The sequence below is a fragment of the Lepidochelys olivacea genome, assembly GCF_965140295.1.
Source record: "Lepidochelys olivacea isolate rLepOli2 genome assembly, chromosome: 6".
Lineage (NCBI taxonomy): Eukaryota > Metazoa > Chordata > Testudines > Cheloniidae > Lepidochelys > Lepidochelys olivacea.
The window spans coordinates 9,832,940-9,956,028 of NC_140416.1; the positions used below are offsets into that span (position 1 = coordinate 9,832,940).

Here is a 123,089-nt window from a genome sequence, read left to right on the forward strand (position 1 = left end):
GTGCCTCCTCCATACTGAGCCCGCCAGAGGTGAGGGGGGGGGGGCGGGGCGCCAGTGGCTGATTAGCTGGGCTGGGTTCTGGGGCGCTGCTTTCTCTGGCTCCTTGTCTGCATGTCTCTCCAAGGCCTGCTGCAAATATATTTCCATACAAGAGTCCCTCACCCCCACAGCATAGAGGAAACTGAGGCACGGGGCTGGCAGTGATACCCCAGGACCACTGCCAGCCCATCCCAAACCCGGTCACCAATCATAGGTTTCTCCCTCTGGCCAATGTAGCCTTTCTCCCTCCCCCATATCGTCAGTGTTATCCTGGCTCCATACCCTACTCTTTCACAGCTCTAGACTTTGCTGCGTTGTTAACTCTGAAGCCTAGTGATTCCAGATTAAATGCCTGCATTGTTAACACTTTCATGGCTGATCATTTACAAATCTAGCTGATGTGCTCCACATCCTCCCCTCCAATGCAAAACTGCCCTCCGCCATGTTGGGTGCTGAGAGCCCCAACTGCCCCACACCCAAATCTCTGCAAAGTCATGTGCTCATTATAAAGCTCTTTTACATGGACAGTTTAGGGATTTCAATAGAAAGAAGATGGCCTATTAGGGCAGTCCCCAGTCAGGATCAGGGCCCAGCACTGCACAAACAAACACAGAGAGGCCCTGCCCTGAAGAACCAGATTTCACTGTGTGAAACCATCCCAGTTCTAATCTCTCTGCTGCTTCCCACCCAGTGGTGAGATGCAGGTCCCAGTGGGGAGAGGTGCAAGAACTGTTTATACAGGGATCTTTTGCCCACCACTAAGATGCAGCCATCTGTGGGATGTGTCACAGAGGCTGTTTATACAGTGATCCCTCACCCAGTGCTGAGATGCAGCTACCTCTGGGGAGGAGCCCAGCATCTGTTCTACACCTGCAAATTATTTTAGGACCCAAAGCGATGGTGAATGAGCACAGCCAACAGTAGGAGGCAGAATGGATGCACCAGAAGGGGTGGGAGAATGGGACCCAGGTTCTGATACCACAGAAACTGAGTGGGCTCCCTTCCTAGGGTTAACCAACCCCAAGCCTGCTTAGCTTCAGGGCTGTGCAGAGCTCATGGTCTGGGGATCAGAGAGTGACTCACTTGGGATCTTGGCCTTCCCCCCACCCCCATCCCTGACCCAGAGCACCCTCGGCTTTGTCCCCTGCCAGGAACGGGGAGGGAATTGGGGCTGAGTCAGTCGGATTCCGGGAGCCCTGGCTCCAGGGAGACAAAGGGAGGAAGCAGGGGGCACCGACCCCAGCCCCAGCCTGCCTCTGTTGGGCGTGAGGCATCCAACATGGCACTGAGTCACCACCATCCCCCTGGTCCTTTCCCTCCCACCCCCCTCCAGCTCTGCTGGTGTCCCTCAATCCCAACCTGCAGCCCCCTGCCCTGCATCCCACATGGGGCAGGGAGGGGCTGGGACCGAGAGACAGAAACTCCCGGGGGAGCCGTGTGAGGGTCACCCAGCTCAGCCAGGACTCCCTGCTCTCCCCAGCCTTAACAGCGGTCTGAGATCCCAGTGCCTCTCCCCCTTCTCCCCTTCCAGGGGCATGCCCAGGGTGCCAGGCTGGAGGTCCCACTCTGAGCCCATCACTGACCAAGAGAAGTATGTTAGCCACAGCCGAGAGGGCAGTGGCCATGAACAGCCCACATACACACACACCCTGCGCTGCTGGCCCCTCAACCCTGACCTGCAGCCCCTGCTAGCCCAGCCCTGGGCTCCCTGCACCAGGTGTGGATTCTGCCAGGCTGCAGTGTGTGTATATGCTGCATTCTCCACCCCCCCTCTGACTCCCCAGCTATATTTAGGGGCTCCTCCCCATTGCTTAGCTGCAGTTGATGGGTGCATTTATGAGGCAGGGAAGGTCATGAAGGCGGTTCTGGGGCTCCACATGCAGAGCAAACCCAGCCAGCGAGAAGAGGAGAGGCTGGGGACCTGCCCCAGACACTAACTAAAGTGAAAATGAGCAAGAGCCACGATTTTGTACTCATGGAAAGTGTCAGGGGGCGGGGGTGTGGATGGATGGGTGTATTGGGGGATGGGTGGATGGAGAGGTGTATTGGGGGATGGATGGAGAGGTGTATATGGGGATGGTGGAGGAGTGTATAGGGGGATGGAGGGGTGGAGGAGTGTGTATGGGGATGGATGGCGGGGTGTATTAGAGGATGGATGGATGGAGGGGTGTGCGTGGGGACAGATGGAGGGATGTGTACATGGGTGGGTGGATGCCTAGATGGATGGGTGTGTAGGGGCTGGCTAGATTAGGTCCAGAAGCAGGGAGTTAGGGGGCTAGCCAGTGTTTTGACCCCATAATGCCTGCCACATTGAACTCTTTGGTGAGCGCTGCACTGGTAGGAGATGCCAGATGGGCCTGAACCTCCCATTTATCCTCAGAGCAGGTGCAGCAGGGTCAGCTGCCCCAACCATGACATTTTAATTATGAAGCAGAGGAGTGGGGTCTAGTGGGTAGAACCGCAGAGGAAGGGTATGGTGGGGTGAGGAGAGGTTTAGGTGGGGTGGGTTAATAGCTAGCACACCTGGGTTCTATTCTCGGCTTTGCTTTTAATTGGCTGTGACAGAGCCCTATGTCCTCCCTGTTCCTCGGTTTCCCCCTTGGACATAAGAAGCCTGCTGTCAGACACAGAGGTGGGGAGGGCTCGTTCCCTGTCAGACGTCATGTCGCACAAGTAGGAGCTGCCAGGATGGGCAAAGGGGCCTGGGACTCGCCTTCCCATCCAGCCTCACCCCCACATCCACCTCAGGGCCACTCCCCCGATTACTGTTCCATGCTAAAAAGCAGTCTCCCCACCCCCACCCTGTCATGTTCTCTTTCCCCAGCCCTAGTGCCCCAGCCATGTTGTTGCTCTTCCCCCTCCCCCCTCCTTCATGCTCTCCTTCCCTGCCCAGTTCTCCTTGACCCTTCAGGTAACACCCCTCTGCTACCTATTTCTTTCCCTTCCTGCCAGGAAACCCCCCTCTCTACCCCAAAGCCTCATGATGGCCAACCTTCCAGGAGAATGTGTGTGACATAGCACATGGCACCGGGGTGAGGGCAGATCAGGATCTGGATCGGGGCAGGGACCTGGGGGACAGATAGGGGTGGGGGTGGATTGGGATTGTATTTACTTGGGTTAGGGATCTAGGGTGGCAGACAGTTAGTGGTAGAATCTGGGGCAGCTGATTGGGGTGCAGTGAATTCTAGCAGCCCAGTGAGCTCTCAGCCAGTCCCAACCCAAGATGCCAGTGAGCCAAGCTCTTGGAGGAAGCCTTTTATTTGTTAATACAAGAATAAAAATTCTGCAATAAATACCATCTAATAAATAATATTTCCAAATAAATAAATATTAATATAGACATACCAAGAAAAACACAACCCGGTGGGGGAATGTGGGGGGTGGAGAAGGGCAGGGTCACAGGTCCTTAACCCTGATCCCACATCTGGAGCATGGGCAGGGGGGTGGGCAGCAGGGCCTATGCCAGATAAAGAGCCCCCACAACTGCCCAAATGCTACGTCTGCGACAATGTAAACTTTAAGGAAATGCTGCATGTGTCATGGCATGAGATGGCAAGGGGATATTGCCCCACCCCTTCCTGGTTTAGCTCCCCTGCTTTCCTGGTCCTCATGGGTGTTTTGTCAGGAGGTGGGGCCAAAAGATGCATCAGCATTGCACTTGGAGAAGCGCTGGAGGTCTGCTTTCAAATCCTACCCCTATTTTGGACCCCAACCTTTCCTCTTCCAAATCTCGCCCCTTCCTGGTTTGGACCCCAACCTTTCCTCTTCTAAATCCCGCCCCTTCCTGGTTTGGACCCCAACCTTTCCTGGTTCAACATCTGCCCCTTCCTGTTTTGGACCTCAATTTTTTCTGTTTCATTCCCCCTCCCCCTTCCTGTTTTGGATCCCCAGACTTTCCTGTTTCACACCCCGATCCTTCCTATTTCTCGTCCCTCTTGCCCCACGATGCTGCAGTGTCATGGGGTGAGATTGCCCCATTTGCAGGTGTGACCGGAGGGCTGGCGCTGGTGGCATTGCCTATCTCAGCCCCTGCCCCCAGCCATGAGGGAAGTGATGCATGGAGGGCAGAGCTGGAAGCACCCAAAGAAACATGGAGGCCAGGCTGCAGGCCAGTGTCAGGGGCTCTGAACCTGAGGAAAGGCTGGATGAGTCCAGGTCTCCGTGCATGAGAGCAGGGGAGGGGGACGCAGAGGAAGAATTGGATCAAACCAGAGGTACAGAGTATGACGCAGCAAGAGACAAAGCCAGACAAGGCTTAGGGCTGCCCATGGTAAACAGACAGTGCTGACTGCTGCCCAGAGCACATGGGGGTAGGGTTTATTGTTGCTCTGGGTGAAAGGGGAAGGGGTTATTGCTGTCCAGATCTGGGGGTGGGGCTTATTGCTGCTCTGGGCTGTACTGGGGGAAGGAGGGTTATTTCCCTGTTTTGGAAAGCAAATAGGTCTCTTGCTAGAGAATAAGAAAAAGGTGGGGGGAGGGAAAGAGAAGGATGGGGACGTGCTGCATGGCATAACAGATGGGAAGGAGGCTGGGAACCATGGAAGGGAGGGAGAGGGGTAAGGGGTGGGAGGCACAGTGGGGCCTGGGTTTGGAGGTTCGGAAGATCTGAGGGGAGGTGAAAGTCAGCAGCCCCTTATCTTGAGGCACAGCATGATGAGTGGAGTGGGAGGGGGCAGATGTCCTGTACCTCGAGGCACAGCGTGGTGATGGGGTGTGGGGGGGCAGGGGTCAGAAACCCCTAGCCTCGAGGCGCAGCATGAGGGCAGCGGGCGGCACCTTCTTCTTAAGGCGGTTGAAGTCCTTGGCGGAGCGCCACAGCCAAGTCTGCAGCTCCTTGAGCAGCCAGAAGTCATCCATCTTCTTGAGGAAGTCGTTGTGGGAGCTAGTGGCACCCGGGCCCTGGGCCCAGGTGGGGTCAGTGCTGCCCAGTGGGCTGGGCAGCGGGTAGCCCAGCGAGGACATGACGCTGGCAATGCTCACCACCAGGCCCTGCAGGCTGGTGCAGAAGTGGCCCAGGTTCTGGCGCAGTTCGGCCTTGGCCACCTGCCCATCCATGCCACGCAGGTAGCACAGCAGGTGCGTGTAGGCCCGGTAATTGGCTGCCAGCCGGGCATTGTCATTCAGGCTGCGCCACAACTCAAAGTCCACAGTGGCACTGGGCACCATCTCGGCCCTTGTCATCCGGGGAGGGTTGAAGTCTGGCTCATTGAAGGGGGGGCCAAGGTAATTCAGCTGCAGTGGGTGAGAGAGGGGAGAGAGGTCATTAGATTCACACAAACAGAACCCAATGCGACCCTCGGACACTCCTGCTGGGGTCAGGCCTGACCCAAGGACGGCCAGAGACTCTGAGGGGATCAGCATGGGGACACCCCAGCTGCCACTTGGCCCTCCTAAGTGGCCCCAAGGAGATGTCCAGCAGAGGAGACACGGGAACAAATCCCTCTTGGGAGAGGATGGGGGTAAAGGGGAGGCACCGGAAGGGGCCAGTGATACTCAAGAGCCCTACAGCTCAGCCCTGTCCATTGCTGGAAGGAGATCCTCAGTCATGGGGCATAATGCAGCTGGGTGAGGCTGGGAGCGACCGGGGGCATTTGTGGCCCTTAGCCCTGGCCCTGCAGCTTCGGGATGGAGTGCTGCCTGCGGGAGTACATGGTGAGTAGGTCTGAATCGACCTCTCTCCCAAGTCCACGGGCTCCCTAAACCCCTCAGCTGGTGGCTTCTAGCCCAGAAGGGCATGGCTTCTTCTCCCAGCATAACTGGCTGCCAAGTGGGTGCCCCTGGTGAGGACAGACACGGAGGGCCTGTCCCTGGCCAGGTGCAGGGGACAGGAGGCTGTGGCTCTGGAGTGAATGCCATGAGGATAACAGGCTTTGGCCCATGCACCAAAGGGTCCAGTGCCAGTCCCTGCATGAAAGAGGATGTTGGGGGGAGGGATAAAAGTCTGTGGGACCGGAGCCCCTCAGCCCCACAGCCAGAGGGTATTGCCAACCAAGGCAGGGGCATGGAGTCGGGGAACCCCTGTGGGGGGCAGAGGAGGAGATAATGGGGGCTGGAGTGGGAACACTGGCACCAAAATGCCATGAGGTGGGGGAAGCACTGCTGGGCCTTGGGGGTAGTAAGTCTCGGGGACTGTGGCTCCCGGAAAGGGCTGCCTCTGCCCCGTCATGAGCTGTGGAATTTCCTGTGCCCCCTGGCACGGGCGAGGACACTTCAGAGCACGGATGATGGAGGGAAGGGGGGGCCCTGTCTCACAGGTGAGGCCCTAATGACGGGGCTGGGAAGCGGCAGGAGGAACCGGCTGGTGGCCCCAGGGATGAGGTAATTTACGGGCGGCTGAGTGGGGAAGAGGAGGTGAACCAAGGCCATCGGAGTGCTCTGGAGAGGGGGGTCCTTTTCCCCCCCAGACAGTGAAAGGGGGGGGGCAAGGGGTGTGTTCACCGCCTGGGCCTATGCACAGGATGGAGAACAATGCCGGGCTGGGGAAACTATTCAGCCCCAGCACCCTCCCTCTCACATGCTGACCCCTCTCATCGCATGCAGGCACACGCTGACCCCCCTTGCCCTACGCAGACATATGCTGACCCTCTTTGCCCCACATGCTGACCCCCCCCACCCCACGCAGACACATGCTGACCTCCACATACTCATTCTCACACGTACATTTCACATGAGTGCACATTCTCACTCTCAGGTACTTCCACACTCCATACACACATGCAGTGACACACACTCCAACATGCATGCCCACTGTCTCACACACATACATCCCACACATACCCATCCTGCATACCTGCATATTCTCACCCCCACATCTGCACAGTGACACACACGCATGCCCCCACTCACCCCCATACACACTGACACACCAACACATACTGACATGCACAACCACACACACATACTGTCACACATGCAGCCCCAGACACGGGCACACCCACACACCATTTTCACCCTCAACACATGTGCTCACTCTCTCACACATGCTTGCTAACATGCCTCCACACATGCAAATTCCCATAGCTATCCTCCAAACTGCTACCCCCCTGCCTCCCCACACCCAGGGATTCCCCGTCCCCCAGGATGGCATGGGGAGCAGCCCCCGCAGCAGCAGGGGAGCCCTAGCAGGGATTCAGGGAGAATCAGGGAGTGGAAGGGAGGTGTGTCACCGCTGCGGGTGGGGCGGCATGGGCACCTGAACAATCTGACAAGCTCAGGAGATGAATTAATTTCCTCAGTGTTGCCCGGAGGCAAATGGAGACATCTCTCCCCATCCGTTGCGCAAGCCTAAGCGGAAGCAGGTGGGGGTGCAGAGACAAGGTGAGCACCCTAGGATGGGGGAGGGAACGGGAGCAAAGGGGGAAGAGGGGGAGACATACACAGAGGTGTGTTGAGGAGGCAGACACAGAGTGAGCTGGAGTGAAAGCAGAGAGACTGAAGAGCACTAACATGCACTGACATGTGAACATGGGAGCATGCCTCACACATGTGACCAGAAGGAGAGAGCTGAAACAGACACACAAGCTGGGTTTCCCCCTGCTGAGTGCCCTCCAACCCTACCCCATGACCCTAGAAGAAAGGGGAGCTCTAGCAAAGGCCAAGGACACCTCCAGGTGCAGACAGCTGACAAGGGATGTCATGGGATCAGGTCCTACACTGGGGCTGCTGAGTTGGATTAACCACTGGAGAACTCAGACAGCCCTAGACTTTAAGGCCAGAAGGGGCCACTGAGATCATCTAGTCGGATTTCCTGCATAACCCAGGCCAGGGAGCCATCCTTGGGGTTTCCTGTCTCCAGCCCAGAACTGCTGCACTAGAGCAGATCCTTTAGAAAGAGCCCCACTGTGACAAGAAAGAATCCAGGGAGAGGAACCTGCTCGCTCTGCCCTGTGGGAAGCTGCCCCAAAGGATGGCACATTGCTTAGAGTCTGGCGACCTACTGAACAATTGTATCAAGTGTCCAAAAATGGTCTTTCATCTCAGATATGGATATTTTCACCCTCTAATGTTCATTTTTTCAAAATTTTCCATTTTTCATCGACCCCGCCCCCACCCATGAACATTTGAGGTTGGGTTTTTAAAGGTTTTCCTCTCTCACCTGCATTTTCTGTGTCAAAATGGAAACACAATGAAAGGAGGAGGGGGAAATTGAACATTTTCCAACCCAAACAATTTTGATAAAAATGTGTGAAGAATTTGGAATAAAAAATGAAAGTGCTGCCGAGTGACACTTGCCAGTAGTATTCACAGAGCCTCTGAAAGGTTTGCGCCTCGTTCCCAGCCTGAGCGTTGCTGACTTCTGCCTTTGCTAGTTTAAAGAGCCCTCCCACATCAGTATCATCTTCCCATCTAGGTACTTACTGATGAGGGTCAATCACCCCTTAACCTTCTCTTCAACAACCCCAGTAGATAAATACCATCCCACAGACTTTCCCAGAGTTCGCCTCATTCTTGTTGCTCTTTCCTGAACCCCGTCCAGTTTTTCTGATATGGTCACCAGAACCAGACACGCTGTTCCTGTAATGGCCTCACTAATGCCATACACAGAGGTAACACCACTTCCCTGCTCCCACTGGACATTCCTCTGCTTGTGCAGCCAAGGATCATGTGAGCTATAGCATTGCACTGGGAACTCATGTTTGTTTGGTTATCTACCATGACCCCCCAGTCCTTTTCATTCAAAGACACAGTCCCTCCTCCAGTATGCATGACCGACATCTAGGAACAAAGAATGTATGTTCCTGCATTTGGCTCTGTTAAAACATACCTTGTTCACACGGGCCCAGTTTACCAAGCAATCCAAATCAATCTGTCTAACTAACCTGTCACCATCAGAATTTACCACTGCCGATTTTGGTGTTATGTGCTAACTTTATCACCAGTGATTTTGTATATTCTTCCAGATCAATGATAAAAATATCGAATGGCTTTGGGCCAAGAGGGGATCCCTGCAGGGCCCCAACAGAAACACCCCTATTGGATGAGGATTCCCCAGTTATAATTAATTTTTCAGCTCTATCAGTTAGCCAGTTTCTAATCCATTTAATATGGGCTAGGCTGATTCTGCACAGTACTGTTTAATCAGATTATCCTGCGGGAATAAGCCAAATGCCTTACAGATACCAATGTATGTTACGGCAGCACAGTTATCTTCATCCATCAAATTTGTGATTGCAACAAAAAACAGGATATCAGGTTTGTCTGACAAGCTCTATTTTCCAAAACATGGCTCCCTGGCATTCATCATGGTACCACCCTTTAATTCTTTGTTATATCCCATTTAAGCCTTTCCATGATTTTGCCCGGGATCGGTGTCAGGGTAACTGGCCTATAGTTACCCAGGGTTTCTTATAACCCATTGCACAAAACTCTAAAGAGGGAAGGGAAATCTACAGGTCAGGGTGGACAATATCCATGGGAAGTTTTGCCATTGGACATTGCCAGGGAGATGAGGCTAGAAGGGCCCATTAGTCTGATCCAGTGTGGTAGGAATACAAGGCTTGATGGGCCCAAGGGTCTGATTTGGCCCAGCATGGAGGAAGGACATACAGATTGGATGGGCTTGTGGGTCTGGTCTGCCAGAGCCGGGTGGAGAGGGATACCAGGCTGGATAGGCCCATGGGTCTGATGCGGGCGGTGTCCCCCGTTGCCATGGTTGGGTGCCTGTTCTGTGCGTGGTGAAGCGTGGCCCAGCCGGGGCGTCTCCCAGGCGAGTTCTGACACACGGGCCTCACCTCACCCCATGGAGAGACAGCACAACAGAGTGTAAACAGTGGGAGACTCCCCCGGTGCCCCAGGACAGGGAGGGGGCATGATGCAGGGCATCCTGCCAGGGCTAGAGCCACACAGTGGGGAGGGTGTGAGCTCGGAGATATGCATGACAGAGCGGGGGCAGGTGGGTGCAGACAGGGAGAGTGGGAGCCGCAGCTCCCCAGAAGGGGATGTCGGTGGGGGTCTGTGTATGTGGAGAACTGGGCCAAGAATAGAGAGGGGGCTGGGGATGGGAGACAGAGACCCCCAATCAGGGAGAGGCAGAGGATTTGCAGCTCCTTCCTCTACTCCAAGAGCTGTCTTCCGACTCAGCCCCCAGACCACATCAGTATGATGCAGAGCCGGATCCTATAACAGAACATGCCTCAGCCATTTGTCATCCTTGCTCCCTCGTGTGCTGCAGGGTGGGGGGAGATTGAGTTACAACCCCCCCCAGCTCCCCTGGGGTGGGAGAATCACTTTTGGGAGCCTGTCATTTACCAAGACCCCCCAAGGAGGACAGAAAGGAATCAACCCTCCCTCACCCCTCCGGGGAGACATCTAAGTTGGGGGTGGGAGGAGAACAGAGAGTGTACAGGAGGCATGGGAGTGAGAAAGGGGCAGGAGAGGTGAGCGGGAGAGCTGAGGACAGGCAGGGTTGGGTGAGGAAAGGGGAGATGGGATCACAGGGCTATGCCCTGCTCCATAGCCCTCCCTGTACTCACATAGGTGCCGGCGAGTGTGCGCAGCTGGTGTTCCAGATACCTGGTGAGGTCGTATGTCTTCTGGATGGACTGACCAGCGCCCACCTCGTCTGTGCTGTTCAGGGCGGGGACCGCGGGCAGGTTCCACAGTGCTGCGCACAGGAAGGCAAAGATCCCCCAAGAATCTCCTGCAGGGAACACAATGACCAGCTCAGGGGGCTCTTTGACACAGGCAAGGGCAGAGCCTATCTCTGTTGAGCCCCGCCCACCCCAGCAGGGGGCGCTGGGACATTGGGGAAGAGGAGGAGCCTGTGACTGCCCAGACCTGCCCTCATCAGCAGAGGGCACTGTGACACCAGAGAGAGGGTGGTGTTTCCTCTGCCCAGCTCCATCCTTCCCAGCAGGGGGTGCTGTGACATTGGGGAGGAGGAGGAACCTATGGCTGCCTACTCCCACCCTCTCCAGTGGGAGGTGCTGTGACATGAATGTGTCTCTGGAGCTGTCACCCCATTGTTCTGCCCCAGGGCTGTGTTCAGGTTGGGTCTGAATGTGCTCTGGCTGGCGGTAGAGGAGAGGCAGATGGGGTGCACTCTCTGGGGCCATCTAGGCCAGTTCCCCAGCCCAGCACCCCGGGGAGGCAGGAGGTATGTCTCTCACACCTTGTCTCATGTTCTCCTCCCCACCACCCTGAATGGCCTCCAGCCCCAGCTGCTCAGACAGGTATTTTTATGGGTGTCTCACACACCTGTTTCAAATGAGCCATAAAGCCTGTAGAGCACTCAGGGAAGAGCTGGGAGCAAGAGGCAGATGCTGTGGGTGTCAGGGAGTCAAGGCCCAGCTGGTCTAAAAGGCCTTTTCAGGTGTGCCTGGCTGTCTCCAATCCTCGCCACCTGCCCAGTCCAGGTTTGAGTATCTCTGCTGGGTCCCAAGCCCCCAGGGAAGGGGGGGAACAGAGGGTTCAGAACTGGAGGTGGGTGCTGCAGGGCCCATCGGGAGCTCAGCAGCTGTCAGGGATTCAGGGCGGTTAGAGCTCTTGGGGCTTTAAGGCGTAGGGAGCTGTCAAGGTTTGTAGGTTAGAGGTTCGAGAGCATGGTGATTTCAGTCTCCAGAACCATGCAGCGTTCCAGTGTCTCACTGCAGCTCCGCTGGGCTTGGCAGGAAGGAGCTGTAAAGGGAGACACGCCTGCGTAGGCTGCTGGCTCTTGGCCATGGAGGGGACATGCCCATTACTCGTGCTGGTGCGTGAATCCTGCTCAGGAAGGTGATTCTCACCTGCGATGAATCACCCATGAGACACAATGCCCAGGCCCTGGCCACTTGCACGCTTCATTAAAGAGCATCCTGCAGCATTTTGCCTTACTCAGGTATTCACACCGTGCCCTGGACCAATCCCAACCTGGGCAATTCCATTCTGCCTCACTACACCTCTTGCACTTCTTATGGAGATGGCCTCTCCTAGACAGCATCACAGTTGATAAACTGCGGATAAACAGCTCCAAGCCCCACTCTAGAAGAGGCTGCATCTCAGCACTGTATGAGTAATCCCTGTTTATACAGCTGCTGGGCCCCAACCCAGAGGTGGCTACATCTTGGCACCAGACAAGGGATCCCTGTATAAACAGCTGCTGCATCCTCCCAGAGGCAGCTGCATCTCAGTTATTTTAACTAAGCCAGGACCAGCCACACTCTGTGGACAATATGGCTACTCTCAACATCACAGCATCAGTGGGTATAGCACTTGGATCCTCCTACTGATGAAGCCCAAGTGTGGGACACTGAGCTAATGGAGAATCCCCATTTGCTATGAGAAGTACAGTGCCTATGACACACAGCTGAACTGTTCCAATTCAGCCCAGCAGATGGCAACAGTCTCATACACCCCCGGCTCATGACAGTGCTGACATGCAATTTGCCCCTGTACTTTTAAACAGGGAGTGATGGGAATAGAGTCAAATGAATCGGAAATGACATCAGGCAGTGACTTCATAGCATGAGATCTCTCCTTGCCCCAATGCCCCTGCAAAGCAATCAATAGGCTAGCAGCTTGCTAATGAGTTATGGTAAGCTCCATACTGACTGGCTGAGGCCTCTCTGATGTCACAGCCTCCCCACACATTAACAACAGAAACATGCTGGACATGTTGTAAAACAGTGACTGGAATTTAACTAATCGGAGGGAGTGAAGGGTGAGGGGAGGGAGGTCTGGGGGTGGCAGGCAGCAAGCAGGCCCCTTCCGTCCTGCCCCGCTGCCTTACCTCCCTTTCATCCCCTCTGCACCCTGCCAGCAGCTTGGGGGCCGGAATGCACTCCTGCCAACTCTTAATTGAAAAAGTGTGTCATGCTTGCAGAGCTATTTTCCAGAGCTGGGGTTGGCAGAGCCCACAGATTTCTAACCCAGTGTGGGGAGGGGCTAGACAGCAAGGGCCAGGCCAAGAGCCAAGTCAAGGAGTCACCTGCCAGAGGGTTCTGTTTCCACAGCCTCCCTTCTTCTCTGGCCCACCTCTCCCCTCACCCTCTGCTCCCTGAACCATTCCTCTCCCGCCTCCTTCCCTGGTTTCCTCTCCCACTTGGCCCCTCCCCTGTTCCCCATCACCCTCCTCCCCCCATCCTTCCCTCCCCTCCCCTTCTTCCCCCCCCCCCCCCCGGCCCCCTGCAGTGAACCTTCTGGCAGCCCCTCCCTGCCTGTTTGGCAGGGCAGAGCGAGTGCTGGAACATGGGCCTAGAGTGGAGTTGGCCCCAGTTCAGGGGAGGAAACAGGCAGCCCATTAAAGCGAGGTGTCATATGTTCCTTCACCTGGGTCACTTGGCCTGTGCAGTCACTGCACTTTCCCTTTAAGAGCCCAGTCTGCTTAGCTGCCTGGGAGGCACAGACCCAAATGCTGCAGCCAGCACCTTCCCTAGTGTTGTGCATGTGTGTTGAGGTGGGGAGGACATGCGCTCCTACCTTGGTGCTGACCAGCCAGGGAACCACCAGGAGAGGCCAAAGGGCCCAGCTAGCCTGACGTTGCCCCACCCCGATACACTGTGAGAGACCAATGGGCACATCTACTCTGCTGTCTCTCAACGCGCTGCTGCACCAGATCACACCAGGGCTTGTCTAGCCCCCATCCCTCACTGTGCCATGCTGGATCAGAGCAATAAGCCCCCTAGATCAGTACCCCATACCCATTCCCTCTTACATTGAATCAGACAATGGGCTTATAGCTCAGTATCCCCTTTCCTACCAAGCCCAGATCAGACCAACCAGCCCACCCAGCATGATATTCCCTCTCTCCCTCCAGCCCAGCAACTACCTGTCAGACCAAAGGGCCCATCTAAGCTGGTATCTCTCCCCACAGACACCAGGTTGGATCAGACCAGTGGGCCCCTCTAGCCCAGTACCATTTCCCATCCTGCTGTGCTGGATCAGACCAATGGTCCCCAGACTGATATTCTGCCTCCATCTGTTTCATACAGATGTTGCAAACCACCCAATGCACCTTACTGCACCATCCTGTGCCATGGTGCCTAATTCTTTCCTGTTCCCCAGCTGGGGATCAGCTCAGGCCCAGAAGCCTGAGAGTGCAGAGCTCACCTAGATCCCCTCCCTGCAATCTCTCCCTATTCCCATGAGCCTATACCCCCTCTTGTGGGAGTGCAGTGAGCTCTCTGCCTCAGGACCAACCTGCAGCAGTGAGTCCCACAGGCGGAGGCTCAATTAGGAACAGTTGTCTGAGTGCCCCTTGATCATGGGTGAGAGCTCCATCCCAGGCCCTTGCGCACATCTCCACACACAAGCCTGAGTCTCTCTCCTCTCCTGGCACATCCTCATGCTGGGGAGCAGGCCCTGTCTCTTCCTCATTCTGGTCTTTCCCTCCCAATCGCAGCCAGACACTTTTGTGCCTCCCCACAGACCCCATTGCTGATGGGGGATCATGGTGCCTGGCTCTTTTTCCAGCTGACTCAGGGCCTGTCAGGGCCTACAGGTAACTTCTTTGCAGCGTGGAGTTCTGGCTGCCAGAGTGCCTCCCCTGCACCTGCCCTGCAGCAGTTGAATTCGAGGGAAGGTCTGGAGGGAATATGCCTCAGATTGTCCCCACGTCCTAATTAAAATAATCACTGGCTGGTGTTAACACATGTTCCCCAAACCTCGGAAGACTGGGTGCCCCCTTCAGGCAAATGCAACTAATAGCATCCGCCTTGTGGTTAAAGGCCTACCCGTATAATCTTACAGCTGAAAAATATGCTCCCCCCAACTTTCTGATGTGCTCTGACCAGCAGTGAAAGAGTTAACAATGTTGACACTTAAAGTGGCATCTTGGGCATGGGAGTGAGTGCCCAGTGAAACCAGTAGGGCGGTTCACACCTCAGAACCTTTGTCTCGGGCTCTCTGCAAACTCAGGCTGCATCAATTAGACTTGGTTCATATTTACAAGGTTTTCTTCCCAGCCAGAACAGCTGGAGTCTTACTCTTTTAAAATGAAAGCTGCTCCCCACCCCGGGAACAATTGGGATGCCTGTTTATCTACCCATAGCCCCCTGTTATCCCAGTCCTTGGCTTTCTCCCCAGCCCCAGATCTGCTGATGCCCCTCAAGCTGGACCTGCAGCCCCCTGTTATTGCAGTTCTGGGCTTCCTCCACAGTTGTGCCAGTGCCCATCAATCCAGACCTACAGCCCCTCTGTTATCCCAGTCCTAGGCTCCCCTCTCCACAGCTCAGCTGATGCCCCTTGATTCCAAACTAGTTTTTCAACCCCCACACTCAATACGTTGGGAAACACTGTGTTAAGACCTGGCCAAACCTCAGCATTTAATGCACTCTCCTCCTCCTTTCTATGTTGCTTCTATCTGTAATACTATGATGATAGCAGCACTGAAAGGCACCAACCAAGATCAGGCCCCCATTGTGCTGGGCGCTGCGCGGACACATAGCGAGTGACAGTCGCTGCCCCGAAGAACTGAGTCTTAAAAGACCAGATACACAAAAGAAGGACCATTGTCTTCACTTTACTGGTAACTGAGAGGTGAAGAGCCTTGCCCATGCTCCCACAGGAAGTCTGTGGTAGAGTGAGGAATTGAACCCACCACCTCTCATGGGTTTCAGCCTATGGGTGCAATCATGAGCCCAGCCTTCCTCCTTAAATCACAGAACCAAATCCAACTCTTTCAGGCAGTCTACTCTTCACAGCCGGTGGTAAACCCTTCCTTCCTATTCCCTGATCCTCTTAGCAACTTTTGAACAGAGGGAACAGCTTTTCATACCACGCACACTTAGCCTGTGGCACTCCCTGCCGTGAGGTGTTACTGGAACTAAGAGCTCAGCAGGATTCATAAAAAGGTCGTGCATTTCTAGGGAGAATGAGAACACCCAATTAGAACAGCAATGATTCAAAATAGCCAAGAACTTTGGGAGGGACCAAACCCCTCCTGCCGCAGGGTGAAGCCCACCCCCAGCTGATGGGAGCTAGAGACTACACTGGTGGGCATGTTATCCCATAACTCCGCACCCCAGGGTTTCCTGAAGCTCTCTTAGAAGCAGGTGATATGGAGCACTGTCAAAGATGCAATACCAGGCTAGATGTGCCCATGCTCTAATAACTGCTCTGTCTTTACACATCTCAGAGGCACCCCAGGATTCCACACAACATCCAGAGAGGGAGCTTTATTGTTAAGCCTTTCCAAGGACTCAGTGAGGCTAGAAAGAGCTCCATTATCCTGCCCACTCCCAACAGCCAGGCTGCTGTGTCCCACTCCTACTCCTAAGCAGGGGTCTCTTCTCTTTCCCATGGTAGTGCTAACAGGATTCCCGGCTCTGTCAATCCTGGAGTCTGGGGTGATGCACACCCTCCTCACTGACATTGTTTTGTGAGTGATGCAGCCTTGTCACTCTTGGTGAGGTCATCAGCTCCTAGGGATTTATTGCCCTCAACAGCTCCAGCTGTTCTACTGCCTGCTGTCTCCGGAGCAGGGCCCCTCCCTTGCTCCCCGGACTCCACATTTAACAACACTTTGCCTTTCAACAGCACCGTCCAGACCGCAAGAGCCCCAGGGGCAGGGATGGAGGATGTGAGAGGCCTCTTTAGAAAGGAGTGTAGCTTTAGAAATCCCATGAGTCAGCCAGTCAGGATCATTTATGCCCCCCTCTTACAAACAGGGGAACACAGGCACACAAAACGGAAGGGACTTGCCCCAGGTCACACAATGGCAGTGCTTGAAGAGAATCCAGGAGTCCTGCTGCCTAGTTTGGTGCCCTACCCTTTCTCTCTTTCTGCCTAGGTAGTAACATGCTAAGGTAGGTAGATTGCCTTCAACTGCCCTCTATCCTGAGTGGGACCTCATGGTCTTGACTCTGCCTTTTATGTCTCTTTACCTTCCTGTTTTAGAAGACTGGGGACCCACATTGAACACTGAGGGTCCATCTACACTGCATTTAAAAACGCAGGGCAGCAAGTCTTAGAGCCCAGGTCTGCAGACTTGGGCTTGCATTACAGCGCTAAAAAGTGCTGTGTAGACATTGTGGCTCGGGCTGGAGCTTGGGTTCTGAAGCACAGGGAGAAGGGTGGGCCTCAGCACCTGAGCTCTGTAAGGAAGGCCCGTCAGCTTTGTTAGGAGAAGACCATAAAGGTGGGGGCTCCTCATGGGGGGAAAATGCATTTACCATGCCCTTAAGGAACATGGAGACTGTTCGGGGAGAGAAGATGGTTTGTTTTTAACAGAAAAATGATGAGCAGATACTGGGCCATAGGGAGGTGAAGTCCTGGGAATTAGGGGGTAGAAGATGCTCTAGGACTGCAAGGACCCCAGTTCGTGATGGAGTGAGCCCTTTACCTGCAGCCAGATGGCAATAGTTTTCATTTGAGGACGGAGCCCTTTCCTGGATTGTAAGAGAATGGCTTGAGCCCTCCGAGAGTCGAAACAGTCCACACTGGTCAACAGGTCATCCATCTACCCTTCACATTGCTAGGGGAGTGTCTGTGGGTTGGGATGCAGACTCCTCCCTTGCAGTTGACTCAGGAGACCTGAGGACAGAGGCAAGCAGACAAGGTTACTTCTTGGTCAGCTGCAATGCGATCTGGACAACAGTGCTGATGAGGCCAGAAAAAGGCTCTTAATATAACATTGGCTCTGTCCAATCTGCTCTCCCTTATGACTCTGGGGATCAGAGGAGGAGGAGCCAAGATGTGGAGAAGATGGAGGCTCCAGGCCAGCAGAAACTGTGAGAGAGATGTTGTTCCTGTGTGCTCTTGAGCAGTACACTTGGCATTTTGTGTATTGCTGGAATGTGAAGAGGTCTATTACCAGGTGATCCCATCTGTGAAATAATGCTCTGGCCACTGCTGGTTTCAGGACTGCTCGCATTGATCCCGAGAGCTCCTGCTGAGCAGGTCCTCCTCCATGTTCCCCTTGCCAGAGAGGAGAAGAGCCGCATACCAATCCCTGAGGGGTAATGGTAGGATGATGTCCCTTGCTGTGAAAATCCTGAACTTGAATGTCCTTATGTACCTCTTGAGGTTTCTGAGGACTAGGTTGGGTCTCAGATCATTGCTCTCCTTGGAGATCAGAATATCCCTTGACGATCTGCTGGACGTCTATGGCTCACTTCCTGAGAAGGGAATCCAGCTCTTCCAACAGGACTCTCTGGTGAGACAGGTGCCTGAAGAGGGAGGGAAGAGGGGGAGGTGGCCTGGTGCAGAACTGGGTGGAATATCAGTTGTAGATGATGTCTAGTACCCAGACAGTGGAAGTAATCATGCACCAGGTACGGTGGAAGGAGGAGAAACAAAGTCAGAAGAGAGAGAATGAGGAGGGACAAAGGACTGGAGATGTGATGTATGCAGCTCTTGACTGCACCATCAGAGCTGCTGCTTAGGGGCTGATTCTGGGGGCTGAGGATGCATGGTGAGGAATCCTGCTTCAGTGCTGCTGAGGCTGTTGGCCAGAGCACGTTTTGGAGGCAGGTGATACCACCTTTGTGGGACCATGTCCCTTGGTGTTGTGAGGGAGCCTGTCTTTGGAAGAGACCAGGGCCTCGTCAGTTCTGTCACTCAAGAGGTCCATGCCTTCAAAGGCAGGTCTTTGATTTTCCCTGGGGATGCAGGTGTTAGGCCATTGTACCTCAGCAAGGAGTATCTCCTGAGAACCATTCCTGTGGTTGTTCTTGCTTTGATGTCTGAGATATCATGACCGCTCCAAGTGACAAAGGAGCAACTATGTGACCCTTGGGGTGAGTTTGTTGTTAGTTTGTGTCAGGTGATAGGACGGGGTCGAGAACAAGGGTAATGGTGCCCAGTGCAGAGTAGGTGTTGAGGCTGGCGCCTTCTGCATTAGAGCCAAGGCTACTGAGGCCTTAGTAGGCAATGCCAAGTTTGTCACTTTAGAGTGAACTGCCCCCAGTGACACTGAGTGCGGGATCCGCATCACACAGCGGGCTGAGGAGATTCCCATCTTGAGCCTATGATTCAAGGCAGTGCTGAAGCTGAAGTGGCAGTGTGTGTATTGGGTTCCCGTGTCAGAAGAGTGCAGCACAGAGGCTGGTCTCAATACTCCAAGGGGTCCATCAAAGGTATCAGGCTGCAGGCACTGAAAAGCCAGAGGAGCCTCCAATATCTCTGCTGTCTGTCATGGGGAGTGAAGGCATGACAGACTGTATATGAAGTTACCCAGTGGGTTTCACCATGGCATAGGAGGCATGAGATGTGGGTGTTTGTCTCCGGTATAACTGGTGGACAAGAGGCACGTCTCTTGAAGTTGTTGTGGGGCCCGACGTAGCCCCAGTGAGGGACAAGGGAAGGGCTATCACCACTGGAATCACCTATACTACACTAAAAGCTAGTTGTTTACGAGGAAAGATCAAGCTAGGGTTAGAGAGCCTCTAGCCCAAATTCCCTTAGCTCATTGCCTCAGTCCTTCGCTGCCACCACAGAGAAGGGTACATGCCTTTACACAGAGTAGATGACATCACTCTCACACGAGATATCGCATGCACCCTCCTGTAGACATAGCTTTTCTGGGCGGTTCCAAAGCTGGACACCAAGGGCACTCGGCCCCACAAATGGGAAGCACAGAGGCCCTCAAAGAACCTGCCCAAGGAGAAATTTAGGTTTGATTATGTCTAGATTTATAAAGGAAGTGGAGCAGAGTTAGCTGGAAGTAGCTCACTAGTCCTGACCTAACCATGACCCTTTTCCCCTAATCTAGACAAATCCTTAGTGGTTTGCAGGTGGGCTTAGGCCCCTTAAACACATTCACCCTGCCTAACACAGCAGCAGAAGCTCTTATGACCCCAGAGATATCCGATCCTTTGGTCTGAGCTCTCGGCCTCGCTGACATCCAGTTCCATAGGCTAACTGCATTGTTTAATAGAGTCATCACTCTGTAGTGATGCAAGGGTAGGAAATGGCCTCTGGAAATGACCCCTCAGGCCCCACTGCCCTCCCCTGGATCTCCTGATCCCTAAGGATGTGGGTTGGGCCTTGCTGTGTTCTCATACCTGCCCACTGGCTGCTGCTGTGGTTGCTCGTGCTTCTCCTTCTGGGCAGTGACTCTAGCAGTGGAGCCCTCAGCAGCCTCCGTGCTGCTTCCAAGGATTCGTTTCCTCCTGCTCCCCTTCGGACTGCTTCTTGCAAACATCGGCAGTTTGTTCTGTTCCCCTCCTGGCCACTTGCTTTCACCGGGCCATTGCAGGCAACACTATTCCTGCCAGCACATCAGACTCAATTACACAGCAGTGCAGTCGCTGTGAACCAGCGACTCCCTGACCTGACCCAGCTGGGTTACTCAGAACTCAGTCCAGAGCAGCCTCTCCTCCCAGCTGCTCCAGAACGAGAGACACAGAAACAATCCTTTATATGGTCTTGAGAAAGCATTTCTCCAAGGCCAGTTCCGACGGGGCACCTGGGCGGGTTATATTTGGGTACTCCGAGTCACCTACTATTAACGCTACGGCAGACTTTCTTACTTTCTCGTCTGCGGTGAGGAAGGCTCCAGGTTCTTTCATTAGCACCTTGCAAGGCTCTGGAGACGTGTCAGTCCTAGCACACCACCTCCGACTACCCCAGCCCTGGGTTCCCCCCACCCCTAGCTCTGCCAGTGCATCTCAACCCTGACATGCAGCCCCCTGCTGTCCTAGTCCTGGGCTCCCCACTCCCAGCTCTGCTGGCTCTCCTCAACCCTGACACAGCCCTCTCTTTTCCTATAAACAATTTTAACTTTCATTAAAAGACAAAAGGCCCTGTGCAGGATGTTCTTGGGGTCAAGGTGGGGGAAAACAGCCTTGTTTATGGAGCTGCCGTCTTAGGCCATAGTCAGACAAAGGAAACAAGATCTGAGCAGAGGGAGGCACCAACCTCTGCTCCCTGTGACCAGCCAGTGTAGGTGGTGTCCTCAAGTCCTGTTCTAAAGTAGGGGGGTGGGGCTGAGAGCTGTACAGAGGGGAATCTCTGGGGGGGATGCACACCGGGGCTGGGGGATTCCCACACTACAGGGAGTCACTGGTGGGTAAGGAGGATGACACTGGCCAGCTCCAGAAAGGGGAGGCCCTGGGGAATACTGGCTGGAGATTCAGAGGCAGAGCCCCCTTTGGCACCTGCTCTCTGCATGTCACTTCAGGGTAGGGCTGGGTGTGCAGGATGTGGATGGTAGAGGTCATGATGGACAGGGGAGATCAGTGCCAGGCTGGGCCCGAGGATGGATTGATCCAGACAGGTATTTACAGAGGTACAGAGAGAGCAGCCCAGCTCGAGGTGATTAGGGAGCCACAGACTAAACAGACCTCACTAATGTGACGGGGGGAATGGGGGAGAATCTACTGTAATGCCCTTGAACTTGATCCTATAGTGTGCAGGGAGGGAGGGTCTCTCTGGGGCATAGTGGGGAGGCTCATGGGGGGAGCAGTGTGGGGAAAGGGGATCTCTCTGGGTCAGGGTCCCACAGGGGGAATAATGTATGGGGAGGTGGGGGCTCTGGGGCAGGGTGGGGGTTCCCATGAGGGGAGCAGTGTGTGGGGAGGTGGCATCTCTCTGAGGCAGGTTGTGGGGATGGCGGAGGGCCTTGGCAGGGCAGACAGGTGTCAATAGGCTCAGGCGAATTCTATGCATCCCAGCCCTGGCCTCAGCCCCCTGCTACTCCCTTCATGGAGAGGCATCCAGGCCAGGTTGAGATGAGTCCCAGCAGAGCGTGATGGGCTGGGATGACACATGGAATGCCCACGGGAGTCTGAGATGGGCAGGAAGCAGGGAAAAGTCCCCTGGTAAGGAATGTGGACACCATGTCAGGACCTGTCAGCTAGAATAGCAATGCTAGCAGGGGTAAGAAGTGGTACTGGATAGCCAGGGGCCAGAAGTCATACTGACCCCAGCCAGAAGTCATACTGACCCCAGCTCAGAGAGGGGTCTGAGTCATATTGGGAATAATGTGGGAGCCCAACTTGGGAGGGAGGAGTCATGCTGAGGCACAAGGAGAGACCCTGACTTGGGGGGAAGGGCTGGGAGTTGTATTGGGAGGTAAGAGGGAACCCCAACATGGAGAGAACCCAGGAGAACACTGAGAAGTAAGTGGGGAGATTCCAACTCGAGGCAGGTCTGGGCGCTATACCAGACTGCTAGGGGGGATCTCTTATTTGGGGATGGCCAGAGAGCCCTGCCAAGGAATGAGGGGGAATCCTAACTTGGGGAGGGCTTGGGAGGTTTACCAGGGTGTGAGGGGGGGACCCCAAATCAGCGACGGGCTGAGGCTATCCCAGGGATGAGAGGCGACCCCGACTTGGGGAGGGACTAGGAGATGTCCTGAAGTCAAGGGGGGCACTGAGACTCAGGAAGGTGAGGGGGGACCCAGAGGTGAGGGGGGACTCCTACTTGGAAGGGAGTTGTGTGCTGTCCCCAGGGGTTGAGAGGGGAGACCCCAACTTGGGAAGGAGCTGGGAGCTGTTCTGGGCAAAGGGGGGAGACCCTAATATAGGGAGGGCCTGGGAGTGGCCCGCAATGACCTTTGCAGAGGCCTGCAGGAAACCGCAGCCTGGGATCCCGTCATCTCCCCTGACGTCAGGAGCAGGTTATGAAAGACAAACCAATTAGCCTGTTATTTTATAAAGGTCACGTCTCGTTTCCAAGACGTTTCCTGTCCAACTGGCACCTCGCTCAGCAGCCGAGGGAGCTGCCTTCCCCAGACTCCACTTCCCATCACAGCTCCAGGAATCTCCCCGTCATATCTCCCGTGGTGGGGGCGACAATGCTGATGCCCCTCAACCCTGACTCACAGCCTGCCTTTGCTCCCCTCCCCCACAGCTCTGCTGATGCCCCTTAATTATGACTCACAGCCACCCAACTATTCCAGGCCCGGATTCTCCCCCCACCCCCTGCTCCACTAATGCCTCTAAATCCTGCTTCACAGCCCCTCAGCTATCCCGGACCTAGACTATTCCCCATCCCCACCCCAACAGCTCTGCCAATGCCCCTCAATCCTGACCCACAGGCCACAGCCATACCAGCTCTAGGCTCCCCACCACATAGCTCAATAGATGCCCCATAATCCTGACTTGCAGCCCCCCTGCTACTGCAATTCTTCTGTACCCCAACAGCTGGGAGTATTTGGCTGCCCTGCTGGTGGAAGTACCGGGATGGTTATTACAGATGGAAGCTATATGATGCCCTTTCATGTCAGATTTCACAGTCAAAGATGCAAAGAGATTAAGAAACAAACTACTAGTTAAGCTCCAATGATGTGGGGATCTGGGAAGGGACTCCCCCTGCTAGCACCAGTCCATCTGGCTGTGCCTGCTCTGTTATGGGACACCTTCACACTGCTCCCGCCCTGTGGGACCCTGCCCCAAAGAGACCCCTCACTCTGCCCCTCACACTGCTCCCCCTGTGGGACCCTGCTCCCCAATGTGGGAGGCAGGATCTTGCACTGGAAGCTGCAAGGAAAGTAAAGCTCCCTCTACACTAAGCACATTGGGCCGGGAGTGAGCAAATCCACATTGGTTGGCTGGGGTCTTCTCTCGTGCTGGCAGATTAAGGAGCTTTATGCAAGGACTGCTCCCCCTAGGTGAGGGGGAGAGCTCCTCTGGGTGTGTGTAGGCCTGGGAGCGCACCAGCGGGTTGTGTATGTGTGTACCCCTGCCTGTGCAAGTGTGGGGGGGGGAGCTGTTCACTGGTGTGGGGCGGGGTTGCTGGGAGGGAAGTGCTAATGTGTAACTCCCCCTCCCTCCTGTGTTTGCTTTGGCCCAGTCCACGGTGGCGTGAGCCCCAGCACAGAACTTTATGGCCCATTTTGACACATTTTCCTGCTCGCTGCATGAAGGAGGGCTGCACAGACAGGGCTGGGACAAGACCCTGCGCCCACTGCAGGGTCAGGTTTCTAGAGCTTGCCTTGCACGGTGAGTGCTGCTGCCTTCCAACCCAAATACAAACACAGTGAGATGAAAGGAGACAGAGCTGGTGAGGGGAATGGAGAGAGAGGGAATGGGAAAGAAAGAGCCAAGGCAGTAAAACAGAAGAGTGAGAAAGAGCGGATGGGGAGAAGCTCCTGCACTGGGGGTCACAGCTCCCACCCAGATCACTTCTAGGGTATGTCTACAGTGCAATTAGACACCTGCAGTTGGCCCATGCTGACTTTGGATCAGGCTAAGGGGCTGTTTATTTGCAGTAGAGATGTTCTGGTTCAGGCTGCAGCACGAGCTCTGGGACCCTCCCATCTTGCAGGGTTCTAGATGCCGGGCTCCATCCCAAGCCTGAAAGTCTACACCTTAAACAGCCCCTTAGCCTGAGCCCTGCAAGCCCAAGTCAGCTGGCACAACACAAGCACAGGTTTCAATTGCAGTGTAGATGTACCCCTCCAGATGTCCTGGGGCCAAGCTGCAGGTCTATGCCAAAGGGGAAAGGGGTAGGCCTAGGGCTAGTGGGAGGGATGGCATTATGCTTGGGGCTGGTGCTGGCATTAAGAAAAGGTTTGGGGTTAGAAGTCGGATTGAGGGGGAATGAGAGTGAATGTGGTTAGGGATGGGGTCAGAGGAGAGTTGGGTTGAGAGCAGGGAGGAAAACTGAATAGGATGGGACAATCATTGGGGATAGGGTGGAAGTGACATTGTGCTTAGGGTTGGATTATAAGTGAATGTTAGGGTGCAGCTGAAGCTCTTGTTTGGGTTTAGGGAAGCATTATGGGAGGGCCTGGGTGTAGGTGAGTGTTAGGGTGCAGATGAAGCTGTTGGTTGGCTTTAGGGTATAGGGAAGCACTGGGGAAGGATCAGGGTGATTAGGGTTGGGTTTCAGTGAAAGTGTTGGTTAGATTTCTGATCTAGTTAAGGGTTAGGATGTCGGCTGGGTCAAGGGTTAATGTGTTGGTGGTGGGAGGGAGTTGGAGGTGGTCTTAAGGGAATGTGAGGGTTAGATGATGTGTGGGATTGGCTGCAGGTTAGGGTATTGGTTGGGGTGGGATTGAGGTCAGAGTTAGGGTAAGATTAGGACTGTGTTCGCATTTGGGGTGAGGGTTAGGACACTGGTTGCAGTTAGGATGTGGGCTGGAAGGAATCAGGGTGAGGCTTAGGGTTAGGCTTCAGGTGAGGGTTAGAATGAGATCAAGGCACGAGCTTGGCTCAGGAATAGGTTAGCGTTAGGCTGTGGGTTGGAGTTGGCTGAGAGTTAAGTGTGAGCTGGGGTGATGGCTAGAGTTGGGGTATTATGGTTACGGATTTAGGTATTGGTAAGCATCAGGGGACATTAGGGCAGCGGCTGGGGTCAGGATGTTGTGGGGGGAGGGAGTTAAGTTAGGTTGTAGGCAGGGGCTGGAGTGTCAGTTGGGTTTAGGATGAAGGTCCATGATCAGGTGGGGTTCGAGTTAGGGGGTTGCCTGGGGTTAGGTTTACACATCATGATTGTCTCTGCATCTGCTTGTTACCTCTGATCATGTTTCAGGCTGAGAGAGCAGGAAAGGCTGGAAGTGACCATGTGTGTGTGTGGGGCCCCTGGAGTCTCTTGCTCTTCGAAATGGGAGGCTCATTTGTATAAATAATAAAGGCTTCACGGATGTGCAGAAAACGGCTTGTGAAATTAACCAGACAATGGCTGTGCTTTCCAGGGATTTTTCAGTTCTGAGGTAAGCTGTGTCGCGGCAGGCGAGAGGAAGAGGGATGGGAGAGGGATGTAGGGTTAGACATAGAGGGACGGGGAACAGAGAGAGGAATGAGATAGAAGAGGAATGGACATACAGAGGGGAGAAAGAATGAGAGCTTGGCCTTGTCTAAACAGGAAAGTCACACCAGAGTAACTTTCCATAGATCAGGGAGAGTGAGACTCAATATACAACTGGAAGACAAAACCATGATCACAAAAAAATAAGAATGGCCATACTGGCCATCTAGCCCAGTATAATGTCTGCGGACAATGGCCAGTGCCAGATGCTTCAGAGGGAAAGAACAAAACAGGGCAATTATCAAGTGAGAGATCCCCTGTTGTCCAGTGCCAGCTTCAGGCAGTCAGATGTTTAGCGACACCCAGAGCATGGGGCTGCATCCCTGATCATCTTGGCTAATAGTCATTGATCTACCTGTCTTCCATTAGCTTATCTAATTCTTTTTTGAATCCTGTTATACTTTTGGCCTTCACAACACCCCATGTCAGCAAGTTCCACACATTGACTGAGAGTTGTATGAACAAATGTTTCCTTATGTTTGTTTTAAACCTACTGCCAATTAATTTCATTGGGTGACCCTTGATTCTTGTGTTATATGAAGAGGATGGTAACACTTCCTTATTCACTTTCTCCACACCAGTCATGATTTTATAGATCTCTATCATATCCCTCCTTAGTAATCTCTTTTCTAAATTGAACAGTCCCAATCTTTTTAATCTCTCTTTGTATGGAAGCTGTTCCACCCTCCTAATAATTTTTTTTTTGCCCTTCTCTGTACCTTTTCCATTTCTAATATATCTTTTTTCAGGCGGGACAACCTGACCTGCACACTGTATTCAAGGTTGGGGGTACCATGGATTTATATAGTGGCATTATAATATTTTCTGCCTTATTATCTATCCCTTTCCTAATGGTTCCTAATATTATGGTGGGTTTTTTGACTGCTGTTGCACATTGAGCAGATATTTTCACAGAACTATCCACGACGACTTCAAGATATCTTTCTTGAGTGGTAACAGCTAATTTAGACCCCATCATTTTGTACGTATATAGTTGGGATTATGTTTTCCAATGTGCATTACTTTGCATTTATCAACATTTAATTTCTTCCGCCATTTTGTTGCCCAGTCAGCCCGTTTTGTGAGATCCCTTTGTAACTCTTCACAGTTTGCTTTGGACTTCACTATCTTGAGTAATGTTGTATTGTCTGCACACTTTGTCACCTCACTGTTTACCCTTTTTCCTAGATCATTTGTGAATATGTTGAACAGCTCTGGTCCCAGTACAGATCCATGGGAGTCCCCGCTATTTACCTCTCTCCACTGTGAAAACTGGCAATTTATTCCTACCCTTTGGTTCTTATATTTTAACCAGTTACTGATCCATTAGAGGACCTTTCCTCTTATTGCATGACTGCTTAGTTTGCTTAAGAGCCTTTGGTGAGGGAACTTGTCAAAGGCTTTCTGAAAGTCCAAGTACACTATATCCATTGGATCACCCTTGTCTGCTGTTCCTACCTACATGCCTCCAGCTTTCACCCTGACCACACCACACGATCCGTCGTCTATAGCCAAGCTCTGCGATACAACCGCATTTGCTCCAACCCCTCAGACAGAGACAAAAACCTACAAGATCTCTATCAAGCATTCTTACAACTACAATACCCACCTGCGGAAGTGAAGAAACAGATTGATAGAGCCAGAAGAGTTCCCAGAAGTCACCTACTACAGGACAGGCCTAACAAAGAAAATAACAGAACGCCACTAGCCGTCACCTTCAGCCCCCAACTAAAACCCCTCCAACGCATTATTAAGGACCTACAACCTATCCTGAAGGATGACCCAACACTCTCACAAATCTTGGGAGACAGGCCAGTCCTTGCCTACAGACAGCCCCCCAACCTGAAGCAAATACTCACCAGCAACCACATATCACACAACAGAACCACTAACCCAGGAACCTATCCTTGCAACAAAGCCCGTTGCCAACTGTGCCCACATATCTATTCAGGGGACACCATCACAGGGCCTAATAACATTAGCCACACGATCAGAGGCTCGTTCACCTGCACATCCACCAATGTGATATATGCCATCATGTGCCAGCAATGCCCCTCTGCCATGTACACTGGTCAAACTGGACAGTCTCTACGTAAAAGAATAAATGGACACAAATCAGATATCAAGAATTATAACATTCATAAACCAGTTGGAGAACACTTCAATCTCTCTAGTCATGCGATTAAAGACATGAAAGTTGCAATATTACAACAAAAAAACTTCAAATCCAGACTCCAGCGAGAAACTGTTGAATTGGAATTCATTTGCAAATTGGATACAATTAACTTAGGCTTGAATAGAGACTGGGAGTGGCTAAGTCATTATGCAAGGTAACCTATTTCCCCTTGTTTTTTCCTACCCCCCCCCTCGGACGTTCTTGTTAAACCCTGGATTTGTGCTGGAAATGGCCCACCTTGATTATCACGCACATTGTAAGGAGAGTGGTCACTTTAGATAAGCTATTACCAGCAGGAGAGTGGGTTTGTGTGTGTGTGTATGTGTGTGTGGGGGGGGTGAGAAAACCTGGATTTGTGCTGGAAATGGCCCAACTTGATTATCATACATATTGTAAGGAGAGTGATCACTTTAGATAAGCTATTACCAGCAGGAGAGTGGGGTGGGGGAGGTATTTTTTCATGCTTTGTGTGTATAAAAAGATCTTCTACACTTTCCACAGTATGCATCCGATGAAGTGAGCTGTAGCTCATGAAAGCTTATGCTCAAATAAATTGGTTAGTCTCTAAGGTGCCACAAGTACTCCTTTTCTTCTTGTCCACATGCTTGTTTACACCCTGAAAGAATTCTAATAGATTGGTGAGGCATGATTTCCCTTTACAAAAACCATGTTGACTCTTGAACATATAGTGTTCACCTGTGTGTCTGATAATTCTGTTCTTTATTATAGTTTCAACCTAATTTCCTGGTAGAGAAGTTAGGCTTACCAGCCTGCAATTTCCAGGATTGCCTCTGGAGCCCTTTTTTAAAATTGCCATTACATTAGCTATCCTCCAGTCATCCGGCACAGAGGCTGATTTAAGTGATAGCTTACATACCACAGTTAGTAGTTGTGCAATTTCATATCTGAGTTCCTTCAGAATTCTTGGGCAAATACCATCTGGCCCTGGTGACTTATTACTGTTTAATTTATCGGTTTGACTATTTGATGATATAGTAACAAGAGTTTTTGTTGAGTCTCTTAATATATTTACAAAGCAAGGTTATACGGCAGATTGCCCTGCAACATTAGAAATAAAGGAACAAATAAATTTCAAAATTGACCCTGGAGCGGAGCCAAGATAATCACAGATCACATATGAAAAATGATTAGTGATTGCCCAATGTTAATACAGAAAATACAACTTGATTAATAAAGCAGGCTCAAAATGAACCCATGTGGCAAAGCCCCACTGGCATTGTTAAGAACAGATACCACTCAGAAATAGTGGGACAGGAAGCCTCATGCGTGCTTAGGTTAAGGAGACGGCTGCAAATACAGATGATCAAACAGGTGTATAACTTGTCTACAGAACAGGATGCAAAAGATATTAAAGAGTTTCATGAGCTGTTTAATGGACTGGGATGCATTTAAGGATATTATACGTCATGCTGATATAGATCCCAGTCTGCCACCAAAAATACATGCACCAAGTTAAGTCCCATTAGCACTGAGAGATAACATAAAAACTGAACTTGGCCAGATGGTTAAGTTAGGTACTATTGGGCTAACAGTGTGGTCGCCATGTTACATTCTACATTTAAACACATTCAGGATTTCTACAGATCCAAAAGTTTTGGATAAGGCCACCAAACATGAATGCTTCCCCATGAGGACAATTGAGGAGTTCATGTCTAGACTTCAAAATGCAATAATAATTCACTTTTGGAAGCAAGCCAAGCATTTTGGCAGGTCCAACTCAGCAGTGAAAATGCAAAACTCTGAACATCCAACTTCCATTTTGGTAGACATATGTTCAAACAATGTCCTTTCAGCATTGCCTTGTTTCTTGGATCTTAGGGGAGCTGGACAGAGTGGAAGTATTAATCAATGATCTGCTAAGTTGGGTTGAAAATGATCAACCAAATGACAGGATGGGACACATTCTGCAGTGGGCCACAGCATTGGAGAGGAGAAATGCTGAATGAGTTGTAAAAAGAAAAGAAGTACTTGTGGCACCTTAGAGACTAACCAATTTATTTGAGTATGAGCTTTCGTGAGCTACAGCTCACATAGGACACATACTCAGTGACAAAGGAATTCAGCTGGACCCAGGAAAGATGGAAGTGACTGGACAAATAGAATGAGACAAGGAGATCTTACATAGATTGATGGTTGGATTAGCATAGATAAGCAAACTGATCCTTCACTTGTTGCAGTTAGGGGCTCTACTCAGAATGCTTGTGGAGGGCAGTTCAGAACGGCACTGGGATGTAACTGGCAAGAGAAAAACTTTTGGGAATTAAAATTTTTTGTCACAGAAGCACTGGTACTGAAATATTTTGAAATTAATAAAAAGCCTAAGATCTCAGCTGCCACCACCTCTCCTGGGACAGGAGCTGCCCTTCTGCCAGATGATCACCCAGTAGCAGATGCAGCCAAAGCATGGGCTAAAACCCAACAAAATTATGCTCAATTGAAGTGGAAATGTTGTAATTGTACATGATTGTGAGCAGTTTCATGAGTATGTTTATGGACAGAAACCTATTGAGGTTGAGAAAGACCATAAGCCATTAAAAGCGACTTTACCAAAACCATTGTGCCTAGGCTTCAGACAGTGATTGTGAAATTGCAAAAGAATTCATTGAGTGTGAAATGTAGACCCAGCAAGGAGCTTTTTATATTAGGCACAATTTTAAACTCCTATCAACATGAAAACAAGGAGCTACAGGAAAATAAGTTTGAAGTAATATGACCCATCCATTTCCAAAACAAAAGTTGACAAGTTCCAATGAGAAACACCAAACGACCCAACCTCATGAGAACAGAAGAGAAGAATTCTATACAGATAGTCAATGGAAAAAGCCCAACCACCTCCAAGTATAAAAACTTACTGCAACCAGAGATGGAATTGCTGCATCTGATGGCATTCTGTCCAAATGACATCATGTCATAAGCATGAGATCACAAATGCAAAGCATCTTCCACAGTACTTATCTGGCTATCGAACCATGTAAGAATAGAGACCAAGATGCCCTATTGTAGCCAAGCATGAATGCTGCCATTAAAGAGAACATATCTGAGCTTGAAGGCTGCAATCAATACAGGAAACAGAATGCAAAAGAACTGAAACCATATGAGATTCCTGAACTCCCTTGTCCAAAGTTGGTGCAGTTCTAGTTGAACTTAACAGGGAAAGATTACCTCTTATTAATCAACTCCTACTTAATTATTTTTTAAATTGAACTGTTGCACAACATATCAAGTAACTATGTCATCCATCATTGTAAATTGCCCTTTGCACACCATAGGTTTCCAGATGAGTTAACAACAGAGGATGGTCCACAATTCACGAGTGACTTCTTTCTGCAATTGTCTTGGATTCTCAGTTCAAGCCCTTACCTTAATCAAAGGGGTTAGCTGAAAAGTCACTTCAGTATCAAAGGATGTGATTTAAGAAATCTCCTGATAGATCTAAGGGATCATAGAATCATAGAATATCAGGGTTGGAAGGGACCTCAGGAGGTCATCTAGTCCAACCCCCTGCTCAAAGCAGGACCAATCCCCAACTAAATCATCCCAGCCAGGGCTTTGTCAAGCCTGACCTTAAAAATATCTAAGGAAGGAGATTCCACCACCTCCCTAGGTAATGCATTCCAGTGTTTCACCCCCCTCCGAGTGAAAAAGTTTTTCCTAATATCCAACCTAAACCTCCCCCACTGCAACTTGAGACCATTACTCCTTGTTCTGTCATCAGCTACCACTGAGAACAGTCTAGATCCATCCTCTTTGGAACCCCCTTTCAGGTAGTTGAAAGCAGCTATCAAATCCCCCCTCATTCTTCTCTTCCGCAGACTAAACAATCCCAGTTCCCTCAGCCTCTCCTCATAAGTCATGTGTTCCAGTCCCCTAATCATTTTTGTTGCCCTCCGCTGGTCTCTTTCCAATTTTTCCACATCCTTCTTGTAGTGTGGGGCCCAAAACTGGACACAGTACTCCAGATGAGGCCTCACCAGTGTCGAATAGAGGGGAACGATCATGTCCCTCGATCTGCTGGGGTCTGTACTTAGCACTTAGGATACGCCAACGCACCTCTCAAAGCTTTATTAGAATTACCAAGTCAGAGACTCAAGGGCAGAAGGACAGATGCCTTAGTGGCAGCACCTAAGGAGCTTTGTGAGCCAAAGACAGAAAATACTATGACAGGCTCCCAAAAGTGACCCCTATTGCAAGTGGGAGTGAACGTTAGACTCCAAACAGAAAGTAGCTAGTAATGTACCGAAGCAACAGTTGCACCATCCACCCCAATGTCATAACCACCCTAAGGGCCAATCTGACAGGAGGCATTTAAACAATACCAAGGTGACACTGGCTCGCTGTTGATGTCCTCCCTTTAACACATTCAGAATGCTGTCAGCTCTTGAGTGCTGACAGAAGTAATGCATGCCCACTCAGTCACTGACAGTGAAAAACACCAGGAGTAGCAAAAACAGCTTCCCAGGGCAGATCTCCAGCAGGCTGACTAAAGAGGCCACCACGGAACAAGCTGTTCTGAGAACAAGAACACATAAAAAAGTCAAAGGAAAAACTAATCCCCAATGATCCCTCCTCTATCACATTCTCCTTCCTCTTTCCCACTCTCAGCCCCAGAGACCTCGTTCCATCCAGTCTCCTGACCCCCCCTCGGACCTACTCTCATGCTTGCTCTCAATCTCTCGCTCTCTCCAGCTCCTTCTCCTCACAATACAAACATGCATTGATCTCCCCTACTATAAAAGCCCCAGCCTTGACCCCACCTCTCCCTTCTCCCCTTCATCTCCAGATACATTGGGCATGCAGATTACACCCACAGTTTTAAGCTCTTTTCCTTCCTCTCCATTCTAGACCCCCTCCTACACACCACTGAAATAGCTCTCATCAAGAGCCCTAACAACCTCTTTATGGCCAAATTTCAGGGTCTCCACTCCAGCTTCCTCTTCCTAGATCTATCAGATGCCTTTGACATTGTCAGCTATTCTCTTCTTCTCCTTATCTTATCATCCCTGGGCTTTTCTGACTCTGTCCTATCCTGATTCTCCTTCAATAATCAGATCGCCCTGCCAGTGGCTCCTCCCCCTCCTCTCTCCCTTGCAGTGGCTCCTGGTTTTGTCCTTGATTCCCTCCTCTTCTCCCTTACTCCCTATCTCTGGATGAGCTTAGCTACAAACAAGGCTTTTACAACCATCTTGATGATGATGACCCACACCTCTCTCTCTAACCCAGACCTGTCTCCATCCATCCTATCTTTCTGACATCTCCTTGTGGATGACCAGCCAGCAATTCAAACTTAACATGGCCTAAACAGGGCTCCTGATCGCCTTTCCTCTCCCCTCCTTCTTTTTCTATTATGGTGGACAACACAACCATCCTCTCTGTCATTCATATTCATAACTCCAAATTCTTCCAGGACTCAGATTTCATCCTAGACCCACTCATCCAGGCCATGTCTCAATCTTGCCACTTCTTCCCCTGCAACATCTTAAAGGTCCAGCCTTTTCTCTCTGTACAGGCTACCAAAGTTCTTGTTCAGACTTTTGTCCTCTTATACCTTGATTACTGTAATATCCTCTCAGTCTCAATGCCTCCTGCCTTGCTCACTGTCACATTAATCCAGAATGTTGCCAGTAGGCTCATCTTCCTGGCCAGTCGTTCTGATCCTCTTGCCCACTTCTGTGTCCATCTCTGGCTCCCCTTTCTTCAAACACTAGGTTCTTGTCCTTACTGTTGTCCATCAATCAGCCCCACTCCACCTCTCCTGTAGAATTTCTTATCAAGGTTTATTCCTGCCTTTGCTCTGCCAGTGATACCAGTCTTGATTGTCTGAACATCTCTTTTTCCAACACTTTCTCACAGGCTGTCCTCTAGGCATGTGAAGGGCTCCCCATCAAAATTACTAAAGCCATCACCTTGTCCTTTGCAGGATCCCTCCTAAGAACCTACTTTGCCATGATGCCTACAAATCACTATCTTCCAGCATCAGCTAGGCTAATGGCCACCTATGACCACTGACGCTTCTGCGATTGATAATTTAAATCAACAGGAGTTGCCATGTTTGATCAGTGGCCTATCTTGCCCAGTATCCTGTCTCCAACAGTAGCCAGTAGCTGCTTCAGAGGAAGGATGTTTTCAGTGGGGAGTTATAGGATAACAAATCCCCAGGGAACGTCTCCTCTTAAGCCTCAATAGTTAGGCCTGATCTACACACAGAGTTGCAGTGATGTAACTCAAGGTGTAATTTTACAGCAATTTACTTAAACTGTCAAGCATTTAGGGATTAGGTCATGCCACCGAGTTGAAGGGTTTATATCTCTTACAAAATTCATGAGAATTTTTTAAAATATCTACTACTATAAATTCTAGATATTCTTATCTGTCTAAATGCCTGATCAGTTTTGAGTCCTGCTCAAGGGGATCTTGTAGCAGTGAGTTCCACAGGCTAAGTGTGAACTGTATGTAAAAGTAGTTCCTTTGATGTTTTCAATTTGCACCTTTCAGTTTCATGAATAGTCCCCTGTTCTTGTAGGAAAATGCCCCAGTCTCTATTGAAAGCCCTGTCTCTGAGATTACTTGGTCCCCCACAACTGTTTATTTATGCACTGCATATTGTCTGTATCTGAATTTGTGAGTGCTAGTGCAAAGACAGCCTAGAGGTTTGGAGCTTGGAGGTATAATTCACATCCTATGTAGACATGCACATGCTATCCCTACTTGTGCTAACATGCTAAAAATAGCAGTGTGGCCACAGTGGCACAGGTGGCAGCTTGCGCTAGCCATCCAACTCAAGTACATACCTAGGACCTGGGATGGGGCTGTACTTGGGCAGCTATGTGAACATACCCTTTGTCTGTACAGCACCTAGCACAATGAGGCCCTGAAAGCTGACTGGGGTCCTGATTGATGATACTGCAACAGAAATAATAAAGAGATGGCCATGTAAGAACATAAGAATGGCCCTACTTGGTCAGACCAAAGGTCCATCTATCCCAATATTCTGTCTTCCGACAGTGGCCAGTACCAGGTGCCGCAGAGGGAATGAACAGAACAGATAATCATCAAGTGATCCATCCCCTGTTGCCCATTCCCAGTTTCTGGCAAACAAAGGCTAGGGACACCATTCCTGCCTATCCTGGCTAATAGCCATTGATGGATCTATCCTCCATGAATTTATCTAGTTCTTTTTTGAACCCTGTTATGGTCTTGGCCTTCACAACATCCTCTGGCAAGGAATTCCACAGGTTGACTGTGCGTTGTGTGAAGAAATACTTCCTTTTATTTGTTTTAAACCTGCTGCCTATTAATTTCATTTGGTGAGCCCTAGTTCTTGTGTTATGAGAAGTAGTAAACAACACTTCCCTATCTCCTTTCTCTACACCAGTCATGATTTTATAGACCACAATCATACCTCCCCTTAGCCGTCTCTTTTCCAAGCTCAAAAGTCCCAGTCTTATTAATCTCTCCTCATAAGGAAGCCATTTCATACCCCTAATAAGTTTTGTTGCCCTTTTCTGAACCTTTTCCAATTCCAGTATATCTTTTTTGAGATGGGGTCACCACATCTGCACACAGTATTCAAGATGTTAGTGTACCATGGATTTATATAGAGGCAACATGATATTTTCTGTCCTATTATCTAACCCTTTCTTAATTATTCCCAGCATTCTGTTCGCTTTTTTGCCTGCCACTGCACATTGAGTGGATGTTTTCAGAGAACTATCTGCAATGATTCTGAGATCTTTTTCTTGAGTGGTAACAGCTAATTTAGACCCCATCATTTTGTATGTACAGTTGGGATTATGCTTCCCAATGTGCACTACTTTGCATTTATCAACATTAAATTTCATCTGCCATTTTGTTGCCCAGTCACTCAGTTTTGAGAGATCCTTTTGTAGCTCTTTGCAGTCTGCCTGGGTCTTAACTATCTTTAGTAATTTTGTATCTGCAAATTTTGCCACCTCACTGTTTACCCCTTTCCCCAGATCATTTATGAATATGTTGAATAGGTCCCAGAACAGACCCCTGGAGGACACCACTATTTACCTCTCTCCATTCTGAAAACTGACCATTTATACCTACCCTTTGTTTCCTATCTCTTAACCAGTTACCAATCCATGAGAGCACCTTCCCTCTTATCCCATGGCAGCTTACTTTGCGTAAGAGCCTTCGGTGAGGGACCTTGTCAAAGGCTTTCTGAAAATCTAAGTACACTATATCCACTGGCTCCCCTTGGTCCACATGCTTTTTGACCCCTTCAAAGAATTCTAGTAGATTGGTGAGGCATGATTTCCCTTTACTAAAATCATGTTGACTCTTCCTCAACAAATTATGTACATCTATACGTCTGACAATATTGTTCTTTATTATAGTTTCAAACAGTTTGCCTGGTACTGAAGTCAGGCTTACAGGCTTGTAATTGGAAGCCAGGTAGGCTCAGAGATGGCATTTATTGACAGGAGGCTGAATAGTCCTCTCATCTGTCTGGGGTTCAGCTGTCTCCCCTGACCTCCAGGCTAGGTGTTTCTATGTGGAATATTATAAATGGGATAAATGTCTCTGTGTTTGTTATTTTTGGCTGATATTTTATTTAATTTTCAACAAACAAAACATGGACTCACAGCCAGATGTAACAGCCACCACTGCAGTAACTGGCTACTGACCCTGTCATGTGACAGGGGAATTAACTCTTTGGAATCTTTACACGGTTCACACCACTCTGCTATCCACCAACACCACACACACAGGGAATCCCCATGGATATCCCTCTGCCTCCTGTAGCTATGACACTATTTGTAGGGAATCCCCTGGCTACCCCCATGGCCATGCGGCCTCCCTGGGGGAATCCCTGCAGATATCACAATAGCTCTTAAATTCCTGGCTGTATGCTGGGATTGAGGAGTATTGGCAGGGCTGTGTGTGTGGAGAGCCCAAGACTAGATTAGCTGGGGGCTATGGGTTGGAACTGATGGGCACCAACACAGCTGGGGCTATATGTTGGAGGAGGGGTGGTTGAACTCCAGGGATAGGATAGCATAGCAGGGAACCTGGTAGTTGGAATACATAGGCATCAGCAGAATTGTGTGTATAGGGAGCCCAGGGCTGGGATAACAGAGGGATCAGGACTGAGGGCAGTAGCAAAGTTTTGTAGGGGAAGTCCCCAACATGTTCTGTTTGCAATTGCCCAGTATTGTATGATCATGAAGGGAGTGATTCTGGTACAATCTGTGTGTCCGCAGGGGCCACATTCGTCTCTCATATGTCTGGCCTTTGTAGGGTATAGTAAGGGTTGGATGTTTTTTTTTTGGTTTGGTTTGGGGTTTTTTGCATTTTTTAGTTCCTATCATCATATACAGTACATTCCTCTGTGCATGTGTGAGTGAGTGTGTGAGACTAAGTGAATGAATGTGTGGGTGTGAATTAGTGTCCGAGTGTGAGGTTACTCCATGCCCCTCCTTTCCCTCTTCCCCCGTGCCTCATGTCCCCCCCCCCCCCAAGCACACACGCCCGTCGATACATTCGGAGCCTGCTCGCACTGATTGTTTACATCCTGTCTCCTCTATATGTTTATAAATATATCAGAGCACGGGAGACTCCAGCGAGGCCTGTAATTAGCTGGGCCTGGATTTCCCATCACCGGCTCCAGCCAGGAGCATGATGGAAACAAACTTGTTTAACATGGGTGCGCAGGCCCCTAATTCCATCCAGACCCGTGAGCCTGGGGAAAGGCACTTCCCAGCTCTCGCTCTCTCACTCCCCCCTGCCCCCACTGAGACACACAGACACAAATACACACAAACTGTGGTTGAGACACATACAAGTGGCAGAGAGAGACACACACAAACTGATTGAGACACACACCCACACACTGAGTCACACATTCATGCGTCTTGCCTACACCAGAATAATAACCCATTGCTGGCAATATTTCTCTTCCTCTGCAGCCTGCGCCCCAACATTCAATGACTTTGCCCTCATTCCCTTGCTCAGCATGGCCCATGCTCAATCCAAGCTGCTCATGTTTAACCTGTTCCTTGGGCAGATCCCAGGCCAGTGCCTGCAGCATCCCTTGATGGCCCTGAAACATATGGGCCAGGCCTGAACGCAGATAGCACTGCAGTAGATTCCCCTGCAGAGATCAGAGTGGAGGGGAAAAGACAGTGACGATGACAAGTGAAAGGGAGCCGAGCAACCAGGCCAGCCCAGATCATGCCCCCATGCCATGAATCAATGGGATCCTCCTGAGAAAGGCTACCAGACTTCCCCAGCTAACACTCACCAGCTCTCTACCCATACCTAGCACCTGAGGAACTCAAATTGCTCACACACAGTGGCCAAAGCCTCCCAGCTGCCCTGTGCCAAGTTCACTATCTTCACAGGGAGACACTGAGGCCCAGAGAGGGGAGGAGACCTGCTTTAGGGCACAGTGAATAAACAGAACACAACCCAGCTGTCCTGACTCAAACATTAGGGCATATTCCCTGCCTCACATGCCAGTCTGAGGATGAGAGAGGAGGGGAGAAAACCATGCAGAGGAATTTAGCAAACCACAGAAACCGTTGTGTCTCCCCTACCTCCTCTGCCAGCAGTAAAACTAACCTGGCTATGTCTTCACTGCAGAATTAACTACAGTTATCTACTCTGGAGTGAACTCCTCTTGAGTTAGGCTAGTTCAAGTGAGAGCAGTTAAGTTGTGAAATAACATTCCAGTTGCACAGAGCTGTCATGTTAGCTGCTGACAAGCTGGGCTAACTCGAGTGTAACCTATACTCCCTGACTGGTCAGCCAGCTTGAGCTGAAAGCACCACCACACTCAGTGAAGTGGTTTTGTGTGTGGACAGGACTCGAGTTAACTCTGCAGTGAAGACAGTTTCCTCCTATATGTGAGGAGAAGTTCACAATACACCACAAAACCAATTCCTAAAGTGGCTCGAGTTAATGAGGCTCAAAGAACCCTTTGATATGCCCCGGAAACCATAGTGCCAAACATGTGTAACTGCCATGCCAATGTGGACATGGCTACTGGGAATGAGGCGTGTGCAGCTCTGCAGTGTGGACAAACGCAAGTGGGCTTGGCAAACCCAGACCCAGGTACAATCTGCAGTGTAGACATACCCCTAGTATCCCCCAATCTCCATGCTGCTAGCGGCAAAGCTAAGCCAAGTGTTTGAGAGTAAGTACAGGAAATGTGTACCTCTGTGTATGTGTGCATAAGCATGTAAGTGTATGTGAATGTGTGTTTGTGTGAGTATGCAAGTATGCACATGTGAAGACATACATGCATGAGTAGGGGAGTGTGTCTGGCATTCAGGTATGTGCGCGTGCTTATGTGTGCTTGCATGCAAGCATCTGCACTCACATGAGTACATGTGCACATGCATGAGCATGCAAATGTGAGCGTGTGTGCTCATGTTAGGGAGTGCACATGCAAGAGTGCGTGAGTGCGGAGACATCAGCCTGTGTGGTCATGTGAGCGTCAGCCTGTGTGGTCATGTGTACATACATGAGTGTATGAGTGGGAACATGCCAGCATGTGTGCATGGATAAGAATGCAAGTGGGAGCATCTCAGCATGTATGCACATGTGAGCGTGTATGCACATGCATGACTGTATGAGTGGGAGTATGTCAGCATGAATGAGCCTGCAAATGTCAGCATGTCAGCATGTGAGCACAAGCATGAGCATTGTGAGTTGGACCATGTGCGTATTGCAAGCAAATATATGTGAGCATGAGCATGTGAGTGTGAGCGTGTCAGCATGTGTGCTTATGCGAGTGTGTGCGCAGGCCTGAACTTGCAAGTGGCAGCATGTCAGTGTGTATGCTCATGTAAGCGTGTGTGTACATGAATGAGCGTGCGAGTGAGAGCATGTCAGCATGTGTGCTCAGGCAAGCATGTTGTGCAGGCATATAAGATGTGCCTGTCTGGATTAGCCCACCCGCCTGTGCGGCTGGAACCCAGACTCTAACAGTGGTCACGACCTGTGCTCTCTAAGCCATTTCTCAAGCATCCTCCCGAGTCAGACCCTTCACACAATGTCCTTTGTCTCTCTGATGGTTCATCGGGCTGGCCCTGGCCCTGCCATGTGCCTCTACTCACTCACCCATGGCCAGTTTGCAGACCAGTCTTGCTGTTGATTTCAGTGGAGTCAGGTCAGGGCTGGGATGGGATGGGTAGGTCCCCCCTTGAGCAAACTTAGTGTCTGGTTGTCAACCTCAGCGCAGCTACCCTGGGGATAGCAAGGGAGGAAGCACTAGAGTGGTCAGGGCTCCAGCTTCTCCAGGTCAGTGTCCTGAAGCCATGCCCTGAGTAGGGCACATGCATGCGTGCGCACAGCATGCATACACACAGACCTTGGTGACACGGTGCTAAAATGGGTGCTGAATAACTTCAGATGCAACCTGTGGTTTCTGTTTGTGCTGTTGCAGATCCCGCCTCGCATGCGGATTGGAGTTGGTGTGTTTCCACCTGTTTGCCTGTGTTTATGTTGGCATAGGTGTATGTGTGAATGAGAGAGTTTGCCAGTGCGTCCACCTCTGTGTGTGCATGTATGTGAAAGAGTTTTCCTGTGTGTGTATATAGAGGATGTGTGCAGGGGAGTTTGCATGTGTGCGTGTGTGTGAGAGTTTGCCTCTGTGTGTGTGTATGTGTCTGTGTGTGTGTGCTGGCGTATGTACATGTGTGCACCAGTGTGTGTGCATGTGTGTATGAGAGAAAAACTGCCTTGTGAGTGTAGGTGCAGGTACAGTGGGGAAGGGTTTTAATTTATGGAAAAATGTGCCACTTAGCAGGGAATAAATCCTCCCCAAAGCCAGTCCCGTAAGGAGAGCCCTTTGCATTTCCCTTTGGAGGCTTTTTTTGGTCTGTGGCTAATGCAGCCCAGATGTGCGCAGGGGCTGTGCCCTCGCAGCGCCTTCCAAATAGGAGCTGGGTACATCGATTCCTGTCAGGATCCAAGTGTTTCTGATGAGTGACAAAGCCGAGGGGCTTTGAAGCTCCAAGCTTCACAGCTCATTCTAGGACTCATTCCCTTCCCTTCTCCCCAAAGACAGAGAAAATCCAACTTCCCCTAGCATCATGTACTTGGGGAGACAGAATGGGATGGGGACAAGGTGGGATTTTGCTAGACACTTGCCCTTCTCCATCTCCCCTTCCTCTGTATATTATTCTTCTTCCATTTCTCAGTTTGTCTTTCCCTCCTCAATCCGCCCAGAGATTTTCGTTGTTCCGCACTCTTGGCCAAGAAATAGCCCTTGCCAGCTACAGACCAGACAGACAGACAGACAGCATGTTTCTTGGGATTGTGCATGGAGAATTTGGACTTCTAGTCCTCAGAGACCTGAAGGAGCAAATCCTGCCCTAGGGTTTCATTCGGTCTGTCTTGGGTCTTGGTAGATAGATCCATTAAGTCTTTCTGTCCTCACACTTTCTGGCCCTTCTCTCCCACTTTCCCCACTATGCCCTTCCTGACTCACTCCAGCACCTCCAGTCTGGAACAAAAAATGAACAGAAATTTTTTTGTTTTTCAAATAACTGACTCCATCCAAGGAGGAGAATCTCACCTCATCCCATGCAACAAATCTAACAGCACAATTGTCAAAAGAGCGAGTCCAGGAAAGTCAAGATTTTGACCTTTTAAGGGTTGTTTTTACAATTTTATTTTATTTTAATGGCAACCTCTTTCCCAGAAAGCTTGCAGTATAGTCTGCAAAACACAAAACCCCTACTGCTTATACAATTACACCCTCCACACTCTGGGGCTGTTCCTTTCCTTGAAAACATTTTTTGCTCCCCCACAAAGAGGCACTTTTCTAACTAGGTTTCAAATGTTAAAACTCCAAAGATTAACACAAACACAAACAAAAAGTCCTTCACAACCAAGAAAAGCTCTGGAGAATTTTGAAGGGGGAGTGCATGCCTTCCAAAGAGGGGTATTTCCTCAGTGTCCCTGAAACCTAGCTTCAATGTCCTTTAAAAAATGTAGTCTATTTTAGCAACCAAACCCTTTCTCTTTTTTTTGGTGTAAGTGCTTAAATCAAGCCATAGGGGAAAAAAAATCTTTCTGCTCTAAATCCTGGTGACTTTCATTTTCCTCTTCTCTCTGTCAGTCCTGGATTTTAATTCTCCGTGCTAAGCGGCATTTCCCCCACAGTAATCACAAACATGCATGGAAAAGAGAGAACGAGAGAAAGCAAAGAAAAAAAAAGGGGGCAAAGTCTTAAATCAATCACAAAGCCAGACAGACGTTTTAATCAAATCAAATTAGAATCAGCAGCGGTTCAGAAAAGAAAAACACGACACGCACAGCGAGACCCCCGCCCCTACACCCCCATCCCCTGCCAAAATAGTAGAGACGCTTCAGTCTTACCTGAAATCTCCCCAGCAACATATAGCATAGTAGACTCAGATTGTGGGGTTGGGGTGGGGGAAGGAAGGCTGCAGAATTTGTTCAAAAGAAATCAAACTTTTTGGTTAGTTATTACTCTAAACCCAAAGCCCCAAGCGAATGGCGAAGCCTCCCTTTCTCCCTGATCGTTCTGCCCTGTTTCTCTCTCTCTCTCTCTCTCTTTTTTTCCTCTTCCCTATTTGTTTTGGTTTGTGTTTGCTTGGGTGTTAGGTGGAAAAAGCTGTCTCGGATATTTTTTTTTGGTGTGTGTGTGTGCGCAAAGTTTTAAACATGCTCTCTCGCTCTCTCCCCCTTTCCACCTCCCTTGATTTGCTCTTTTGATTGGTGTCCAGGAATGCAAGAATAAAAAAAATTGCATACACCCTCTCTCCAAGCTGCTTGCTTTTTTTTTTTTTTAAATTCAAGTGTTAAGCAGAACCAGGTTGCTTTCAAGAATGTATTTGATGCAATTGTACACAAAACCAGGCTCCATTCATTTTTCTCTCTTTCCCCTCCTCCCACCCTTGGCTCTTCAGCTTTGGGCAAAGGTAGGAAGCTATGGAACTAAAGGGCGACGTGCTTTTCTGAAAGCAAGAGGAGGAGGGAAAAAAGAGACATTTTAAAAATATATCTTAGAGGATAGGGGGCAATGCCACCCCTTTCACACACACCCCAGATCTTTGGATGTTGTAAAGCTTTTGTTAGAGGCATTTTGGAAAGAGATTGCGGAAAATTAAAGAGTGTTTCCCAAAGAGTTGTGGGTGGAGGGCGCGCTGGGTGGGGAGGGGAGATGGGACGCAGCAGGCAAGGAGGAGGGGGAGGGCTGACTTCCCTTTGGAGAAGGGGAGGTTGGGAAAGGTGCAGAGGTCTCCCTACCTGCTCTGAAATCCATTTGGTAAAGCCAAAGCTACACTCAGGACTTGCAGCCCTTCAAGGTAGGTTTGTGATTTAGTGCTTCCTTTCTCCAAGGGGGCTGCACAGAGTCTGCGGTCCTTTATTTTTGGCCAGGATTAATAATCCCATTTGCCAATCCCACTCATTTAGGGTTTGGTTTGGGTTGGTGTGTGGTTTTCTTTCTTTAGCCCTCTTTTTTTTTCCTGACGTGTAAAGCTTTAACCACAAGCTGAAACACCAGTCCCTGAGGGGGGGGGGTATAAAGGGGGGGAGAGGAGGAGAGGTAGAGGCAGATTGGTTATTCTCTTTTCTACAAAATAAAGTTTTAGTAGGAGGGGGTGAAGTAAGTATGCGGTGCCACCCTGTGTCAGAAACGTTGGAGTGTCAGAGAGATGGAGGGGGTGGTGAGTGAGAGAAGGGTACAGTCAGAGAAAGATGGAGAGAGAGAGAGAAAGAAGGAAAGATACAGACAGATGGAAAGAAATAAAAAGGAAAGAGAGACATATACAAATATACATAGACAACAGAAGGGAAAAAAGGAAGGAAAGATAGATAGACAGACAGACAGAAGCTGTCTCAGTCTCTCTTCTACTTTCTATAATGTTCAGCCCACCTCTCCTCTTTTTCTCTCTTCCTCACATTCCAGAATTTTTTTAAAAAAAGTTTTGCCCATAAGAAAAAAACCTACAAGCCAAAAGGCAGCCCTCTGCCCTTGCCCCAGCCCAAATGCCAGACACTGGACTTGGAAAAGTGATGCTGGTTCATTCATTTTTTTTCTCCCCTTTCTGCTGACTTTTCATAGAAAACAAAATACAGTTGATTTTTGGGTTGTTGTTTTTTTTTGTAAATTGTTTTCTCTAAACAAGAGAGAAAGGAAGCCGCGTGCAGTGGTTTAGTCATCCGCAGGTGACTAACCCTGCTAAGCATTTCACCAGGCGACAGACACCAGAATGGGATGGATGGGGGTGAGTGCAAATATTTTGATGAAAGGAGAGTTGTGGGCTTTCTGGGGGGTGGAATTCTGAGTTCCCACCCTCCCTCCTCACTAAAGTTCACACGTTTTCTATTTTTCATTCATTCATTCTTTCTTTCTCCCTTTGTGTGTTTGTGTGCGTGGGGGGTGTTAGATTTGTGATTCATTAATCAGCAAAAGGCATCATAGCCCCATTTCAACAGAAGACCTTTCAACTGCATATTGTGACTCAGCACTGGGCTCCAACTTTGTAAAAAGTTAGATGCAGAGGCAGCTTTCCCATCTGCTTGGTGGTATTTTTCAAAATAAATGTCTCTGCATTCAAAATTTGAAATATTTAAAAATTAAAAGTATTTTGCTAAATCTAAATGCAGCAGAATAAATATTTCCACCCTAAAACAGGTGACCAGTGTCCAAAAAGACGTCATCCCTTCCTCCAGGAATATTTTATGTACAATAAATACTTATGTAACACACACATACATGTTATATACAAATACACACACACACAATGTAAATTTAAATGCATTTAAAAGTCTAATAGGTTCAGCAGACATTTATACAGTCATCATTCTGTTTCTCCCTTGTTTTGCATTTACACATACATTTGTGTATGCACAAGAACTACATAATGATATGGGCCCTATCCTGCAGTCCTTCCTCTGGCAAAATTCCCATTCACCAGTTTGCAAAATACATACAAAACTCATTGCAGTATTGTGTAGCACTGGTGTCCAAGTTCAGTGAGTTTTTCCTCTCTGAACAACTGCTCTGGTGAATGACATAAAAAGCTTCAAGATCTCTGTAAAAACTCAGTTTTGTTTGGTTTTAGCAGTCTGGTTTAATATATATGCGTGACTTTTTTTCTTAAAAGATTTTCAAACAAGAATATTTATTTTTTGCATAGTGCAACAACTAAAAAAAGTTTATTTTCAATTAGCCTCATTTATGGGACAAGCTTTGCTCTTGGTGTCTCTGTAAACTAGATGAGAGCTTTGGAAATAAATTTTACATTTAAAATAAACTATCAAATGTTATTAAACTTGGTATGTTGCAGATACGGGAAAAGCAAAAAAATCCAAAATAAAAACCAGACAAAAAAATCCAAAACCGTGTTTATTCACATTAGTAAATATTTACATTTTTTTCAAACAAGAAAAGAAGGGAGAGCTTTTTGTTCTGTAGAACAAAATACAATCAATGGATCCAAAATTATTTTCATTTGTGAACCATACTTGTTGCTGTTATTGTTAAAACGTTATTAGGATTTATACTTTGTGGAAAAGGAAAAAACTATTACAATCCTTTTAACTTGGGGTGAGGGGATGCATTCATTTTTGCAAGTTTTCTCTTAATGCTTTGTGTAAAACAAAGGCACTTATGGTCACAACTTGTGTTAGATTTTTAAACAGTGCCTGCAGCTCCCAAAAGATAAAACTCAAAATTAGTTTAAAATACAATCAGGGTTTTTAAACCTCCCAATATTGCAACATTTTTGTTTGAAAATTCTTCAACTAGTTTTTCTCTTTGGTGGTAGTCACCATAAGAGTGTGAATAACTCAAGTTTTCTGCCATTTCTTAAACAGGAATCCTGCTATCATTTACAACTTGTTTATGTATAATCATTTATATACACATGTGTATATTGATTTATGTAACAAATACACACAAACAGATTTAAGTGAGTCTAAATTGCAAAACAGACAATGATATTAATATTTACAACACAAATACTGACATATTTATGTACATTTCTGTATTTCTTTTTAGATAAACACAATTCTAAGTGTGTAATATGTACACATACACCCCCAATATCCTTATTCCACCCCATGTTTTTATTAGATACACAGTATCTGACTGTAGGGAAATGTAGGTTACAGGCTGGTTAAAATGGGGGATTGTTTCCTTTGCAACATTAACAGGCAAAATGTGAGCCCAAAATGCACGTCTCAAATTGTGTTTGTTTCATTCTCAATCCAAGGGAATGCCTTTTTTAAAAAAACTGCTCAGAGCTGGTAGGCAGGAATGGGGCAGTGAGTTATGCCACCAGGAAAGCTTTGGAGACCCACTGATATTGCTGAGCAATTACAGACAAGGAAATTCTTTTCTTGGCTTCAGAAAACTGGGGGTTTACCCTTCCGCAGAGGGAAATTGAACAACACTAGCTTTCAGCATACATGTCTGCCAGCCACAGGTAACAAGAGACAGAGGGAGGGGAGCGGGAAAAGAAAAGAAAAGTGTAGGTGCCTCTTTGTAAGGTTCCCCAATTCCACTCTTTTCTTCAGGACTAAATCACACCCTATACCCCTGTAATACCCAGGGAGGTGGGGGTGGAATCCCCAGTAACCTAGAACAAGCTCTCTGAATGGGGGAGATATGTGGGGGAGAAATCCCATTATTTGTCATTTCTCTATTTGGCTTTTGCTTTGTTTTCTGGCTTTCAGATGAAGGGGCAGAGGGATAGACAGAGCAAGGGCTGAAGAACAAACTTTGAAAGCTAGAAGCAATTCCTTCCTCAGGCACAGACTGACTGAATTGGGGTCTTTTTGCTTTTACCAAAAGGAGCTGCTTCCCAGTTCCGGTCAAACAGACACTGCCGCGATTGCAGCCCTGAGACAGAGCAAGAGAAGCTCACTGGATTAGTTTAATAAATTATCTTCTCATCCCAATAAAGTTACTGAAACTGACAGTCACTTTGTCCTTCCTGAAGCCTCTGCCCCTCCTTCACCCAACATAGAGAAAAGTCCCTCCCTGGGAGATGTGGTATCGCAGTACCAGAGCTTTGGAAGTAGGATCACCCTCAGCCCCTCTCATAGATTCATAGATACTAAGGTCAGAAGCGACCATTATGATCATCTAGTCCGACCTCCTGCACAACGCAGGCCACAGGATCTCACCCACCCACTCCTGCGAAAAACCTCTCACCTATGGCTGAGCTATTGAAGTCCTCAAATCGTAGTTTAAAGACTTCACTTTGCTCTGGCTGGTATAATCTGCTGTAAGGATGCCCCAGTTTATATCCAAGCGATGGGGGTGGGGGGTAAGAGGCTCAGTCCCAAGGCTCTAGGTGAGGGACAGCACTGTGGGGGAAGCTCTCTCAACCCCCACCCCTGCCTGGCTATTTCCTTTATACCCCAACCTTCACTGCATCAGGGACCCCATCCCACCCCAGACATTCCCCCAACCTTGGGGACCATCTCCCATGGATGCTCCCCTCTCCACTATTTAAGCACCATAGATGCTCAACCAGTCCTGTGTAGTTCCTTGTGCGTGTCAATATGGGACAGTCCCACCAACGGTGTATTTCTGCCTGGCCTTCTTAGTGGTGCTGCAGGGTATTTGGCCTCCCCTTCCAGCAGGCTGGTAGGGAAGCCCCCTCTAGCTAATAGCTGGAGAAAGAAGCACTTAAGTCTCCTGTGTCCAGAGGTCACCATGATGCAGCCATAATCTTTGGGAGCTGAAACACCTGAGCCAAAGGTCATGTAGCTGTCTGCAGTCTTGCTGTCTTGGGTGCAAGAGCTAGGCTGGAGACTAAGGGTCTAGATACTCTGCAAATGGGAGCATGCTTGCCAGTGTGGGCAGATAGATGTTCTAGCTCTGCTCGAGCTAGTCCGATGAAAATACTAGTGTGGCCATGGCAGCACTGGTGGCAACTCAGGCTAGCCTCCTGAGAATGTACCCAGGGGGTTGGGCGGGTCTGTACTCAGGTGGCTAGCCTGAGCTACTCCTTGACCACACTATTATATTTAGTGTAATAGCTCGAGCAGAGCTAGTGCGTGACACTCCCAGTTACAGTGTAGATATACCATAAAAGGGGTCCTTCCCAGCCTTCCTTGGCACCACGTGGGGCTGATGCTGCTGTGTTTTGCAGGGAAAGGGCTCTGGGCTGGAGAAATTGGGGCTCACAATAAACTGCCTCCCCGTGGCTGGGTGGGAAGTGGTAGCTGATGGGGCAACCATGTGGGGGCTTGGTTCCCTGAGCCCAATCAAGTGCCATCCTGACCCTTGTCTGTGGGGCTGCCTGGAGCAGTGGTGGGGCTGTTAGAGTGGAGGAGAGAGGAAAGCCCTTCCTCACACAGGGAGAGAGCTTCCTACTCCTCCCCAAGCAGTCCCAGGCACTGTCTGGATCCTCCCCATTTTGGGGGTGTTAACAAGGAAAGCTGGGTCTGGGCAGGTTCCAGCCTGGACATGGCTATTGGCACTGAGGCTTTGTTTGGCAGGGTCTGGGATGAGCAACAGGTTTGAGATGGGGGCCAGCTGGCCCCATCCGTCATGCTAGGCCTCTCAACAGCCTTGGAGCTGGTGGGCTGGAGCTGCCCTGCAGACAAGAGCTGATGGGAGGGTCACCCCTCCAAAGCCCCGCCCACCTTCTGGGCTCTTTGTATATCCCAGAGGGCTCTTCGGCAGATTATGTCTAAGAATAGGGTAGAGCATCTCTGGTATGTGGGTCACGTGGGTGATACTTGGATGCCCCATGGCCCTGGCTGCTTCAGACTCTGTCTGGATGAAACTGTTGGTAGCACTGCTGGTGGCAGGTTTCAAGGCTGCTCCCTCCCCTTCCAACAGATTAGAAGCAGGAAGCTGGGCTTAGAACCTTGGTGTTGCTTCTCACTGGGATTTCTCCACAGAGAGCCCTTGGAGCTGGTCGGCTAACTTGGAGTCTGTAAAGCTCATTCCCTGTTGTTCCCTCCCAGCTGGCAGACAGCACTCTTCTCATACCTGTGCAGTAGCAGGTTCCCCCCGCTGCCCTTGGCTCCTTACAATTCTCCCTCAGGAGGCATTACAATGGAACTCTCCATTTCTACTCAGGCCATTTCAGTCCTTCCCCTTTGAGGCCATTACAGAGCTCACAAAGTGTAACCCAGGGCTGCTGTTCCAGCTCTGCCCATTGGGATGCCAACCAATAGACATGGCTGCCAGCCCAGGGTCAGAGCTGCCATCCCATCCCATCCATTGGGGCATCAGCCCGGAGTCATGGCCACTGTTTCAGTCCAGCCCGATTGGGGCACCAGCCCAGGATTTTGGCCACCATTCCAGTCCTGCCCATCGGGCACTAGCCTGGGTCACAGCCACTGTTCCAAGCCCAGCTCTTGGGGTGCTAGTGGAAGAGGCCATTGTTTACAGAAGGCTTCCCAGTCCTGTCTGCTCTATTACAATGGGCTGAGTCATTTCCTGTGGGCTGCTCTCCTCTTTCCTATCCAGTGCTCAGCCCATGGAGCAACTCACAACATCTAGTGAAGGGTATTTTTAGGAAAGGAGGTAGATATACCCCATGCCAACAAGGGCAACTGAACCTGCAAGGCTGTTTCCCTAAGGCACTGAGACCCAGCAATGTCCCAAGAGCCTCCTGATCCAGCAGGCCCAGGGATGGCAGCAGATACTGAGTGATGATTACAGACCAGCCCTGTGAGGGGGTGACTCCAAGTGTCCTGATCTAGCCCTATCACCAGACTTTTTATACTGTCTCCAGACTCCATTCTGCATGCAATTCAACCCCATTTTTAAAGCTTCCCACGGGCTCACTCCAAGCAACCATCCACTCATCTGGCACCAGACTCCTCTTGGTCTCTTGGCCTCTTGGACAAGTCTTCTCCTGGGTACCTCCTACCTAAAATCCCATGTTCCTTATGCAGAAGCCTCCCTTGATCCCTCTTCCTGACTCTCTCCTCACTTGGGAACATCACAGGTAGATTCTTTAATTGTGAAGCACTTTGGGAGACAATTTGTACCAAAAACACTACACAAAACACAGGGAAGTTCAATGGGTCAGGGACAGCCTCAGGCCCTGCCCATGAGCTGCAGGCCAGCCATGAAGATGGAGCTTATGTGCCATGCTGATGGTTGTTTTAGAGAGAGATAGCACAAGAACCAGGAGTGCTATGGCTATATCAGGCCCTGCCTGTGGGTTCTAGGCCCGCCATGAGCTGCTCTTAAATGCAGATGGAATGTCCAGAGGCCCTCCATGGAGTGGCTCAGTCCAGCCATGGTGATGGGGCTCTCAGAATCAGGGATGAGACAGCCATGTGATAGCAGGCAGTCCCCAGAGGATGTGTGTCTGAGCAGCCTGCTCCCAGTCTAGCCTGTCTCTTCTGCTTGGCGGCTGCATTGTTTAGGACTTTGGTCGTCTCCATGGCACTGGACTGGGACATCCTCTGCGTGGGAGGGGATACTCACAGAGCAAAGGGCTCCACCTGGCCAGCTTGGCTCAGTGGGTAACACACGCCTTGGCAGGCTGCCAAGCTCTCCTATCCCCTTGGCAGGCGAGCTGAGCTCCTCTTGCCCGTCCCCCCAGGCGCCTCGCTCCTGGGCAACGTCACAGGAAGCATCGTGGGCGGCTGACCTCACCTTCTGCAGAACATGAGTTGCACATTCGCCCTCCAGCGGCGCCATCAGCCAGCCAAGCCTCCCACTTGCTGACCTTTCCATTGGCCTCGCTCCCATCCCTGCTCACTGCACCTTCCCACCCCTTCCCACTGACCCTGCCCCCGCCACTCTCCTGTCTAGACTGTGCCCATCTCTCCTTCCTTCTCATCCATTCCCCCCCCCCGCCCCTACCCATCTTTTCTGCCTTCCCATCAGCCTCTCTCTTCTCTCTGCTTTGGGCGACAGTTGAATACCCCAGAGCTCCCTCCATGGCATTATCCCACCCCTGCAGGAGTGGAAGTTGAGTCCATAGGTCCCCTTGGAGATGGGAATCAGAGAAAGAAGAGCGGCCTCACAGTGAGACATGTAGGGACATGTGGGACAGCAGTCTACAGATACCCTACCTCTGAGACCAGGCAGCCAGACGCTGGAACCTCTGCAGAGGGGAGATTTGGAACTCTGGTGACCCTTCAGTTTCCTACTTTAAATCCTCCCCAAGCCTCTAAAATGCCCCCTCCCCCAAGTGAGAACCTGGGGCTGGGATCTCAGGGGCCCAGCCCGCAGCTCTGTCCCCTCCCACTTCCAAGGGGATTCCGGGTGGCTCTGCTGGGAGCCAGCCAGGGGATTTCTCCACACACAGAGCAGGCACTTCGCTTCCTCATTTCTCAGTGCAGTGATAAGCACCTGTCACCCCCTGCTGGGAAAAACATGAAATGCAACAGTTTGCCAGAACACAAAGACCAGCTGTGTCTGTCTGTCTGTCTCTCAAAACAAAGCCCACAGAAAATAAATAAAGATCTATATGGACTGGCTGCTGCCTTGGTCAGGACAGTCTCTGCAGGGAGCCGGTGGTTCTGGAATGTATGTGACTTGACCCTGAGTGAGTATGTGTGTGGGGAGCATGATGGGCAGTGATGGCTGAGCCTGAGAGGGTGGGGTGAGAGGGTGGGGTGTGGGAGCAGTACTGGAGAGTGAAGGGTGACCTTGTTTGAGTGTGGAGATGCAGTACTGGGGAGCAGTGGTACAGGGGCTGTCCTGTGAGAGTATGGTTGATGGTGCTTGGGGGAGCTGAATGTGGGGGAGATCAGTGCTGTGGAGCAGCAGGAGCTGACCCTGTGTGAGAGTGGGGAAGCAGTGCTGGGGAGCAGGGGGTGCTGACCCTGCGTGAATGTGGCATAGAGAAACAGTTCTGGGGAGCAGGTGATGCTGACCCTGTGTGATTGCAGTCGGGGGGGGGGGGGCGCTGTGCTGGGGAATAGGCAGGACTGACTCTGTGTGAACGAGGAGTGGGGAAGCAGTTGATGGTGGTGCTTGGGAGAGCTGACCCTGTGTGAGTGGGTTGGTTGGTTTGTTGAGAGGGCCGCTCTACGGTGAGACTGACCTTGTGTGGGTGTGGGAGTCTCCCCCAGAGGGGGTTATAGACTCTCCCTGACCTAACTTAAGGGCTCCACAGACTCAAGCCCCACCACTCATCGCCTAGTGTTAGCCTCCCCTGTGTCTAGTCAGTGCAGGATCTGGGAGGTCAGGATAGAGGAGGGGAGGGGTGCACATGGCTTTGGACACTGCAGAGGTGTGTGCATCACGATCCCAGCCAGCTGTGTCCTATCCACAGCTCCATAAAACTCTGAGCCCCGAGGCCAGAGATCCTCATGGGGATGCTCGCTCCATAGGAGCCCAGTTGCTGTTCAAGAGCTGGAACAGACACGCTAAACACCAAATCTGGTTCTTCTTCTCCTCTTGGGAGGAAGAGGGGCTGTGCCAAGAGCCTCTTCCAGGGGCCACTGATGTCCAGTTCCAGTTCTTTTCCTCCTTCTGAAGGCTAAACCCAGAGCCCATTGTAGGGGCACAGGAATGCAGTTCTGGTTCTTCACCTCTCTGCAGGACTGCACCCAGAGCCCATTCTATGGTGGGCACAGAAATCCCATATGTAACACATTTGGTGGGTCTGAGCCCAGTCCCCAACATCCACAATCCTAATGGGCACCTCCTAATGGGCTCCCAGCAGAGAAGCCAAGGAGTTACTGTACCAGAGAGTTATTGAGCTAATTCAGGGACGGTGGGGACTTGGCCCTCCACCAGCTTCCCTGGCTGTACCTGTTCTAGGGGATTCAGAGAGGGCTCTGGACTCCAGGGTTCTCACCTCAACCTATCATCCCCTCCATTTCCCCCCTCCTCCAAAACTAAGCAACACACCCTAAACATATTAATCAAAGAGAGATGGGGAAAAGAAAGGAAAGGAAAGGAGGTGGGAAAGAAAGGAGGAGCTGTGGGATTTATTGCAAGCGAAGAGTGGTAGCATTAACCATAAGGCCACTAACTTGTCTTAAATAAAGATAATTTCAGCATCTCTCCTCTGGCTCTGGAGGGGGTTAACCCTGTGGTTCTATTGCTTAAATCAGGATCAGAGCTCCATTTCATGAGAATACACAGACATCACAAACACAGAATAAAGGATGGTCCCTACTCCCAAGAGCTCCAATCATTATTAAAAGCCAGCACAACAAGTGAACATGATGGATGCTAGGAGGGTAGTAATGAGGGATTCTTGCAGTTACAAAGTCTGACAACAGGCAGGTCCCACATGAGGTATTTTTTTGTTAGAATTCCCTATCAAACCAGATCCCTTGGATTCCCTCAAGGCTCCACCCCAGGAACACATGATCCTGGGCTTGCTGCCCATTATTTTTAGAGCACTTTATTTATTTTCCCTTTCTGTACAGACTCTCCACACCATGGCCCTTTACCCAACATCATTGTTCCCATCTCAGACCGTGGGCCAGTCCCTCAAGGAGTGTAATCCCCATCTCTTTGCTGGGGGCCAGGATGGGTTCCGAAAGCATAGGGAATCCACTGATCAGTTACGTAATGCCTGCTTTGATGTCCCCACCTGTAAGGATACCAATGGGGCCTGCCCGCTACCTAACTCCCTACTTAGGAGGCCTGTCACTGGGGACTTCCTTATTGCTATTGATCTTTTGTGTGGAAGGTGCTCAGATATGATAGTGATGGACAGCAGGCCAAAACTAGATATCTCACCCATCCAGGAGTCAATCTCCCAACACTACAAAAACACTCCCAGAGTCTGGAAATGCTGAAACCCGAGGGGCTGCTCAGCTAAAAGGAACCTTCATGTAGAGCTGCTGAGAGGGGATAGGGGGCTACCAGGGCCCTAGAAGCCTGGCATCACAGAAAGGAGGGGACAGAGGTCGGCTCCATTACCAGTTGCAGTTTGCAGCAAGAAGTACCTCTGGCATAACAGTCCCTTTGTGCTGCACAGAACACCCCTTGGAGATAACAGTCAGAGCTCCCGTTTCTCAAGGAAACAAAACTTCCTGTTAGCCCCATAGACTCAGCCCAGTGACAGGAGAGGGAACCAGAGGCTAGTCTGGCTCACACATCACCAGTAGAACGGTTAGATGAGCCAAGTGCTCTTGGTTACACTTGGGCAATCTAATGAAGGCAATGGGGTTAGGACTGTGTGGCTCACATGGGACCAGGACCCAACGGTGATGAGGGGGAGGGGAATGTGGCTGCACGTGGCTCACCTGAGGGTGTGACCTGAAGGTCACAGGACAGTTTGGGTGATGACTGCACAGAGGTCAGGATATGGCCTGCCGAATCATTCTTGCTGGTGATGCTACAAGGCGGGGAAGACCTTAGCATAGCTCCCAGCTCCTGGGGAGTTTGAGGCATTTGTGTCACTGAGATGATGAGTACAGGGCCCCAAGAGGTGGGTTTGACAGTCACTCACCAGAACAGAGCTCACCAGAATCGTTTTCCTGTGCTGTGATGGGGAGGCCGCGAGGTCCTGCTCAGCTAGGGCACAGGGAGGGAGCTTCAGCCCCGACAAAGGATCCTGAGCTGGGAAGGGGCTAGGAAAGCCCTTGCAAAGGCTCCTCCTGGTCCCTTTGCTTCTTGTCCTCATCCTCTGCATGAGCAGCTTGTGCCCAGATGAGGTGCCAGTGCCGGGGCATGGCTGAGCGGCCACCTAGATCATGTGCCACAAAGAGGTAGACTGTGGTTGCCCATGGAGACCACAGCTTCCAACAAACCTGGGGTAGCAAGTGTGGGACCTGGGGAGGGAACCTGAGCCTAAAGTCTCCAAGAGGAGAATGAGGTGAGCCCAGAGGGCGGGAAAGAGTCTGGGCCCAGGGGAGGAGACTCGGGGGGGGGTGTTTGAGTGGGGGCCAGAGGGGCAGCCTGGGCCCCAGGGGGTGGGGTATCTCTGAGATGGGGCAGGGAAAGGAGCCTGAGTCTAGTGGGGTGTGTCTCTGAGCTTGGGAGTGGGTCTCTGAGAGTGGGGGAGGGAGCCCGAGCAGGAGCTGTCTCGGGGGGTGGGGGCAATCTGGGCACCAGGGAAGGTCTGTGAGGGCAGGCGGGGCAGGACCTGAGCCAGGGGGTAGCAGGGGAGGGAGCCTAGGCCGGGGTGAGGCTCTTGGTTGACCCGGCACTCTACCTCCTGCATTCGAGGCCCCATTGGCTGGTAGTTCTGTCCCTCTCTCGTCCCAGCCAATCAGCGTCGTTCGGCTCCTCCAATGGCAGGAGGGGACGAGCCCACCAGGCGAAGTGGCCTGGGTGACGCGGGGACAGCCAGAACAAGGCTCCACCCAGGGAGCTCACGTGGCCTCTAGCCGGGCCGGCGCGGCTCCTCGCTGGAGACTTTGTCACGCGAAGTGAAGAGCTCCCCCTCCACGTGACCCGTGAGCCAGTAGGACAGGCTAAGAGGCGGGCCGAGACCGGGCTCGGCCAATGGGAAGACGGCCGAGGGGAGGGGAGGTGGGTTGCCCAGAAGCGGCGTCACGAGTGGCGCGGGTGCTGGGCGAGAGCATCCGGAAGAGGCGCTGTCTCTCCAGAAGCCCGGGCGCCTCCTGTTCGGGAGCTGTCCGGCGAGTGGCGGGCCGGGCCGCCCCGCTCTGCGCTGGGGTCGCTGGAGATCGGGCAGCACCGAGCAAGGACGGGGAGCGCGCCTCGGGGACAGGTGTGATGGGGCGGAGCTAAGGTGGGCGGGGCTAAGAGCGGTGTCTAAGGCAGGCATGATTGCTCATGCATGGGGTGGCTTGGGGCAGGATTTGGTAGGGTGTGTTGGAGTGGGGCAGGGTACGACAGGGTGCAGATGGATAGTGTGTGGTATGGGGATGGGATGGGTAGGGAGGGGAACAGCATGTGGGGGTAGGACAGGGTGCCAGAGGTGAGGGGAGGTGGGAGAGGGCAGGGTGCTGGAGGTGGTGTGGAAGTTTGGCAGTGTCTGGTGTGGGGTTGGGACAGGACAGGGTGCTGGAGGTGGGCCAGGGCAGGGGAGCAGTATGTAGGAGTGGAGTAGGACAGGTTGCTGGGGGGACAGTGTGTGGGGGGCAGGGACAGGTACTGGGGAGGTGGGGGGCAGTGTGTGGTGGGAAGGACTGGGCGCTGCAGAGTCTGTTGATGCCCCCAGCAGCGGCACACCTGCACTGACAAAGCATCTTCCCTTTCAGTTCTGTTTCCTTGCCTGGGTGGCTGCTCTTGTGCTGGCGGGATCAATAGGCCCTTCAGAGTGGTTTGGATGGGGATGCAGATGGAGAGTTGCAGAAACTGACAGTAGGGCTGCAGGCTCCATGCTAACAAAGCGAGCTGTAGGGAGGTGTGGGCTGGGACCCTCATCACCTGCCTCCAGTCCCAACTGCAGGCATCCCTGTTCAGTCTGGCCTTGGTGACCAGTGTGGTTAGTGATATGGACCATGTCCAGTCTAGGATTTAGGGGAGGGATGGGTTAAATCATAGAATCATAGAATATCAGGGTTGGAAGGGACCTCAGGAGGTCATCTAGTCCAACCCCCTGCTCAAAAGCAGGACCGATCCCCAATTAAATCATCCCAGCCAGGGCTTTGTCAAGCCTGACCTTAAAAACTTCTAAGGAAGGAGATTCCACCACCTCCCTAGGCAACGCATTCCAGTGTTTCACCACCCTCCTCGTGAAAATGTTTCTCCTAATATCCAACCTAAACCTCCCCCACTGCAACTTGAGACCATTACTCCTTGTCCTGTCCTCTTCCACCACTGAGAATAGTCTAGAACCATCCTCTCTGGAACCACCTCTCAGGTAGTTGAAAGCAGCTATCAAATCCCCCCTCATTCTTCTCTTCCGCAGACTAAACAATCCCAGTTCCCTCAGCCTCTCCTCATAAGTCATGTGTTCCAGACCCCTAATCATTTTTGTTGCCCTTCGCTGGACTTTCCAATTTATCCACATCCTTCTTGTAGTGTGGGGCCCAAAACTGGACACAGTACTCCAGATGAGGCCTCACCAATGTCGAATAGAGGGGGATGATCATGTCCCTCAATCTGCTCGCTAAATGGGATTAGATTAGCTCAGTCTCACTAACTCAGGCATTACATTGACTGGCTCAGTGTATGCTAAACATCTAAAGTGCAGTTTGTTTTTTCTTGACTAGGTGTTAGGTTAATCACTGTTATTTAGCCATCTATCTTCCTAACCTGGTGTAGCCAGAGCCCAGGAAGAGGGTGCACCCAGCTCGCTAAGGAGACCTGCAGCTGCTGTGAAAATGGCAGGAGTTGCAATCAGCACAGGACAGAAAGGCTCCCTGGAGAAGGAGGGGGCTGATTAAAAGAAGGGGAGAGGTTAGGAACGTGGGCAGTGACTTGCAAAATGAGGCACTGAATGGGCAAGTGCAGCTGGGACACCTGAGAGGGATGATCTGCCAGCCAGAACCTGGCTGGGAGATGGGACAGCCAGAGTGGCCAGAAGGAGCTGGGGGAGGACACGTGGCAAAGGAGACCACCTGGGTCTGTGATGGGATGAGGCTGCAGGAAAGGCTGGTGCAGGTTGAGGCTGGTGTGCGTCTCCCACAGCAGGAACGGAGCCCTGTTCTTTGCAGAGCTGAGGCAGTTGGGATGTTGTGTTTGGGAGCTGGGTTTCTCGGAACCAGAAAGGGATTGACAAACCCTAGGGCATGAGAAGAGCCACAAAACAGTACAGGGAGCTGGAGGGGGAGACTCCAGAGAAGGGGGTGGGGGGGCAATCGGCCTAAGGGCAAGGGAATGAGCCCCCAGGAGGGGGAGGGGTAACATGCAGGGGCAAGATTAGGAGCTCCAGCAGGGGACTAAGAAAGTAAATCTACCTCCCTTGATTCTTCTTGAAGCTTCAGTCTGACAGGGGTTCTCCTTCACTTCCCGCTAGGCACTCCTGTGTGGCTGTTCAACAGCTGCCTAGCCCCACCCCAGAGGTGGCTGCACATTAGTGCTGGATAAGGGCAGGGCCGGTGCAACCATTAGGTGAATGAGCCGATCGCCTAGGGCATCAAGATTTGGGGGCGCCAAAAAGCGGTGCCCCCCAATTTTTTTTTTTTTACATTTTAAACTTGTCTTTTCTCTGAGCATGGGCACTGCCTGGCCGCCGCGCAGCACCGGGGGACGGACCCTGGGTGCAGCTTTCACTGTGGCGGGCGGGGCAGCACTGCGGGCAGTAGCAGATTCATCATGGTGCCAGGCCCACACTCCGAAGGGGCCCCAGCGGCCACTCTTCTCCGTCCCCCGCCCTCCCCTGCAGGGGCAGAAGCTTGGTGCTGGGGCTCTGTTCTACTTCAATAAGGCAGGCTGTGCCTGCAGCCTAGCTCCTCCCCTCCCCCGCCTCTTCCCCCAGCGTGCTGGGTTCCCACCTCCCCCTCTCACTCCCTCTTCCTCCCTGCCACCGATCAGCTGTTGCCAGGGAGAGGGAGGAAGTGGAGAAGAGGCAGGAGCGGGGCCTTGGGGGAAAGGGGTGGAATCGGGGTATATCCCCTCCAGCCCCCTGCCGTGAGCCGCTCAGGGCAGGGGGCTGGGAGCATCCCCATGACCCTAGCCCACACCTCCAGCCCTCTGCCCTGACCCCTGCACCCCCCACACCTCCCAGCCTTGACCCCTGCACCCCCCACAAATACCCAACCCCCGCACACCACATGCCCTGACTCATGAACCCCCCTCACACACACCCTCAGTCCTGACTCCTGCACCCCCACATATACCCAGCCTGCCCACCTCATGCCCTGACTCCTGCACATCTCCACCCCCAGCAGGGACTAATCCTCCCCCCATGACCCACTGTGCTCATCTTGCCCCTGGCCCCTGTCTTGCTCCAGCTGGGGATCAATCCTTCCCCCCCACCATGCCCAGTTGTCAAGGTGGATAAAAATCAATGACTTAAAAAAAATGGATTTTTTTTTAATTTAAATCGGATTTTTGAGGGAAAAATCCATCTAAAGATACATTATATCTTAATTAAAACTATGATGGAATAGGGATTATAAATTCTAATTCTATAGTATGAGACAATATATTCATGTAATGTTTAAGAAAAGTTTTGTAAATGATTTCTAATAGTTCATGGATTAGGGACCCAATCTTATGGGGTTCTGTATAGATTATTTATGTTAATTTTTCTATCTACCCAATGGGACTCAGTGCTCAGTCTAGAAGATACCTTCAGAGATGCTTAGTTTTGCAGTTCTCAAACTGTGGACTTGTGTCTCCAGAGATAACACGGTTGTTAACAGCAAAAATGTTTTAAATAAATAAATTAATGTATAGAGGTGAGAAATAACAGACCTCAACTCTATTGTCCCTCTGCAAATTTGTGTACACAGGGTCAACCCCTTACCTCTCTTTAAAAGTGAAAGTTTCAAAAAGTTCAATGAATAGAAGAATAGAATTTGGGGCAGAATAGATCTGGACAAGGAGAAGAAGTCTGGAGATAAATGAGAGAAGTGAGGGACATATGCTTTTTTTTGTTAAAATATTTTATGTTTGCTGTTGAAGAAAAAAATCAAAGACTACATATCTTTTTTTTTGTTAAAATATTATAAATGTTAAAAATCAAAGACTACATATGCTTTTTTTTGTTAAAATATTTTGTTTGCTGTTGAAGAAAAAAATCGAGACTACTTAACGTTGTTGTTTTAGCTAAGTAAAACAATTTAAATGTCTTTCTGGTGATGTTCTCCTCCTAAAACAGCCTGGCAAGAAAATCCTCCAAATATTAATGATTAACCTCTTGAATTGAAGATAGTTCACCTCCCAATGACTTCATAAATATCTGCTCCAATTATCTTTGATAAATGAAATAACCAAACAATCATTCATTTTCATCTGAAAAGTTTTCAAAAATAAATCATTTAAAAAATGTATAGTGTGTACCTTCTAAAAATGAAACCTACATCTATCTCTGAGTTGTGAAGAATATGTATTAAGGTTATAACAACCAACAAGAATGCACTTTTATGTAGAAACCCATGATTAAATCAAGTCTTTCTAACTAGTGATTTAAGTCATGATTTAAATCAAATCCACCCTGCCTGCTGTGTTCTTGGCCCGGCCTCTTCATTCCCCAGAGGGGCCCACAAAAAGTTAATCCAGCCCTGAGGGGAGCCGGGCCGGCCCCCTCCAGGGTGGGGAGCACGGGGCCTGGCCTGCTCTGAGGCGGAGCACAGCTCCTACGGGCCCACAAGATGGGCCAGGCTTGTCCCGCCTAAGGCAGGACCCTTCGCAGAGCAGGGCTGTGGCAAGACCAGATGGGAGCTGCAGGCGGGCGCTAGGGGGATGGAGCGGGACTCCTTGCCCAAAGCCTGAGGGTAAGGGATAGCTCAGTGGTTGGAGCATTGGCCTGCTAAATCCAGGGTTGTGAGTTCAGTCCTTGAAGGAGCCATTTAGAGATCTGGGACAAAAATTGGGGATTGGTCCTGCTTTGAGCAGGGGGTTGGACTAGGTCCCCTGAGGTCCCTTCCAACCCTGATATTCTATGGTACCTGGGTACCTGCCACTGCCTCCCCGTGTGCCCCCTGCAGCCTCAGTGACCCCTGCCTGCCCCCCTCATTCTACATTTGGCCCAGGACATTTTTAAATTTCTTGGGGCAGTTTACCCATCTCAGGATTTCTGTGGGAAGTGCTCACCTGGAGCCACAGCTGGTCAATGCAGAGACAAGCAGGCACCATGAGGCATTATAGTTACCAAACATGGAAACCTCCCCCTCTGGGTACCTAGAATGTGTGTGTGTGCGATGTCATTTTCCTCGTCATGCGCAGCCATCACCCGTTCTGACAGATTGTTTTAGTGCTAAGTTGACTAGTTTTCGGAGGTTGTCGACTGAGGCTAACTATTTTTGTTGAGTTGTTTCAGATCTAAGACTCTGGCAAGTGCTGCTGCATCAAGTATTAACTTTGTGTCAGTTGTGTGTGTATGTTCAGTGTTTGAGTGTATATGTTTATGTGCGACTATGTGTGTGTAGGTTGTTGAAATTTGTCCTATTGATATTGTCATTGCCACTTTGTACCGTAGTGAAGCAGTACGAGGGGAGGGGAAAGGAGGGGAAGGGGGGGCGCAATGTGGAAGTTTTGCCTAGGGCGCAAATATCCTTGCACCAGCCCTGGGTAAGGGATCCCTGTGCATACAGGGGAAGTGCTTTGGGATCCTTCAGGGGAAAGGAACTAGAGATGTGCTGAGTTGATTATTCAGGGTGGTGTCTCTCCCATTTCTTCCCAGCATGTTGTACTGATTAGTCCCTGGAAGAGGCCCCAGTGCAGCACGCAAGGCACAGACTCTCCCCACCACAGGGCTGGATTATCTTGGGGTTCACGGCGCTGTGACCGGGGTTAGAGTTTGACACTCTCCCCACCCAAGGGTGGGAAAGAGCCCAGCTGCATCACTCTGTGGCCATGAGGTGCCTTGTTACCGGGGGCAATGTCAAAGGTGCGTGCAGGGCTACCAGCTGGGCATGGGGATGGGGAATAGGATGTGAGGCCTTTCCCCCTAAGGGTCACTGGCTCCCATCTGGCCCAGGGCAGAGGGACTGGTCTCAGCAGGGTGGGGAATGGGACACGGGGCCTTTCCCCTCTAGGGGGCGCTGGCTCCAAATGGCCTTTCTTCCTGCCTCAGAGAGCAGGAGTTTAGGGGAGTTGGGGTGGGATGGGTCTGGCGCAGGGTCACTGTCTCTCTCCTTCCCCCCCAGTCATAGGGAAGGCCGTGCACTCTCTGTCCCGCATCGGAGACGAGCTCTATGTAGAGCCCACGGAGGATGGGGTAAGGGGGGGTTTGTTCTAACTGTTGGGGGGCACCCTTCTGATCTGAGGGGGAGGGAAGAACTGAAGGGGGTTGTCAGCAGAGGACAGGGGTGTCTAATCAGGGTTTGGGAGTTGTCACTGAGCTCCAAGAGGAGCAAGCTGGGTCGCTCTCTGGTTGGTTATGGGGCTGGCTCTCCTGCGGGGGGGTTGGTTGGTGATGGGGCTGGCTTTCCCATGGGGGAGGCGGAGGAGCTGGTTGGTGGCGGGGCTGGCTCTCCCCGTGTTGGGCTGGTCGGTGATGCGGCTGGCTCTCCTCTCCACAGCTCTCCCTGCGTGCTGTGAACTCTTCCCGCTCAGCCTACGCCTGCTTCTTGTTCGCCCCACTCTTCTTCCAGCTTTACGAGGAAGGGAACTTGGACCCCGATGGGGAGACCTTCCGCTGCAAGGTCCTCATGAAGGTGAGGCTGTGGTGCCATCAGGGTGTCAAGGGTGGGCCTCAGAGGGATGCCCCAGGGCATAGGGATATCTGGGATATGGGAAGCCCAGCAGAGGGCCCTGGCTCTATGGTGGGGGAGTAGTCCATTTGCCCAGGGAGAGCTGGGCTCAGGGCTGTGCCCCTGGCTGCACCCCTGGCCTGTGCTGTCTCCTAGCAGCCTGTGTGCCTAGTTCCTGTGTCCCAGGGGCTCGCCTGCAGGGAGCAGGAGCTTGTGACTTCCTTTGCCCTGGGCAGTGAGTGCAGCTGGCACAGGGTGTGGTGGGGGAGTGAGGAAGGGATTGGGGCTTGGGACCATCCTGTTCCATGGGAAAGAATCTTGGTGTGAATCTGCAGGAGTCCTGGGTTCTCTCCCTGGCTCTGGAAGGGGAATTGGTGTCTCATGGTTACAGCAGGGGAGCTGGGAGCCATTTCCCCAGCTGTGTGGCGGGAGGTGCAGGTGGTGACAGGGTGGTGTCTATGACCCCCTAGTCCTTCCTGGGTGTGTTCCGCTCGCTGCCCTCGCTGGAGAAGACTGTGGAGAAGTGTCTGATTTCCCTGAACCCCCGGGCCAGCCGGCTGGTTGTCCAGCTGCACTGCAAGTACGGTGAGTGCACTGCTGCTGGGGAGCCCTCTAGTGGAGTGGGAGGTGGGGATCTGGGTGGCCCTGCTGGGACAAGAAGGGGTGTCCAGGAAACTCCATTAGCAGGGTGGGGGAGGGAAATGAGGGAGCCCTCCAATGACAGGGGGCACCTCAGGGGTCCAGTGACGGTAGCAGGGGGCCTGGATGGAGTGAGTTTGGGTTGGAGGGCTGGGGCAAGCGGAGCTGGGGGCCAGGTGGGCAGAGGGGGCCCTGCAATGAATGGTACTGGGAAGCGGAAGGGGGCCTGCAGGTGGGCAGGGCCAAGGGGTGAGTGAAGCTTTGGGGGCGGGGGTGTGTGTGTGTGTGTGTGGCAGTTTCCAAGGGTCAGACCCTCGGCCTGGTTCCCTGTTGAACACAGGGCCAGGCTGGTGAGGTGCATTGGGGAGGATCTGCAGGGGTGGGTTCTGGGCTGGTGATGGTCCTGATGCCAGGGCAAAGACGGCCCTGGCCCTGAGCTGCTGTCCCGATGCCCTTGCCAGGAGTCACCAAGACCCACAACTTGTCATTCCAAGAGTGCGAGTTGCTGCAGGCCGTTTTCAACAAGGATCTGTGCGCCAACATGCTGCGCGCCCCTGCCCGGTGAGTGGCCTCTGCCAAGTCAGGGGAGAGGAAGCAAAGCATGAGGTATAGCTGAGGAGTTCACAGCCTTTTTCTTTCTGAGGCCTCCCTGCATGCTATAAAAATTCCAGGGCTCAGTGGGGAGGCCTCCAGGCTTCAGCTACCAAAGCAGGGGCGTCTTCTGGGAGGGAGGGACATGAGCCCGCTGGGGCTGGGACTCAGGGGCTTCAGCCGCAGTGTCAGGGGGGATCTTGGGACTGTGGGCTTCAGCCACTGGGTGAGGGGAGGAGTTCTGGGCTTTAGCCCTGTGGGGCTGGGGGCTTCTGCCTTATGGGGCACCAGGGCTCGGCGCGCCAGGCTTTGGCCCTGCAGCTTCACTTCTGGCTTTAGTCTCGCGGGGGAAAGGGACTTGGGGTTCCGGGCTTCAACTGTGGAGCCCGCAGACCCCTGAAACCAGTTCGCGGCCTCCCTGGGGTGCTGTGGACCCTTGGTTGAGAACCACAGATATAGATGAGGGGAGCGCAGAGAGATTGGGAACATATGCTGGCTCCCTTAGGTGCTAGTTTGGGGTGGGAAGATCGGGGGGGCAGAAGCGGTCTCTCTGGGGTGCAAAGTCGGCATGGAAGAGGTTGGAGGTTCGGGGGGGGCACAGCTGGCTCTCTAGGGCGCTAGGTTGGCACAGAGAGGGTAGGAGGATTGGCGTCACAGCTGGCTCTCTGGGGTGCTAGGTTGGCACAGGTGGGAGGATCGAGGGGCACAGCAGGCTCTCTGGGGCAGTAGCTTGGCACGGAGGGGGTGGGAGGATCGGGGGTTCAATTGGCTCTCTGGGGCGCTCCACGGAGTGGGTGGGAGGATGCAGCTATGTCTGTAGGGTGGGGCTCACAGCTCGCTCACCTCTGGTGGCAGGGTGCTGGTGGATGCTGTGGTCCATTTTCCGGTGACACTGGCCGAGGTGACGCTGGGGGTCAGCCCTGCCGGGAAGGTGAGCTTCCGCAACTACCTGGATGAGGAGACAGGTGAGCCAGCCCACCCACCATGGGCTTCATCCTAAAGAGACACAGCACGGCCCAGTCCTCCTGCCATGGGGCTGGATTGGAGCTGGCACCCCCTAGAGGGGAAGAGCCCCATGTCCAACTCCACAAGCCCTGGTGTCTGGGCTGGCTGGCATCTCTGGGGCGGGAGGTTTTGGCAGCTGTTTATGGAGAGTGGCCGGTGGGTCCTGGGGGGTGGCTTGGCAGTGTGGGGACACCAGGAGGCTGATGCTGAGCCCCCTCTGTCCCCAGAGCCCAGCAGGATAATGGTGACCGAGCTGTGCCTCTCTGAGGATGAGTTCCAGGATGTCCAGGTGCAGCAGCAGTCCCATGTCACCTTCTGCCTCAAGGAGTTCCGGGTGAGCAAGCAGGGCCCCCCTGCCCCCCAGCTCTTCTGCTCTAGCCCCAGAGGGTGAGGCTGCCTCACTGACCCTGTCTGTCTGCCCCTAGGGTCTCCTAAGCTTCGCCGAGTCCTCCAACCTGCCTCTCAACATCCACTTCGACTCCCCCGGCAGGTATGTCCAGGCCAAATGTTTGTGGGGTGGGGATGCTCCCTCTACCTCAGTGCCCTGAGCTGGCTCTCTCCAGATGGGATCACGTACTCATTGCCACTCACTCCCTGCCCCTCTGGATTGGCTGGGGTCGCATGTGGACTCCCCAGCCTCCTGCTGTAGCTCTCTTTTTCGCTCTGTACACACCCTCTGCTGTCCCTGTAGAGTCTTGGACCGCCCCTCCCAATCTGTCTCATCCCCCTGTGCTATCCCTGCAGGCCAGCCATCTTCACCCTGTCAGACCCCCTGCTGGAAGTGCACCTGGTCCTGGCCACCCTGTCAGACCCCAACAGCAGCTCTCAGGTCCGTTCCACAACCTTGCAGGCTCAGCCGGCCAATGGGTAAGCAGGGCCCTGTGGGTTTGAAAGTAGCATTCACAGTTGTCATTAGAGTTCAGAGTGAACAGCCCCATCAGACTAGTTGGCTGCCACCTCCCTCGTAGAGCTGCTGTTGCAGGCTGTCTGCAGACTCAGGTAGCAGCTTCTGTGGGGAAGCCTAAGGGTGGGAGAGCTGGGTTACTGGGCTGGCCACAAGGGGGAGGGGTAAGGACCCCATCTCCAGAGGCAGGGTTTGACTGTGGCCCCAGCCCCACTCCCTTCTCCCCACAGTGCCTTTCCCCTGGCTACTGCTGATGACTTCACAGCCGATGATATTGATTCCTACATGATTGCTATGGAGACCACATGTGAGGAGGGGCCAGGGCTGCCCTCCAGCCCCACCTTTCCCCAGAGATGCCCCCATCCGTGCGGTGCCATGGAGAGCGATCTGGAGGTGGCTGTGCCAGGGACCCCCCCCCAAAAAAAGGTATGTGGTGGTGACTGGGGGGGTGCCCTAATGTGGGCAGAGGCATCAGGGCTGTTCTGTGGAGGGGAGCTGTGTGGACTCCCAGTTGCTGGTGGCAGGGGTGTATGGGAGCCTGGGGGGAATGGGACCATGTGGGTGGAGGGGGAGCATGGGTGGAGAGGGAAGCTGGGGAGTCCTCTTACCCCGCCCCCATCTCTCCCCCCTGCCCCCACATCCTGCTGCATCTCTTTCAGTTCCGCTCCTTGTTCTTTGGGTCGGTGCTGACCCAGTCTCAGGCTGGGACCCATCCAGGGCCCAGCCAGGATGTGCTGGCTGAGGACAGCGAGGGAGAGTCCTGAGAGGTCACCTTCTGCAGTGTGGCTCCAAGCCCCCAAGAACCTGCATGGAGAAGCTGGACTTTACAACCCCATTACCTCTGCTGAAGCAGGGCTAGGGATGCTGCTTCCAAGCCCCTGTGAAGACATTGCCCTGTAAATAAAGCTTTTATAATAAAACATGCTGCTGCCTGCAGGGCTGCTGCTGGGGCTGAAGGAGAAGCTCTGCTCCACCCCCAGCCAGTTGGCGGGGCTGCGGGCAGGATCCTTTCCTTCCCACACCTTGCAAAAGCTAGGCCAGGCTGTTCCATCCCCCCAGTGCCTCTTACTGTAGCTAAGCTAGCTGGTCTCCCTGCTGCTTGCCTAGGTCCTTCTTGCAGGGCTGGTGGGTTTGAGGCTGTGACAGGGGCTGTATCTGCCCCAACTTGCCCTGCAGGGACTGTCCTCGCTCAGGGCAAATTCCTGGGAGCTGCTGGAGCCCTGCTGCTGGCCGTGAGTGAGCTGGCTATGGAGCTGAGCTGCTGGGCTAACAACAGCCACAGGCTGAGCAGCTGGGGCACACTGTAACCCTCTTACTGCCCAGGAGCACCATCCCACCCAGCCCTGGGGTCCAGTAAGCAGTCTCCCCACCCCACCGTTTCCCTGGTTAGAAGCCAGCAAATCTGCAGCTGCCAGTGTGCATGGTGTCTACCTCGGCTGAGGGAAGCTGCCAGACTGTCTGCTGGGGGGCCACAAACTAGGCAGAGTGCGGGGCTGTCCCCTGCTCCTGGGCACCTGGCTCTTATTAGCCCTGCTGCTTCCCAGCCACACTGGGGGCAGGAAGAGCAGGCCCATGCTTTCCCCCTCCAGCACACTCCCATTGTAATGGCTGTCATACCCCCTTCCAGGCAGCTGAGTTCACCCAATATCCTCTGCTACAGTGACCCCCACATGCTGCCTCCTCCCATCTTAATGAGGGGGCAGTCTGGGCTCAGCTGCCACTGACACCCTCAGCACCCCCTTCTGGCAGGGAGCCCTTGGCTCCTGGAGCCATCAAGGTCCCTGCAGGGGCTGTGGCCCCCTGCACTCCATCATACCAGGCTAGTTCATGGCCCCACCATAATACAACCCCAACCGATGGTGTAGGGGCAGCACAGCTCTCCCCAGAAGTGGCTGCACATCAGCACTCCGCCAGGGGAGGGGGGGGGCGCGTGAGGAGGTGCTGGGGGCTGGAAGGCGCTAGGCCCCTGCTCACAGGTCAGAAAGGAGCGCCCTGTGGCATTGGCTGCAACAGGCAGGGGCTGAGGGGAGATACCATTGTCCGCTCCCAGGGGCATTAGAGCCTCAGCATGGGGCAAGACAGGGTATTCCCTGCATAGCCCCTCAGAGAGCCCCTGCCATGGGTTGGGAATGGAGGGACAGGGAGGCAGCAGGGTAAGAATTTCTGGTAAATATTTATTCAAAAAAAATCTTCTCAGCATTGTGGGGGAGGGGCAAGGGGCTCAATAGACTTGATCCAAATAGACTGGCAAAATAGACTTGATCCAAAAAGGTTAAACCCACTCCCCCAGAATCAAGAGCCCTCTCTGGCTCCCTCTCCCCAGAGCAGGATTTTTGGTATCAAACTCCAGGAGTTTAAAAATAATAAATCAGCTCTGCCCCAGGCAGGCAGGGTGGGCACTAGACAGCAGAGCCCCTCTGTGCAGAGAACTAAGGACAGGGCAGTGAAGGGGCACCCCCAGTCCATGGGGTAGGGCAGGGGGAGCAGCTGGTTACTTCTTGGCCTTGGCTGAGTTACGCGGGGGTGTGACAGGGCGCCCGCCGGGGTTCAGGCCGCTGAACTGCCCGTACTTGCCCTTGTTCTTGTCAGCCGGTTTCAGGATCTGCAGGAGAAGAGGCAGGTTGGATGCAGAGAAGGGGGTCCCAGCCTGCTGGGCCCTGCCCCTCAAGAGCTGGCACAGGTACTGGGCCAGGGCCCATTCCAGCCCCCGCAGCCCAGAGGATCTACTGCTCTTGAAATTTCAGCCCCGCCCCCTCACTGAAGAAGTGGCTGCCATAGGGACACCTCCTCAGAGTCCAGACTTGGGGTCCCCACAGCTCCTCTAAGGCCCAGACCCTTCCCCATCTGGGCTGTTACTGGAAAGGGGGGTTGTCCTCTGCAGGAGGTTTCGTCCCCCACTCGCCATTATCCCAGCTGATGTCTGACACCCCTCCCAGCTCCCCCTGGCAGGGAGCTCAGGCTGCAGGGCCAGGGCTGCCGCAGGGTGCTGGCTCCACACCCCCCCTGCCCCAGCAGGGTGGGCATGGCACTGCCCTGCCCCGGGCTCACCTGGAAGGAGCACATGAGCGTCTCGTCCACACTCATCATAGCACCTGCGTTGTCAAACTCGCCGCAGTAGTTGGGGGCTGAGAAGAGTGTCACCAGCTGGCGCTTGGCAAAGAACTCGTAACCATCCTCCACCACCTGGGGCAGGGAGACAGAAGTTAGTATCTGGCCCGACCCAGCCCCAGGCACCCCACTCCATGCCCCCAGCTCTGCCTGACCCCCAAACTGGCACAGCCTGGCACCACAGACTAACCCCTCTCTGTCACCCACATGGGACGCAGGAGCAGGAACAGACTGATCCAAACAATGCAAGCCACCCCCAGCCAGCAGGTTCCTGTACCCCAGCCAGGGGAAGCCCCACCAGAGAGCACCCCACACAGTTCTGACGATGGCCCTCCATCCAGACCCACGGCCCCTCAGCCATCCCAGCCCTTCTGATGCCCCTCAATCTCATCCAACAGCCCCCTAGTGCTGGGCTCCCCTGCCCCCCCCCCCCCGCTAGTACCTGGTGTGCCCGACAGATAAGGTCCAGGTCGTGTTTGTGCAAGAACTTAGCGACCACCTCAGAGCCAAAGGTGAAGGAGACGCCGCGATCATTCTCGCCCCAGCCCTGGACATCCTTATCGGGGTCAGACCAGAGGAGGTCGCACAGCAGGCCCTGATCTGGCACGTCTGTGGGGCGCATGATCCTGCGGATCTGCTCCATCGACTGCAGGTCTGGCGAGAGCCCTGAGGGGAGGGGGGAAATTAGTCTGTTAGATTCCGCCCCACACACTGTGGTAGCATATTAATAGGGCCCTTCGTTTTCAGTTTTTATTTTATTTAATTTTCTCCAGGAATTTATCAGTGTTTATTACCACAACACCACCACCAGGTGAAAAATCAGTGCAAAAAACTTGATTTTTCTGGGTAAATATTGGTTTTATTTTGGTGGACGGAAGGACGGGGGAAAAGTATTCAGTAAATTAATGCTGTGAATTCCATTCATCAATGTGGTTTGCTGCAGAACTAAACAGAACTCAAAACACAATGTCACCTCTGAGTTTAAGAAAACAATAGATCTCTAATCCCCAAATAAAGCTTTTTATTTGAACAGTTTACTGGTGTAGACTTAGAACTATTCGCATATAAATATTTACATTTAATAATTGGGCCACACCATTTGCAGCACATACACTCAACTTCATCCTTTTCTCATGTTTTTGTTTTTGAAAACTTTTGAATACTTCCTTCTGTTCAGAAATGTATTCTGATACAGATTTTCTTCTCATTTTAGTGTGTCAGATCTTTAAACCGTTATCTGCTAACAGCTTGAAATGTGTACGTGGTGAGCATGAGATTCATAAGTATGTTCAGATGCACATGCACTTCAGATTTTGCATGTTGCCTCTTTATTTCTTGCATGTATCTTCTAGACCAATACATAGCCTTAGTTCAACAGGCAGCTTTGCATATACACAGACTAATGTATTATCGTGATACATATAGCTCATGCAATGCTTTGTATTTTCCTAATCAAACATTTTTTTATATATATTTGAATGACGGAAAAGTAGGGTGAAAATCAGAAAAAAAATGAATAATACTTTTTGTAAAAACCTGGGGATTTTTCGGTAAAAATCAGTTTAAACTGAAAACAAAGGGGCTTACATTTTAATTATCCCACCATACACAGCCCCTATAGCAACTCCCTGCCCCCCAATATCTGCCTTGCAGCAGCCCACCCCAGATGCTCCCACCCCCACAGCTCTCCCAGCATCCATTAGCCCTACCCCAACACCCTGCCCTGATCAAGTGCCCACAGCCCCATGGGACACTAGCACCCTCCGCCTTCCCCAGCAGTGCCCTCTACTGGATGAAGCCCACACTGGAATTCGTGAAACACCCCACTAGGTTGTCTCCCTGCCCCGCCCCCCCAGGACAGGGTCACTGCCCCACACACCCTGCAGCCCCTCCCACACCTCCATGGCCGCAGAAGATCTTCTCGTCCACAATGGCAGCGATGGGCAGGCAGTTGAAGCAGTCGGTGAACGTCTTCCACAGCTTGATGTTGTAGCGCCTCTTGCCTGTGGGGGGATGGGAGTCCAGTCACTGTGGGAGACACAGGAGCTGCCCCCCCCCCCCCCCCCAGGCTGGGCCCTGGCCTGCTGGGAGAGACCTAGGCCACACAGGGAGCCAAATGAACTGTACAGTGACGGCACATAGGGCCTTCCTCTGTAGGGGGTGCCAGTCAGACCCTGTCAGCTAGGGGGCACATGGGATATAGGGCAGAGGCTGCCCTCTGCCATGGACATTGGCACACTCACGGTTCGGGGTGTAGAGGATATGGTGGTCAGGGCAGAGGGGGTACAAGAGTATAGATACGGGGTGGTGGAGGATATGGAGTGTACAGGGGGCAGAGTAATGCAGGCACACTCATCATAGAAGCCGTAAACGCGGTTGATGCTGGAGCGCTCATGGTAAGGGGAGCTGGGTTGGGGGGGGAATTTGGGGGGCCAGGTGGTGGTGGTGAGGGGCCCCCACACTCACACTCATCGTAGAAGCCGTAGATGCGGTTGATGCTGGCACACTCATGATTGCCGCGCAGCAGGAAGAAGTTCTCAGGGTATTTGATCTTGTAGGCCAGCAGGAGGCAGATGGTCTCCAGCGACTGCTTCCCCCGGTCCACATAGTCTCCCAGGAAGAGGTAGTTGCTCTCAGGCGGGAAGCCTCCGTACTCAAAGAGCCGCAGCAGGTCGTAGTACTGCCCATGGATGTCACCTGGGAGGTGAGGAGGTGAGTACAGCAGCTACCACAGCCAGGCCTAACCCACCTCCCCCACAAAGCCAGGGTCCTCCCCCCACAGACCTAGGGATCCCTCCCACCTCTGGAAAAGGCCAGGAAGTGGGCCACGGATCCAGCCCTGGCTTCCCCCCCACCGAGCCCAAGCCAGCGAACCCCCCCCCCCCCCCCGAGTGAACAAGAGGTGCAGGGAATCCCCCCAGCCTCTACCCCATGGCTGCTAGGAGGAAGGTTCCCACCCCTGACCTTGTTCACTCACCGCAGATTTTCAGTGGTGCCTCCAGCTCCAGCAGGATGGGCTGGCTCAGGAAGATCTCCCGCGACTTGAGGCAGAGGCCCCGGATCTCACTCTCCGTCAACTGCACGTTCTTGCCGGGCCGGGAGCCTTGCACTGCAACACAGCACAGCGGGCGTCTCTGCTGGGCTGCGGTCATAGCCCCTGCAAAGCTCACAGACCCCCCCAGCTCAGGGCAAGGCCCCAGCTCCAGCTGGAATGGTTCAAGGGACTACAGGGCTGAACTGCCTGAGGCTTTTCTGGGCAGGCCTATGTACCCCCCCCCCCACACACACACACGGGCAGGTTAACAGGTGAGTCAAGACCAGCAAAGGGGGAGGAGGTGTCAAGGAGCCCTGGCCCAGCCTCACCAGCTCTGTGCAGCCGGCTCAAGAGGCGCAGTGAGGCTGGACCCAGACCCACCAGGGCATCTCATACAGGACCTTCGGCCAGAACCCATATGGGATCTTCAGACACTCTACCAGTTAGAGGAGAGCTCGTACCCCCTACAGACGAAAGGCCCTGCATCCCATTTCCTCACCCCTCTGAGCCAGCCAGTCCCTCCACCCCAGGGCAGGATTGGACCCAGCACCCCCAGTGGGGAAAGGCCCCATGTCCCATTCTCACACCCCTCTAAGCCAGCAAGTCCTCCCACTCTGGGGTTGGATCAGAGCCAGTGCCCTCTAGAGGAAAAGGTCCTGTATCCCATTCCCCACCCCCTCCGCTCCTGGTCACACTAAAGCCCTTTTCAACACTGCAGGCTGCAAGAATACACGTTTTAAGAAGCAGGGTGGCCTGGTAGTTGATACTGGATTGTGAGACCAGGCACCTGGGTTCTTTCTCCAGCTCTAAACTGTTCTGTAACCTTGGGCCACTCAATTTCCCCATATGACACACAGAACTAATGCTTCTGCTTTGCCTTTGTGATGCATGGGGATGCGAGATCAGATAATCTGCCGCTCAGCAACTGCTCCGGTCCAGGGTCCAGCCCCAGGGGTCAACTACCACCCAAAAAGCGTAGCTAGGGTCGCCCACCCAAACACCCGTAGTATTATAAGGGTGCAGGGAAGTAACAGCTAATCTCTCCCTCCCTTTTGTTAGCAGCACTGGGAGAGCAGAGGTCGCACTGGGACCACCGTCACCTCCCCCCACACCGGTCTGACTCTTTCCACAAACGCCCCCCTCTTCCCGGTCTCCCCTCCCTCCACAAACGCCCCCGCCCCCAGGGGTCTCCCCCTCCAGCGGCGATCAAGTCCCCACACCGCCCCCGGGAATGGGAGAGTCCCTAGCTCCTCCCTGGGGCCTAGGAACAGCGAGTCCCACCCAGGACTGCCATGAAACGTACACGCCAAGGGCCCGGCCGGCGTGGGGCAGGCAGCAAGCGGCCGGGCCGCTACCGGAGCCCCGGTCCCCGCCCTGCACGAAGGGCCCGCCCTGACCCCCGCCCAGGAGCGCGCTGCAGGCAGGGAGACCCGAGCGAAAACAAAGGAACCCACGAAGTCAACACGGAACTTCCCGGAGCGCCCGGCCCGTTCCAGCCACAGCGCCCCGGGGCTCCCCGCGGCCGACCCCGCCACAGCCCAGCCCGTGCGGGGCGGGGGGCAGGGCAGGAGCCAACCGGACAAATCCCCAGCACCGCCCCACGCCCTCCATCGCCCCCGCTCGGGCTCCTCCCGTCCCGGCCCCACCGCACCTTCCAGCAGCCGCCCGATGATGGAGTCCAGGTTGAGTTTCTCGCCCTCCGACATGGCGGCTCTGCGGGGGGAGGCCCGGACTCCTGGGTTCCTCACGCTGCACTCACCCCCCGCCCGCCTGCTTGGCTCCGCGAGGTCCGGGCCGAGAGCCTGGCTCTGACTGACTGACTGCCGCTTTCAGCTAGGAGGCGGGTCGGGAGCGCCGCGCCCCCTAGAGGAGTGGAGGGATTATGAGCAGACACAGGCCTATAGCCCCGGGGGAGGGCGCGGCTCCGCAGCGCTGCCTCTGCCAGCAGGGGGCGCTGCAGGGAGCGGGGTGGGGGCGCTGGCTGGGGCGGGGGGAGCTCCCGGCTACTCCAGCCCCAGCCTCTGCCAGCAGGGGGCGCTGCAGGGAGCAGGGTGGGGGCGCTGGCTGGGGCGGGGGGAGCTCCCGGCTACTCCAGCTCCAGCCTCTGCCAGCAGGGGGCGCTGCAGGGAGCGGGGTGGGGGCGCTGGCTGGAGCAGGGGGAGCTCCCGGCTACTCCAGCTCCAGCCTCTGCCAGCAGGGGGCGCTGCAGGGAGCCGGGTGGGGGCGCTGGCTGGGGCGGGGGGAGCTCCCGGCTACTCCAGCTCCAGCCTCTGCCAGCAGGGGGCGCTGACTGGGAGGAGGGGAGCTCCCGGCTACTCCAGCTCCAGCCTCTGCCAGCAGGGGGCGCTGCAGCGAGCGGGGTGGGGGCGCTGGCTGGGGCGGGGGGAGCTCCCGGCTACTCCAGCCCCAGCCTCTGCCAGCAGGGGGCGCTGCAGCGAGCGGGATGGGGGCGCTGGCTGGAGCAGGGGGAGCTCCCAGCTACTCCAGCCACAGCCTCTGCCAGCAGGGGGCGCTGCAGGGAGCCGGGTGGGGGCGCTGGCTGGGGCGGGGGAGAGCTCCCGGCTACTCCAGCCTCTGCCAGCAGGGGGCGCTGCAGGGAGCGGGGTGGGGGCGCTGGCTGGGGTGGGGGAGAGCTCCCAGCTACTCCAGCCCCAGCCTCTGCCAGCAGGGGGCGCTGCAGGGAGCAGGGTGGGGGCGCTGGCTGGGGTGGGGGGGAGCTCCCGGCTACTCCAGCCACAGCCTCTGCCAGCAGGGGGCGCTGCAGGGAGCCGGGTGGGGGCGCTGGCTGGGGCGGGGGAGAGCTCCCGGCTACTCCAGCCTCTGCCAGCAGGGGGCGCTGCAGGGAGCGGGGTGGGGGCGCTGGCTGGGGTGGGGGAGAGCTCCCAGCTACTCCAGCCCCAGCCTCTGCCAGCAGGGGGCGCTGCAGGGAGCAGGGTGGGGGCGCTGGCTGGGGTGGGGGGGAGCTCCCGGCTACTCCAGCCACAGCCTCTGCCAGCAGGGGGCGCTGCAGGGAGCCGGGTGGGGGCGCTGGCTGGGGTGGGGGAGAGCTCCCGGCTACTCCAGCCTCTGCCAGCAGGGGGCGCTGCAGGGAGCGGGGTGGGGGCGCTGGCTGGGGTGGGGGAGAGCTCCCAGCTACTCCAGCCCCAGCCTCTGCCAGCAGGGGGCGCTGCAGGGAGCAGGGTGGGGGCGCTGGCTGGGGTGGGGGGGAGCTCCCGGCTACTCCAGCCCCAGCCTCCCCAGCAGGGGGCGCTGACTGGGAGGAGGGGAGCTCCCAGCTACTCCAGCCCCAGCCTCTGCCAGCAGGGGGCGCTGCAGGGAGCCGGGTGGGGGCGCTGACTGGGACGGAGGGGAGCTCCCGGCTACTTCAGCTCCAGCCTCTGCCAGCAGGGGGCGCTGCAGGGAGCGGGGTGGAGGCGCTGCCCCACAAACACACTCCCCGTGGCCTCAGGTTCCCCTCCCCCTTCACCCGCATGCTGCCTGCTGCATCAGCCCTGTCAGGTGCAAAAGGAAATGACAGCAAAGAGGAAATAAGTTTGCAGCGCCCGTGGGGAGCGCGCTGGACTGAGGTGTTGGCAAGGGACGGATGCACGACCGTGCCACTTGGGCACTGCTCCACTGGGAATGGCCCCAGCACAGAGCACGAGCTAAGGGGATTGGGCACATTGAAGGTGAGTGGGAACGAGGGAATGGAGCACGGGGAGGGCTTCTTGGGGACAATGTGGGGACATTGCCTAGGAACCCCCCTGAGCTGTGCCAGGGGGCCAAACTTGGAGACCAGGGCTGCACAAAGTCACCCCCGGGATAGACACAAGAGAATTGGGGTGGGGGGCTCTGTGTGAGGGTGTTACGCTCCCTGCCCAGAAACCAGGCCCCCGTGGGTTCCTCCCCCCAGTACACAGGGCAGACTCTGGGGGAGAGGGGATGAGGGGCACCAGGGGGCAGACCCTGGGGGAGATGGGGGTGCAGGGCCCTGGGCAGGTCAGACCCTGGGGATGTCTCCTGGGGTGTTGGGTTCAGGGCTGGCCATGCTGGGCGCTCACTGCAGGCCCCTCTCCCTGCCCTCTCTCCCCCTGCAGGGTGCTGGGCTCGCAGGCATGGCGTCCGGCCCCATGTCCTCTGCTGACTCCTCCAGCCTCAGTACCCCGGAGGAGCTGTTGGACACCTTCGACTCAGCCCTTGGGCGCCATGATGACTCCAGCTCGCTGGGCTCCGACTCTGAGCTGAACGGGGCTGCCCCCTATCGCCAGACCGACCGCTATGGCTTCCTTGGGGCCAGTGGCGCCCAGGATGGGTGAGTGGGGCAGGCCTGGGCATTGGAGTGCTCAAAGTGGGCATTGCAGAGGGGTGCTGCAAAAGGCACTCCTGTGTCCCCTGGGGGTGAGCACGCTGCATGGCTGACCTGGATGCCTGGGTCCCATTCCTCGTCCTGATATCTTCCTCCCTGGAACCATCATGGGTGCTGGGCTGATACCCACCTGAGCTTTGAGCCTGGATCCAGCATCTCCCCAGTCTGTGAGCTGAGGATATGGGGTGCTCAGGCCCATAGAACGGACATACACAGAGGAGCTGAGCCCCTGGCCTGGGGACTGGGGAATCAGCCCACATCCAAGAGGAGCAGCTTGTGGTTGTGACCCTGCCCCCCACCTCTCTCCTAGTCCTGCTGCCCCCTGGGGGGTGGGGCAGAAGCAGGGAAGAGGTGGAGTTTGGGGAACGAGGGTCTCAGAAACTGGGAGAGAGAACAGTTTGGGACTCTTGCATCAGGGCCCTGTGCACCAGCCCCACCTCCCTAACAGCCAGATGTAGGGGAGCCCCCGACCCAGGGAATATGTCGGGGATGCCCTCTGGGGTCTCCACACCCAAGGTGCTAGTGAGGGCAGGCACTCTGCTGGGGAGGCACAACGGTCCCTGGGCACCCCGGTTCACTCTCTGTACCTTCCCCCAGCTGGGGAATCACGAGTGGGTGTACAGCCCCAAAGCTGGATCCAGGTAGAGTCGGCTCAGGCCATCAGCCTCATGGCTGGGTCAGCTGAGGTTGCGGGAGCTTTCGGGGTAGGGTTTGGAAGAGCCCATGCCACCCTGGTGCCAGTGTGCCATGCTGCTGCCCCGCTTCCTGCAGCAGAGTGTCCTGTGTGCCCTCCTTCCTAGAGGCAGCCCCAGCCCCATAACTGTCTACGTGTACAATCACAATAACACCTAGCTGTTCCAGAGCACCTGCCATCCCATCTCCTATTGGATGGGAGAGGTGCGGGGGTGGTGTCCTACTCCCCATTGTACAGATGGGGAAACTGAGGCACCAACCAGGGCAGGTGACCTGCCCCAGCTCACACAGCCAGCACTGACTGCAAAGTGCTGCAGGGTGAAAGATGCTATGTTACTATAACATCCTCTCCTGCTTCCCTGGGACCTGGATTATTGGGGTGTCTCCCTGGACACTGGGCTAGCTGATGGTGATAATAAATGTGAGGGCTAAGCTTAGCTAGTGCCAAGGGGTTTAGTGGTGATTATTCAGCATGGCAAGGCTAAGGTCTGTTTGGTTGTTGTTTTAATGCACAGTGTGCTAAAGGCAGATGACAGGGTGGGGTTTTCTAACTACCTGCTCAGTCAGGATTCCAAGGTCCTCCCTTGTGGGAGGGGGGCATGTTTAAGTAGGGTCTAACCAAACAGATCCCAGTTCTGAAATCTGCAAGGTGCGTCTGCAAAGGAGCAGAGCTCAGGAACACCAGAGATGGAAGCTCTGTCTTTGGAGGGGATTTTCCCTCCCCTTCCTTACTGTTCGTTACAAAAACCGTAGGAAATGAAATGCAAACTATGACATCAATGCAACACGCGGAGGCATGGGAAGGCCCCTGGATCCCTGGCTGGAAGGCCAGAAGGGGCTGTTCTGATCATCTAGTCCAGTGGTTTTCAACTTTTTTCATTTACAGACCCCCAAAAAATTTCAAATGGAGGGTGCAGGCCCCTTTGGAAATCTTAGACATGATCTGCAGACCCCACCCATGATCTGCAGACCACAGGCTGAAAACCACTGGTCTAGTCTGATCTCCTGTGGAGCCCAGGGGTGACTCCTCCACTGATCCCAGAACTTGTGATGAGCTCGAGCGGGTCTTTAGAGATGTCCCCTCTGGACTGCCAGGCACCGAGGCCTGGAGAATGCTCCGGCCCTGGGGGAAGCTGGGGAACTCTGCCCCATTCCCATGCCATGATCCTGCAGAGAACATGAGCTCAGAAGCTGTGGTTTTCTTCCTAACTACTCACACCTGTCCATGGCCCTTTTCTTTCTTTGGGTTCTGGGGGTGGGGCGTGTGCTAATGACGGGTGTGAGGCCCATGTCAGCCCCAGAGAAGAGCTCTGGCCCCTCACCCCTCTGGGAAGGGCTCTGACCACTGTGAGTGCTGGGCCAAGGGAGGGGAGCACCCTGGACCCCTCGACCCGCATGAACTAACTTCCTGTTTCAGCAGCTCATGGCTCAGCCACATCCTGTCCCTGTCTCCATGGTGATGTGCACACCGTGCTTGCAGCAGTGTGCGGTCAGGGACGTCAGTGCCCCAGCCTCTCCCACCCCCACCTCACCCCGCCGAGCGGCTCAGGGTGTGAACGGGCCCAGGAGAGAAGAGAGAACAGCCCTGTTCAGCCCCACACCTGTTTTCCCTGGGATCCTTTCCTACAGCCTTGCCCTGGGGATCCACTCTGTGCTGCTGGGAAGGTTGCATGTGGTGAGGCTGCCAACCTGCCCCCGAAGGCAATTCCCCTGCCCAACAGACCTGTCACTGCCCACACCCGTGTCCTGATAAAGAGTATGAGAGTGAAGCTCTGTGGGTTAAAACACTGATAGTCTTACTCCCTCTTTATTCAGTGTTTATTTGCTCATTATTCAGTATTTGCTCGCTCATTACTCAGTGTTTACTTGGTCATTACTCAATGTTTATTTGCTCATTACTCAGTGTTTACATGGACATTACTCGGTGTTTATTCGCTCATTGCTCGGTGTTTATGTGGACATTACTCAATGTTTACTCACTCATTACTTGTTATGTGGACATTACTCAATGTTTACTCGCTCGTTGGTGTTTATATGTGGACATTACTCAATGTTTACTCACTCATTACTCTGTGTTTACGCACTCATTACTTTGTGTTTACTCACACATTACTCAGTGTTTATTTACTCATTACTCAGTGTTTACACACTCAATAGTCAGTGTTTACACACTGATTACCCAGTGTTTAGGTGCTCATTACTCATTACAACAAAAATGATTAGGAGTATGGAATAGCTTTTACATGTGAAGAGATTAAAAAGACTGGGACTGTTCAGCTTGAAAAAGAAACGACTAAGGGGGGCTATGGTAGTGGTCTATAAAATCATAACTGGTGTGGAGAAAGTGAATAAGGAAGTGTTATTTACCCCTTCACATAACACAAGAACCCGGGGTCACCCGATGAAATTAACAGGCAGCAGGTTTAAAACAAACAAAAGGAAGTATTTCTTCACACAACACACAGTCAGTCTGTGGAACTCATTGCCAGGGGATGTTGTGATGGCCAAAAGTATAGCTGGGTTCAAGAAATAATTAGATAAGTTCATGGAGAATAGGTCCATCAATTACTTTTAGCCAAGATGGTCAAGGACAAACCCCATGCTCTGGGTGTCCCTAAACCTTTAACTGCCAGATGCTGGGAGTGGATGATATGGGATGGATCACTCAATAATTGCCCTGTTCTGTTCATTCCCTCTGAAATACCTGGCATTGGCCACTCTCAGAAGACAGAATACTGGACTAGAGGGATCATTGGTCTGAGCCAGTATGGCCTCTCTTACATTCTTAGTGTTTACTCACTTGTTACTCCATGTTGTTTACTCACTCGTTACAGCAGCATCACTATAGTGTAGACACGTGCTATGGTGAGGGAAGGCATTTTTCCATTGCTGTAGTAAATCCACCCCCGTCGAGAGGCGGTAGCTAGGCCAATAGAGGAATTCTTCCATCAACCTAGCTGTGTCTGCAGTCAGGGTTAGGTTGACCTAACTATGTTGCACAGGGCATGACATTTTCCACAGTCCTTAGTGATGTAGCTAGGTTGACCTAAGTTTTATATGTAGACCAGGCCTCAGTGTTTACTCGCTTGTTATTCAGTGTTTACTCACTCGTTACTCAGGTGTTACATAGGCCCAGATGGAGGGCAGGCAGTTTGTGGCAGGTGCCAGTTCTGCCCTCCTCACAGGCTACAACAACCCTTGAGGCTCAACTAGTGCCTCTGCTGCAGTAGACCGATGGAGCTTTGCACAGAACAGTCAGAGACAGTGCAGCACCTCCCCTCCCCTGTTCTGCCCCTAGGACACCACATCTACCTGGGGCTGCTGCAAGGTGGCACATGAACTGGCAAAGCCAACTTTGCACCTGGACCTAAGGTCCTCTGCATAAAGACTCCCTAGGGCAACAGGGAGTTGAGCCCTTGGCATTTGCTAGGTCATTACTCAGCCATGTTTAGTTGGTTATTATTCAAATGCCACCTGGTGTTTGCTTAGCCATTGCTCAGTATTCAGTTAGTATTTACTCAGTCATTATTCAGGGTTTACTCAGTGGTTATTAAGGCATTGTGTGGTGTTCATTTAGTCATTACTCAGTAGTCAGGGTTTACTAAATTGTTACTAAGTGTTTATTGAGTCATTATTTGGTCTTTACCTGGTCATTACTCATGGTTTACTCAGTTGTTACTTGATCACTCCTTTGCTGCTACTCAGGTTTATGTAGTCATTACCCAAGCATTACTTGATATTTACTCAGATGCTACTCAGCAATTACTTGCTAATGCTCAGTGTTTACTCACTTGTTACTCAGGGATTAGTAAGTATTTACTCAGTCATTACTCACTGATTAGTTGTTAATCATTACTCCTTGCTTACTTGGCCGTTACTCAAACTCATGGTCTCCATGGCAGAGGGAATGCATCCAGATCTGGTTGCTCAGAATGTGCCCCATGAATTTACAAACCCAATAAACAAGAGATCTGTGCTTCTGGTGGGAGTGTGGGGGTTGTGGGGTGTCTCTGAAGCACATGGAGGATGAAAAGCAATGCTCTGGGTCTCTAAACAATAACAGACGGTTAAGACAATGCTCCCTCAGCATGCAGAATGTGGGGGTGACGCTGGGGGGGAGGTCTATGGCTCATCTGGGGGTAGTGTTGGCAGGGTGATGGTGCTGCCAGCCTGTAGCTGGGGTTAGGCAGGAGAAGGGTCAGAGTTAAGGTGATGTTAGAATCATAGAATCATAGAATATCAGGGTTGGAAGGGACCCCAGAAGGTCATCTAGTCCAACTCCCTGCTCAAAGCAGGACCAATTCCCAGTTAAATCATCCCAGCTAGGGCTTTGTCAAGCCTGACCTTAAAAACCTCTAAGGAAGGAGATTCTACCACCTCCCTAGGTAACGCATTCCAGTGTTTCACCACCCTCTTAGTGAAAAAGTTTTTCCTAATATCCAATCTAAACCTCCCCCACTGCAACTTGAGACCATTACTCCTCGTTCTGTCATCTGCTACCATTGAGAACAGTCTAGAGCCATCCTCTTTGGAACCCCCTTTCAGGTAGTTGAAAGCAGCTATCAAATCCCCCCTCATTCTTCTCTTCTGCAGGCTAAACAATCCCAGCTCCCTCAGCCTCTCCTCATAACTCATGTGTTCCAGTCCCCTAATCATTTTTGTTGCCCTTCGCTGGACTCTCTCCAATTTATCCACATCCTTCTTGAAGTGTGGGGCCCAAAACTGGACACAGTACTCCAGATGAGGCCTCACCAATGTCGAATAGAGGGGGACGATCACGTCCCTCGATCTGCTCGCTATGCCCCTACTTATACATCCCAAAATGCCATTGGCCTTCTTGGCAACAAGGGCACACTGCTGACTCATATCCAGCTTCTCGTCCACTGTCACCCCTAGGTCCTTTTCCGCAGAACTGCTGCCTAGCCATTCGGTCCCTAGTCTGTAGCTGTGCATTGGGTTCTTCCGTCCTAAGTGCAGGAACATCCTGATTTGCCTAGTGTTTAGTTTTCACATTCCCAGGTGCCACCTCCCCCTGCCCAGCCCCAGGGTAGGGCAGGGGTACAGGGAGCTGAGGCAGCAGTACGCAGAGAGGAAGGATTGGACAGGGGGTGGGCAATGAGGAGGCTGTGCTCTCTTCCCAGAGAAGTGCCCCAGGAGGGGAGCCTAGTGCGGCGACTGAATGAGGGAGAAGAGGGGGCACAAGCGAGGAGGAAAGAGGGAATGAAAGAGAGGTAGAAGGGGTGCACCAGGGGGACAAAGAGATGGTAGGAATGGAGGCACAGGGCGAGGAGGAGATGGCCTTTGGCCTGACACCCATTCTCTTCACTAATCCAGCCCGGCCCAGCCCCCAGTAGAGCTCGTCCGGCACCGGGAAAACAGATGGCTGGAGATGACATCACACTGGGAGAAGGCCATGGCCAGGAGGTACAAGAAGGTGAGGAGGAGCCACAGAGAAATCCCAACCCCTCTATGGGGCCACCCCGATTGCCCAGTGGGGCACTCAGCCCTCCCATGGAGTACCCCAAAGGGCCCTGCTAATTCCCCCAGGGAGCAACCAGTCTCCCCATAGGGCACCCCAGTGTCCTCCAGTCCCCCAGGGGATTGGCTGCTGCCAGGGCTTCCCCCATTACATCTCCTGACAGTGTCATACCACACAGCTGAGCCCCCTGGAGCTAGGGTCTCCCTGCCCCTGAAGCCTGTGTCCCAGGGCCCTGGCTCTGTCTAGTGTCTAGCATGCTGGACCCCCATTCCCTGGCCTCGTCCCATGGGGGGGTGCACTGGGTCCCCTCTCCCTGGCCCTGTCCTGTGGAGGGTTGTGCTGTGGTTGATGCAGTTCTCTGGCTCCAGGTGAAGGTCCTGTGCCGTAAAGGGATCCCCTCGTCCATGCGAGCCCGCTGCTGGCCCCTGCTGTGTGGAGGGCAGGCCAGCATGACCCGCAACCAGGGCAAGTACAAGGTAACCAGCTCCTCCCCTCTCCCCTGCCTCCCTGGCAGCTCCCACTCTCCCTCGGCATCCTCTGCCTCCCACCCACCACCTCTGGCCCACCAGCATCCATGCCGATGCCCCCAAGCTCTGAGCCAGCTGCCTCCCACACTTTCACACGCCTGGCTCTAGGCACTGGCTATGCACAAGGCTACCCTGTATTGACTAGCGTGCAGAGAGGATAACATCCCAGCTAGCACTGCTGCTAGGGGAGCGCTCCTTTACCTCTTGCAGCAGGCACCTGCATTGCTGCAGTGGCAGGAGGGGAGCTCTCCGCTCCCCAGGGCCAGAGGGCAGGGGGTTAATATAGAGGGTGAAAGGGCCTGATCTTGTTCTCCCTGACCCTGCTGACTGCCATGGGGTGACTGGCAGGAGAACAGGATCTGGCCCCAGGGTGAGTCATTGTCAGTGTCAGAATATGACGTCTCGAGGCCCAGATCCACTGGATCTGTGCTATGACCCAGCTTATAAACAGTGCTGTGTGGGTACCCCTTCAGTGTACCAGTCTCCCGAGGGGTCTCATTCTTCCTTCAGGGCTGGCCACAAGGCCTTAATGCCTCCAAGATGGAGCTGCTGGACTCCAGCCCTCCTATTTTGTGCTATGAGCTCTGCCCCACGAGTCCCAGCTGAGCCAGATGCCTGGTCAGAGATATTCACCCCCTCCAAGGCCCCGCTGGCACATGGTGCAGGGAGTCCTGAGGGGAGAAGCAGAGGGACAAAAGTTAAGACATCATCTGTCCTGACCAGCACCAGAGCTCCATGAGCCATGCTGCTGCTGTGAGAACTGCAGTTTCCTTTCTCTGTCCGTGTCCCTCAGTCCCAGGTGAGAGACTGCAACTGATTTCATGTGTTCAGCCTGCTGGGAGCCCTTGCTGATAGGTGGCAGTTCAGTCATTGGGGTTTCCATTGCTCTTGGTTGGTCCCAGCCAGAGCCGAAGGACCCACATCCAGTTGCTCTGATGCCCCTTCTGGCCCACACTGCGCCTGCAAACACAACCACCATGCCAGGAGCCACTAACAGCCGCCCCAGGCCCTGATCTCCCGCCGCTAACCCTGAGCCCCTGCCTGGGGGATGGAGTGGGGTGGCCCACTTCCTATCGCCATAGTCACCCATTGCCGTGTCACCGTAGGAACTGGAACAGTCACCTGGCGACCCGCAGTGGTTGGAGACCATTGAGAAGGACATCCACCGCCAGTTCCCCTTCCACGAGATGTTCCTGTCGCCTGAGGGGCACGGGTAAGGGGGTGGCAGGGGCACAGCCAAGTGCTGGGGGAGCAGAGGGAAAACCCTGCTGGGGCTAATGCCTGAGTTGTCCCTGCAGCTGGAGCGGGGTGCTGTGTCCTGCCACCCAGGCCAGGATGATCCTCCTGGCTGGGCAGCGCTGCCCTAGTGGGCCTGTGGTTCCCATTCCAGGCACTTGCCACTGAGTGGTGCTGTCTCCCCACTGACACCAGCTCCCAGCGGCTCCAGTTAAAGAGCAGGGATTGTCCAAGGGGCAGGGGGAATGTGGCTGGGGTCCATGCCATTGAGTTGCGCCGGCTGGGGCACCACTCGGGCATATGAGCCAGAGTCATCCCCCCACACCCGGGCAACCTGCAACTGAATGGTGTCCCCTGGGGAGTGCCCAGCTGGGCAGCAGAGTTACCCCCAAACCCCTGAGGAGAGGAGGAGTGTGTGACCCATCTATCAGTCCCCATCCACACTCCTCCTTCCTTCTATCTATCCCTCCCTCCCTTCCTCCCTCCCTATTCACACTCCTTCCTCCCTCCATCCACATGCACACCTATCTCTCCCTCCCTCTATCCACACATCCACCCAAGAGACTCCCCTCTAGGTATCTATTTAGAGAGTTCTGTATATACGTAGCCTCATGGACTCAGGACACCTGGGTTCTCTTCCCAAAGGTCTGATCTGACATGGGGTGGGGTATGGGTGGTGGCAGGGGATGATACTGGACTAGATGGGCCCAGTGTTCTGGTCCTGTATGGGGAGGGAGCTCTGCACCGGGCACCCCATGTCCAGGCCCAACTCTAACACCCAGCCCCATCCGTGCAGGCAGCGAGGGCTCCTGCAGCTCCTGAAGGCCTACACTGTGTACCGGCCCCGCGAGGGCTACTGCCAGGCCCAGGGCCCTGTGGCTGCAGTGCTGCTCATGCACATGCCTGCTGAGGTGAGTCATGCTCAGCAGCTACTGGGAACCATGCCCTCCCCCAACTGCACTGCCTCCCCCCCTGCCCTGGCACCTGACCTAACTGCCCTACCCCTCCTCCACTCCCTGCCCCTCCCCCGCTGCCCAGCATCTGTCCTCACTGCCCTGCCCCTCCCCTACTGCCCTGCCCCTCCCTGCAGGTCACCCGCCCTCACTGTCCTGCCTCTGTACCCATTGCCTTGCCCCACCTCATCCTACTGCCCAGCCCCACCTCACAGGGCACCCACCCCCATTGCCCTGCCCCTGTCCCCACTCTCCTGAACCCACACCAGGCACCTGCCCTCACTGCCCTGCCCCACCCTGTCGAGTACCCACCCCCATTGTTCTGCCTCCCTGTGATATAACCCCATCCACTCATGGGCACTGACTCATGGGCACTGCCCTCCCCCATGGAGCAGCCAGCTCCCATCCCCTCACAAGACACCCTCCCCATCCCCATGGGTCACCAACCCCACTCCCAGCCCTCATTAGCCAGTACCCTCAGGCCCCTTTGCATGCTGGGGCAGCCAGTTCCCCTCTCCCCCACACATGATACACACCTTCCCCCTCACATAAACTCTGTGTTGCTCCCCTGACAGCCCCCTGTGCCTCTCCTCTATTCACCACTGCCCCCGTGTGCTCCGGGGACTCCAACATCCCCCATGACTAATGTCTCTCCCTCCTCTGCAGCAAGCCTTCTGGTGCCTGGTGCAGATCAGTGAGCGCTACCTGCCTGGCTACTACAGCCCCGAGATGGTGAGAAACCCCCTGTGCCCCTCCCCCAGGATGGGAATTCCACAGGGTCATGGACCCTTATAAGATGCAACATAGAGTCAGCAAGGGATGGGGAGGAGCCTGCAGCTGCCTGGCCTCGCCCTCCCCATCAGGGGGCGCTCGGACACCAGGGATGGGGAGGAGCCTGCAGCTGCCTGGCCTCGCCCTCCCCATCAGGGGGTGCTGGGACACCAGGGATAGGGAGGAGCCTGCAGCTGCCTGGCCTCGCCCTCCCCATCAGGGGGCGCTCGGACACCAGGGAGAGGGAGGATTCCTGCTGTGACACCACGGAGGGGGAGGAACCTGCACTGCCCAGCCTCACCCTCCCCAGCAGGGGGTGCTGTGACACCAGGGAGGAGGAGGAGCCTGCACTGCCAACCCTACCTTCCCCAGCAGGGGAGTAGGAGAGGGCTATGGAGCTGGAGCCTGTATGCTTGGCAGCAGGGTGAGGCTGTGCAGCGGGCAGATTTGATGGGTTCTTGGTTGCCCCCACAGGAGGCAGTTCTGCTAGATGGCGAGGTCTTCATGGCACTGCTGCGACGCGTCTGCCCCAAGGCCTACAAGCACCTACAGAAGCATGATGTGGGGCCGCTGCTCTACGTCACTGAGTGGTTCCTGTGCCTCTACAGCCGCACCCTGCCCTTCCCCACCGTGCTGCGCATCTGGGATGCCTTCCTCAGCGAGGGTGTGTGATACGCTGGCTCAGCCCAGAGCTCCACCAACTGCCAGCCATCCAGCCTGCAGCCAGGGCTGTACTGGGGGCATGGTCCTGCACAATTTATGCTCCCCCACAGCTGAGACGTCCTGGCTGCTCTGGACCAGGAGGGGCGGGGCCGGGTCATGTTGTCTTGGTGGTTTCACAGCTCCCCACAAGCCTGCTGCCTGTTTCATGGCTCCACCTTCCCCAGCTCCGCTGACTGCTTCATGGCTCCCACACACACCTTGACTGGCTGTTTCATGGCTCCCCTCCCAGGTCCCCTGGCTGTTTCATGGCTCACCCGGCCACCTCTTGGCTCCCCCTCCCAGAGGCCTTTGACTGTTTCAAGGCTCTCCCCCCACCCCACCCCAGCTCACCTGGCTGTTTCATGGTGTCCCCCACACACAGCTCCCCAGGCTGGTTCATGCCTCCCTGTGTAGGTCCTCCTGGTTGTTTCACATTCTCTCTCTCTCTCTCTCACTCACACAGAGCTCCCCTGACAGTTTCATGGCTCCCCCTCCCAGGTGCCTTTAGCTGTTTCATGGCTCCCTCCTAGGTCACCATGGCTGTTTCAGCCCCTCCTGCCCGCTCGCCCCCATCTCCTGGCTGTTTCAGGGCTGCGCCAGCGCCCCCTACTGCTGGCTTGGGGCCTGACGGCTGCGATCTCCCTGCAGGGGTGAAGGTGCTGTTCCGGGTGGGGCTGGTGCTGGTGCGCCTGGCTCTGGGCTCTTCGGAGAAGCTGCGGGACTGCACGGGCGTGGTGGAGACACTGGAAAAGCTGCGCAGCATCCCGGCCCGCCTGCTGCAGGAGGACACATTCATGGCCGAGGTGAGGCACAAGGCAGGGACCAGGCTGGATTTCTGCTGCAGAGATAGGAACCTTCTCCAGCCTCCAGCACAGCCCCTGGTGGGGCCAGGTCTCCCTCCTCTATTCAACCCACAGGGCCAGGCATCCCCAGCTCCTTCCTCCCCCATTCTCCTGCCCCCTCCCCAACTCAGTCCCTGCAGGGACAGGCCTCCCCAGCTCTGTCCTGCCCCCTTCTTCTGCCCCCTCCCCAACTCAGCTCCCAAAGGCCATGCGTCCCCAGCTTTGACCTCCCCCTCACCCTGCCCTGCCCCTTCCCCAATTCAGCCCCCTGAGAGGCTTACAGCACAGTGCACACTGCTGGGGAGGGAGGGGCTGGGCAGCTGCTTTACAGGCTTTACTTTCCCCCCACCCCCCAGTGTCATAGAATCATAGAATATCAGGGTTGGAAGGGACCTCAGGAGGTCATCTAGTCCAACCCCCTGCTCAAAGCAGGACCAATCCCCAACTAAATCATCCCAGCCAGGGCTTTGTCAAGCCTGACCTTAAAAACCTCAAAGGATGGAGATTCCACCACCTCCCTAGGTAACGCATTCCAGTGTTTCATCACCCTCCGAGTAAAAAAGTTTTTCCTAATATCCAACCTAAACCTCCCCCACCGCAACTTGAGACCATTACTCCTCGTTCTATCATCTGCTACCACGGAGAACAGTCTAGAGCCATCCTTTTTGGAACCCCCTTTCAGGTAGTTGAAAGCAGCTATCAAATCCCCCCTCATTCTTCTCTTCTGCAGACTAAACAATCCCAGTTCCCTCAGCCTCTCCTCATAAGTCATGTGTTCCAGTCCCCTAATCATTTTTGTTGCCCTCCGCTGGACATTTTCCAATTTTTCCACATCCTTCTTGTAGTGTGGGACCCAAAACTGGACACAGTACTCCAGATGAGGCCTCACCAATGTTGACTCATATCCAGCTTCTCATCTACTGTAACCCCCTAGGTCCTTTTCTGCAGAACTGCTGCCTACTCATTCGGTCCCTAGTCTGTAGCGATGCATGGGATTCTTTCGTCCTAAGTGCAGGACTCTGCACTTGTCCTTGTTGAACCTCATCAGATTTCTTTGGCCCAATCCTCTAATTTGTCTAGGGCACTCTGTATCCTATCCCTACCCTCCAGCGTAAATACCTCTCCTCCCAGTTTAGTGTCATCTGCTGAGGGTGCAATCCACACCATCCTCCAGATCATTAATGAAGATATTGAACAAAACCGGCCCCAGGACCGACCCTTGGGGCACTCCACTTGATACCGGCTGCCAACTAGATATGGAGCCATTGATCACTACCCGTTGAGCCTGACAGTCTAGCCAGGTTTCTATCCACCTTATAGTCCATTCATCCAGCCCACACTTCTTTAACTTGCTGGCAAAAATACTGTGGGATACCGTGTCAAAAGCTTTACTAAAGTCAAGGAACAACACGTCCACTGCTTTCCCCTCATCCACAGAGCCAGTTATCTCGTCATAGAAGGCAATTAGATTAGTCAGGCATGACTTGCCCTTGGTGAATCCATGCTGACTGTTCCTGGTCACTTTCCTCTCCTCTAAGTGCTTCAGAATTGATTCCTTGAGGACCTGCTCCATGATTTTTCCAGGGACTGAGGTGAGGCTGACTGGCCTGTAGTTCCCAGGATCCTCCTTTTTCCCTTTTTTAAAGATGGGCACTATATTAGCCTTTTTCCAGTTGTCCGGGACCTCCCCCAATCACCAGGAGTTTTCAAAGATAATGGCCAATGGCTCTGCAATTACATCCGCCAACTCCTTTAGCACTCTCTGATGCAGCGCATCCAGTCCCATGGACTTGTGCTCGTCCAGCTTTTCTAAATAGTCCTGAACCACTTCTTTCTCCACAGGGGGCTGGTCACCTCCTCCCCATGCTGTGCTGCCCAGTGCAGTAGTCTGGGAGCTGACCTTGTTCGTGAAGACAGAGGCAAAAGAAGCATTGAGTACATCAGCTTTTTCCACATCCTCTGTCATTAGATTGCCTCCCTCATTCAGTAAGAGGCCCACACTTGCCTTGACTTTCTTCTTGTTGCTAACATACCTGAAGAAACCCTTCTTGTTACTCTTAACATCTCTTGCTAGCTACAACTCCAGATGTGATTTGGCCTTCCTGATTTCACTCCTCCATGCCCGAGCAATATTTTTATACTCCTTCCTGGTCATTTGTCCGATCTTCCACTTCTTGTAAGCTTCTTTTTTATGTTTAAGATCAGCAAGGATTTCACTGTTAAGCCAAGCTGGTCGCCTGCCTTTTTTACTATTCTTTCTACACATCGGGATAGTTTGTCACTGTAACCTCATAAGGATTCTTTAAAATACAGCCAGCTCTGCTGGACTCCTTTCCCCCTCATGTTATTCTTCCAGGGGATCCTGCCCATCAGTTCCCTGAGGGAGTCAAAGTCTGCTTTTCTGAAGTCCAGGGTCCATATTCTGCTGCTCTCCTTTCTTTCCTGTGTCAGGATCCTGAACTCGACAATCTCATGATCACTGCCTCCCAGGTTCCCATCCACTTTTGCTTCCCCTACTAATTCTTATCATAGAATCATAGAATATCAGGGTTGGAAGGGACCTCAGGAGGTCATCTAGTCCAACCCCCTGCTCAAAGCAGGACCAATCCCCAATTAAATCATCCCAGCCAAGGCTTTGTCAAGCCTGACCTTAAAAACTTCTAAGGAAGGAGATTCTACCACCTCCCTAGGTAACGCATTCCAGTGTTTCACCACCCTCCTAGTGAAAAAGTTTTTCCTAATATCCAACCTAAACCTCCCCCACTGCAACTTGAGACCATTACTCCTTGTCCTGTCCTCTTCTACCACTGAGAATAGTCTAGAACCATCCTCTCTGGAACCACCTCTCAGGTAGTTGAAAGCAGCTATCAAATCCCCCCTCATTCTTCTCTTCTGCAGGCTAAACAATCCCAGTTCCCTCAGCCTCTCCTCATAAGTCATGTGTTCCAGACCCCTAATCATTTTTGTTGCCCTTCGCTGGACTCTTTCCAATTTATCCACATCCTTCTTGTAGTGTGGGGCCCAAAACTGGACACAGTACTCCAGATGAGGCCTCACCAATGTCGAATAGAGGGGGACGATCACGTCCCTCGATCTGCTCGCTATGCCCCTACTTATACATCCCAAAATGCCATTGGCCTTCTTGGCAACAAGGGCACACTGCTGACTCATATCCAGCTTCTCGTCCACTGTCACCCCTAGGTCCTTTTCTGCAGAATTGCTGCCTAGCCATTCGGTCCCTAGTCTGTAGCTGTGCATTGGGTTCTTTCGTCCTAAGTGCAGGACCCTGCACTTATCCTTATTGAACCTCATCAGATTTCTTTTGGCCCAATCCTCCAATTTGTCTAGGTCCCTCTGTATCCTATCCCTGCCCTCCAGCGTATCTACCACTCCTCCCAGTTTAGTATCATCCGCAAATTTGCTGAGAGTGCAATCCACACCATCCTCCAGATCATTTATGAAGATATTGAACAAAACCGGCCCCAGGACCGACTCCTGGGGCACTCCACTTGACACCGGCTGCCAACTAGACATGGAGCCATTGATCACTACCCGTTGAGCCTGACAATCTAGCCAACTTTCTACCCACCTAGTCACCCATCATCTAGTCCACTCTCCGCGTTAATACCTGTGGAGAGAACATGAAAACGGTTGCTTACCTGTATCTGCATTGCTGGTACATGGACACTCCCCTTTCTTCTTCTGGAGGTCACATGTTGCCAAATTTCTTCACCGCCCTCCTGTCCCCACTGCGCAGCCTGCTCTGAATCTTCAGAACATTGTGTCCGTAGAAGCATATCCTGACATCTGTCCAGGAAATCTTCAGTTTCTCTTATGCAACACAGGGTCGATACTTGTTTCTTCAGACCTTGAACCTTCTCTTCCAATATGGAGACCAACTTGCACTTTGTACAGACAAATTCGCTTCTGTCCTGTGGAAGAAAGACGTGCAGGTCACAACAGCTGAACACTCCCCATCCATATTACCTTCCTTCTACGAGCTTCCTCAGAAGTTGTAGTAACTACTCAGAGAAGCCGGCAAGATGGCAAGATGTAAGCCTCAGTGGGCCCTCCCCAGGCGAATGCCCAGGAAAACTCCCTCTGTTCGCCGCTCAGCTGGTTTGCAGCTGACTGGCTTTTTATAACAGTCAGGCCCACTCAAAGTCATGGTGCCCTCTGCTGTTTCTCTTCCCTGCACACACCCAGCTGAGGCTTCTCACCTGTGCACTTGGGGTCTCTTTGCACACGGGGCTCCCCCCAAGACTCAGACCCAATGATGTCCCCCCACTCCCATCTCCTGCAGGTTTACGACGTGGCCGTCTCGGACCGCGATGTGGAGCGCGAGTGCCAAAGCCAGCTAGCCAAGCTATGCAAGGTCCGGCCTGATTTCGGGTACCGCCCAGAGCAGCGCCTGCCCAACGCCAAAGCCGTCTTCGACGCCCAGCAGCTGGAGGATGCGCAGCAGCCCGAGAAGGACAAGCACCCAGCGCCCACATTCCTCATCCCCGAGATTGTGGTGGACCCGCCCCCACCCCTCCTGAAGGAGCAGCGCCGGCTGGAGAAGGAGCGGCTGAAGGAGCAGCGCCGACAGGAGCAGGAGCGGCATCAGCAGGAGGAGGTACAGCGCCAGCAAGAGGAGGCGGCAGCCGAGAAGCAGGCACGGAAGAAGAAGCCCCCAGGCAGGAAGAAACCGGACACGCGTGGCAAGACTTTCCACATGGCTCAGCATCCCATGCTCAGCCCAGCGCAAGGGGGCGGGAAAGGGGAGGAGCCTGGTCCCGCCAAGAGAAACTCTGCCCCTTACCTGGAGACCTATTTCTGAATGGGTAGGGCGGAGCCTGCCCTAGCAAGAGAGACTCCACCTCTCACTGGAGACCTGTTTTGAATGGCAGGGGCGGAGCCTGCCCCACCAAGAGAGGCTCCACCCTCTATTTGCTCAATGGATGGAGAGGAGACAGTGTGGGGCGTCGCGTTGAAGAGGGAAGGGGTCTTGGGCTTAGAGGGTTGAGACCCCCCTGCATCCTGTAGCACCGATCAGCAAGGCCTGATTTTCCCAGTCCCCAGCAGCATTCACACTGTGTGATGAACATGCCCACTGCAATCTGGCCACTGGTGTCAGCAACATGAACAGTCCGGCCCCTGCCTGGGCCTTGCTCACGCACAAGCACTGCCCCTCCATTGGAGACCTGACTGAGGCACACAGCTCCTTACGGGAGAGCCAGGCCCCTGGGTACTGTGGCAGCCACCCTGTGAATACTGCAGCCTATGATTGTAGCGGGGAAGAGGGTCAGATTGAAAACTTAAAGGGAAATGAAACTTCTTTCTGGGGTCCCTCCCCCCTGAGCTGTGGCCAGGATGGGGGGTGGGGCTGATGAGCCACCGCTTGGTAGCTTGTCTGAGTAGATGGTATTAAAAGTTCGTCCTGGGGGCAAAAGCCAATCAGAAGTATTGAATCGGGAGCCTGTTTGTTCAGGAGACCACAGTGGGAGGAAGGAAATAGCCCCATCCACCTACGGGCAGGGGCAGGGCAGCTCTTACCTGACAAACAACAGGAATTACTGGGGGAAGGAAATATGCCCTAAGGCAGCCTCCTGGGGATGGGCCAGGGCAGGAATGGCAGGAGACTGATTGATTTTTCATTGTTCTTAAAATCCAAGGGTTTGGGTCTGTGTTCACCGGTACAAATTGGTGAGGATTACTATCAAGCCTTCCCCAGGAAAGGGGGTGTAGGGTTTGGGGCGATATTTTGGGGGAAGACGTCTCCAAGTGGGCTCTTTCTGTGTTCTCTGTTTAAAACGCTTGGTGGTGGCAGCATACGGTTCAAGGCCAAGGCAAAGTTTGTACCTTGGGGAAGTTTTTAACCTAAGCTGGTAAGAATAAGCTTAGGGGGTCTTTCATTTGGGTCCCCACATCTGTACCCTGAGGATCCCGCAGTGGCTTTCTACGTGGAAGCCAGCTGGGCTAGAAACCTGGATGGCCAGCAGTGAAGGTGCCCTATCCCCAGTGGTGGTCAAATGGGGTGGGATTAAGGACCTTCCCCCTCCGCCCCACAGATGAGTTGGCCTGTGGAGTCAATGCTAGGTAGCAGCCCAAGGCTGCATGATCCAATGACAGCAGGGCCGGTAATTTTTCCACAAAGGGCAGCCAGTAACCAGCTTAGCCCCCTTGTCAGATTACACTGCCATATATAGACAGGCAGCCACACACCTGCAGGGCCCTCCCCCATGCTAATCTGGGCCCATAGGCTGGCCCTTGACACCTGTGCCCCCAGACAGCATTAACTCTCCACCAGGATTAGGCACTGGCCCTGCCAGGTGCAGGAGGCTCACGGAACTGGAAGCAGCTGCTCCCTGCAGAGCCTGAGCTGTGTGCTGGGGCAGGGGGAGAAAGCACCCCCCTCCAGGGGACAAGAAACAGAAACCCTGGGCAGGTCCAGCTGAGATCACTGACTTGTTTTGGAGCCTGGGACCGGATTGGAGTCGGCGCCCCCTAGAAGGGAAAGGCTCTGTGTCCCATTCCCCACCCCCACTGGCCTGGAGCAGCCAGTTGCCCTATGGGTCCATGTAACCCATGTGCTTTGCCCAGGCTGTGGGGATTTTGGTTGCTCCTCGGGCACCTGGCTCTTGGCGCAGGACTCCTGGCACTTCCCCCCCAACACACACACACCGAGCATGCAACCTGCCACCTCCCTCCCCGGTGATAAGATTAGACTTTATCGTTTCAGCTGTGTTGATCTATGGTGGAGGCACTGATATGTAGGGCCTCATTGCTCCATCTCTGCGCTGCCCGTGGGGCTGGGGTGGAGCTCTGAGTCAGGCATGGGGGCTGTTATAGCAGCCCTGCGAGGGCTACTGCCTGGTCCAGGGCCCCGTGGCTGCCAACAGGGCAGAGGGGGAGCCCACAGCAGGGTCTCGCAAGGTGAGCTGGTGGCTCAGATTGGGAAACTGGGGCACAGAGAGGGGAAAGCCTCCTGCCTGGGGTCATGGCCCCACTCTGTGCTCATCCCTGCCCTAGAATCAGCCATGCCTTTTAGAACAAGGCCCTGAGTCCAGATCTCCCTTGGGTAGCTGCTCAGAGGCCGAGGGCTCACTCCCCCTCCCTTAGGGCGTAACCCTATAGAATCCTCTGCCTCCTATAGAATCCCATAGGTTGAATCCAGAACCCTCCAGAAAGAGATTCATTCTCCAGTCTGGTGTCCTTGTATAGGCACCCTATGCCATGTCTGGCTGGTTTCATCTCCTATGGAATTCCGTAGAGACCAAGGAGGGATAAGTGAGATCTTCCCCTGAACAAGCCCAGGCCAGAGATCTCCGATAAATCCAGCTTTATTAAGGAAAAGTAGAGAGTCCTGCTAAAGGCAAACTCACTGATGGGTAGCCTCACAATGGGAGCCCTGCGAGCCAGGGTCGAGGCCCACCTGTGCACAGACAAACAGTGAGAGACAGGCCCTGCCCCGGCTGAGATCAGGGCCCCCTTGTGCCAGGCACTGCACAGACAAACAGTGAGAAACAGGCCCTGCCCCGGCTGAGATCAGGGCCCCCTTGTGCCAGGCACTGCACAGACAAACAGTGAGAGACAGGCCTGCCCCGGCTGAGATCATGGCCCCCTTGTGCCAGGCACTACAGGCATACAGGGAGCCCTGGTCTACACTACAAACTTACGTCAGTATAGCTACGGCAGTCAGGGGTGTGGAAAATCAACACCCCACGTAATGCAGTTGTACGGACCGAATGCCTGGTGCAGACAGCGCTATGTGGACGGGAGGGATTCTCTGGCCAAATTAGCGACTGCCTCTCAGGGAGGTGGATTAATTATGCCAACAGGAGAACCTCTCCTGTCAGCGTAGGTAGCGCCTTCGGTAAGCGCCGCTGTGCTGCTGCAGCGCTGGAATTGTAGCCAAGCCCTGACCTCTGGCTTTGACTGCCCTTGAGTGCTGGAGAGCCAGTCCTGGTGTCAGGTTCCCACAACCCATAAATCCTGAGCTGTGCGTGGGCATGAGCTGTGCTGGGTCTGGCTCTGGGCTGTCCCTCTTTTGTCTCAGAGGGGGTGGCGGGGGCAGATCTGGCCTTCCTAGAACAACACCCACCTGGGCCCTGTTTCTGGGACCTCAGCTTAATAGCTACACTTGTTCTGACCTTTGTGAGGCGGCCCCTCATCCATCCAGCCACTGCTTTGTTTATCCCTGGCTTGGCAAAAGAGCAGGTGTCCGAGTCCCACCATCAGCTGCCCTGGAGTCTCATTCCATCATAGCGGCAGAACCAGGGGCCTGGGGGTGGGGGTCTATCTTTGCTGCCCCCACAGTATCTCACAGGGGTGAGAGCAGGACCTGCCCTGAGCCCCCAAGCCACCGCAGGCCTGGCAGAGACACCCAGCCTGGGGAAGATGCAAGAGCATGTGTGCCAGCCACTGAAGTGTGATGGGGGATGGGACAGGACACTAACACCTGAGTGGAGGGCACAGGGGCCAGCCACTGAGGTGTGATGGGGGATGGGAGAGGGCACTGATACCTGGGTAGGGAGGCACAGGCTGCCAGTCACTGAGGTGGGGGATGGGACAGGGCACTGGCACCTGAGTAGGGGGGCACAGGCTGCCAGTCACTTGGGTGGGGGATGGGACAGGGCACTGGCATCTCAGTAGGGGGGCACAGCGTCCAGCCACTGGGGTGGGGGATGGGACAGGGCACTGGCATCTGGGTAGGGAGGCATAGGGGGCACACAGGGCCCCAGTCACTGAGGAGAGGAGTGCAATGGGCACCAGCCACCAAGGAACTTCCATAAGAAGGGCAGAGTAGGAACTACCAGGAAGCCCCTTCCCAGCCTGGAACTGTCTGTTCCCCTCCTGCAAGCCCTTACCCTCCCTCCAATCCCTCTGCCCCCGCACAAGCACCAGGAGCTCTTGCCCCCAGCTCAGAGCCCGTTGGATTCTGAAAGGCACTGGGTACATGGGGAGAAACACGTAAAGCACTGGTGCTGTTGCGTGCTGGGTTCACCCAGCGGTTGAGGGGGAGAGCTGGGCCTCACCCTCAGCGCTTTGGCATTGCTCTGGCTGCAAGGCAGTAACCGTGGGAGGCGGCAGCCGATCCCTGCCAGCATCCCAGGGAATGTGCTGTGTCCAGGGGCCGAGCTCTCTTGAGCTGGGGGACAGCTAAAAACTGAGTGGGGGGGATGACCCCCAGAGCTCCTGGTGCCTGATTAGCCATGGTCTCCATCATCTCTGCAATTTTCTGTTGGTTAAACAACTGGTTGATGGTGCCAGTTAACACCTGGCAGCATAACACCCCCCCTCTCCCATGCTGACACCTTGAATGTTTCCCTGCCAGAAAGAAGAATAAGGGTTGGGAGAAAAGGAGGGTATGGGGGAGACATGGGGATGTGCATATCGCCTGGCATTGTGGGGAATGGGGGACCCTGGTATGGGGGAGGGGAGAAGGGGATACACAGGGTCCCTACATGGGGAGAAGAGGGGAAAGGGGGGCAGACAGAGCCCCTGACATGGGGCAAACTTGGGGCCCTGATATGGGGGGAGGTGGCACACAGAGCTGCTGACATTGGAGGAGAATAGGAGAACCTGGTATGGGGTGGAGGGGGAAAGGGTGTACACAGAGCCCCTACCATGAGAGGAGAACGGAGGACAAACAGAAGCCCTAGTGTGGGGGAAATTGGGACCCTGCCATGGATGCAGAGGGACTGAAGCCCTAAGCAATTTGATCAATGTTACATGAGAAGAGCTGGGAACAGAACCCAGTCTCCCAGCACTTTAACCACTGGACTGTCCTGCCTTTTTCTCCATCCCTGCTTCTCTTTGGACTCAAGGCTCTTCTGTCCTTCCCTCTCTCATGCAGCTCCTCTGCAGCCCCTTCTCTGTGTCTGTGCAGCATCTGGCATGATAGGGCCTTCAATCTCGATGACTCTGACCAGCAGCCAGCGTGATGAGGTCCTGATCTCAACGGAGACCTCTGGGTACAGCCGTAAAATACACACATTAGAGACCCGTTCAGAGAGGGTCTCAGAACATTTCCCCGCCTCCCATCTTAAGACCCTAACAAGGATATGGGGGTGCTAACAAAGTGACCCAGTAGCACAGCAGAGACAACCATGATGTCACCCTGTGAGCTCTCATTGGCTGAGCAGTACCCTGGTGGCTAGGAAAAGCTACCCAGTGGCTTACAGGTGGCAACACACAGTGTGTCAGCGACGCAGCTGACACGTACCTGGCACAACTGCGAGTGACACTGCCTGTCCCATCAGACCTGCTCCAGCTTGTCTCCATGGCAACCAGACAGACTGGTCCCTCGCTGAGATCAGGTAACCAGAGACATGCCCTTCACTGTGCTGAAGGGAACATAAGCATAGGACTCCTGGGTTCTACCCCAGCTCTAAGTGGGGAGTGGGATCTCGTGAGCAGAGTAAGGGGGGCTGGGAGCCAGGACCACTGGCTACTACTCCCAGCTCTGGTAGGGGAGTGGTGTCTAGTGGTTAGTGCTGGGAGCCAGGACCCTGGGTTCTATTCCTGTTTAGCCACTGATTGTCTCTGGGGTCTGATTTCCATGGGCACCCGGCTCTTTGGCCCCATGTGAACTTGTTAAGGTGCTAATGGCTCGTTTTGTCCCAAGCGCTTTGCTGCTTTGGGAGCTCTTGGCATGAGATCAGCACTGATTTTTATCTGTATCGTAAGCCGGGGTGCCTGGGCCAGATAGGCTGGGGAAGAGGGAGCAGAATGACAGTGATGGATGAAGATATGACCTGATGGCCGTGGTGAGCCCCAAAGCAGGAAGGTGAATGTTGACGGCTCCCATCGATTGAGGAAGGAGGAAAGGGGAAGAGGATGTGATGGGTTCTACCTCATGTTTACCCAGCCAGTGAGAGTCTGGGAGCACAGGCGGGCAGTGGGGGTGGGGCACGAGCCAACGTCAGACACAAGGGGCAGAGAACAAGGGCAAGATGGGTGTGGGAATCAGGAGATGTTCCCACAACCCCCACATGCGTTGGGCTCATCAAACAGCCCTGATTGTTCTGCACTCGTGGGTGTGGCACTGGAGCCAGCCTGGAGCTAGCTAGTTGTCCTGCCCTATCTCAAGGCTGACACAGGCCACCAGCAATGCCCTCTGGGTACACGTCCTGCAGATCCAAACAGCAGAACACCTTGGGGATTGTGGAAGGAGAAGCAAAACTCTCATGGTTCCCCTCTGGGAATGTTCCATGATTCCTTGGGCCTAGCCCGTGGTTGCTCCAGGCCTGGAAGCTGCGTGCCTGGTGTGACAGGGTCAGGCCAAATGGCTACAGGAGAGTAATCCTATTGGGATCCGGGAAGTGGGCGGGCAAAGCCTAAGATTCCCCCCCCAGCCTAAGAGGGGGATCCACAGGACCTGGACACCAAATAAATCCGGGGGACAACTCATGAAATAACAGGGACAGGAGTGTGGTCAAAGGGTCAAATGAAGAGAACCGGATGGGGACACCGAGTTACAGGAGAGTAATTTTTTTTTTAAGGCAGAAAAGAATTTTATTTGTGTAACACTTAAAAAGAATCACCAAAGAAAATAAAGCAAAACTATTCAACAAAACAAAAGCAAACAGAAGGTATGTCACAGCAGCCTTCAGGAGGGAGAAGTGTTCAGGCTAGCCTGGGCCCAGAGCGGGGGCTTCCTCGACACTCGTGGTCTTCCACCCTCCTGAGTTACCTGGTGGCCTAGAGCGGGGGGACTTCCTCGACACTCGTGGTCTTCCACCCCCTCGAGTTACCTAGTGCCGCGCCCAGTGTCACCGATCCTCCCTCTCCTGAGAGTGCCCGGTAAGATGGGCACGGCTGCGGGGTGGGCGGTTTAGGGGTGGGGGGGGATTACACCCACGTGTTATAGGACCCCTAGGTGACAGTGATGATGGTATCCACAGCGGCGACGGCTGGGGCTGGGGTCTTTCGCTCTTCCCCTCAATCAAAGGGTCAGACGGAGGGAACCGGACGGGGACACCGAGTTACAGGAGAGTAATAGAAGGCAGCTATATTAGCCCCAGGTTAAGTAGGTCCCTTTTCCCTATGTAAGGTAACAGGGAAGGTTTTTGTTTTTGTTTTTTTAAACAGAAAAGAAGTTTATTGGTAACACTTACAAAATTACCAAAGGAAACAAAACAACTATGCAACAAAACAACGCAAACAGAAGGTATAACACAGCAGCTTTCAGGAGGGAGAAGTGTACAGGCTAGCCTGGGCCCAGAGCTGGGGGGCTTCCTCGACACTCATGGTCTTCCACCCTCCTGAGTTACCTGGTGGCCTAGAGCGGGGGGGCTTCCTCGACACTCGTGGTCTTCCACCCCCTCGAGTTACCTAGTGCCGCGCCCAGTGTCACCGATCCTCCCTCTCCTGAGAGTGCCCGGTAAGATGGGCACGGCTGCGGGGTGGGCGGTTTAGGGGTGGGGGGGTAGACACCCATGTGTTATAGGACCCCTCCTAGATGACAGGAATGATGGTATCCACAGCGGCAACGGCTGGGGCTGGCGTCTCTCGCTGTTCCCCTCAATCAAAGGGTCAGACGGAGGGAACCGGACGGGGACACCGAGTTACAGGAGAGTAATAGAAGGCAGCTATATTAGCCCCAGGTTAAGTAGGTCCCTTTTCCCTGTGTAAGGTAACAGGGAAGGTTTTTTTTTTTTGAAACAGAAAGAAAGTTTATTGGTAACGCTTACAGAATTACCAAAGGAAACAAAACAACTATGCAACAAAACAATGCAATCAGAAGGTATAACACAGCAGCTTTCAGGAGGGAGAAGAGTTCAGGCTAGCCTGGGCCCAGAGCGGGGGGGCTTCCTCAACACTCGTGGTCTTCCACCCTCCTGAGTTACCTGGTGGCCTAGAGCGGGGGGGCTTCCTCGACACTCGTGGTCTTCCACCCCCTCGAGTTACCCAGTGCCGTGCCCAGTGTCACCGATCCTCCCTCTCCTGAGAGTGCCCGGTAAGATGGGCACGGCTGCGGGGTGGGCGGTTTAGGGAGGGGGGGTAGACACCCATGTATTATAGGACCCCTCCTAGATGACAGGAACGATGGTATCCACAGCGGCAACAGCTGGGGCTGGGGTCTCTCGCTCTTCCCCTCAATCAAAGGGTCAGACGGAGGGAACCGGACGGGGACACCGAGTTACAGGAGAGTAATAGAAGGCAGCTATATTAGCCCCAGGTTAAGTAGGTCCCTTTTCCCTGTGTAAGGTAACAGGGAAGGTTCCAGAACAATCAGGAACCTTCTGGAGACAATTAAGACAGACAGGCTGATTAGAACACCTGCAGCCAATCAAGAAGTTGCTAGAATCAATTAAGGCAGGCTAATCAGGGCACCTGGGTTTAAAAAGGAGTTCACTTCAGTTTGTGGTGTGAGTGTGAGGAGCTGGGAGCAAGAGGCACTAGGAGCTGAGAGTGAGAACGCGGACTGTTGGAGGACTGAGGAGTATAAGCATTATCAGACACCAGGAGGAAGGTCCTATGGTGAGGGTAAAGAAGGTGCTGGGAGGAGGCCATGGGGAAGTAGCCCAGGGAGTTGTAGCTGTCCCACAACTGTTCCAGAAGGCACTCTAGACAGCTGGGTTCCACAGGGCCCTGGGCTGGAACCCAGAGTAGAGGGCGGGCCCAGGTTCCTCCCAAACCTCCCAACTCCTGGTCAGACACAGGAGGAGTTGACTTGGACTGTGGGTTCACGAAAACGGCCAAATTGAGGATTGCCGTGAAGCTCCAAGGTGAGCAAATCTGCCAATAAGCACAAGACCCACCAAGGTAGAGGAGGAACTTTGTCACACTCGTTAAAGGTCCCAGCTCTCCTCCTGGAGGAGAGAGAGTCCCTCAAGGGAGCCAATGCCACACTCTGCAGCAGGGCAGGATAAATACCCAGAAGCCTCTGGGGCGAACACATGTCATCAAGTGGCTGAGTCAGTTATAGCAAAGGGACCTCTAGACTCCTGAAAGGTGAGGAGCCATTAGCCAACCAGACAGCAGCCATCCTTGACCCTACATCACAAATCAGAGCAGGCCACCCTGGCACTCCTGAAAAACCCTACAATAATACACCAAAGAGTGGAGCCCTGACCATAGAATCATAGAATATCAGGGTTGGAAGGGACCTCAGGAGGTCATCTAGTCCAAGCCCCTGCTCAAAGCAGGACCAATCCCCAACTAAATCATCCCAGCCAGGGCTTTGTCAAGCCTGACCTTAAAAACTTCTAAGGAAGGAGATTCCACCACCTCCCTAGGTAATGCAGTCCAGTGTTTCACCACCCTCCGAGTGAAAAGGTTTTTCCTAATATCCAACCTAAACCTCCCCCACCGCAACTTGAGACCATTACTCCTCGTTCTGTCATCTGCTACCACGGAGAACAGTCTAGATCCATCCTCTTTGGAACCCCCTTTCAGGTAGTTGAAAGCAGCTATCAAATCTCCCCTCATTCTTCTTTTCTGCAGACTAGACAATCCCAGTTCCCTCAGCCTCTCCTCATAAGTCATGTGTTCCAGTCCCCTAATCATTTTTGTTGCCCTCCGCTGGACGTTTTCCAATTTTTCCACATCCTTCTTGTAGTGTGGGGCCCAAAACTGGACACAGTACTCCAGATGAGGCCTCACCAATGTCGAACAGAGGGGAACGATCATGTCCCTCGATCTGCTGGCAATGCCCCTACTGATACATCCCAAAATGTCATTGGCCTTCTTGGCAACAAGGGCACACTGTTGACTCATATACAGCTTCTCATCCACCATAACCCCTAGATCCTTTTCTTCAGAACTGCTGCCAAGCCATTCGGTCCCGAGTCTGTAGTGGTGCATGGGATTCTTCCGTCCTAAGTGCAGGACTCTGCACTTGTCCTTGTTGAACCTTATCAGATTTCTTTTGGCCCAATCCTCTAATTTGTCTAGGTCCCTGTGTAGCCTATCCCTACCTTCCAGCGTATCTACCTCTCCTCCCAGTTTAGCATCATCTGCAAACTTGCTGAGAGTGCAATCCACGCCATCCTCCAGATCATTAATGAAGATATTGAACAAAACTGGCCCCAGGACCGACCCTTGGGGCACTCCACTTGATACCGGCTGCCAACTAGACATGGAGCCATTGATCACTACCTGTTGTACCCGACAATCTAGCCAGGTTTCTATCCACCTTATCATCCATTCATCCAGCCCATACTTCTTTAACTTGCTGACAAGAATACTGTGGGAGACCATGTCAAAAGCTTTATTAAAGTCAAGGAACAACACGTCCACTGCTTTCCCCTCATCCACAGAGCCAGTTATCTCGTCATAGAAGGCAATTAGATTAGTCAGGCATGACTTGCCCTTGGTGAATCCATGCTGACTGTTCCTGATCACTTTCCTCTCCTCTAAGTGCTTCAGAACTGATTCCTTGAGGACCTGCTCCATGATTTTTCCAGGGACTGAGGTGAGGCTGACTGGCCTGTAGTTCCCAGGATCCTCCTTCTTCCCTTTTTTAAAGATGGGCACTACATTAGCCTTTTTCCAGTTGTCCGGGACCTCCCCCGATCGCCAGGAGTTTTCAAAGATAATGGCCAATGGCTCTGCAATCACATCCGCCAACTCCTTTAGCACTCTCGGATGCAGTGCTCGTCCAGCTTTTCTAAATAGTCCCGAACCACTTCTTTCTCCACAGAGGGCTGGTCACCTCCTCCCCATGCTGTGCTGCCCAGTGCAGTAGGCCGGGAGCTGACCTTGTTCGTGAAGACAGAGGCAAAAAAAGCATAGAGTACATTAGCTTTTTCCACATCCTCTGTCACTAGGTTGCCTCCCTCATTCAGTAAGGGGCCCACACTTGCCTTGACTTTCTTCTTGTTGCTAACATACCTGAAGAAACCCTTCTTGTTACTCTTAACATCTCTTGCTAGCTGCAACTCCAAGTGTGATTTGGCCTTCCTGATTTCACTCCTGCATGCCTAAACAATATTTTTATACTCCTCCCTGGTCATTTATCCAATCTTCCACTTCTTGTAAGCTTCTTTTTTGCGTTTAAGATCAGCAAGGATTTCACTGTTAAGAATATTTACTATTCTTTCTACACATCGGGATGGTTTGTCCCTGTAACCTCAATAAGGATTCTTTAAAATACAGCCAGCTCTCCTGGACTCCTTTCCCCCTCATGTTATTCTCCCAGGGGATCCTGCCCATCAGTTCCCTGAGGGAGTCAAAGTCTGCTTTTCTGCAGTCCAGGGTCCGTATTCTGCTGCTCTCCTTTCTTTCCTGTGTCAGGATCCTGAACTCGACCATCTCATGGTCACTGCCTCCCAGGTTCCCATCCACTTTTGCTTCCCCTACTAATTCTTCCCGGTTTGTGAGTAGCAGGTCAAGAAGGGCTCTGCCCCTAGTTGGTTCCTCCAGCACTTGCACCAGGAAATTGTCCCCTAAACTTTCCAAAAACTTCCTGGATTGTCTGTGCACCTCTGTATTGCTCTCCCAGCAAATATCAGGGTGATTGAAGTCTCCCAAGAGAACCAGGGCCTGCGATCTAGTAACTTCTGTTAGTTGCCGGAAGAAAGCCTCGTCCACCTCATCCCCCTGATCCGGTGGTCTATAGCAGACTCCCACCACGACATCACCCTTGTTGCTCACACTTCTAAACTTAATCCAGAGACTCTCAGGTTTTTCTGCAGTTTCATACCGGAGCTCTGAGCAGTCATACTGCTCTCTTACATACAGTGCCACTCCCCCACCTTTTCTGCCCTGCCTGTCCTTCCTGAACAGTTTATATCCATCCATGACAGTACTCCAATCATGTGAGTTATCCCACCAAGTTTCTGTTATTCCAACCACATCATAATTCCTTGACTGTGCCAGGACTTCCAGTTCTCCCTGCTTGTTTCCCAGGCTTCTTGCATTTGTGTATAGGCGCTTGAGATAACTCGCTGATTGTCCAGCTTTCTTAGTATGAGGCAGGAGCCCAACCCTCTCACGCTCTTCTGCTCGTGCTTCCTCCCAGTATCCCATGTCCCCACTTACCTCAGGGCTTTGGTTTCCTTCCCCCGGTGAACCTAGTTTAAAGCCCTCCTCACTAGGTTAGCCAGCCTGCTTGCAAAGATGCTCTTCCCTCTCTTTGTTAGGTGGAGCCCGTCTCTGCCTAGCACTCCTCCTTCTTGGAACACCATCCCATGGTCAAAGAATCCAAAGCCTTCTCTCTGACACCACCTGCGTAGCCATTTGTTGACTTCCACGATTCGACGGTCTCTACCCAGGCCTTTTCCTTCCATGGGGAGGATGGACGAGAACTCCACTTGCGCCTCAAACTCCTTTATCCTTCTTCCCAGAGCCACGAAGTCTGCAGTGATCTGCTCAAGGTCATTCTTGGCAGTATCATTGGTGCCCACGTGGAGAAGCACATGGGATACTCTTGGGAGACCCCCGCTATCACAAATCAGCAGAAACAGCCCCTGAGTGATCCTACAGTAACATATCAGGGTACCGTTGTGGGAGATAGAGGCATTAGCTATGGGGTTCTGAAACTGGGGGTGGGATCCCTCAGGGGGTCACGAGGCTATTACATGGGGGTCACAAGCTGTCAGCCTCCACCCCAAACACCGCTTTGCCTCCAGCATTTATAATGGTGTTATATATATAAAAACGTGTTTTTAATTTATAAGGGGCAGGGGGGTCGCACTCAGAGGCTTGCTCTGTGAAAGGGGTCACCAGTACAAAAGTTTGAGAACCACTGCATTAGCTGCTGGGAGGCAGAGAGAAGCACTTGTAGCAGGGGAGATCAGCCACTGGGAGCCCCGAAAAAGGGACACATTCCCTCTACTGCTCTAGCCATTGCCAGGATGCTGGGCGGCTGGGGGGCAGGCAAGGGGAGAGAGACTGGAAAGGTTAAAGCCATTTCAGAAGTGGCAGGGGTGGGGGTGGCTGTTGGGAACTGTTCTAGTGTGTTTGTTTTGTGTCTCCTGTGTGTGTGTGTTTTAGGGGTGGGGATCTGTGCTATGATTTATGGGTTAGTGACATGCTAGTCAGGGCATTTTACAGCCTGTGCTATTCCTAGAGCTCCTGGGGCTCTCCTTCCCCCAGGCCCGGCCGTGATCCCATAGGCCCTTTGCCCCCTGCTCTGCTTTGGCTCAGGGCAGTGCTGGCCGCTCACACGTTTGAGCTGGTTTAGTAAACCACTGTACGGACCCTGTGTGCTCCCACACTGCAGCATGAGCTGCGCAGGTTGACTCCTCACTGGCCCAGTAATAACCCCGATTCAACTGAAATCAGAGCAGCCACATGGCCTTCTGCATGGGTCTGGCTATGTCACTTTCAAATCACAGCTCTGGTCCTGTCTGCACACAGCTGCTGTAACCTTCCTGGGCCAGTTATAGTGGTACAACCCACCTTTCCCAGTGTGGATGCAGTGACAGTGGTACAATGAGGCACTGGACTTGAGGCATTGATTTGTTATTGGAGGATCACTGATGTTCTGAGGCTGGCTGCTCTTGTTTGTTGTTGTGTGTCACTGGGGTTGTGTGTGCTGGTTTGTTATTGTAGGGTCACTCAAGCTGGTTTGTTATTGTAGGGCCGATTGAGATCACTGAGGCTGTGCATGCTAGTATGTTATTGTAGGGTCACTCAGGCATTTTGGGGTTGCTTCATTTCAAATGGGAACACTATACTGGAGTCCTTGGGATCCACCGGAGAGGCCAGGAATGCCCCTGTTTCCAGTTAATCAGAGACCTCTAGCACAGTGCTAGAAATCTCAGTGTCAACATCATCATAGGTCAGGGCTTCAAAATTCCCACAGCCCCTGGCTTTCCCCTTGGCAGCGGAATTAGGGAGATGGCCAAAGGGGAAATGGCCAGTTACAAACTGAGCTTCTTCGGGTAACTCCCCTTGCACAAATAGGGTTGCCTGTTTTACTTGGATGTATATCTGGAGGGTTCATCACATAACATAATCTTTAATTAAAGATTCATCTTTAATTCGTGGAGACTTCAGGACAATCCTGGGAGGGCTGGCAATCCTATGGCCTAAACGCTTGGCAGGACTACAGCCAGAGGGGGTTTAGCTGCTGGATAAACCCATTAGCTTTGTGTGATGATTGTACTAAGCACACCCCAACGTACAGCCTAGCACAGGATCCCCTTTGTGCTGCCAGACTGCAGGGAGAGGGGGAGTCAAAGTCTCAGGACAGACTCTGCCTTTCAGGCATGCCAAATCTCAGCTAAATTTGGAATCAGCTGCTTTGATACAATTCCCCGAGAGTGGGTTCGGAGACTCCAGTGGAGCACTGGCCAATTCACACCAGCTGGGGATCTGGCCCATTGACTCCAGTGGAGCTGTGTTGATTCACACTAGCTTGGGATCTGGCCTAAGGTTTGGGTGTTGGCCCCATGAGCAGGAGTCAGAGGAGATGGGGTCCTAGCAAACCCGCCCCCCCACGCTTACAGCCATGTGAGGAGTGGGATGAGCCCAGGGCCTGAGGGTTAGGAGGCCCCACTTGCGAAACATGGAGTGGTATTTGAGGGAAGGGGCTCCGGAGGCAAAATGAAGTGGGCCCATTTGGTTGTTGCTGGGCTGAGCAATGGGGAACTGCCAGGCTGGGTGGGGGAAGAGATGATGTCTTCAAAGAGACACCCTTTGCTGCCTGGGAGTGGTCTGTATCACTGGGGGGCTGCCTGGAGGAGATCTGTGTAATGGGGGGCTCACTGGTACTTGGGGGATCTGTATAATGGGGGGCTGACTGGGGTCCGGGGGATCTGTAGAAAGCGGGATCTCCCAGGAGCCTGGGGGAACTGCATAATGCAGGGGCAGGGTCTCACTGAGGCCTGGAGGGGATCTGTATAATGCGGGGGCTCACTGTTACTTGGGGGATTTTCATACTGGGGGAGGGCTCACTGGGGCCTGGGGGAATTCTGTATCATGGGGGGTTGGCTTCTCTCCACTCTTTGTTGTTTACAAACACTCGGAGCAGGCGAGGTGCTGGCACCCAGGGGGTCAGGCCGGGGGCGGGAGGGACCTGCCGGAACAAACTGCAAGTGTTTCCCGGGAACAAAGGATAAAGGGAGCGCGGGGCAGCGAGGCCGACAGAGGGGCCTTTGTGTGCCAGCCCTCAGGTGCCCCCATGCCGCACTGCCTGTTGGGAGCAGGGCCAGGGAGCCTGTCAAGGGTAATTCTCCACTCTGGCTCTTCGAGTGCAGAAGGTGGGGGCCTGCAAGGATTCTAAAAATTAATACTGGGCACTCCAGGCTGGTATTAAACTCCCAGGTGCCCACTCGCTTCCTTTTACCTATGCATAGCAGTGAGACTTTTTAACCCTTTACAGGTAGAGCAATTAGAGAACAGCTATGAAGAGGGATTTTATAGCTACTAGCTGGCTGGGTGTCCATAAAAGGGAATTACCCCCCTCCCTTCATTTATCTCAGAGCCGCAGACCTGAGGGGAGGAGGGAGGCACCAGGGAGAGTAGAGGTCGCACTGCTGGGATATCCCCACCCATGGACGTACTCAGCGACCTCGTGGCCCTGCCTCGTGTGGGCAGCCTTTGGGGCCTGCAAGTTGGGTGTGGTTCCAGGCAGTGGGACCCATGTGGCCCCCCCCAGGGTGGAGTGAGACTGCTGGGGCACCCCAGGCCCTGACCGCCCCAGGCTGGCCATCACCCCCAGGCCATCACAAACCAGAGCAGGCCACCCTGGCACTCCTGAAAAACCCTACAATAATACACCAAAGGGTGGAGCCCTGATACTCATGGGAGACCCCCACCATCACAAATCAGCAGGAGCAGCCCCTGAGTGACCCTACAATAACATACCAGGGCACCGTTATGGAAGATGGAGGCATTAGCTCAGGGGTTCTCAAACTGGAGGGTGGGACCTCTCAGGGGGTCACGAGGCTATTACATGGGGGGTCACGAGCTGTCAGCCTCCACCCCAAACACCGCTTTGTCTCCAGCATTTATAATGGTGTTAAATATGTAAAATGTGTTTTTAATTTATAAGGGGGGGGGTCGCACTCAGAGGCTTGCTCTGTGAAAGGGGTCACCAGTACAAAAGTTTGAGAACCACTGCATTAGCTGCTGGGAGGCAGGGAGAAGCACTTGTAGCAGGCCCCATTCAGGATGTGGGGGCTCTGGGGCCGTGGCGCTGAGACAGGCTATGAGGGGTTCCCTGTGTGGGACTGAGGTGACCCCGGCTGCCCCGATGGGACAAATGGGGACACACAGCTCAATCCCAGGGAGGGTGGGAATCTCATTCCCGGGCTCCATCCCTCCTGTCTGTCTTGTTCCTGAGCAGAGAAAACAATCACCAGGGAAAGGAGTGGAAAATGGATTATGTGAAATGAAAGGAGGGGCAGAGATAGCCCTTCCCCAGGACAGAGCTGAGTGGTCTTGGTGGGCAGGGCAGGCCCGAGAGGGACTGGTGGAGAGGGGGAGAGGCAGAAGGGATCTTGGGGGGTACCAGGTAGCTGAGGGGTTCAGGCAGAGGGGGGGAGCCCTGCCAGTGTGGGGTGGGGCAGGCCAGAGCGGAAGTGGATTTGGGGGGTGGAGATGTGCGAGATGGGAGTGGGGCGGGTCAGAGGGAGGTCAGGCAGAGATGATCCCTCCTGGCATGGGACAGAAGGGGCTGGGGATTGTTGGGCATTCTTAGCAGGGTACCAGTGCTGCCTGGGTCAGACTGGCTGACTCCCCACCACCCCAAGGTTGTCCTTCAGGGCAGTCTGTGTGGGGTGGGGGCACTGCTCCCTGTTATTGCTCAGGCCATCCTCCCCAATGAATTCAGACCGGCAATGCCTCTTTCGGCCTGTGGCTGGGGGGATCTGGGCAGGGCCCCCTGGGGGCTTGGACATGGGGGGCCCTGCTGGGGCCTTACAAGGACTCCTTCACCTAGGAGCATCAGCAGCCCAGTGGGTGGCTGCCCCCACCCCCTGAAGTGCCGGGGGAGCTCATTACACTGGCAGCTTCTGATGCTGTTGCTCCTGGTGATGGTGGTTGCCATGACGCTGTTTCCAAGCCTGCAGGATCCCAAAGAAATTTCCATCCCCTGGGTTGGCTCATGCTCTGCTGCCACCCCAGCTCATTCAGCAGGCCTGGGGCCCCACCCCTGGGCACCTCTAGTCCTGTCCTCCACCCCCATCTCTGCCCTTCTCTGTAGCTGGATGGACCATGCCCAGTCCTGTGGCAGCCCTAGATCCCCACCTGTCTCTCCAGATCTGCATCCCACCATGGGGTGGGGTGGGAGAAATGGGACGTAGGGGGCAGCCCGTTCCAATGCCAAAGGGCCACCTCCTGCCCTGCTGCTGAGAGGCAACATTGTTCCAGCATTTTCACTGCTTGCCTGTTTTCCCTGCGGCGGCCCCTGCACCTTCTGATAAACTTCCAGGCATTCAGAAGGCACTGGAGTGCTAGAGAGCTGTGAGGGTGTGGGGGGTGTAGTGGTTAGAGCAGGGGGAGCCAGGAGTCAGGCCTACGCTTATAGCAGAGGGTATGGGTTCCACTAAGGGCACTGTGGCAACTGGCCCTCCTGGGTTCTATTGCAGCTCTGGGAGGGGAGTGGGGTCTATTGGTTGGAGCTGGGAACCAGGACTCCTGGGGTCTGCTCCGGGCTTTGGGAGGGGCATGGTGTCTAGTGGATAGAGCAGGGGGCTGGTAGTGGGGGGGACAGAGCCAGTGAAAGGGGGGGGCCATCACTTGTAGCCTGACTGCCAGCTCCTTTCTAGGGCTGGGTGAATAGCTCCCACCTGGCCTTTGGGGGCTGTGGAGGAGCCAGTTACTGAGCAGCTGAGCAAGTCCCCTTTGGCTGGTGACAGGAAGTGAGTGTCCCCGCCCCCTTGGCTAGCTGTTGGCATCCCGGGCATCTTGGCCGCATCACGTAACAGGATTAGCGAGCTTCGCAGTGCCAAGGGGGTCCTGCTGCCCTAGCCCCACCCACTGTGTATGGAGCTACCTACCTGGGCACCCCTGCCTGGGGCAGACTGATGAGCTCTAGGGCCTCTATTTGTAGAGCAGGTCTGAGTGGCTTCCCCACCCACGTGCCCCTGCAGCTTGCCTGAACCCTGACCCGGTGGGGACTGCTGCTAGGCAGCTGGCAGTCCCTGATCCAGTCGGGAGCTGGAGCCTGGCAGCTGGAGAGACTCTTAGGGGCCTCAGTCCTAAATATGACAGGTTTCAGAGTAACAGCCGTGTTAGTCTGTATTCGCAAAAAGAAAAGGAGTACTTGTGGCACCTTAGAGACTAACCAATTTATTAGAGCATAAGCTTTCGTGAGCTACAGCTCACTTCATCAGATGCATATCGTGGAAACTGCAGCAGACTTTATATATACACAGAGAATATGAAACAATACCTCCTCCCACTATTACCAGCAGGACAGTGGGGTGGGAGGAGGTATTGTTTCATATTCTCTGTGTATATATAAAGTCTGCTGCAGTTTCCACGATATGCATCTGATGAAGTGAGCTGTAGCTCACGAAAGCTTATGCTCTAATAAATTGGTTAGTCTCTAAGGTGCCACAAGTACTCCTTTTCTTAGTCCTAAATATATATGGCAGCCCCAGCCTGGCCCCTGGCCCCCCCTCTACCACCAGAGGGCACTGCAGCTGCCTCTGGGGCAAAGGTGGCCTTTGGGCTATGGTCCTAGTGTAGGATGCTGGTGAGCTGGGTTCAATTCTGCCCACTGCCTGTGAATGGCCTTGGGCCTTCCCATTTCCCCTCTCTCTGCCCAGTTTCTCCACCTGTGGTGCGGGGTGACTCTGATTCCCTTGGTGAAGGTCACCTGGGAAATGCTGGGAGAAGCCTGTTGTCCAGGCCTCAGCAAGGGCTAGGGACAGCTGCTTCCCCTCAGGGGCTGTCAAGTGATGAGGGCTCTCAGCTGCAGCTGCTCCTGGGTGGGTTCACAGAGCAGTGAGGTGACAAAGGCTCCAGAGCCTCTTAGCTCTTCCTGCCCTATCAGATGCCTGGCCAGGGGCTGGTCTTTCAGCACAGCCCCTTTGGCTTCAGTGAGACATGGGCCAATCCCCGGGGCTGTTCGTTCTTCCCTAGAGACTGGGCCATACTCTATCTAGCTGTCCATCCCCCCAAGACCCGTCTATTCAGTGACCCCAGGATCATGTTTTGGGGCAGACAAATAGCACCTTAAAGTCTCCAAAAGACCAACTTCATATTCCCTCACGGACCCACCTGAACAGTGTAATACTAACAGGCCAAGTAGGATGGGAGGGTCAGGACTCCTGGGTTCTAGGCCAACTCTAGGAAGGGAGTGGAGTCTAGTGGTTAGAGCTGGGGGAGGCAGAAGACAAATAGGAGCCAGGACTCCCAGGTTCTACTCCTGACTATGTCATTGCCTTGCTGTGTAGCCTTCAGCAAGATCCTGTGCCTCAGTTTTCCCATTTACAATTCAGGGATGGTTACCTGTAGCCCTGGGGCCTTGTGATGACTCATTAGCTAATGTTTGTGCAGAGCCTGGAAGATGCAAGGTGCTAATTATCTTAATAAATCCAGCTCCCCAGAGCCACAGTGAATTCACAAACAAGCAGCCCTTAGCACCCAGCAATAGTGGGGTGAGGTCAGGGGTGGCTCCCAGCTGCTAGAGCCAAACTGACCCAGACAGAACGATCCACACACCACCCCTCTTATGGGTGACTTGCAAAGCACAAAATAGGGCTAGCACCCGCCACTCCCCTGAAAAAAAAAAGTGTTAAAATCTATGGAAATTCTAAGGACAAAACTTGGGTCCACTTGTCCACCCAACGCCTGGTTTTGGTTCCTGGCTTTGCCGCTGACTTCCTGTGGGACCTTGGGCAAGTCACTTCTCTCTCAGTTCCCTAAGGAATAACAATCTTTCCTTTGCCCATTTAGACTCTAAGGCCCAGATCCTCAAAGGTATTTAAGTGCCTTACTCTCCTGGGGCACAGAACGTCTGACCAGCACTAGTGCCAGTCTTAGCTGGGGCTCTGGTGCTATCGTAAAACACCTAATAATCCTCTTTCATTTCTGCTTAGGGTTTCTCCAGCCATAGGTGGAGATGTTCTCTGTCTTGGTCATTTGCTCTCTCACTGTTCATCCCCCGGCTGCTGCAGAAGCTAAGTCTTGATGCTCATAGTCTAAGGGATGTTAGATGGGTGGGATCTGAGTTACTACAGAAAATTCTTTCCTGGGTATCTGGCTGGTGAATCTTGCCCATATACTCAGGGTTTAGCTGATCACCATATTTGGGGTCGGGAAGGAATTTTCCTCCAGGGCAGATTGGAAGAGGCCCTGGAGGTTTTTCGCCTTCCTCTGTAGCATGGGGCACGGGTCACTTGCTGGAGGATTCTCTGCTCCTTGAAGTCTTTAAACCACGATTTGAGGACTTCAGTAGCTCAGACATAGGTGAGAGGTTTTTTGCAGGAGTGGGTGGGTGAGATTCTGTGGCCTTTGTTGTGCAGGAGGTCAGACTAGATGATCATAATGGTCCCTTCTGACCTTAGTATCTATGAATCTATAAGGCTCTGCGTGGCCCCAGGGGGAATTTCACTGTGAAATGCCCATCAGTATGGACTGAGGCCCTGGCCCCTTTCTACAGAGAACCACGTGCAGGGAAGATTGCTCTGCTTTCCGCCCACTCATGCTGCTGTGGCTAGGGGAGGGTTAGCTAATCCTGGGCCAGCTGGGAACCTTGCTGGGGCTGCCCCTGGGGCCCGAGCGGTTTGCCAGTATTGGTGACCGATATTCCCTTTGGAGGAGAAATCAGAGAGATGCATCAGGTCCAGCCTTGTTTGCACCAGCATTGATGCTAATGGAGCTCTGGCCCTTTATATCAGCTGGGGATCCGGCCCACTGACTCCAGTTACCCCATACATCATCACTAGAATCTCTGCTCCATTTGGATGTTGCTCCCAGTCTGTCGCCCCTCTGTGATTCACAGCTCTGCATCGGGCTCTGCTAGTGCTGGTGATCCCTGCTAAGCTCTCAGCCTTTTCTCTGTTCCAGTCACTCTTGTTCTTATTCCTATGACAGAAGCATCTAGAAGCACCAGCAGAGTTCAGGGTGCTGTTGTGCTTGGCACTGCATAGGCACTGAGGGGGAGACAGTCCTTGCCTCAAAGAGCTCACCATCAAAATAGACAAGACAGATGCAGAAAGGCATACAAAATGGAGGGGGGGGCGGGGGGTTGTACTGAACATGCTCTGTGCTGCAGGACTGTATGTCATGGGCCCTGCACTGCTACAAGCTGATGGAGTGTCTTCCTTAGCTTAGTGGTTGGGGAATGGAGCTTTGAGGTGCTCTCCCAGCTGCTGTGGTGAAGGGGCAGGGCATGTGAGCACTGAGTCTAACAGCCCCACCCCCAGTGCAGGTGAGAAACTGAGGCAAAGAGAGGTGATTTGTCCAGGGTCACAGAGGGGTCACTGCAGCTCAGAACTCAGATATCCTGACTCCCAGCCTCCCTCCTCTGCTCTAATTACTATACCCCCCCATCCCAGAGTTGGGAACAGAGCCCAGGAGTCCTGGCTCCCAGGCCTCCTGCTCTAGCCATTAGACCCCGCTCCCCTCTGTGGCTCTTTGGAGCATGGCTGTGCTGTGTACGGTTCTGGAATCCTGTGGACCTCTCGTGCCAGGATCCCTTGCTCGCATTCCTGTTAGTCACTGACATGCAGGGCCACCTGAACTACAGCGTGCTCTGCCTCGGTGCTCTTGAGCCTGGGCCAGGGCAGCAGTGTGGGAGGACGCAAAGCCAACTCTCTGACCTGTGAGGATTGTGCAGGCCTCCTGTGACCTGGTTCTGAACTGTCATCTCCACCGCCCGAATGAGAAACCCTGACAGCCCCAGGAACTTGTCTACCTGCACGAACCTGGCAGCCATGGGCAATATGGGCACTGGACAGGGTGGTCTAGGGGGAGCCCTGGGACAGGAGTAACTCACCAGGAGGACAGCACAGGACTGTGGGCCAGGATGTCTGGCTTCTATCCCTGGGTCTGGGAGGGGAGGGGAGTCTAATGTTTGGTGGGGGAGGCCCAGGACTTTGGGGTTCTATTCCCAGCTGTGGGGGTGGAGTGGGTTCTAATGGTTACAGCAGCAGGCTGCTGGGAGCCAGGACTCCTGGGTTCTATTCTCAGCTCTGGTAGGGGAATGGGGTCTAGTGGTTTAGAACAGTGGGGGCTGTGAGCTGAGTTCTATGCCCATATGAGCCAGTACATATATGTCAGATGTCATGCACAGCATATTATACCCAGCATATGGACAGTTATATTAACCAACTGTATTATTCTCTTCCCACAATGTTGTGCATGTCTGTTCACTCATGTCAAGCTACATGTCCCCCGATACCCAGCACAGCTCAGCACTTGGCACAGGCAGGCGTAGAGCCTGTCAGAAGGAAGACGTATGGATGCTCTCCGTGGTACAAGCTTGGGAGGTGCCTTCCTGGTCCCTGGTACCAGGAATGTGGTGTCCAAAGCAAGAGATAAGGAAAGATGCAAACCAGCAAGTTAAGCAACGCTTGGACTGGTTCTTTGGTGCCATAGAAAGCACTTTCAGTTTGTACCCAGCCATCCTCTAACCCGAGCTAATCTGAAGGTCTCTTTTGGGAGCACCCTTCCAGGTCAGGTGAATGGAGCAGGGTGCAAGACCCGCTTCCTGGAACGGGTGGTGACCTATTAACTCTCTCGCACCTGTACCATATTGCATTGTTTTCAACAAGCCATTGGCTGAGCTGGGCTAGCGGGACTCTTGCATGTTTTTAACATTGAACAGCAATAGTCAAGCAATTGGTTACCCACTTTAGCAATAACCTGCCCTAAAAGGGGAGTAGGATCTAGTGGTTTGAGCTGGGGGGGCTGGGAACCAGGACGCCTGCGTTTTATCCCTGCTCTGGGAGGGGAGGGAATTTAGTGGTTAGCACAAGGGGGCTGGAAGTCAAGGAGTTTGGATAGGGGCAAAGAATACATGCTGTTGACCGGGAGCCCCCTGACCAAGCCCCATGGCTCAAAAATTATGAGTCGGGCTGTGAAAAATTACAAGATTATCTTAAAAACCAGGAGATTTTAAAACCTAATCAACAGCAGGATCTTGTCTTTGCCTTTGCAGTTCACATTCCCCATGCTCGTCTCCCCAACCATGTGGCCTGCAAACCTCGCTCATTTAAACCTGACTGGGGGAGGGGTTCTCCTGCAATCAGGGGACAGTGGGAAACCCCTAAATATGGTGACACAATCCCATGAGCTGGCACCACTGCTGGAGTTGGCTTTTTTCTCTCTTTGGTTCTCTTCTGGTGGGCAGCAGGATAAGCCGCAGTGTACAGGGAGGAAACTCACAAGGGCTGTATGTAACAAGGCTGATTTAGGGACACAGCTTAAGGGGGAAGAGGATCAATGGGGCCTGAAAGGCCAATTAATCCACCCGGCAGCACCTGGAGCATGGGTCAGGCCCAATTAAAGATGGAGCCCAGCTGGGCAAGAGCTGGGGGTTGTTATGAATAAAGGAACTGGGGAGCAGAAGGGGAGGTTTACTGTGTTTGGCAGGGTTGAAGAAGAGGCCTAGGGGGGTTGGGGGTTCAGGGAGGAACCCTGCGAGTCCCAGCCCTGAGAGAGGGATGAATGTGGAGAGGCCTGCTGATACTAAGGAGAGGAAGTGGCCCAGGGGCTGGTACCCAGTGTAGAGGGTGGGCCTGACCAGATAGTGGGGGCAGTCCCAGAGCCCCCTCTGGGAAGGGGACAAAGCCCTGTGGTGAGGGGGTGGAAGGACCTTGGGGCCCAGAGGTGGGGCTGGTACGCTGGGCTCTCTGTTAGCCTGGGAAGGGCTGGGAGGTTGGGGAGGACAACAAGTGACCTGGCCAGAGGGCTGAGAGAAGGCAGATCCCAGGGCTGGCTGGAGTGATCAGCGGCGGGGGGTGCTAGATGGGAAAGTGTGTCTATGCCATGCCCAGCCTTGAGGGGGTGCTGGGGGTGAGTGCACCCTTCCACACATTGGTGCAAACGTCCTTGGCATAGGCAGGTTTGGTTCCATTGCCATTCACACCTTGGCCGCTTGAGTCTGGCTGGGCCCTGAAAGCTGAGCCTGGGACTGGAGTCAGTGGCCCCGCAATCCCAGCTGTCTGGATCCAGGGCTTGACTCATTACAGGGGTCTGGGCCGGCTGTGAAGTTCAGCTGCAGCTTAGGATGTTCCCAAAGCTCAGGAGGCAGGGGTCTGGGTCTGCCCCTTCCCTGCTGTGTGTCATAGGCCCTATAATCCTGGTGGGGATTCTTGCTCTGCTCACATGGCAGGGCCTGAGTGCCTGGAGGGGGCAGAGCTGAGTTCTTTTGTGGTGCCTAACCCCTCCTTAGGCCTGCCCTGACTCAGCTAAACCAAGTTGGGCCCCCACTTAGGAGGATGGGGTCTGCAGAGCATCTGGCCCTCCACTGCAGGAACCTCCATCTGCTCCCTCATCTCCATTTCCTGCATTCCCAGCTGCGCCCTGCCCCTCGTCACTTACTAAACATGATACAGCATTCCTCCTTGCAATACACATTCTCAGAAGGCAGGAAATGCAACAGCAACACTTCTCCTGCAGCCCCAGGGGCCCGAGCCCTGTTGGAGCACAGCCCCAATACTCCACAGCAGAATTGCTGCTTAGGGTTCAGAGTCACTGTAACGACATGGCCTCTCTGGCAGGACACTGCTGAGAGTATCAATTCAGGACAAATTGCTTAGAGCAGGGCAGTTACAGCCCAAAGCTGGAGTTCCTTTACTATTAAGGCACACCAAACCAGCCAAACGGAGAGGACTTTAGTTTTACCCCACTGGCTAACCAGAAATCATACAAGCAATTCCCTCAGATACTCCAGTTTCCCAGTATCACCACCAGCACCGCTCCTTATGGGGATGAATGGTTATGAAAACCAATACCCCAATAAAAGAAAAAAGGTTCTCCTGATCCCAAAGGACGAAGCCCCAGACCCACTTCAATATACAAGTTAGATCTTACCCACAAATCACGCTGTTGCCAATCCTTTAGAATCTAAATCTAAAGGTTTATTCATAAAAAGAGAAATATAGATGAGAGCTAAAATTGGTTAAACTGAATCAATTACATACAGTAATGGCAAAGTTCTTGGTTGAGGCTTTAGGCTCAAATCAAGTCCCTGGAGTACATCCACAGCTTGGATGGGTCATTCAGTCCTTTGTTCAGAGCTTCAGTGTAGCAAAGATCCTCCAGAGGTAAGAAGCAGGACTGAAGACAAAATGGAGGGGTTTCCAGGGTCTTTTATATTCTCTGCCATGTGGAAGGACACCCCTTTGTTCTAACTGTGGAAAATCACAGCAGCAAGATGAAGTTTGGAGTCTCATGGGCAAGTCCCATGTCCATGCATGACTCAGTTCTTTACAGGTAGAGCAGCCATTGCTCACATGTTACCTTGAAGGTTCCCAGGAAGGCTTCTCATATGTGGATTGGCGTCTTCCAAGGTCCATTATCCGTTAAGTGTTTGGAGTCTCCCAAAGTCCATTGTCAGTTAAGTGATTCTTGATTGGGCACTTAATCTGAAGAGTCCCTTCTCAATAAGCTGGCCAAATGCTTCACTGGTGCTACTTAGGGCATGGCTACACTTGCAGATGTAGAGTGCTGTGAGTTAAACCAGCCCTTGGAGATCCCAGCAGGGAAAGCGCTGCCATTTGCGGCAATTGCAGTGGCATTGGGAGCGGTGCATTATGGGCAGCTATCCCACAGAGCACCTCTTCCCATTCTGGCGCTGTGGCTTGTGGGAAGGGGGCAAGGGGGTGTGGGGCAATCTGGGTCCTGTCCCAATGCCCTGTGATGCATCGCTTTGCATCCCAGCAATCCCTTTGCTTCCGTCCAAATTTGGAGCAATCTTTCAACATTTTTTGTGCTGCGCACTCTGTCTTCCCTTTCGGTCTGTGAGATGGATCCTGAACTTGTGAGCAATATGCTGATGGGTCTCGCCAGCACGTCACGAATTGCAGTTGAGTTACTCCTTAAGCTACAAACTGACAGTGAGGAGTCCAACGTTGATGTCGACTCACGTGAGATTGCTTGTGGCATTCACGGACATGTTCACCACAGTGGAATACTGCTTCTGGGCTCAGGAAACAAGCACTGAGTGGTGGGATCACATCGTCATGCAAGTCTGGGATGACGAGCAGTGGCTGCAGAACTTTCATATGAGGAAAGCCAGTTTCATGGGACTGTGTGCTCAGCTAGCCCCCACCCTGCGGCGCAAGGACACAAGATTGAGAGCTGCCCTGCCGGTGGAGAAGCGGGTGGCTATTGCAATCTGGAAGCTAGCAACTCCAGACAGCTACCGATCGGTCGCTAACAGTTTGGAGTGGGAAAGTCGACCACTGGAATCGTGTTGATGGAAGTGTGCAGGGCCGTTAAACGCATCCTGCTCAGAAGAACCTTGACTCTGGGCAAAGTGTGTGACATTGTGGCCGACTTTGCACAAATGGGTTTCCCTAACTGCGGAGGGGTGATAGATGGGATGCATATTCCAATTCTGGCACCAGACCACCTAGCCTCCAAGTATATAAATCAGAAGGGGTATTTCTCTATGGTTCTCCAGGTGCTTGTGGATCACTGTGGGCGTTTCATGGATATTAATGCAGGCTGGTCCGGAAAGGTGCATGATGCACGCATTTTTTGGAACACAGGCCTGAAGATCACCGTAAGGGAAGTCGAAATGCCCATTGTGATCCTTGGAGACCCCACTTACCCTTTAATGCCGTGGCTCATGAAATCCTACACAGGAGCCTTGACAGCGGCAAGGAGCGTTGACTGTGCTTTTGGCCATTTAAAGGGCCGCTGGTGCTGTCTGTATGGGAAGCTGGACCTGGCCAATGACAGCATCCCCACGGTTATATCCGTGTGCTGTACCCTCCATAACATTTGTGAAGGGAAGGATGAAAGCTTCATTCAGGCATGGACCTTGGAATTTCAACACCTGGAGACTGAATTTGAACAGCCAGAGACCAGGGCTATTAGAGGGGCCCAGCGTGGGCTGGGTGGTGAAGCTACAAGTGTTGGAGGCAGCTGGTGGCAATAAGAACCCGGATGTTGGGGAAAGTGGCTTGGCGGTGAAATGGGGGTACAAGGGAAAGAGTTTTGGGACAGGGGCTCCGGGGGGAAGGGGACCGTGAATGTGCTCTGTCTGCATTGCTACAAGCGCCTGTATCAAGTTTGCTTGGTGCTCCACGGTACTTAGCAGCCACTCTGTGCTTTGGTGCCAGCTATCTACATTCTGCTGGTGGAGACTCCTTTCAGTCTCCCGCCATTCCTGCACTTTTTGATTTTCATTAAGGGACTGCTGCATGACTTCATACAGCAGGTCCTCTTTGGTTCTTCGTGGATGCTTCCTGATTCTTTGGAGTCTTTCGGCCGTTGATAACAAGGATGGCTGGGATCTCACAGTTGCATCTGTAAAGCCAAAATGCAACACTTAACAGAGGTAGCGTTGTTCACACCAGACAGAGCAATGATTCACCTGTCCTTAAAGACAAGTACAGTGTACACAATAGCAGAATTTGCCGGTCCCAAAGTGAGTGCACATAAAGCACATAAAGGAGTCCCAAAATGGTGAGTAAGCACAGGGTGTGACGGAGCAGGGAGTGTGGCGGATTGACCTGGGAATGTCACAGGGGAGTTTAACTGGGACTGTCTGCATTGGGGATGGGATAGCAGGGTGTGGCTTCACTGGAGGGACAATACCTGAGCATGTAACCTGAGCTGGGGGGGCGGGAGGTTGGGGCGAGGTGTCACCTTTTGCCTGGGAAGCTGGACAAAGGCTGGAGGAGGAGCCATGGGGAGGCTGGGTGAGTCGGCTGGAGGGGGTTTTGAGTTGGGAGTGGACTGGGGAAACAGAGGGAACCCCAAGGCTGGGGTCTAAGCTCCCTGCCCTCCAGAAGGACCTGTCTGAGGGGTCCTGGTTGAACCAACAAGCTCTGTTTGGGACTGTGTTCCTGTCGCTCAATAAACCTTCCGTTTTACTGGCTGGCTGAGAGTCAAAGTGAATCGCAGGAAGAGGAGGGTGCAGGGCCCTGACTCCTCCACACTCTGTGACACAGGGTCAAGGGGGACTGATTGTTCATGGATGTACTGTCCTCTGGGATTCTGTGCCTGAACACTGTCCCCACATTTTCCACAGGATGAGTTCATCCTGGAAGATATCTCACTCCTGAGGGTGACCTGGGAAGCAAGAGAGGGTCTTCTACTACAATGTGGCTTCTGCCCTGGCCCTTATGTAGCTTGCCTATGTGCAGCAATGGTCCCTCCGCCCCTCACGACACAGTGGCGCGGACATGTTAGCCTTACTGGGACAAGGAGCACAGTAGCTTGCCAAGGAACCAGCTTCTGTATGAGACCTTTGAAGAGATCACTGAGGACAATTACCGCGATGTGAGAGATCACATCAATGCCCTATTCCGCATCTAGGCACGCATGCAGCCCTAACCCTTCTCGCCTCAAGAGCCCACACTAAATAACTTCTTTCCCAAAATAAAAGCCACTTACCAGGCACCTCCTCCGCTGTTTGTTCTTCCCCAAGCACCGCCACTGCAACTGGCTATCTTCCTCATGGCTTGAAAACAGCTCCTGGCTGCATGCATCTAGGGATGCCAGGCAGTTCCCCTCCACGTCAGCACCCTTGCTCCCACTTTCCTCCTCCTGCCTTGTTGAACTCTGTGCTGCTACAGCCTCTGAGGTGTCCGTGGTGGTCTTCAGAGTAGAGGTGGGGTCGCCCCCAAGTATTGCGTCCAGCTCTTTATAGAAATGGCAGATCATGGGGGGCAGCACTGGAATAGTGGTTTGCCTCCCGTGCTTTTTGGTAGGCATTCCGCAGCTCCTTCACTTTAACCCTGCACTGCTGTGTGTCTTGGTCATGGCCCCTTTCCATCATGGCCCTTGATATCTGCCCATCTGATATCTGCTCCTACAACTGGAGCGCAGCTGGGGTTGGACAGCTTCCTCCCCTTAAACACTGATGAGGTCCAGCACCTCGCCATTGCTCCATACTGGGGATTGCCTGGCATGTGGAGGTATGGTCACCTTGAAATATTCGCTGAGAGCACTCCATGCCTTGCTGAGGAAACAGGAAGGGGATTTTCAAAATTCCCAGAGAATTTAAAGAGCAGGTCTGACGGTTGGTCACATGGGGGCAGGGCAGTAGAGTTCAAAGTGATACCAGGGTGGCTAGAACAGGCATTGTGGGACACTTCTGGAGGCCGATCAGAGAGCATTAATAGACCAGGGTGTCCACACTGGCGCTGTGGCGCTCCAGCTGGGGTGCAGCAAGCGTTATGCTTCTTGTGCAGGTGGAGTACCAGGGGTGCTCAAGCTGCGGAGTCTGGGCACTCTATGTGCCTTACCAGTGTGGACACCTCAGGAGTGTCCCAGGGCTGACTTAATGTACTCTAACTTGCAAGTGTAGCCAAGCCCTTGGAATCAAACACATTGAGATACAAGTACATAGCCAAATATTCATAACTTCAAATACAAAAATGATGCACACATACAGACAGCCTAATCATAACCCACAAATTACAACCTTTTCATAGACACCTTCTTGACCTCCTTTGTACAAGATTTGGTGCAACTATAGGACCTTGGTTGCAACAATGATCTATACGGTCACAGTTCATGTCAATAACGTCACAGTCACTCAGCTAAACCACCTGCTGGTCAGAGAGCATGAAGGCCACTTAAAAGCAGAAACCTGAGCAAAGCATCTCACCTGCCAACTTTCCAAACTACTTTCCAAACTTTCCTCCTGCCTAATACCAGGGTGATGGGCACCCTGCTGGACGGATGTGCGTGTACAGGGATGGATACATGGAAGCAGAAAGAGTGGGGACAGAAGGGGTGGAATCAAGGACCTGCTTAAGGGGTGGATGGAAGCAGAAACAGAGGGGCAGATGGAACAAACTGCTTTAGAGATAATTGAATCAGAAATGTAGGGCTGGAAGGGACCTCAAGAATTCGTCTAGTGCAGCCCCCTGCGTTGGGGCAGGACCAAGTAAACCTAGACCATCCCTGACAGGGGTTTGTCCCACCTGTTCTTGAAAACCTCCAGTGATGAGGATTCCACAGCCTCCTTTGGTGACCTGTTCCAGAGTTGAACTACCTTTATAGTTCAAAAGTTTTTCCTAATATCTAACTTAAATCTCCCCTGCTACAGATTAAGCCCATTAGTTCTTTTCCTACCTTCAGTGGACATGGAGAACGATTGATCCCCATCCTCTTTAGAACAGCCCTTAACAGATTTGAAGACTGTTGTCAGATCCCCCTTCAGTCTTCTTTCCTCAACACTATACATGCCCAGTTTTTTTAACCTTTCCTGATAGGTCAGGTTTTCTAAACCTTTTATCATTTTTGTTGCTCTCCCTTGGCATCTCTCCAATTTGTCCACATCTTTTCCAAAGTGTGGCACCCAGAACTGGATACAGCACTCCAGCGGAGGCCTCAACAGTGTCCTACAGCAGAATAGAGGGGACAGTTACCTCCTGTCTCCTACATACAACCTTCCTCTTAATATGCCACAGAATATTAGCCTTTTTTGCACTGCATCACACTCTTGATTCATATTCAAGCTGTGATCCACTGTTACCCCCAGACCCTTTTCAGCAGCACCACCGACTAGCCAGTTATTCCCCATTTTGTAGCTGTACATCTGATTTTTCCTTCCTAAGTGATGTACTTGTGTTTCTTGAGTTTCATCTTGTTGATTCTCCGATTTGTCCAGGTTGTTTTGAATTCTAATCCTGCCCTCCAAAATACTTGCAGCCCCTCCCAGCCTGGTGTCAGCTGCACGTTTTATGAGTGTGCTCTCCTCTCCATGGATGGATGGATGGATAAGAGCAGGAATGGAAAGGAGCATCTCTTATCCTTGCAGAACATCTACTGCACCTACATTTATTCCTCTGACAGCAGGAAATTCAGAGGTAAGGTAAACCCCAGCTCTGCCCCACAACCTTACCTCTGCCCCTCAGTGCTGTGGCAGGAGGTAGTGGGGACATAGACTGTCAGTGTGGTGTGGCCAGGAGGACTGTCTGAGGAGATGTGCCGGTCTGGGTGGTTTGCTGTGTCCCACAGAACTGTATTCTTTCATTGGTCTGCATGCACCACAGCTGCCCTGCACTGTGTTAGGAGCAGCAGCTGAATATGCGAGAAGGGCGTGGGCACCCATGGGCTCATGTGCCCCACCACTCATTTCTGGGCTGAGCTCTGGGGGCTGTGCGAGGAAAGGAGCACAATGGTCTCTTCTTGCTGCGGGCTCTGAAGTAGAGATGCCAGGGCTCAGAGGAGGTGATGGTCCAGAGGGAATCCTTAGGTCAAGGAGTGGGACCACTTGGCAGCTCTGGGGTGGCCAGTGCAGTGGCTGGGGATAGCTGG

General features: G+C 53.2%; 4 protein-coding genes and 1 long non-coding RNA gene across 12 annotated transcripts; 3 read left to right on the forward strand and 2 right to left on the reverse strand.

The window, feature by feature from the left end:
- Positions 1 to 4,693: 4,693 nt before the first annotated feature.
- On the reverse strand, positions 4,694 to 43,236 carry CLCF1 (cardiotrophin like cytokine factor 1). Of its 4 annotated transcripts, none has more exons than XM_084630401.1 (3): positions 43,097 to 43,236; positions 10,512 to 10,678; positions 4,694 to 5,271 (listed from the first exon to the last, which is right to left on the reverse strand). In XM_084630401.1, exons 1-3 carry the CDS (start codon positions 43,110 to 43,112, stop codon positions 4,768 to 4,770), a joined length of 687 nt encoding a protein of 228 aa, XP_084486527.1. In that variant the 5' UTR covers positions 43,113 to 43,236; the 3' UTR covers positions 4,694 to 4,767. The 4 variants fall into 4 exon arrangements, with proteins under 4 accessions (XP_084486527.1, XP_084486526.1, XP_084486528.1 ...); XM_084630400.1 differs by lacking the exon at positions 43,097 to 43,236 and adding an exon at positions 42,203 to 42,519; XM_084630402.1 differs by lacking the exon at positions 43,097 to 43,236 and adding an exon at positions 10,816 to 11,040.
- Positions 43,070 to 46,779, forward strand: LOC311521801. Its single transcript, XR_014711971.1, has 2 exons — positions 43,070 to 43,155; positions 46,535 to 46,779. It is a non-coding gene; the product is annotated as an uncharacterized lncRNA (long non-coding RNA).
- An 8,408-nt stretch (positions 46,780 to 55,187) lies between these two features.
- Positions 55,188 to 66,035, forward strand: RAD9A (RAD9 checkpoint clamp component A). Of its 5 annotated transcripts, none has more exons than XM_084630395.1 (12): positions 55,291 to 55,431; positions 60,961 to 61,167; positions 61,427 to 61,497; positions 61,802 to 61,936; positions 62,443 to 62,557; positions 63,073 to 63,172; positions 64,058 to 64,167; positions 64,435 to 64,541; positions 64,633 to 64,697; positions 64,952 to 65,074; positions 65,342 to 65,537; positions 65,771 to 66,035. In XM_084630395.1, the coding sequence occupies exons 2-12, from the start codon at positions 61,134 to 61,136 to the stop codon at positions 65,873 to 65,875; spliced, it is 1,161 nt and encodes a 386-aa protein (XP_084486521.1). In that variant the 5' UTR covers positions 55,291 to 55,431; positions 60,961 to 61,133; the 3' UTR covers positions 65,876 to 66,035. The 5 variants fall into 5 exon arrangements, with proteins under 5 accessions (XP_084486519.1, XP_084486520.1, XP_084486521.1 ...); XM_084630396.1 differs by having other exon boundaries at positions 55,319 to 55,452; XM_084630393.1 differs by lacking the exon at positions 60,961 to 61,167 and having other exon boundaries at positions 55,188 to 55,431.
- Positions 66,036 to 67,265: 1,230 nt separating this feature from the next.
- On the reverse strand, positions 67,266 to 73,097 carry PPP1CA (protein phosphatase 1 catalytic subunit alpha). Its single transcript, XM_084630403.1, has 7 exons — positions 72,905 to 73,097; positions 71,197 to 71,328; positions 70,686 to 70,916; positions 70,118 to 70,222; positions 68,662 to 68,885; positions 68,160 to 68,294; positions 67,266 to 67,713 (listed from the first exon to the last, which is right to left on the reverse strand). Exons 1-7 carry the CDS (start codon positions 72,957 to 72,959, stop codon positions 67,603 to 67,605), a joined length of 993 nt encoding a protein of 330 aa, XP_084486529.1. The 5' UTR covers positions 72,960 to 73,097; the 3' UTR covers positions 67,266 to 67,602.
- Positions 73,098 to 74,461: 1,364 nt separating this feature from the next.
- TBC1D10C (TBC1 domain family member 10C) lies at positions 74,462 to 92,246 on the forward strand. The gene is made up of 10 exons (XM_084631126.1): positions 74,462 to 74,921; positions 75,330 to 75,544; positions 81,626 to 81,725; positions 82,139 to 82,246; positions 83,404 to 83,510; positions 84,330 to 84,444; positions 85,153 to 85,218; positions 85,732 to 85,921; positions 86,608 to 86,762; positions 91,105 to 92,246. Exons 1-10 carry the CDS (start codon positions 74,724 to 74,726, stop codon positions 91,621 to 91,623), a joined length of 1,773 nt encoding a protein of 590 aa, XP_084487252.1. The 5' UTR covers positions 74,462 to 74,723; the 3' UTR covers positions 91,624 to 92,246.
- Positions 92,247 to 123,089: the final 30,843 nt, after the last annotated feature.

Excerpts from the sequence above, each read along its gene's own strand:
- CLCF1 (XM_084630399.1), bottom strand. The coding sequence starts at position 11,093 with ATGGCCCCAGAGAGTGCACCCCATCTGCCTCTCCTCTACCGCCAGCCA. Across the intron at positions 5,272-10,511 it reads GCACACTCGCCGGCACCTAT|CTGAATTACCTTGGCCCCCC; the intron begins GTGAGTACAGGG and ends CACCCACTGCAG.
- PPP1CA (XM_084630403.1), bottom strand. The coding sequence starts at position 72,959 with ATGTCGGAGGGCGAGAAACTCAACCTGGACTCCATCATCGGGCGGCTG. Across the intron at positions 71,329-72,904 it reads CATCGGGCGGCTGCTGGAAG|TGCAAGGCTCCCGGCCCGGC; the intron begins GTGCGGTGGGGC and ends GCTGTGTTGCAG. Across the intron at positions 68,295-68,661 it reads TTATCTGTCGGGCACACCAG|GTGGTGGAGGATGGTTACGA; the intron begins GTACTAGCGGGG and ends TCCCTGCCCCAG.
- RAD9A (XM_084630393.1), top strand. The coding sequence starts at position 55,203 with ATGGGAAGACGGCCGAGGGGAGGGGAGGTGGGTTGCCCAGAAGCGGCG. Across the intron at positions 61,498-61,801 it reads TAGAGCCCACGGAGGATGGG|CTCTCCCTGCGTGCTGTGAA; the intron begins GTAAGGGGGGGT and ends TCCTCTCCACAG. Across the intron at positions 62,558-63,072 it reads CCAGCTGCACTGCAAGTACG|GAGTCACCAAGACCCACAAC; the intron begins GTGAGTGCACTG and ends TGCCCTTGCCAG.
- TBC1D10C (XM_084631126.1), top strand. The coding sequence starts at position 74,724 with ATGCTGCCTGCTGCATCAGCCCTGTCAGGTGCAAAAGGAAATGACAGC. Across the intron at positions 82,247-83,403 it reads GCAACCAGGGCAAGTACAAG|GAACTGGAACAGTCACCTGG; the intron begins GTAACCAGCTCC and ends GTGTCACCGTAG. Across the intron at positions 85,219-85,731 it reads GCTACTACAGCCCCGAGATG|GAGGCAGTTCTGCTAGATGG; the intron begins GTGAGAAACCCC and ends TTGCCCCCACAG.